This window comes from Corvus hawaiiensis, chromosome 8, assembly GCF_020740725.1.
Source record: "Corvus hawaiiensis isolate bCorHaw1 chromosome 8, bCorHaw1.pri.cur, whole genome shotgun sequence".
NCBI classification, from domain to species: Eukaryota; Metazoa; Chordata; class Aves; order Passeriformes; family Corvidae; genus Corvus; species Corvus hawaiiensis.
Genome location: NC_063220.1, coordinates 4,090,121 through 4,196,662, shown reverse-complemented (window position 1 = coordinate 4,196,662; position 106,542 = coordinate 4,090,121). Strand labels below are relative to the sequence as shown.

General features: G+C 42.0%; 1 protein-coding gene across 1 annotated transcript; it reads right to left on the bottom strand.

The window, feature by feature from the left end:
- Positions 1–12,679: 12,679 nt before the first annotated feature.
- Positions 12,680–81,290, bottom strand: CPXM2 (carboxypeptidase X, M14 family member 2). The gene is made up of 13 exons (XM_048311543.1): positions 80,524–81,290; positions 59,715–59,824; positions 53,289–53,428; positions 38,957–39,041; positions 37,830–37,980; positions 30,589–30,677; positions 27,779–27,902; positions 26,648–26,844; positions 25,567–25,746; positions 24,074–24,371; positions 20,511–20,650; positions 19,936–20,035; positions 12,680–15,472 (listed from the first exon to the last, which is right to left on the bottom strand). Exons 1-13 carry the CDS (start codon positions 81,197–81,199, stop codon positions 15,216–15,218), a joined length of 2,547 nt encoding a protein of 848 aa, XP_048167500.1. The 5' UTR covers positions 81,200–81,290; the 3' UTR covers positions 12,680–15,215.
- Between the last annotated feature and the right edge of the window lie 25,252 nt (positions 81,291–106,542).

The window sequence follows — 106,542 nt, the reverse complement described above, 5'->3', positions numbered from 1 at the left end:
CCTGTGCCTGCCCACCCTCACAGGGAAGAATTTCTCCCTAATATCCAATCTAAATCTCCCCTCTGTCAATTTGAATCCATTTCCCCTTGTCCTGTCACTCTCTGCTCTTGTCCAAAGTCCCCCTCCATCTTGCTGGTATTAGAAAACTGTTTTCTAGTCACTGTAGTTCTACAATTTCAGCTTTAAAACAAACCTCTTTTAAAAGTCATGCAAAGAGCAAAAAATTGAAAGCCCCCATTCCCTTGGGATTTGGATCCAGTGCTTTTGAATGAAATGCCAGAGCGTCCCAGTGAGATACCAGTGGGAATGCAGCAGGTCCATGGTGCAGAGCTGGCTGCAGCCTTCCCCTTGCTGCCCATCCCAGTGTCCTGCTCTGTTGTATTGTACTTGTGTTACGCTGAGCTCTGGAACAAAAACTTTAAAAAGCCCTGTCAGATACCAAAGTGTTTTAAATTACCTCCTGACCACTAAGTCCTTGTGCACAGACAGGTAAATTCTCCTCCTGTTTTGCTGATGGGATCAATGAGCAACACAGGGAAAAAAATACAAAGTAAGAAATCTCATTAATTTAATGACTTTTGTGAGGAAAAAGTCAGTAAAATGACTGGTGCCCTCAGGGTCACACAGCAAACAAGTGACAAGGCTGGGGACAAGTTCTCTGTGCTCTGTGTCCAGCCTCATTCAAGTGAAATAAAGCCACCTGCATCAGCCAGACTAAAGAATGGGTCTTTTTATAGAAGAAACCATAGGGCTTCCCAGATAAGACATTTTAAAACTATTATCACATATTGCCTTGGAAAATAGAAATAGGTAACTAAGAGGTGCCTTGATTATTTATACACATGGCATTTTTCTAATCCTTAGAATTTTTTTCACAGCGTTTTTTGTTTTTGAAGATTATTTTAGGATTAAAATTTCCATGTTTGGCAATCACTAATCATTCCCTTCTGAATTCTTGCAGGAATGTAACCTATTACCAGTCCTTCCAGATACAGTTAGATATAAACATTTTCCCCTAGATTAGACTATTAGAAGATTATTTGATTTAAAAAAAAAATTCTAAGGAGCTGGTTTTACAACTCCTTGCTGCAAGGACAGTGGGGTTGCTTGGGTGAGTAAGGACCATTCATATCATGAGAGGTATAAAAGGTTCAGTCTGTGTATTTAAAGTATTTTGTTTTGTTTTGCAAATACTGAAAATAGATGGGTTCCTATTTCTAAAAGCACCTAGAGCCAGTCTGAAGGAAGGTAGTTATGAAATAACATTGATAATAGCTGCTGTAGATAGGGCATGTTTGATTATATTATTATAAATATACCACTATAATTTATTGCATTTAACTTTTTTGCATAACAATGGGGTGTAATTGCAGGGGCTATTTATTTTGGGGGGAAATGGGAATATAAATGAAACCTTTCTAAACTGCATGGATAAAGGGATGCACAGACCTCTTTGTAATCACAACACATTCAAGAGTGCCATGAGGTAACATGGATTTTAGGGTCTCGGGTAAGCTAAACTCGATAGTCTCCTAAGAGATATTCCAGAGAAACAAATATATTCATGCAAAGGCAAACACATAAAATCCTCTGTGTCTACAGTTAAAAGGAATACAAAAAAATCAATGTTAATCCCGAGTGCAGATTTTGAATAATGGGGCCTGTGCTGTCTGTTCTGTTTACAATGGCTTGTGCTTTGTGGATACATATCAAATATTGTAATATATTTTTATTACATAGAGTTAATGGTTAATACAAAGTGACATATATAAATAAATACATACTATATCTGTATATTGTGATTTTGTTTACTGTTAATGAAATGTGATTCTGATAAATGACTTGGCATGAGCTATTTTTCCATATAAAATTAATGTTTTAAAAAGTCTGTTTCACTTCATTGTTGCAAAAGTCAAGCCTGTGGTGTCATGGCAATGATGTGACCTGGTCAGTCCCTCCTGTTTTTTGGAAAACTGTTACAAAGTGCATTGCAATGGAATTTTACTTCATTCCAGTATGAGCAACACAAGTGGAATAATTGAAGAATCTGAATATACAATGCTTATGTCTAGTTTTGACAGAAATGTTGGGTCTTAGTACACGTGGTTGTACTTAGGTTTAGCTGTTCCCTGATGTCCTGAGCAGGTTTCAGAGTTGGTTTCAAGGTTTGGGGGATTCCCTCTTCCTGCTCCCTGAACATCCTTTGCCATTCAGAGTTCCCACAGAAAGGTCTCAGGCTGAAGACTCTTCCTCAACACCCCCCAAGTGGCAAATTTCCTGCATAGGGAATGTCTTCTGGTCCTCGCTGAGCAGAGTCTTTTATTTTCTATGTAAAACCCAAATTCTTGGTCCTGAAACCTGTTTTCCTCCTGATTTACAGGGATTACTCATTAATACTTTAATAATGACTAATGGATTTTAGTAACAGCATAGAATAAGAGAATAGTTTGGATTGGAATGGACCTTAAAAGTTATCTCATTCCACACCCCCTGCCGTGGGCAGAGACACCTTCCACTCACTGGAATCAGCACATTTCCAGTCTTCTCCCCGTGATCTCCAGGCAGAGATTTGAGCTGAAGATTAAATTCCACTCCAGTGCACAGATTAGGCCTCTTAAGGGCTCTTTTGCTTCCCATACAGGTGTTAAATCTCCACTGCAGAAAAGCAGAAGAGATCCCAGAAGAGCTGAAACTTCTCAGACATGAAATAATTTCTGATTTAACCAACACCATAACTTTGTGCTGTGTCTTTTTTTTTCCCACTTCCCCCCGTTATTTTAAATAACTATTTTCCCCACATTTCTCTGTGCATGCCCCACCTCCCTGGCAGGCACACCCATTAACAAGTGTCTCCACGGATTAACACCCTCCTCTCACAAAGGCTGGCAGGGCTGGCTGAGGTAAATCATTTATTTATTCACGTTCAGCCTGTAGCCACTTTCAATTTACACTGAGAGCAAGGCACAGATCGGGCTCCAAACAAAACGCTTTCACTGCTATCTTTGAAAGGAGAAGCTGGCTCTGCAATCCTCAGTACAACAAGCATGTTCTCACATGAGGGAAAAGGCATTTCCCGGAATCACAGCTCCATCCTGGGCTCCAGGCTCAAACAAACAGGCAAAGGAAACCTGCGAACATCATGCGAGGGATTCTGGGACGCTGCTCCCTCTCTGAATCTGTGGGAGGTTTTATTTTGCTCTGGTCTCCATTACAACTTTTTTTCATCCCTTAGGAAGGACCTAAATATTGTCTTTCACAGTACAAAGGCAAATGCAAAGGCATATTAATTCCTGGAAAGTTTCGCCTGGAGATTTAGCAGAGACAGAATAATTATACTGGAAAATGCAAGGAAATGTAGTTTCAAACGACTTGCCATCCATATCATTATATAACTTTTTTCTTTTGCCAGCATCATGCTAGAACAGAGTTAAAAGCCTCATGCCAACTTCTGCTGGCCTGGCTTTGGAAGGAAAGCAGCTGCAATGCCAGCAGACAGTGGGCACGTTCCCAGCGTGGCAAGGCCCCTCAAACAATGCAAATATTTATTTTAATCCTTTGTACTTAGCAGCACGTGCAGTGTAGAAGAGAGGCCCAGATAGAGCTGTAGGAGTCCCAACACAAAATAAAGAGCTCATGTGTGTCCCTGGAGGGGCCTGAGCCACTCTGGTCCCTGACACTGGGGCAGCACAGCAAATCTCTGCGCAGCACCAGGGGCCCAAGAGGCGTCTGAAGGGAAAAGGTCGGGAGCCATTTAGTGTTTTCTGGGACATTTGATAACAAGCAGCTGACCTAAACTGATGTTCATCCCCTTGTGTGGTTGTACAGACTGTTTTCCAATGGTTGTGCTGGAATATGCTGGGCAAACATCATAGAAATATCCATTTTGGTCAGAGGGATGGAGCCCCTCTTCTCTGGAGCCAGGCTGGAAGAGCTGGGGGTGTTCACCTGGAGAAGAGAAGGCTCCAGGGAGAACTTAGAGCCCTTGGCAGGGCCTAAAGAGGCTCCAGGAGAGCTGGAGAGGGACTTGGGACAAGGGATGGAGGGACAGGACAAGGGGGAATGGCTTCAAACTGCCAGAGGGCAGGGCTGGACGGGATATTGGGATGGAATTGTGCCCTGTGAGGGTGGTATCAGTTAAAAACCATTGCCCCTAATCCTGTAATGAGCTGCCTGTATACAAAGTCCCTCTCCCTCACTTTTATAACCCCCTTAAGGTACAGAATAACCTAGAAACAAACAGCAAATCTGGCAGGACTCTGAGGGTCCAACTTGACTCACGTTGAGTTTTTTCTGAACTTGCACGGAAGAGCAGAGCCAGGGTTGCACTTTCCTACATTAATATTTACAAAGGCCTACACTTTTTCAGGATTGCAAATTCTTGTTTTACCACTATGAGAAAAAAACCCTGAGATTTAGAGGTTTTAATATATACAAAGTCATCATTTGTTAGTTTTTACAAGGCTACTCTTTCCTTCCATTTTTTTTCTGATATAAAGATTGCTTTCAGCACTTTATCATCTGTCCTCATTTAATCCATTTCAAAATTTATCCTTGCAGCATGAAATGTTGCTGTTGATCCCATTAAGTGTCTTCTAATAATTGCAGGGTTTAAGAAAGCTAAAGACAAAAACTGACTGAAATTAAGCTTGAAATGAATAAGAACATGAAAAAAAAAGAGTAGGAGTATGGTAATTACATGCTTATGACTGTGACATTAGGCAAAAGAAAACAGAGCAGCAGATGGTATCTGAATCTAAAGAAAAATGTAAATGATGATGAACTCACACCATGCCCTAAATAACGGTGTGTTCAGCAGCAGGTAGATGTTCTATGTAAAGAAGTGCTGCCTGATAATCAAGGACATACACCCAACCCAGGAGGGACATACTAGCATCCTTTATTAGATGAAAAATCACTTTATCAGTTTCTGTGTACTGCAGGGCCCTTGCCTTGCTTTCCTGGCCATCTCTACCATGGTGCTTGTCAATAAGCTCACATTAGTGTTGATATTTGTCACTGGCAGTCACACAAAAGCATCACCTCCTCCTGTGACCTTGGTAGCCTTAACACAGCTATTGCAGCCTGGGTCGGTTTGTTAAAGATATTTTTACTCATGCTTTGTCCCTTCTTTGCAATGCAAAAGAAAGAAGAGGAAGGGAATATACATCTATGCATTTTTTTCATAGATATATACTTCTATATTTGAAGCACATATAAATATGGATGGGCTTTACAAATGTATTCTTCCGAAGGAATAATACAAAGGCAATAAAATCTATTGTCTGTTAAAAATTAGTCAATTAATTTTAGAAAAGATATTAGTATTTTGTAATTGTAATTTCCACTTCTGCTACCTCAAGAGGACTGAGAGAATATTTCTGCCTAGCAGCGAACAATGAATATACATGGGCAGTGAGATCATCTCAGAAGAACTTGTAGTTACTTTGGATTGTTTTCTCCTCTATTTTTTGGGCAGCTTTCAGAGAGTTTTTCCAGGGACTGAGGCTTGTTCTTGTTATGGTAAAAATGAGCAGAGTAGATTGAGTTGATTAGGTGACAGAGATTCTACCTGTGCCTTTCTAATTTTACTTTTTCTGCCTCCATAACCCAGATTCCATGTGTGTTCTGAAATCTCCATCAATTTTAGAGTCTCTCAGGGCGAGGCAAGTACCCAGTGTGGCCCCACGGCTTCCCAGTCTCATTCCCCTTGCCCAGCTCACCTCTCCACCCCTGAGCTTCCACTCCATGGCCAGGAACAGCAACACCCTTTTATGTTTTGCATTATGCTCGAGAGCTTCATTTCACCATCCCTTACCATGTATTTTCTCTTCTCCCTGTCCACCCCAATTCCCACCAGCTCTTCCCATGCCCCACAGATTGGCTGGCAGGTTACTGCTTGTTATTCCCTATATTTTGCTGCTTTTAATGGATGCAGGTGCACACACTGCTGCGCTGCTTTCCCCGGGAGCCCACAGTTCTTAATCATCCTATTAAAGTGATTCTGTACTTGCCATCATTTTCACATTAAGATGATCTGCTTTAACTGCACACACAGAGATGTTCAAATTATTTGTTGTGAACAGCTGATTGAATTTAGCTCTGTTTGCTTACAAATTACCCCCTGCCTTTTTGAAGGGGTAGAGAGCTGCTGAGTCACTGAAGTTATTCAAAATATTTCAGGTATTTTGGGCTAGAGGGGCACAAGCACTGCTGCTTACAGAGAGCTGATGTGACAAATGGTGGCTGAAATGCCAGGGGGACACTTTGCAGGGAGCACCTCAGCTGGTGGCAATGCCTGATCTTCGAGGAGGTTATCAGAGTTCTTACCCTGAATAATTCATGTGTGCACAAAGCTTTTCTACAGCGGCAGTGCCACAGGAGCAGCCTCAGTGCTAACCATTTAAAAAAAATGTTATTGTCCCTGCTGTGGCCACAGGACCAGGGCAGTGACCGTCCCCTGTGCTGGCCTTGCTGAAGGACCCCAAATGCTGTGTCCAGTACCTGGCCCTTCATGACAAGAGGGATATTGAGGGGTTGGAGCCCCAGGAGCGGCTGAGGGAGCTGGGAAAGGGGCTGAGCCTGGAGCAAAGGAGGCTCAGGGGGGACCTTGTGGCTCTGCACAAGTCCCTGACAGGAGGGGGCAGCCGGGGGGGTCGGGCTCTGCTCCCAGGGAACAGGGACAGGAGAGAGGGAACGGCCTCAGGCTGGGCCAGGGGAGGTTTAGGTTCTACATTAGGGAAAACTTCTTTATAGAAAGGGTTGTCCAGCCCTGGCACAGCTGCCCAGGGCAGTGGTGGAGTTCCCCATCCCTGAAGGGATTTAAAAGCTGTGTGGATGTGGCACTTGGGGACATGGGTGAGAGAACAGGGGACACGGCCTTGGCAGGGGGAATGGTTGGACTCAGAGATCTTAGAGGGCTTTTCCAGCCTAAACAATTCTATTCTCTGAAAGGCTCTATAAAGCTAAGAAAACATGTCAAATTACATTTTTATTAGTAGTTTGTTTACAGCAGCACCCACAATGTGCCAGACCTTTTATAAACACCCAGATGTCCATGGGTCATGAACTTTGATGTAGAAAATCCTCCTGCTTTCCCTGGGGGAATCAGATAAAGAGTAACTCTTGGCAAGCTTTGGGATACTGATAAGGAAGTCTATCAAATGCAGAGACAAAGGGGTTGGGCAGTTTGATCTTGACATCAGCAGGCTTTGTATGGTTTCAGCAGATGAGCACCTGCTCTTGTTTCCTCTCTAAAGTCTCTTTACAACCTCGCATGAACTGTGGCCAAATTCCCAAATAATGCAAGGTAACATTTTCAGATGCACAAGTCACAGGAGACCCCGGGGTTCTCTTCAGCACTGTGGGGGCTTTTGTTTGGCTTCCTTTCTTTTCCCTTCTTTTCTTTTTTTGATGGTGGGAGGGATGCTATAACCACTATTTTACATCCTGAGTTCTTAGGCTTGCTGAAATTCGAGGACATACAATCAGGGAAGCTGATAAACACTGGAGACTCCTACACTCTGCTCTGGTTGTTACTATATTAAGGCTGCATTTGTGCAATTTGGGGTTTCTAATGTGGAACAGTTGGCAGCTCTGCAGTGCTGGTGCCCCCTGAGGGCTTCCTGCCCTCCTCACTGCTTCTGTCTATGGACAGTAAACACAGGAGCCTGTGTGCCCACACAAGGCACACAAACACACTCCCCACTGCTGGTGTGGCTCAAACACATTTCTACTTCATCATTCTTAACATCCTAGTTTGCTCCTTCCATCCCAACCAGAGTTTAACTTTTTTCTTTCTAATAACTGGCATTTATTTTATTTTTAATTTGAAATAGTTGATTTCAACAGCCTCAACAGTTCATGTCAAATCACAAACTCATTGAAGGAATGTTGCTCTGACCATCCCCTTTCCTACGCTGGGCTTTTATCAGCTTTCAGGTCCCTTGGTGGGGAAATACCAAGTCAGCTTTCTGCCAGATCCCAAATTTCAGAGTAATTTTCTGTTCTATGATAAACTAATTATCAGCGTTTACTGAAATATAATTTGCCACCATCTGATTCTGAACTCTCTGGCTTGCACTGGGAATCTTGAAATGCCACCACTTATGACATCCTTTGTTGTTCACCTCAGTGGCTGCCTCAGGAACAAGGACTACGTAAAAATTCAGGAAAAGGCAAATTTATTCAGGAGAAATAGGGGAGTAGAAGATTTCAAGGATGGAAATGAGGATTCATTTCCATCCTTCAGCTTTTCCTCTGTAAAAGTAGTTCTCTTTCTCCTGCTCCAATCTCACACTTTTTCTGGTCTCATTTCCCAAACACCAGACCCAAAAATCTACCAAGTTCCCTGCAGAAGACAGGGATGAGTTCTAGGGAAGCCCTATTGATTTATATTTATATTAAATCAATCATGCATCATTCAAGGTCTTAATAATACATCTAAAGACTTTGATAATCTGAAAAGTGCCCTCTGGAGAGTCGTACTGCTTTAAGAATGATGCATTGCTTCTGAAGCCGAGATGGAAATTCAACAATTAATTCTAAGGACACTTTCATTAGAGAGCAACTGATTTTAAAATGCTGGATTTTCTCTAAATCAGGTATGTTCTGCACACAATGCTGAGGATGCATTGACTGAGGGTGTTGACATCAGGACCATCAGTACCCGAATTTACAGTGACTCAGAGTCATTAAACTGGTCCTTGATGACCTTTTTAGGGCAAAAGTCACAAAAAGTGGACAAGTAAAACCAGATAAGTGTCTCTGAAGAACAACTCTCAAAGTTCTAATACTCAAGGAATTTGTTTTAGTGTTTAAAAATGACCACATAGCAACCAACAGCAGCAAAGCCATTTAGAATTGAACTGAATAAGGAGATTTAACAGCTTATGTCTTTCTGCTGGAGCTGCTGATTGATTGTCTCAATCCTTCAGTGCAATCATTGGGGTTTTGAATGTTCCCAGAAATCATTATGTTCATTACAGTGGCTCCAGCTGCCCTTCATTAGCCAAATATAGAAAAATAAGGCAGATACAGGGCAGATCATAGAAACAGAATCTGTTTTTCCCTTCACTTCCCACTCCTCTCCCAATTATTCTGTAAATTTACCCATTCTGCTTGTGAGGACAACCTTAGAGTCAGGAGCTGCTCCCTGAGCCGAGCCAGAGCTGTGACCAATGCAAATTAATGATTCTGTTCACCTGTCAGTTATGGGACTCACAAAACTCTCTTAATAGCAATGTGATTTTAGCACTTTTTACACTGAGGCCATGTGACCAGACCAGATCCTTGTGGTAAGAAACAGATCTCAGATTTAGATCCCACTGGTCTGGTTAAGTGAGATTACGCTGCCATTGCTCCTTGTTAACCCAGGTATTGAATTTCTGTCACATCTAAACCACCAAAAGTAATTCCATTTTTCATATTTTTACTTGCTGACAATAAGGCTGGATGAATATTTAATCTCCAAATGATAGTTTACTCTGAATGCTCTTTTTTGCAGCTTTTTGGACAGCAGAGTTAATAAGAATGATTGTGCTGTTGACATAAGTGATGTATTGAATTTTAGAAAGCAGCTGCTGCAAATTAAGGGAGAGCTAATGACTAGAATAATTAAAATATCAGATGGTTGAGATTACTTAGTGTAATAATAGGTGGGAATTGTTACTGTTTTCTCTAAACACCACCAGTATTTCAGGATATACAGTGCAATGCTCTTTTGCAGTTTTTTTGGTGGAAAAAAAAACACTTTTAAAAATGCTGCTGTAAAGTGGAAATCCAAGTGTTCTCTCCAGATGGGAAGCTGGCACTCCAGTCATGCTGCAGGGACCTTCCCTGATGAAGGCTGGACCTTCCCCTGGAGAGGCAAGTATATAAAAGGTGTCTGGTCTGAAAATCAGTTTAATAAAGAGCAGAAAACTGTGGGATATTGGTTAATCCAGCCTATGGAAGTCACCCAACACCAGGGAGGGGAAGGTGGATTTAACATCTCTGAGTGGGACACCCCAGAAGGTGAACAAAGGCACTCAAACACCTGAAAAGGCAGATTAAATTTTAAAAACTACACCTGTAAAGTACCTTTGTGCTCACTGCCTAGAGTCTTTTTACAAGCTTTCCAAAATCCAATTATTGTCATTTTTTAGTGATGAAAATATTCATTTCCATATTAAGCTGAAATGTTGCATCAAAAACTGTTGAGTCAATATGGCCCCTCTGAAATACATGAAATGTATTAAAATATCCTTTACCTTCCTACTGAGCAAGGAGCACACCACGAGCATGTGAGCAATGTTTAAAATTTTAATGGAAACTGTAATCTCCATCAAAATCAAATAGAGTCTCGTGTCAGGTTAAGAGGACAGAGAAGCCACAAAAGTGATCAACAAATTGTCCTCCAAATCTCAGCGTGGACTTGGTGGATTTGTGAGCCTCACCTAGCTACAGAGTGACCATGGATGCTGCAAAATGTTGATTTTATCAATGGAAGATGGCAGAGAATGCTTATTTAGTGACAAGATTGCATTCACTGTGATGCCTTCCTTGAATGTAAATTTTGCTGCTAAAAAATCTTACAGCGTTACAATGAAATACAAAAATGTCATCTGAAGTTCAATGACCTTCAAAAGGAAATTAAAGACCAGTTAGCACTTTAGATTAAGTGTATGGATATGATTTAAACTTGGAATATTAAGGAGATATCAGAACAAAACACTAAAACTTCTAGAAGTTAACCACCTGGCACCAAAAGGATTCACAGCTGTTTATTAAGGACTAGAAGGAGCCAAAAAAAATGTTTGTCACTATGATAACACAAAGCAGCACAGGCAAAAGTGGTCCTAAAAGTATCCATGAAATAAATGTAAAAATCACTGACCCTCTCTCCATGTGTGCAACTGCTGCAGTACGAGGGGAAAAAGGCTTTGGAAAGTTGTATCCTCAGTGAGTGTGAAGCAGCAGAGCTTCTCTGGGCTCTGGCTGGAGGGCTTGAAGTGTGCACAGAGCTGTTTGTCCTGCAGCAAGGACACACCACAATTCATACAACTTGTCTGTGCTTTTACACTTCCCCCTCCGGCTTGTGGCTGCTGCCTAAATTCACGCAGGGACTGGTTATGAAATAAAATGTAAAAAAATCTCCAAACTTGGGCATTTTCAGACCCACAGCAAATGTATCTCATGCCAGTTTTTAAAGGTTAACTGATGGAAGGCATTGGTGTGAAACCACTTGTATTCTGTTTCAAGTTCATCTCTGTTTTGGTGTTTCTCAGAAAGGTCAACCACCTGCCACAGCGTGATAAAAGAGACAAGTAAATCTGGCTGGATCACTGTCACTCACTGCTGAAATCCACACTTTGGGGAGATGTCCCAAATTCCATGAAAATAATGAGCTGAAGTTAGAGGAAAAAACCCACAACCACACATGGGTAAGAGAAGGGAAAGTAGATGGTGACAGAAGCTGAAAATATGTGACAGGCTTAAAATAGCCTATGAAAAAATGTATTTCTTAACTAGCATAGACATTGATTTCATTCATATTCATTTTCATCATGTTTTACCCACACAGAGTTCAACCTCTTGGTAAAAGCCATACTCACATATTCCTAAAACTCTTCTGCTGCCAGAAAATTAAACTTGGATTAGAGATTACCAAATTACACTACATTTACACCAATGTGTTTAAGCAGATATAATATCAGTAGATTCCCAGCTTGATTCACCCATCCCTGGCAGTGTCCAAGGCCAGGTTGGACAGGGCTTGGAGCAGCCTGGGATAGTGGAAGGTGTCCCTGCCCATGGCAAGGGGTGGAACTGGATGAATTTTAAGGTCCTTCCAACCCAAACCAGTCTGGAATTTGCAGGTGCTGAGAGCTGTCTCGGAGAGAATACTGTACTTGGAGTTATCAGGAGGGATGAGGAAAAATGAGATGATAATTAAACCAATAAAAATGAATAGCTGGATAGCCTGACAGGGATAGTTAAGGAGAAGCCAGGCAGCTCCCACTGTGTTTTATGATTGTCAGGGCTCTGCATGGGAGCAGATGACTGATGGCTGGTATTATCAAGCAGAGTGGAATATCTCCTGTTTTAACCTTTCATTTGTTTAACCTTTCCTGTGTGGGTGAGGTTGTGCAGCTGAATTTCTTATTATTTGGAAGGGATTGTATTTTTCTCTTTCATATCAGGGACGATCAAGATTTAGCAAAATTCTCACATAAGAGAACTGTTAAAGGCTGTGCACATGGATCTGTAGTTACAAAAGGGCCGTATCCACCCTCAAGTTTTATTTCTTGGCATTTCTGCAGGGTTGTCTGTTTTCCTACAACACTAAAAAGAAAAGAGATTAAAAGCACAGACTTTAGAAAAAATTACCTGTTCTAAAGAGGTGGAAAAGGCAGATAAATTGAAAACATTGGTATCCAGATTTACTGGTTTGTGGTTTGGGTCTGTCTGAAGGTTAAATAATGGTGTTGTGTATTTCAAAGGAAAGGAACATTTTAACTCCCAAGTGCATAACTACAGCAGTAAATGGAGCACACATCAGATTGGTGTAATTACATCCAAGGCAGGCATAAACATCTCGGCACGAGATATTCACATATCTGAAATTCCTGGTAAAATTCCTTGGAGCCTGAGTGTTTTCCAGTGCTGGACAATCAGAAAATAATTGCACAGACAAGTTCACTTGACAGCTATTAGGCCATTTATTTAGGAATGCCTGGACTAAAATGGAGTACAGTCACCTGCAGTAGTCCCAGTTCTGCTGTGCCCAAACATGTGTAAGCACTAGTGACAGCCAGGAAAGAACACCAAAGCCACTGTCCCCAGCACCTGAGGCCTTCAGCAATCAGAGTCCATCCAATCTTAGCCAATGGATGTCCAAGAATTCCCCATCAAATCCACTTCTTGTTATCAAATGAAAAATAATTTCTCATTGAGAGGACCTCACTTCTGAGAACAAAGCCCAGGAACCTCGAGGTTTGTAAAGTTAAACTCTTCACACCATCATCTCAAGGTAGAAAGAACTCTCCTGCCAGGACAAAGACAGTGGTTTCCACCTTCAATCCAATTTAAATTTGGCTGTTTTGTTCCACTTTTGCCTGTGCATTCCAACCATCCCTGCAAGATGCCTTTGTGGGACTCCAGAGAGAATCCACCCAAAAAACTCCATTCATAACCCAAAAAATCTTGTGTGGTCTTGGTCTATTGTGGTGATAATAAAATCTACGTATGCCAATGATCAAGTCAAATTTAACTGCAAACAAATTGCCTGCTGTCATTACTCCATATTCCAAAATTATTTCACGTTGTTACCTGCACAAAGACATCATTAATCCCTTCTCAGCTTTCAAGAAAAAAAATATCCCTTCTTCACAAACTGCAGTTGTATTTGCTACCCAAAAATATGTGCCATACAGGACACTGTAAGGGTGGTAAATAGGGTGAAATTAGTAAAATATAATTCCACATGATGGAATGATTGGATGAGTTGTTTACTTCTATTACTTAATTGAAATGATACTGACTTGGAGGTATTCCATAATTTCAGTCACAGAAAATTAAAAATGCACTCTTCTGTTTTCTTGGAGCCTTTGCTGTTATTTAATGGTATCTGCAGGACAAGCACGGGCTGGAATTGTCTGGGAAATTTAAGAATACGATTATTTACTATGCGAGGGCTCATGATCATGTTTTTCATTCTGCAGTCTTTTGCCTTTTATGTGTTTCCTACATTCCTTGACAATAAAAAAAAATAATTAATACAGATGGCCCATGGTATTTTTACAGTAAGTTTTCTACTTGCTCTTTATTTTTCCTTCAATTTCAATGATATTTTACTGAATGTCTTTTCCAAGAATCCTATCAAATTGGCAAAAACTGTAAATAGCAATCAAAATGTTTAAAACAGAACTGTATTTGGAAGAGTTTACTGCAGGCTTTCTACCAAGCATGTTAAGAGATGTTTATTTAGTCACAGACTGGCCAAAATCATGCAGCTGACCCTGGGTTTTTAGGTATAATTCGGATCATAACATTAAAGCTAATGGAGCAAAATTGTATTTTCATCAGCTGACACTGTGTCCAGTGTTGGGTAATTCTTTCCTAGATGTGGTCTGCATCTTTCCTGAACCCCAATCCTGCCCTACTGTATGATTTTGTTACTCAAAAGCCAACAATAAAGCACAAATCCTGCTCCCAACGAGGCATAAGGCCAGAAAAGCAGCAGCAAGGTGAGCAGGCCATGCAGAGGAACCCAGAATGCCTTGCATGTCACAGAAGACAGCGGCATGAGATGTGCAGGAGCACAAAGGGCACTTCAAGTCAGGCCAAAAATCAAGAAAAAAGGTGGTATCAGTGGATTTGTGAATTAAGCACCTCTCAGTGACTAAGCCTCTCTTCTCACACACATGGCACAACTGGCTGTATCCTCAGGAAAAGCTTTGTTCAAGTCCTTCTCCCACATCAGGGAAGAACTGCCATGCCACAGTGCTGCAGTTGTCCTGATCCCATAACCTTTTTGTCAGGTTTGGTTCATGGAGTAAAATTGCAGCCTTAAAAATCCCGAGGAGGAAACCCTCCTGGCATTAAACTCTGGAAGCACAAAGCATCCTTAAATCTAAACAACCCAAGCAGGAAAGCAAAGGTGGGTTATTCACTGCAGACTTTTTTCCTGAAGTATAGAGCTTGTCTAAAGGGGAACTTCCAGAGAAAGAGAGGAATTTTGACCCAAGTTCTAATCACATTAAACAGAAGTTGTCCCCTCTCAGCTTTTCCTCCCACATGAGAATAAAACATAAAGAGTGTCAAAACTTTTTTGAGTTGCAACAATATAGCAATTTTATACTTTAGATACATTTTTCAATTTTTCATTTCAATTTCATTTCATTCTTCTTTATCTCTTTTTTGTCGCTGTTGTTTTTATCCTTTCTTTTCAATTTTTAAATGATTAAATAACCCAACAAGCAAAACATTTCATTCCAGGTCAACTCAAAACACCTTCCTCCATTCTCCCTGTCTCTCCCCTCAACCCGGGGCTCCTTTTGGTTCGACTTGAACTTCATTTCCGATTTTTTTCCCACCAAAAGGAGAACTCCCCCCAGCATCCATCCAGCTCCACTAACAGAAAGGCCTCGTGCAGAGAAAAATGCATGAAGAGATGGGCTATGTAACTCTCACTACGACTACAGCCAGGCTGAGAGAAGCAGAGCTGGGGCCGAGCTCTATCGCCGCCGCTGCTGCCACTGCCGCGCCCGCTGCCGCAGCCGGCGCGCGGACAGGCTGAGGGGCTGTTTCCCAAACTTCCTCATGATCTCCTTGATCCTCGCCAGGTTGGTCTTGGAGATGGTGAAGTCGCACTGGGTGGCCCCCATGTCATAGCCAACCTCGCAGGTCTTGGTGGCGGCGGTGTAGCCCTCGGCCTTGACGCCCACCACGTACTCGCCCGGGTTGAGGAGACGCCAGTAATCCCCGTCGGCTCCTGGTGGGATAAACATGGTTTTCAGGACTTTGGTCCTTTCTCCTTGAGGAAAGTGTTGTTTATAAAGGCATAGAATTGTTGAGGTTGGAAAAGACCTCCCCAAAAGATCACCAAGTCAAACCACCAACCAGCACCACCACCGTGTTCACCACTAAACCGTGTCCTCATGTGCCGTATCCACACATTTTCTGATCACTTCTAAGGGTGGGGACTCCATCACTACCCTGGGCAGTTCTTGAAAACCCTATCCATGAAGAAATTTATCCTAACATCAAATCTAAGCCTCCTTGGCGCAACTTGAGTCCCTTAAATGAGGACACAGAATCACATGGGATAAGCTGAGTTGGAAGGGACCCACAAACATCACTGAGTCCAACTTCCAGCCCTGCACCATTCCCAGGACAAGTCCTTGGCCATGGGTAAGAAGACACCACAGGCAGAACCCTCCATCCTCACACCAGGAGGCTGTCCAAGGGGCTGCTCCCAAAACAAGTACCCCTCCTCCTCCAACCCAAGAGGAAAACACTCCTCAATCATATTTTCCAAATGATGAAAAAGGCTCCAATCCAGCTGTAGATTTTTGGCAGTTGGAAAGGCCTGAAGCAAAATCTGGTGATTCCCATGGTGTATAAAAGCCTTTTCCCAAATTAATCGTAACTGAGGGATGCAGAGGAGCCCTAATGAAATACCCACATCACATGACCCTGACCAGACAGCCAGGACACAGATTTTGGTGCTATTTATTGGGAAAAATGTGTCAATACATAATATCAACTCACTTTGAGATGCTATGAAGCCTTACATTGGGGTTTATTACACTGATTTTCCTATGAAGGTCAATTCACTAGGATGTTTAACTACCTGGTTAAATGTAAATGCTCAAACCAAGCTCCTGTAATCAACTAAACTACTCATAAAAATGTATTTTAACACCTCATTGAATCAGGAGTTTTTGGTCTCTCCTTTTTCCTCATGAATGATCTCAGATATACCCATTTTATGTACCCATATGTGCATCAGGATGGTTTTAGCCTTCTTTTAAATATGATTTTAACCACTGAGTATTCTTAGCTGTGAATTGAAAAAGGGGAAAAACTATTACCTAAAATTAGTTTTGTACTCTGTCCTGGAAAAACTGCCTGTGAATGAAAGTACATATTCAAATATGCAATTCCATGTATAAATAGAAATGGAACATCTCCTGCATGAGGAGGGGTTGAGGTTTTTTAGCACTGATGAGACCTGACAGCCTTACTAACACCAGCCTTGGCTCGCTGGCAGTGCAGACTGTAGCAAAAACTGAAGATGATTTGCATAAAAGTATTACATTTGGGAAATGATCAGACTGGTCAGCCTCTGTTTAAAGAAACAGTATTTTAATTTAGAGTTTGGTAAAATAAAAAATGTGTTTGCAAACAGCAAGTGTTAACAAATGGCAATATCGACTCTACCCTGAAAGTGCAGTCTGAGTGTGCCAGATTTGCACCTGATCAGGTCCATTCTTAAATCCCAACTTGCTCAGGTTTTCCCTTCAGCAAATTGGACCACATTTAGGGTGATAATCAGGTCCAAATTTTCTGTTTCTCAGGAGTTGGGTGCTTTTAGGAAAGGCTCTAAGAGAGGCTCTTTTATTCAGTTCTCCCTCACCACTGGGTCTGTTGGAAGCTGAACAAAAGGCCAAACCATAAATCTGCCCAGGTTCCTCGTATTCACCCCCAAGGGCTCATTTTTATCTGTAAATGCTCTGGCAATACCCCAGGGCAGGCAAAGGGCTCTGGATCACCCTGTGTGTGCCTGTGATCACATCCCTGCTCCTAGCCTGGCTTCAGCCCCAGGACTGCAAACCTGACCCACATTTTTCTGACACATTTAACAGCCAGTTCATCACAACCCCACACAGGGCCAGGAATAAACCTACACATTCACACCCCACTGGGAATTTATTACAAAGCTGGGTATTAAGCCTTCAGCAGGATGCACTTTCCCTCTTTTCCATTTACAAGCAAGCAGACAGGAGTATTTCTGTCAGCTGTCAGTGCCCAGAATTTAATACCAGCCTAAAAGGTTGGGGTTTTCTGAAAATCAGATTAAATCCAGTAGGTAAAAAAAAAAAAAATCAGAACAGATGGCAAAAAGAAACACAGTTAAAAACACAGATAAATTTAGTAAATAATAGGTTTGCTGAAATAATAGGTTCCAGTGGGAGCAGGCTGGAGGCAGACTGCATCCATATCCACCTACTGGGGCTGGAAAAGGATTGCCATGTCTGCTTAGATAAAAAACCAATGCATTAAGGGACGAAGATAGCATTGCTATGAATTTAATACGCCAGATTACTCCATATATTCTACAATTAAGAGAAATATCCTTTGAGCCTGGTAGGACAGACCTTAGTTACAATTATGCAATTGTAAAAGTGCAAAAGCAGTTTTTCCACTTAAATGTACCGAATTCCACTGATCTAAATACATTATGAAAATCTTTCTAATGCTCTTTTACCTATAAAAGACTCTCCAGGAAACCTGGCCATAGTGCTGCATACCCAAAGCATGTAACAACTTAAACTCAACTTTTCTGTATGGAGCAGGCAGCCAGGAATGAGGCTGGAGAGTTGTAATATCAGAATTGTGCTTAGCTTAGACTAATTAAATAAATATTTAATATATAAAGATGTTAAATATATTAAATATTACTAAATGCTATTTCAAAATCCTTGGGTTTTGGTGCATCAGGTATACTGAAATCACAGCAAACTTACCAAAACATTCATAAAAATTTCTCTGGACATGCTGTGAAATCAAATTAATTATGCTTTGGTTCAAAACATCTGTCTTTGAAGTCTGGCTGTGACACAGAAGTGTTTCACTAGGAAGAAACTGCACATTTCTCCATCAATACATACTTTGACATTTCCCAAATTGTAGAAAGCAACCCCCCAAACTGCCTTTGCACCATGGTGGGGGAAAAGTGCAATTTTTTATCCAACTGAACTCTTTTCCAGAGTTTTTCTCGTAGATTCCAGTCCTTATCTGACTGTAACAACATGGAATGACTCAGACTTAATCAATAGTTACATCTGCATCGAGGGAAAATGGAATAATTTCCCACAAAGCTCTGGCTCTTGGAATCAATGGCTTCAATTAGCCCATTAGTGGTGTTAGCTGAATGTCAGCATCCCTCGGTCCATAAGGGATATTGTATGGGCAGGAGAAAGCCAAACCGTGCACTTTTATTTCAGTCCACAGGAAGAGGCAAAGAAATTTTCTCAAACCCTTAAATGTTATTAGAGGGCTTTTACAGACAACTTTTGTCTGGCTCTACGGGGCAGCTGACCATGTTAATGCATCAGTGAAACAGCAGAGCTCAGCTCACTTGAAACAAAACTCATGTGAATAGAGATAGGGGCCATAATTCTTCTCCTGCCTGGCCTATTTTTACATCAAGGCAACTCAGAGGTTTAAATGGATACATTTTTCATTTTAAAAGGTACAAATGAAAGAAGACTGCTGACAATTTGCCTTCTTTCTCTGGAGTTATACATGTCATTTTAGCTTTTTGGCTCCAGCACAAATCCTCTGGTTTCTGGGACTAATGAGACGTGTATTGTTATCTGGATAATATGAAACAAGATAGAACTTTTATGTTCTCATCTCCACAGTGATTCCAGAGTGTGAGCTTAAACGTCTCATTAAAAAGAAAAATTAAAGGGAATGAGATAAGTACTTTTATTTTTACTAGCAAGTGCAGATGGCCTTGAGCCACGGAGGCTCAGCAATAAGTCAAGATGTAAATAGCTGCAAGATTCCCCGAGTGTTACAAGGTGGGTTTGGGGATCTTGCACATTTATTGCACTTTATTTTTCTTTCACATGACAATCCAGAGTACAGAGAGCTGGACATTAATCACATATTGCATTAACTCAGCCTCAACCAGAGCAACACATTAATTCTGTTAACAGAGTAATGCAACCCACGCATTATGGCAGAATTTCAGCACTGCCAAGGCTTCCTAGACAAGAAAAAGCAGCTGATTACTTTAATTCCCACTGTCATTTCCCTGTGGTCCCATTTTGAAATATTTAAGGCAGAATCATTATTGCCTAATTAAATATCTGTCATTCAATGGTTTTTTTTTACAATGGAGACACAGTCGCACTGAAATTAATCATAAACTGTATATTCCAAGATTCATTATTGGCTCAGATCACCTCCTGTGGCAAACATTAAACCTTTGGAAATCACAAAGCTCTATGATATTCCATAGCCTGAAATCAGTTTATGTGTCCAAATCTGCCACTCTGTACTTCAGTGGCAAAGCACATGAAAGTGGCAGCAGATGAAGGACACAGAACACCAGGAAAGACATAAAAATACATCACATTAGTGTTCAAAACACATGTGGATGTGGTACTCAGGAACATGGTTTAGGGGGTTTGTTTTTTATTTTTATTGGGTCTTTTTTACCTGTGCGAATGTCATGGTTAACACCTTCCACTGAAATAACAGCATTTGGAATTCCTTTTCCATGCACATCTTTCACGATGCCTTTGATGCCACGATGGACCTGTGGAGAGAATAAAAAAAGCAAGTAAATATTGCACAGCAATGAGCAGTAGTATTCCCAGGAGCTTACAATGAATCATTAATTCCATAAGTGAATTATATTTTCGTATTCCTACTTTATGGCTCACAAAATTGTAAAATATCATTATTAACCCCATAGCAACCCTTCAGGCATTAACTTGTGAATCAGTTGGTGAATTTTGTTAGGATTCCTGTGGCATCAAATTCAAGATACAAAGAACAGATGAAGCAACAGACACAATATGGGGGTTTTTTTTCTAGCAGCCCTTTCTAGCAAGCTCAGCACTCACATCAAATTTTCAGAAGCTTCATTCTTTTATTCCCTGAAGTCAGACCAGCCTGGCTGAAGAGATATGTCTATCAAAAATACCAATAACCACATAATTAGTCACGCAGGAGAAATAGTAGAAACCTTAATCTCTCAATCTGAGAGGAGTTACCCCTCTGCTGAATACCTGCTCCATGAAAACAATCAGGGACTCGCGGTTGTTTTCCCACTCTTCGGGCAGCTCACTCTCGTGGGGATACTTGTCACAGCCAACATAGATGGAGAGCTCAAAGCAGTTGGTGTGCAGGTAGCTGAAGTCATTGATGCCTGTCAATAGTGGGGAAAAAGGGAACAATTTCATTTTGTTTTTCATCTATTGATCAGACCTGAGATTTTATGCCAATTAATGTAACTTCTGCAAACACAAGTTGGGTATTCATGCAGCTGGCTCGGTCTGCAGAATTGGAGGGGCAAAAGGTTTTTAGAGATGCCACATATCCTGTAGCAAAGCACCAGAGTGTCCAAGGCCAGGTTGGACAGAGCTTGGAGCAGCCTGGGATAGTGGAAGATGTCCCTGCCCAGGGCAGGGAGTGGAACTCGATTTCAAGGTCCCTTCCAACCCAAACCATCCTGGGATTCTACTGATGGAGAAGATGGGGACACAGCCAAGAAAAAGGTCTCTCTCTACAGCAAAAATTTGTGCTTTGCTTTAAGAAAGCACTAAGCATCCCTAACCCTGGACATTGCCCATGGAGCAGCTCTCCCTTATGAGTGCCCTGCCTAGAAATGGAATTGTCTATGGTGGGCTGCAGGGAGGTGCAGCTGTTAACCCAATTTATAGAACCCTGAATGCCAGGACACAGAGCAACGTGCTCACAGGGATTGTTACGTAAAAGTGATTTATCAGAGCAGTTGGTGAAATAGTTCCTCAGCCTGTTTTCCTCCCTGAGTAATCTAACTGATACAAAAGCCAGAAAAATCAATTGTTTGATGTTACATATGGTGTCTGTAGTTTGTAAGAAATGAAAGCTGTTGCAGAAGACTGGGATCTGCACTGCTGCTCCGCATTAGGGATTTCCATTAGAAATATGTCCTAATCAAGCCCCAGGAGCCTCAGTGCCTCCAGTCTCCGAGGAGTTTCAGTTTAATTCTGCATTACAGGGACCACTGTAACCTTTGCAAAGGTCCTGAGCCCTAAAGAGCTGTATGTCCTTACATACAGAGCTCAAACATTTCCATTTTCCAGGTTTCTCTCCTGTTTCTCACCATTATTTTTCCTGCTTCTCAGTTCTCCACTATCACATAGATAAGATACAGAGCATGAACACAAGACGAAGAAATTCTGTGAGCTTCCTTTCTTATTCCACCTGCATTTCTAATAAGAAAATATTTTAAAATATGTTCGTTAATGATTATTAATTGTTATGTTTTAAATGGCAGAGATTAACAGGATTTGCATTCACTGAGTGCTTCTGTCTGGGAAGAGTTAAACCAAAATCTCTGTTCCTGTCCAATTACCACAGAGCAGTAGTCAAGTATTTAATGAGCCCTCAGTGCCTTCTGGAAGCAGAGCAGGAGGATTATATAACACAGATGTTAAACTTTTCACTTTTGTTGATGGGGAAAGCCTAAATATCAGCCAGTGGCATATGCTACTCTTCATAAACGTGCTTCCCCTCCACTTGAAAAACAGCCACAATTATTTTCCCCTCACATACTGTATTGCATCCTGATTAATCTGCTGTGAAATGTTTTGCCACACACAGTAATTGCTCAGTTTTAATACATGTATTTAAGAAAATGGCTTAACATTGCCAAGAGCGGCTCTTTCCTACTGCCTGAACGTGCAAATCCAGCCTCAAAACCACTGGAAATAAAATGAAACCAATCTCTTCTTTGCCTTGGTGCAGTTCACCCAGGGCAGAAACTTTATATGTAAGATTGCTGAAGAACTTGCATTCACTGCTGTTCAAAGAATGTGCAGGAAATAACATGGCTGTGTTTTAAAGGCATGAGGAGGTGTTGGGTATCTGTGGTGCACATGCTTCTCTGGGGACTGAAAATAAATTAGAAAAATCCCATCTAAATTTTCCCATGGCATGAGCAGTGAGAAGTTTCTGTGCAGGACCACTGCAAGGACACAGATGGACAAGGAGAGAGGGGATGGACAGTTTCAAGGTGTGGTACAGAGAGGAGATGCCACCCACACCAAAGGATGGGTGGGAGAGCATCTGCAAGCACTTTACTGGAAGTCTTACTATAATGTAACAGAGCAGGACATAAATCATAATTAAAACATAATCAAGCAATAAAACAAATCAGATGAAACAAATCCAATATGTAATTGGTCCTAAGAAATCAGGGTAATACTCAGCATCTATGTTGTCCATCTTTACTTAAGGTAACTCAGTGTGACAGCTGTTAGTGAAAAGGCCAATGCTATCTTTTCTGGATTGATTCATAATGATGTTTCTTGTAGCACTTAGGAAAATTAAACTCCTAAATTAGATAATTAAGCGGTCAAGTTAGCTCTCAGAGTGTGCTTTAGAATTTGCAGAAATGCATAGAAATGTACTGTCAGGCCTAAGAGTTCGTTTCCCCCAAATTCACCCAACACTTTTTAAACTCCTGAAAAAATATTTGAAAAGCTAATTCTTGACTGTAGCCTTTAAAGGCCAGCCAGCACTAACTTCACACAGGCCAACGTAAAAGCCATAAAAGCCATGTCCAAAATCCAGAAATGTTTATGCAGTGGAAATGCCCACAAGCTCCAAACACGAGCCAGTTCCAGCAAAACCTGGCCTGCACAGGCACTGGCCTGCATCTGTTTGCCATTAGTGCTGTTCCTGTTGTCAGCCCACTGGTGGCTGATGCCTGTCTCATTTCCTAATTTCAGGGAATATATTGTTTGACTGATGCACTTATAAAACACCAGGATTTTGAGCAGAACTGTGATGAATCAGCAGAGTTTCTGATTCCCAGCCTGCTCCAAGTGCACATCCAGAGAGACAAACGTGCCTAATGCTGTTAAAAATGGGCTTCTAATTAGGCTTTCCTGGAAACCGAGGTTTTGGCTGCACCACGGGCCATGGCTTCTCCTCTGTGCTCCTTAGCAGGGTGGCAGACTTGGGTGTATGGAAATTGATCCAGGCTGTGAGTGATCCTGGAAGAATGCCTGTGGAGCCCATGCAAAATTAAAGTGTAAGGATGTCCAGGTCTTTTAGAAATAGGACAGTAGCAGGCAAACAGAGGCTTTTTATGGCGTATTACAGCTCCAAGTGAATGGAAGTGGGGGCTGATTTGTGGCTGAGTTCAGGAGGATGAGGCTGAAACCAGGATTTCCTTATCTGAGAGCCACTGGAATCTCTCCCTGAAGCCACTGTTTCAACCCTGACACTGGTTCTGATGTGGGGCAGTAGTTTTCTTGTTGTCACCTTGTGAGATGGCAAAGGCTGACAGGGTCCCCCCTGCCAGTGGGTTTGGACTGGGTTGGTTTCTTCCTGACAAACTGCCTTGAGTGCACAGAGTTCTTAAAACTAACCATGTGCACACGCATTTTGGAAAAGTTGGTTGGAAAAGAAGCAATCACCAGGTATTAATGACAGTAATGACATCTGATACGTGATGAAGTGAGGAAATATTCCTCTTAGAACACACATTTTACTGCCACCACCTCCACAGCACACACCAGGCAGCGATGACTTTACCCTAATTAGCAAGGTAACACTAACTGGAGTTCCTACCACTTACTTCCAGCCACAGTGTGCCAGGAGGCTCCATTGACAGTGCCATCCTCCTTCTGGAAGTCCTCAGTGTGGCAGGCCCTCCTCCTGGCATCCGTCATCAGCCGGTGCGTGGAGGCGTAGGAATACGCCAGCCAGCGGAACACGTGGTCGTCCGGGGTGGGGGTGTAATCCTGGGTTTTCCACATGGATCTCACCATGTCATAGGGATAGGCCACCACCAGCTCTCCCCCCTGCAAGTTGCCACCCAGCACAAAAGGGATTTTTTCCATCCAGGCTATGATTGCCCGTGTCTCCACTGCCACCTGGGAGAAAAAGAAAGAGCGGCTTTGATTCAGCCTGGGAATCTGATATAATGCTGTTTCAGAGGGAGGCCAGGCTCAGGAGTCCTGCTGGGAGTTCCTGAGCATGAGGAGCCAGCAGAAGGCATGTGGGCAAGGAGAAGGCCTTCTTTAAATTATGGTGCGTGTTGGCCATCCTTGGGAGGTCACAGACATCCCTTAAGAACTAACAAAACCTTCATGTCAGTAATTTATGGAATGGGAACATCCATGTCGAGTGAGGCCAAGAGCAGGAACTAACAGAGATGTCAGGTGGTGACACTGCTCCCCCTCTTTTTGTTTCCAAAATAAGGGATTTTAAACATAGAAATAATAGCCATAAATTAAAATACAAGAAGTTTCACCTCAACATGAGGATGAACTCTTCCATGAGGGTAGCAGAGCATTGGAACAGCTGCACAGGGAGGTCGTGGAGTCTCCCTGTCTGGAAAAATTCCAAACCCACCTGGATGTGTTCCTGTGTCACCTGATCCATGTGACCCTGCCTTGGCAAGGGGTTGGACTGGATGATCTCCAGAGGCCCCTTTAAACTGTAACTATTCCTTGATTGTGTGATTCTAAACTACTAAAACTGCCCCAGTGAAGCTGCTATTAATAGCTGCTATTGTATTTAAAAGGTCAGGCCAAAAAAAGTTAAATTTCTGGCACGATGATCCAATAAACCACTTCAGCACAAGCCACTGCACTGGTTTTGCATATGCCTGATCTGTTGCCATGTTTTTCGAGATAAGAATATATTTCAAATAAGAGCAAGTAAGAAAACCCCAGGAGAAATCTGTGAGTGAGTTATCAAAGATCTCATCTACACCACAAAACCAGGGAGAAGCCTGATCCACATGGCTGAGCTCATGGAGAGCTTCTCCTTGCCTACCTTGCTGCCTAAATTTCAGTATTGAGTCCTGCAGGTTTTTGCAATAGCTGAGGGAAAAGAAAACCCTCTAGGAAAGAGTTTCTTCCTCAAGATCTGCCTCTAAAACCTTGGGGAAAAATGGTCCTTTTGTGGTGCGTTTTTATTTCCACTGACATACAGGGTACTAGTGACAGGCAGTTTAGGTCAGGTATGGAACGTCACCCCCAGGTTATTCATTTCTTGAGAAATGTAACTCTCACTCTCCCAGCACATCCCAGCCTTTGTGTCCCCTCTCCCAGCCTTACTCACAGTGGCATTTTCAGACAGGTACCAGTCAGGGATCGGGATGTGATGGTTTGGAACTTTTCTTTTACTCTTCTTCTGATCTTCTGACTCCCAGAGCAGAGAGTTTAAGTCAGGGAAGTTATTGTTGATGTCAATGCCATCCTGAGTCCATCGTCCTAAAGACCAGCCCCCCAATTCTGAACCCTTGGATTAAAAACAAAACAAAACAAAACAACAACAACAACAACAACAAAAAAAAAAAAAAAAAGAAAAAAAAAAAAAAGAAAAAGAAAGAAAATTAAAATTAATATTCATTCAGAGTAGAACAACCTGTGAGCCCCTGCAGAGTGTGCAGAGTGTTTGGGAATGTACCAGAGATAATTTTATACACAGAAATGAAAGATGAATTATTTAATTAACTGAAATAAATATAACTGGCACTTTTAAAAAAATTTTGTATGAAATCTTGAATGAGGTGAAGGAAAACCCATGAAAATTTACTTGAGGTTAGCCAAAATATGTCTCTCAATGGAGACAGCACACATCCCCTCCCATGACTATGATTCTGACTTTTCTGTTCCAGTCTTCTGCAGACTTTTCTGGAAGGTTTTCCAGTGCATTTGACCAGCCCCTACAATTTTTCCTGGTGTCTGTCTTTATCCAGACTGAATTATTACGATGCCCAACACACTGTGCTCTCCTTAAAGGCACACTATTAAATTTCAGCTGCGGAGGAATGCAAATTTTCACGTGCTGAGCTTGGTTTCTCGTGAGAAACAGACTGTATGAATTTTCCATTTTCCATGATGGTGTTCCCATCACTCTGTACACCTCAGGATGGTTTGTTCTGGCAGACTTTGTGACCCTTCTTTCCATGTTCATTCTCCTGTTAGCCAACATCACATAAAATTCTGTTTCTTTCGGCTTTTCCCTGAGATGTTTCAGTGGTTTGTGTTTACTTTGATATTCTCATCTTTTCATTTTTAAATTTTGATCGCTTGTAAAATTTCAAAAAAATTTTTGAAGAAAATAATGACAAGAGGGGCATTTTTGACTCATCTCCTGGAATGAAAAGAATTCCTCGATGTGTTCATAATCCTCTTACCGCTTTATAAGCCTTGTCATATCCATCAGGGTTCACCGAGGGCAGCAGGTGGATCCTCGTGTCCTGAATGAGGTGCACAATGCGTGGGTTCCCAGCCAGGTACTCCTGGCACATGAACTGCATCAGCAGAAGGATTAGCTCTCGCCCAAGCACTTCATTCCCATGAGCTCCTGCAATGTAGTGGAATTCTGGCTCCCCTGTGGAAAAACCACGGAGCAGAGTTGTAGTCAGAGCAGCAAATCAAATCTCTATCAGATGGCATTGGTGCCAGTCAGCAACATTCTGCTTAAGGAGTGTTGGAGAAATGTCTTAACTGCACAGAGGAGAGGTGAAACTGTCACTTTGGAGAAATAAATTGCTTTCTGTTTCTATTTTAGAACAGGCTTTTGTATCTGTGATATCCAAAGCCATTGTGTAAAACCTCCAAAACCCATTTTTGATTAAACATATTTTTAATTATACTCTCAATTTGGGCACATTAGAGGTAGATTTTAACAGTTTTGATAGTCTCAAATCACATGAAGAAGCCATTGCTAGCAGCTCTTTGGGGCAGAAGAGAGTTTTCCTAACAACCAATTTAAACATATATAAACATAAATATCAGGATATTCATGGATACATCAAAGCACAAAATTCCTTTTTTTCCAACAGCTGTCCCAGGCACTATGATAGTGGGAAACACCAAAGACTCAATGAGTTTCTATGTTGAAGGATTGTATCATGGTAAAAAATTGAACCCCAGCCCGCACAAACGAAAAGTTATTTGGAGGTTTGGCCTATCCCTGCTTGCAATGCATTCACCCCACATGAAAAAGGTAAATTTCTATCCAAAGCTACATCAATCCCCACAACTAAAAACCATCCCCTAGCACTAAAATTCACTTTTATTTTATTAGTGTAAAGAATGATCATTAAAGAATTGATCCCACATTCAAAACCTCTTCTAATTGTGCTCGCCCTCCTCTTCCCAATTTAGAAATGCAGCACTGAGGTACCTCCCACATACATTTGAAATCTTTGCTGCCCTGAACATAATTCCATCAGTGATAATTAGTGCAGACACAGAGAAAGGGGGAAAAAAGCCAAATCCCAACACCCTTCAACAGATTTAGTTAAGACTAAAATCCTAACCAACTTCGTGTTCTCCTGGGTTGTCAGAAATCTCGACAGCATACAGCTTCAGTCCTTGGTTGCTTTTTCCAATATTGTAAATTCTTGTGATATTTGGGCACATTTTATTCACAGTTTTCATCAGCTGCCAACAACAACAAAAAAAAAGAGACATATTTAGACAATGCAGCATCAAAATAGATCCACTATGAACTGGTTCATTCTAAATAGGATGTGGCATAAACACTTCATTTGCTTCTCTGATTATGTCTTAGTTGTAAAGTTTTATGTGTAGTTCATGAATTTATAGCTCTGCTATCACATTTTTAAAACATTATGCAATGGAGAGTAATTAAAATAATGGAGAGTAATTAAAACAACCACACTTTGTGATGTACTGTAGGTAAGAGACTTGTGACCCAGGGTGTCAGTGCACAGAAATGCATTTATTTTGCAGATTGCCACGTTCCCTCCAATAGAAATTTTATTTTTTTCACTCTGCCAGCAAGTAGAGACATTGTATTAAAAGCAGTTCTGTTTTAGCCAAAGGCTAAAACTGTACTGTATAAATAATGTTACTGACCCAGACCTGTGTTTACTAATTTCTCTCCTCACATCTTCTTCAGATTGAAGGAAACTCAGCTGGCTGATATTTCCCTGCATCCTTGCAGCTCCACAAGCTGAGAAATGGGGAATGTGGGCCTGTTGTCTCAGAGCTGTCTCTGAGACCCAGCACAGAATCTTCTGCCTCTGAAACTTCCACGGAGCAGAAGCTTTCCTGACGTGCCTGGCACTCCAGTGCTCACAGGATACCAAGAACATCAATTTAGAAAAGTGGTTGAAAGTATGGAAATGCCCATTAATAGTGAGAAAAATGCCCAGAACCAAGTTCAAAGTATATTACATTCAGTGGAAATGTTTGCTTTGGCCTCGGTAAACTCCTCACCCTCTCTCTAATTGCAAACATGTGATCATTTTCTGAGTCAAAGAACTTTTCCTGCATTAGAGCCTCAGTAGTAACCTTTACTGGGACTCTGCAGTGGAGGTAATTGTTTATGGAAATACAATCCTGAAAATGCACATATTTCATATTTGATCTTCTCATACCCGTTTCCTAGAAATGGCACAATATTTCACCTGTGATCTGAGTTTGTTGTCTCAAAGGCAAGGTTGTACTCAAATGTCCACATCAAAACATGTAACAGTGCCCTGTGACACATGGATACATAGAAACATAGACATAGAAACCAGCACATAATAAATATTTTGGCCTGTAAACCAATCCTGACTTCTGCACACAAGATACAGCGGGTGGTCCCATTGACTGGAAGAAGAATATTGAATGCTCTTTTACAAGGAGAAAACTGGAGCCATAAATTTCATCTTCCTAACCAGAGAGTTCTATTAAAATAACCTGACACCGAGAAAATCCCTCCATCTCACAAATACTTGATTTATTGCAATGTAATTTAATGCTTCCAAAACCTGGCCCAGAGAACACCATCTCCTCCTCCTTCAGGATTTATAATAAATCACTTCAAAGAACAGCATTTTTCTGAGATGGCTGGTGGTGAAGTAGCTATGAAAAGTGACAATAGTGTATATTTCTGGGGGTTGGGGATTTTTTTGGCTGTTATTTTTGGTTATGTTGTTTGTTTGTTTGTTTTTAATAAGAAGTTGTCTCTGGCAGTTATTATTCCATTTTGCACTGAAGTTTTGAGAATAGTTTTAGGAATATAAGACTTGTTGCAATGCAACCTACAATATTCTGCCCACCAGCAATTAAAATCCAATGAGCTCCAAACAAATTAATTATTTTGACACAGAGGAAAACAGAAATTGGGAGAGCACACAGTTCACTTCTCTCAGCCACTGTCACAGATTTTCCACTTGTATGAAGTGTGCAAAAACACTCTGGTTTAAAGCTGTGGGGTTTTTTTCCCCCAAGATATTTCTAACCTGACCAACTTGTCTTTCAGCAATGACAACATAAATACATTTTATTTTATTGTTCTTGACAGTAATTATGCCAATTGAGTTCCTACTCATCTAATCTTTGTGCTAAGAAATATGGGCCATGAAATCTCTACCAAAATAAATGTGTGACTCAGTACACAATTGCTCAATAAAAACCAGTGGTGATTCATGCAGTATAAATACACTGAAAATCCAGCACACAGCAAGTGATTCACACACATCAAGTCCAAACATATTATCTTTATATTTGAAGAGAAAGCAGGCAGAAATATTTCTTCAGGATAACACACACTTGTGTCTGTGGTGATATGAAGCAAGATTAAAAACAATAACAAAGCCAAGAACAAGGCTGGCTGTGTGAAGTTAAAAGAAACAAGATTAACAAGCCTGGTAGAGTTAAAATTATATTAACAGGGGGGTTTTTTCTGGTGTTTTTGGTGAAGTTTTGCTAATTTTCACAACTGTGAATATGGAATTGGACTCTAGAGTTTATTCTGATTATCCAAACCCACTGAAATAATTGAGAAAACTGATGGCTAAACCAGAGTCAAATCTAGAAGGAGAAACCACTGTGTCATTCACCACTCAATTACACATGGAAGAAAAAGAGTGGCACCTTATATGAAAATACTCCCTCTGTCATGTAGTGTCACATTTTTCAGGTTAGTTTATGTACAAATCAAGACTCTGGGATTTTATTTGACTGTTGCTTTTAATCAATTAAAACAGGGAAAATATTTTAAAACATATTGCAGACAGAGTTTAATAATATTTTCAAGAGCTGGAATTCGGATTCCACGGGGCTGAAAAGCCTGCACTCATCCACCCTCCATCACACACCAGCCTCTGCCTACCTGCCTCATTTCCTTGTAGTTGTGATGCTTAAAGTCCAGATTATCAGTGGTTGTCATTTCATTTCTTCTGTGGTAATAATTATTTGGATCTGAGAAAAGAAATAGAAGTGTTTTCACCTGCTTAGGAATTTCAAATGTGGAGGTGCTTTGGCACAATGCATGTAAGGAACGTGGCAATCTGAATCTCACAGTCCTGTGTGTACTTAAAACAGGTTTTCTATAAGCAAAACTCAAAACCCAACTGATTTTAAATATTTCTAATCACTGCACAAATCAATTCATACAGATCCAAACAAAAGCAAGGAGGAGGCATCAGCTTTCCAGACAGCTCCTCTGCACACAAAACTCAACTTCAACAGAAAAGCAGAAGGGCAGCCTTAAGCTGCAGAGGAGGGGAAAAGTCATTGGGAAATGATGAGTCAGATGCAAGTTAAAAGAGTAGGAGAAAAATCAAATTAGAGGAAAAAGCCACAGTAAATATTCTGTGTCCACTTGATTAATTTACTATTGCAAGGAATTTTAGCTTTCCTGATGAGTATTTTCCAAGCCTATGCGCTGCTTGTGAAACATGGAAAGGAACAACTGTGCATATTAAACATTCCCAATTATCTTCCAAAACAGTTCTTGTGCAAGTCAGAGGCCTTTGTCGCTTAAAAATTTACTTATTCACTTATTTATGGCTATTATTTATAATTTGTGCATTTTGAAGCACCAAAGGAGGATATGCGGTTAGAAATGAATCTTTTGTCTCCTTGGCATTCCAGGCCCTTCACCTGGAAATAAAAACCAGGCCAAGACTCTTATGGCTCAGCTTTGAAGTTCCTGATAAATGTGCTCCTAGCCTAATCTATTTTGATTTCTTTTCAGAGACAAAAAGTCTAGTTGGAAAACATCAGACACATTCCTTAAGTGGCCACATCTGGGATGTCTGGAATTTTGAGTAATCATTTGTCAAGCCAGTGGCTGTCAGGCTTCCATGAAAAATTGTTTGCCTTCACACAAAATCATCTTCATTGGTTTAAAATTATTGGGGGAAAAGTGAAATATGAAAAAGTCTAAGTATCATCCTGTCTCATTGCAACACAAAAAGACATGGTCTCAGGAGAAGGAAAATGGTTTTAAACATTATCACCTGCCAGTTGTGCCTTTTTTGGGGGGAAAAAAGAATAATTCTGTCAGACGAGCACGTAGGCACCATCCCACAGCAACAAACCCTTAATGAAGTTATGGAAAACCCGTAACACTGCAAAATACTTTACAACATTTTCAAGTTTCATATTTCTGACATTAAACCCACTAAATATTCCCATAAAATTCTAAATTTTTGGGGGGTCTTTTGCACTATTTAAGTTATTTATGTAATGAAACATGCAAGTTCCATTAAGCTTCACAGTAACAGGACCCATCCTTGTTTCCACTTCCATTTCCTAATCTACAGTAGAGATGTTGGAAGGTCACATGAAGGCTGCTCTACAAATACAACTGAAAAATGTCCAAAAAAAATCTTGTCTCATCAAAACCCATGCTAATTTGTAGAAATTATTCATTAATATACTAATGGATGAGAAATGGAAATCATAAAAAAACCCCCCACATCTTCTCAAAAGAGACAATGTGTTTAATGCCCCACAGAATATCTTCATAATTGAAAAAATATCCCCACGTTGTAAAAATATAAAAATAAACATCATAAAACTGCCAGGATGTTGAAGGTTTTCTCTATCACCACAAGCCAAAATATACAGCAACTGATTTTTTTTTCCCTGATACTTTAATCCCATTCCTGTCAAAGCCTGGCTCTTTTTCCATACATCAAACACTAATATCATGGGAATAACTGTGAATGCTGTAGAGCTGGTGGAAACTTAAAAAAATTGTGCAGTGAGAATGATTGTATCTCTGGCCCTTCCTCAACAACAGAGCTCAATTTGACAGTTCCCTAGGGAATTAACACTCATATTTTGCCAGGCTCTGCTGTAGCCTGCTTGGATCACTGGATTTCTGCTGCAACAGGAATACAGATTAGAACATTAAAAGCTAAAATGTAGAAAGGCAAACAAGGCTTGTGCACAGCTGGATGGATCCACTTTAGCAAAAAAAATTTTTTTTAATAAAAGAGAGAATAAGAGATTGAGAAACTCAAACCACAGAAGGGTTATAATAGAAATATACTGATTTATTCGCAGAAATTGCACAGAAAGTCTCTTTTTCTTCCAAGGAGAAAAGATCGTGCAGAACTGTGGCACTCACATTTATACAGAGGGATATATTGGTAATAATCTATAGTTGCACCACTGGTAGAAGTGATGAAGTTTGCTGGTAGATGCACCTTGTTCCCTTCATCCTTCTATTCTTTGTAAGGATGGACAAGTGACTAAAGCTGTTAAATCATAGGTTCATAGGGCCACAGAACAGCCTGGTTTGGAAGGGACCTCAAAGTCCATCCAGTGCCACCTCTGCCATGGGCAGGGACACCTTCCACTGTCCCAGGCTGCTCCAAGCCCCGTCCAACCTGGCCTTGGACACTGCCAGGGATCCAGGGGCAGCCACAGCTGCTCTGGGCACCCTGTGCCAGGGCTCCACCACACTCACAGGGAAGAATTTCTTCCCAAAATCCCATCTATCCCTGCCCTCTGGCAGTGGGAAGCCATTCCCCCCTGTCCTGTCACTCCAGGCCCGTGTCCAAAGTCTCTTTCCTTCTTTCTTGTCGGCTCCTTCAGCTACTGGAAGGTCACAATTACATCACCCCAAAGCTTCTCCTCTCCAGGCAGAACAATCCCAATTCTCCCAGACTTTCCTCATGGCAGAGCTGCTCCATCCCTCTGATCATCTCTGAGGCCTCCTCTGGATTTTCTCCAGCAGCTCCTTGTCCTTCCTGTGCTGGGGACCCCAGGGCTGGATGCAGAACTCCAAGTAGGTTAATGCCCAACTACTTTGCAGCATGAGGGCTCTGAAAACTGCCCATAAAAAAGTTCCAGAAAGGATCAGTTGCTCGGCAGTTGATGAATAAAAGGGGATTTTCACTTATTACAGCTCTACAGCACCTCAGCCAGTGGAGCCCTGATGCTTCCAGTGGGTTTCAGCTTCTCAGAAGTGGTGCTCCAAATGCAGGACATAATGAAGGCAATGCAAGTGATTGAGAGAAGCTTTTGATAGAAAGAATGTTCTGATCCAAATCCTTTAGACTGCCTTAAAACCTCAATGTGCTATTTTGCAAATGACTGATTTTTTTTAATTTCCATGTAATTTAAGTGAATTTGACTTGTCTTCACTAAATTGAACATCTCACAGACAGTACATGTGCAATCTTGAAATAAATCTGCTGGCAGCCACATCAGGTGATCCTAAGTTTTTTTCCACATGATCTATTTCATGGCAGCCTTGTGAGCATTAACATCACACATGAAATCAGCAATGAAATAATTGTTTTCAACTATAAATTGATTAATTTCTCCTTTTACTCTCAGAAGTAGTTTGCTGGATTTAGAAGTGCTGTTTACATGACCATTTATAATGAAAGATATTTGCAGAAAGCCACATTTTTATCAAAAAATGAACACAAGTCTAGACTTGACCAGCTAGCCTGGCACTAAGAGAGAAGCAATAAAAATAAGACTGAAGCCACTGCAACACACAGTACTCCATTACAGAGTTGTTAAAGTTCATTTTTTATCTTGGGTTCAAAGTAATGGCATAATCATGGTACCAGTGATAGTTTTCTATATAAGAACTATTAAAAATTAAATTTCATCACAAATTTATTCCATTAAAATAATTGCCTCATGCCTTGAATACTTGAATATAAATAAATGCATGAAGAACTCAACCAATTTTCTCTCTCCCATCTCTGGGTACTTTTGATCATATGCAATTCCTTTTTGACCTTCCTTAGGTTTGGGAAAGAAAAGGCAAGGAAAGCACATCCATCCCTCTGAGGCAATTGCAAAAGATTGTGTGTGTCAGTCTCCATCTGTGTAAATACCCAGCATTTTTGGAAAGCAGAGAGGGAATTAAATGCTTGTAGTTTTTGTCCTCTTTTTGCCCAGTGAGACATGGCAGCACTGATTGTTGCTATAGGTAGGATTTTCTGGTGTTTTTCCTCCGGGGAGAAGTGTCCTTCCCTTGGTGAAGCAGCAAATCCCTCCTGTTGCCCAAATGACAGCACTGTCACAGCTGGATAACACAGGGGGGTTTTTATTTTATTAGAGCTACTGTAACAGTCTAGAAAAGGTTGTTTGTCCAAACTAGTCTATGGCACAACAAAAATGTACGTTATGGATAAGCGATAAGCATTTCACTGATAAAAATTACAATTATCTTACATAATACTGAGTAGACAAGCAGTGACTTCTCTGTTCCAATTGTCCAAATAGTGTTTTCCCATGATTTATCTGATTTTTGGTGCATCTACCACATGCAGCAGGTTTTATGGAGAGAGCCCTGCCCACAGGAATGGGTTCTAGCTGTCTTTAACCATTTCCATCTCATTCTGACAGTGCTAACAACCTCTCCTAGAATATTAATATCTTAGTCAGGTTTTTTCTTTATCTTTTATCCTTTCTCCTTATTCCTTTATTACCCTCCCTCGTGAGCCTGCTTGATGGAAAGCTGATACAGAGCACAGACTGAATGCAAATGGTTTAATATATTCAGGGACTAATAAAGAAGTAAACCTTAAAATTACAAGTCTAGAAGACATGAAAAGGAATTAATGCTCCTGAAAATTGGGTTTCTTTCCTCTCACCCTCCTTTAGCTGTTGGGGTATTTCCCCACAGGTATTTCCCTGTGTCTCTGGGCTTTGGAAAGGCTAGAGGTGAGTGAACTAACAGAGCTCCACTTCCTGATTTTGGAGAATTTAGGAAAATTGGTCATTTTTATGGAAAAAGAAGCGGTCAGAAAAGAAGAGCCTTTGATTTCCAGTCCCACAGTCAAGACAAAGTGTTAGAGCAGCACAAAGCCAATGCTCCCGCAGCCAAACCAACTGGATATTTAAGTTGGAATGAGCAAAATGGCACCAAGAAGTGGTGAGGAAACCACTTAGAGGGAGCTGCAAAAAAAAAAAGCCCCATCCTACAGGAAGAAAACGTGCATGGAAAGGCTTCTGGAACCTGAGGAACAGCTTTGTTCCGGGCGCCTTGCGTGCGAGGAACAAAATGAGCAAGGAGAAAGAAATGCCAGCTCTTTCTGAGCTAAAAAGATGGGTCAGCACTTATCAAAACCTATTAGTTCTTCAGTCCAATTACATTTTGAATGAACACACCCCACTCCCATTGTGTTTCTCAATGAATGATTCTGGTATTTTCTTTCAGGAATATACTGAATCAGCCACTGCCGGCAATTAACTCAATAAATGACTACCAGGAGGACGCACTGATGCTGCTTCCATGCGAATCCAAGATCTGTGAAAAGCTGGAAGAGCACTCAGCAGGACAGTGGTGAAAGTGCTGATGTGTTCCCAGCTTCACCCACTGACACAGCCCCGTGAAGCTGAAGGGTAACCAATGCCAACACTGCCAAGCAGAATTTGGCCCTGGATGGGTGCAAATCCAGTAAGAATCCAGAGTAAAAAACTGCTGCACTTAACAAAAATCACCTTTCCAAATACTGCCATGTTTGCTTTTTCCTGTTTAGATGCAGTTTTAGGGAACAGAAAGGGATCATGAAGATTTCCCTAGAAATTACCCTACAAAACAGTTTGGGTGCCATCTCTGTCATTCCCTGGAACCCTCTGTGTGTGTCCTGTGTGCCAGTAAAAAGTCATGGTGCTGAAGAAAGGTTCCTTTCCCTTCAGCCTCACACCCTGGTTTATAGAGAGTGGATCCTCTGCAAACCCACAGGAATTTGGGATAAATCACTGCTGAGAGTTCCTTCAAGAGCTGAGGGGGAATATTGTCTGTGGAATTGCCCATCACAATGGCAAACAAGCAACCCACAGAGGTGCAGTGTTCTAAACCCACAGCTAAAAGAAATCAGAATCCTCCCAAAAACAGGGAAGTTCACATGCACAGGGCACCTTTGGTCACTGCCATCAAGTCCAGGATGCATTTTTTACCCACTCACAGCAGTTATCTACATGCTGCTAAATTTCAGTGCTTCTTGATAACACAACTACAGACTGAATTTTATGACAATACTTGCCCCACACTTCTCTTTGGCAGAGAATTATCCCTTCCATGCCCCAAAAGGTTTGTTGTTTTTTTTTTTTTCCTGAGTGTTTAAATATCCAAAGGACAAAAATCAAGCTATGTCTCCTTGGCATGTGAAGACCCTACATGACCAGAGGAACTGGAGGCAGCAAGTTCTGAACAGAGGCAGGAACAATTAAAGCACCAATGGAAAGGCAGTTTTTTCTGTCTCTAGTATTTCTTAAAACACTATTCATAGACTCTGGCAAAAAAATCCCCATGGTGCCAGAATCTGAGATCAAAAACAACCAAAAAAAGCAGATGAGAGGTGTGGAGTGAGTAGTGAGCAACTTAGAAAAGATTTGAGAAAAGAGGTTTTTTTCAACATTTATGTACATGTACACACAGAAACGAAGACATTAACCCCCCACAAGACTATTCACAATGTGCTTAGCAGAATCATGGCTTTGCCAGAATTTGCAGTATTGAAGGATTTTGGTTTGGCTTTTTTTAGTAGCCTTGCATAACATAGGACAATTTCCCTTCACTTTGGACTTACCAGGGATGATGCTGGATTTAATATGCTGAAATATCCTAGAAATTCCTTTCACCCCCTACTCCCCTCCTTCCTCCCTGAAAGCTAAGTACGAGTTCAGCAAAAGGATTTGCCTTCAAAATATTTCAGGGAAGTCCTATGGCCTATATAGTGAAGAAAAAATAAAAAAATTAAAAATCAGGTTATGTAATTGTAATTTCTTGCCTTAGAAGCTTGAGACATCTGCAACCAGCTTTCCCAATACATAATCCTATTGCCTCCATTGTACATGTGCACTCAGGAAGATTTGTTGCACTGCATTTAAGCCCAAACAACAAAGAAAATCTTGTTAGATCATCCATGCAATCTTGTTTTATTAATAAAGGCACTTACAGATACTATGGCTTGCAGATCAAAAGTTACCCTGTCTGTTGGCTTGGGCAGATATTTCTGTTTCTTTTTGCGTGACTCTACTCACTAAAGAGAAATTTTATACCAAAAGCAAAGCTATCCAAAGGAAATGAAATTTTTGAGTCTTGGCACAGCAGCCATGCCAACAGCAATTGATAAAGGCTCTTACCTGGCAAGGGGCAGCCCAGGATTTCCAGCCTCAGGCAGATGCTGCCCTCTTCGAACCAGGAGCGGGGGTTGATGCGGATGTAACGCGCCACCAGCGGCACCGGCAGCATGTTCAGCACTGGGATCTCCTTCTCACTGTTCCCTTCGAAAATCTGGGCAGGCCAAACACGGGGAAGTGGCAACATCAGTGCTTCAAAATGTCTCTTAGCGGTTCTGGTAATGTCTTGGGGTGACTTTGTGATGTGTATCCCATATCGCTGCCTATGCCAGAAATTAATTCCTGTGCCTTTCTATGCCTTTTAACTGAGCCTGAGAGGGGGGAGGAAAAACTGAGCAAAACTTTTTCAAAGCAGTTTGCAGCTTGTTCAAGGTCACACAGAGATAGAGACTTTTTTGTGGCAGGAGAGCGGGAGGGAAGGGAAGCACCCGGCTTGCTTTTCTTTCCAGCCAGCTTTGGGCAGTTTTTTTTTTCCTCAGCTCTTTTTCCTCCAGAGAGTTGAACTTATGTTTTCCTGGGACTTCGTTTTTTCCTTTTCTCTCTGCTGGACTGTTTCAACATCAAAATACATTGGGAGGACTTTCTACTGAGGCCGTGGCCCTGGAGGTGGGCCCACCACCCCATCCCAGCTCCAAGGAGGGGGAGATAGATCTACAAAAGGACTCTGAATTTTCCCAGGTTTCTCTCAGCAGAGCGAGAGGTTTTATCATTTAGCATCATTATCCCTTTTCCTGTGTGTTTGTTAAATAAATAGTTTTTATCTCTTTCACTTTCCTTTGAGGAAAATTCATTTTTTTCCCTAACCTGGTGGGGGAGGGATGGTTGTAGCCTGCCTTCTCTCAGAGGATGTGTTTCTAAATTTGGCCAAATCGGAACAGATAATAAAAATATAAAATCACCTTCCAGGTCCAGGCTGATGGTGGCTCAGGCCAGAACTGCTCTTTGATGAGTGCAGTCTCCCCGTTCCCCCGGGACAATTCTGTGTCCATTTCTGTACCTTGGGATTTGCTCTTAAAATCAATGGGACCACTGAGAAATGCTGCCTTTAAGTCGTACACTGAGTAATCTGTGGCCAGTCCCTGCTTTCCTACCTCTGCTCTTCTTCATAAAACATGTTTCATTCTACTCACCACATCTCCAGACTCGTTTCTGACAGCAGTCCACGCGTGGCTGTCATTGCTCACCAGCACTCTGTAAGAGGTCACCCAGTTACTCCTTGAAAAAGACAGAGAATAAATAAGTTACTTTTCATAACTTAGAATGACTGCACACTATTTAATATAATCAAGCTTATAAAGCTGCTAGCAGTGGAAATCCCATTTGGCAAAGTCATGCCAATCTGGATTCAACAGAAAATTCAAAAAGCCTAGCAAATAGGAGCAAAATCCCAGTGAGATAATATTCTGGGATTCCAGGAGGTGAGAGACTTGCTGCTCTCCTCTCCTTTTATATGCAGAGTTTGGGATAAATGGCTTATCTAGAACAGATTTATGCAGTGTTCAAAGATCATCTTTTCAGCTGCAGAGCATTTATTAGTTCTGCTATTATTATCAGAGAAGATAGGAAAAAAGTAATAAATCCTCGAGGATGAGACATCTGTGAATTTCAACCAGCAAAATTTCCATTTCTTTCAATAGAAGAATAACTGGAGCCTGCAGTTATTCTTGTATTTATTAGCAAGAGATAGGGACAGTGAGATAATTGATCACAGGACTACTGCACTCCTACAACATCCTGATCAATCCCCAATAGCTGATTTTTCTAATGTTATCTGATTTACAGCAAAATCTCCTTTCATCTAAAAAAGCCAAATACTTCAGTTATGCCTTGTGTGCATCCATCTAAAGAAGAGTAGGAGGAGATGTATAATTCTGCTTCCTGTACCCTGGAGTTAAAGCCATGGAGTTTCACCCTGCTTGGGCATTAGCCATGGAAATGTGTGTACAGGCCTGGGCAAGGCTGGAGAAGGTAATGCCCACCTCTCCTCTCAGATTTGTTACTCAGGAAGAGCAGCAGTGATTTGTTTTTCCCCCTAACACCTGGTCAGGCAGGCACTGGGAGGAGAGTTGTGGCTTGGAGGAACGTTTGTACCGTGAAGTTAGTCCAGGATGATTAAATTCCATATTTATGGATATAAACTGATCAAGTGCAACCAGCAGGGCTCTAGAGCTGCCCTTCTTCAGCACAGGTTCTTGGCTAAGCTACATTCCCACGGCTGGGAGTCAAACCAGGGCAAGGAAAGCTCTCAGCACTGGAGAGAAGAACAGGCGCCTTTGGGGCAGGTATTGGAGAAGCATCAGAGTGTAAATACTGGAGATCAGGAGTACCTGGAAGGACAGACACACCTAAAAACTTCTCCTTGTACTGCTCCTGTACAAATACAACTTCAGTTTGTTTTGTTTTTTCTTTTAAAATGAACTAAATCAATAACCTAAACTCAAATAATTTAATAATTCTAGCAAACTACCTCTGAGCACACACACACATCAAACCCACTGTGCCTGTGTTTGAAGGGACAAACCAGCCTTTATGTGCTCACTAAAGAGAGTCAGGCTTCTAATGAAGACCGAAAAGGGACAAGGATGGAACAAGAGTAAAGCCATCAGCTCCAGTTCACCAAGCCTTGTACAAAACAGACAATAGAGTTCTGGGATTTTTTTTTACGCACCTACAAAGAAAGATGAGGTAAGTATTTAGAAGGATTTGGAAAATCACTTCAGGACGTTCTATACTAATGCCCCCAAAAGTAAAAAAAATTAAGATTTTGGAACAAACCAAAAAAAATCTGAACAAACCCAGCTCTGTTTTAGACACTAAACCAGTCCTTTGCAGCTCTTTCACCAGCCCCCTTCAGTGAATAGATTTTGCCATTCATGTTAGATTAAATGGAAAAATCTTGACTATTGCCAAGCAGACCGAACTTTTTGTTATCATAGTGAAAAGAAGGGTACATTTATCACTTGTAATGCACACAACTTTAGTATTTGGTAAACAACTGTAACAAGTTAGCAGCACTCTGAAAATCCTAATTGTCAGCCTTTCAGTAGAAGGGCTCCTGGGGTAGGAGATTTACTGGAGAGCTGAGAAGTGCCGTGCTGGCATCTCTAGAATTTGGCTGTAAAATGATGAATGACACACAACAAAATAAACAGTGACTTCAGCATGCTGGATAAGTTTCTACTGACTCTTGCAAAGAATTTTATTTTCTTCCCTCAGCTTCTCTGTATTCTTAAGTTGAAGAAAGGCAGATTTACTTCTGGCAAAGAAAGGAGCTGACAAAAAAGAAGGAGGGGGACTTTGGACAAGGACATGGAGTGCCAGGACAAGGGTGATGAAAGAAAGTAGCTTTGGATCAGATATTGGGAAGAAATTCTCCCCTGTGAGGGGGATGAGGCCCTGGCACAGGGTGCCCAGAGAAGCTGGGGCTGCCCCTGGATCCCTGGAAGTGTCCAAGGCCAGGCTGGACAGGGTTTGGAGCAGCCTGGGACAGTGGAAGGTGTCCCTGCCCATGGCACAGGGTGGGACTGGAGGTCCCTTCCAACACAAACCTGTCTATGGTTCTATAAAATGGCCAACAGCAAAACTCCAAAAAGAGGAAAATAGCTTTTTCTGAATTACTAGAAACAGGAAAGCTTAAGAGCAAAAGTCCTGGGTTTGAAGGAGAGTGCTGGTGGCAGTGTACATATTCAATGAACACAAAATTATATTGGGGGTTTTACTGGGTTTATTTGCTTGCTTGTTTTGTTGGGGTTTTTGTGTGGGCTTTGCATGGTTGGTTTTTTTGCTGTTCTTGGCCATCTCTCAAAATCAGGCTAAATGGCCAGAAGAGGCAATGCCACTAACCAAATAACATCATTGCTTCTGAAGTACTACAGTACTACAGTACTACAGTACTTCACTTCAACTGCACAGATCAGATTAGGAGGACAAACACAACACATCTGTACTCACTGCTCAACATCTGCCAAAGAAATTCAAACAGAGTACTAAAGTCACATAAAACCACAACAACAGTGGACAGACTCTGTAACAGACTTTTGTAAGAAAATCATGCTACATATAGGAGGTTTTAAAAGAACATGCTCGCTTTACTGGCATGAGAAAACGTTGCTGTCACAGTAACATTTCTAAGCTGGGACTTTTATTTAAAATATTTTGATTTTCTCACTCCCTACCATTACAAAAGTTCAAACTTCTCCCAAAGGAAAACATAAACAAGTAGTCCTGCACATTTTCCATCTTGAGCAGCAGCAAGTAACATGCTTTGGAGAGGCAGAATGCAATTAAAATCCCAATGGACTGCATCCAGTCTTGGCAGGATAGAAGGACCTCAGAGGGTCATGGATGAGGTAAATCAGTGCAATGTAGGAAGGTACACACCATACACTATTAACTCTGTCTGCCTGTAAGGAAGAAGCAGCATAAAAATATCACAGGAGACCAGATCCTTCTCCCATGGGCACTACCATGCGAAGCTGCCTCCAGGGGCTGAAATCCTTCCCCTTTTTTCTCCTCAATGCCATAAAACCCCCAGATTTTGATACTATTGAGAAGGCTGCTGCAAATTCAGATTCCCCTGAGGAATGGCACCTTCTGCCTAAAATCCCACTGGGGTAGGGGAACTCTGTGTGTGTTCTTGTGGTCAGAGGATCCGGAAAAAAACTAGCAAAGCCTAATGCTCAGGGCTTCTGACCGAGCATCATCAGATCCCAGACACTTCTACAGCTCCAGACCAGCAGAAGAACATCCAGCTCACTAAATCTCCCTGAGAGCCGCAGTTTTCCCACCCGTGTGTGGCACAGGAGGGCTGCTGACCCCAGGAAGCCGCTGGATTTGTTGCCCATGCTCCAGCCTGTCTGCAGCAAGAACAGCACTTCCCAGAATCGAGGAGCTCCATACACACGTGGCATATTTGTGTAGGCATGGAAATTTGAGCCTTTTTTGTGGCAGTCCATCAGAGGAGCACGACAGCTGAAGCAAAGCCTTGTGCCAGAAGAAGTATTGGGGAATTTTGTCTGTGTGATTACCTGGTGACACCAAGATCCATCTCCTCGGGTTTGGGATTTGCAGACAGGGATTTCTGTCACATCCAATCTTTTTGGGGCCCATCAGCACTGAACAATAAAGCTGTCTAAAAAAGGCTGAAAGAAAGCTGTAATGTTTTCCAAGACTCAGGATGTCCCTGCTGTTGTTCTAGAGAAGCTTCTCTGGTTTCACTCTATAAATCTCCCAGGACCTACCATTGCACTCCTGGGAGAAAATACAGATATTTGTTGGGTTTATAGAGATGAGGAGACAGAGTTGCAAGGAAGTCCTAGGCCAGCATTCAGAAAAGAGTGCATTAATTATTGAGCTTTCTTGGCAGAGGGCAAGGCCGTACAGAAGCCATTGCGTGACAATTCACGAGTGTTCGAGGTTACCCCCAGTTCATCACCCTCTGTCACAAAGTGCCACTGCTGCCTCACAAACTTCCTCAATGCTGGAAAAAGATCACGAGGCACAGATTTGACACTGGTCCTTTGGATTCAGGTGCATCCCAGTAATAATCCCTTTTAAAATTTATGCCAGCCATATCTTTTCAGAAGCAGCCTATCTGAAAAATCTCAGTATCCATTGCCAACATTAATCAATTCCTTTCAGAGACAGTAAATGCAAAAATCAAAATATAATTCAAATTCACTTAATGTGGCGGATTTTTGAATTATTACTAATTACTTGGTTTTTATCATGTGATGCACTGGCTTTAGACAAAGGTTATCTGAACACCTTCAATATCAAATGCAGTCTCTTGTGATGCATGGAAGTGTCCCGCTTTTCCATTTGCATCCGAAAAGAAAAGCTGAGGGATTGAACAACTTGCCCAGAGACACAGAGAGTAAACCTGAATGAAAGCAGAGAATTAAAAGCAGATCTCCTACAGCCTTGGCAGGTTCCTGTCCCAACAATCAGCTTTTCCTTATCTAACCACAGCATCAGGCTACTGAGCAAAGGCAAAACGAGCATGACAGCACCAGAACAACAAAACATCTTCCAGCCTTGCCTTCACTGATACAATTTCCTGACTTTTCTTTCTGTGTGTTGGACACGAGGCTGAATCCCAGCTCAGCAGAACACACAGCGAGTGCTGAATGGGAAGCATGGAGGGATGCCAGGCTTTTTCCTGCCCAGGCTCCAGCAGGCAGTGGGTCAGCTGAGAACTGGGGCTGTTTGGGTTTATTCTGTTTGAGCAGCACCTGCTGCTTGTAATATTTTAAGGCCAAGCTTCTCTATCATGGAAGGCTAAACAAGCAACAAGTGAAATAAATCTGACACTTTGATCCTCGTCTCTGAGGATGCTTTTCCACATCTAGGAAACCCCATGTGATTTGAGGTAAACAAGGAAGGTTGGCAGGTGCTGGTGAGCACAAGCTCAAGCCCACAGCGGCAGAGATGGGCCACAAAGAAGATTGAAGGGATGCAGCAGCTCTCCTGTCTGGAAAGGCTGAGAGAATTGGGGTCGTTCAGCCCGGAGAAGGCTCTGGATTGATCTTAGAGCCCCTTTCAGTGCCTAAAGAGGCTCCAAGAGAGCTGAAGAGGGGCTTGGGACAAGGTCATGGAGTGCCAGGACAAGGGGGAATGGCTTTCCACAGCCAGAAGGCAGGGCTGGACGGGATATTGGGAAGGAATTGTTCCCTGGGAGGGAGGTGGGGCCCTGGCACAGGGTGCCCAGAGCAGCTGGGGCTGCCCCTGGATCCCTGGCAGTGTCCAAGGCCAGGCTGGACAGGGCTTGGAGCAGCCTGGGACAGTGGAAGGTGTCCCTGCCCATGGCAGGGGGATTGGAACTGGATGATATTTAATGTCCCTTCTAACCTGAACTCTTCCATGGTTCTCTGACATTCTAGGGATGAGACCAGCAAACACCAGCAGAGCTCACATGATCATCATCTACAATAGACCTGGCTCCAGCTGAGCATTTTATTCTTCTGCTGTCAGGCTAACCTGATTTATCTGCAATACAAACTGTAGGTTACGGGTGTTCTGTGGTCCTGTCGGGACGGCCGGACGTAGACGGTGACGGATGGAGACGAGAGATCTCTATAGGCAGGTCTTGGGACACAGCCGGTTTATTGTAAAGGGCGTGGGTATTGGGGCACTGCTCAGAGCTGGTAGACTCAGCTCTGAGCAGGCCCAAGAGAGCAAAAGAGTGAACGGGTGAGAGAGAGAGAGAGAGAGAGTAGGAGCAAGAGTAGAAGTGGAAGAGAGGAAGAATGAATAGAAGTGTCTGAAGTCCTGGTTACAATACAATAAATCATCTTCTGTACTGAATATTCTAATTGTCACTAACCAATCTAATACAAGATACAAATCCTATAGCATTTACATACAGCCTATAAGAGTTCTTATATTACAATAGAGTGTTACATCTTAACTTCTAAAAACTACTCTTTGGACCCCTTCTGCTGAGCTAGTAGGGTCTGCTCTGACCCTTGGACCTGTTTGCAAGCAGAGGGTATTGTTCCATCAAGAGGGGATTACTTCAGTGGCCATACCATTGTTTTCTAGTTGTTCAGTAACTAAGACCTGGTATTTCAAAAGTGGCTTTCATTTCGATGTTGCCTGTAGTTTTCATATTCCCAAAATCTTTTGTCAGGCAATCATATTTCCAAGGCTTTCCTGTTTCATCTTCCCCAACAACAAACCCCTAAAATTAATATAAAATAGAACCAGCCAGGCAAATAAATGTGTGCCCAGCAATAATATACAAATTGACAAGCCAAAATACTTGAAATAGCAAAATCTCTATACCAAAACCATGCTGGACAAGCCTTATACTAAATGGTACTCATGGAACAAAATCAGCATGCTGGCAATTAAATGGGTTTCTACTTGAAAAATTAATTTTTACTCTCATGCAATTAAATGTAAAACCATTAATATTAAAATTCTGTAAATATTCTATAATAATATTTATGCTGATAAAATTTTAAACCACCCACTGCCAAACAGCTTCCAAACAAGCCAAGTCAAAGAATTGCCGGGCAAACCACAGGTATCCCAGCAAGTTTTGCAAACTAATTAAAATAAATATGATTTAGGAGATGAAGATTGACAAGCCAGCAAGGGTAGTTTTTTAATAATTGAAATCTTTGAATGTTTAATTTTTAAAATTGCTTCTAGCTGACTTAAATGAATGTACTGCTGTGAAATCCATCTCTTTGGAGGCCCTATGAAGAAAAGCTCAGGGCCAGAATTTCACTTGCATGAAATGAATTCAGCACTGATTTTTCAAAGCTTTACTCAATAAACAGGAGTTGGGGTTGCAAATACCTTTCCAACCCAACCTCTGCAACTTACAGACAGGTTTTTACAAAAATTGTATGTCTTCCTAGAAGATCTGGTGCCAGCTGTGGGTGTTTGTTTTTGCTGTTGTACATTCAGCCTGTAATGTCTGAAGGTGCCAGGGTCAGAGACATCCTCTGCCCCAAACATTTTGGTCTTAACACCCATCATTTTGGGCCGCTCTTTGCAACGAGATCTGCATGAGTTTGAAATTCTTCCTACACCAGATCCTCTGTATCTGCTGGACACAACCAAGCTGTGATGCCTTTTCTTCTGAACCTCCTATTGGGGCATTTTGAATTGTTCAGGGTTTTTTGTGCCTATCCCACCCTTGCAAACACCTCATGTATTTGAGGAGAAAAATCCCGACTTTATAGGCACTGCCTCACTACATGAACGTGAAAATAAAGGAAAAACAAAAGCCTTGAGAGTAACCAGCAAACAAACACGGCTGTTTGTGTCCACAGCTGAGGTCTCACTACTCCCAAGCCCACAGAGACGTGGCCGAGTGCCACTCGGTGTGTGTGGAAGGGACGCTGGTTTGGCAAGGCCACCAGAGGAGGGACAAGGAGCCTGATGTCCCCAACGTGACCCCCACACAACCATTCTCATTGCTACAAGTCATCACGCACGTGGCAAATACACAACTCCAGGCTGTGATGAGTAAGTGTGAGTAATCTGCTGCAGCAGATGCCTATATTCATTTGAAGTCGCCTTTTCCAAAAGGCTTCGGCTCTTTTGGTTTCAAGTCCCTTCTGTGGAGGTTAAAAAGATTTTCTTCCACTTGTGAGCATTCCCAATGAGTCTCACTGTGCAAGAAGGTTCTGTCCACTCCTCAGCACCCTTGGAGAGCGCAGAGTGAGCAGGAAGGAGCTGTCCCTGGGGGCTGCAGTGACCTGCTCCCTCCCAGTGAGTCACCGAGGCTTGGGCAGAGGATCCCTATGACAAATCAGACCCACAACAGAGCAGCATCAGCCCTGACACTTTTGTCAAACAAACTTGTGAAAGCATAGAAGTGTCTCTGGGTGTACTGTCAGCACCCCACCCACACAGGATCACCCCAGCTGGTCACCGAGGCAGCTCCCCTGTGCCACGAGGGGTGGGGAGTGCTCATCAGCGGTGACCAATGCTGTGACAAAATCCTGGGCAGGGGACAAGAACTGAGCTGGAAAATCAACAGGGCACAGGGGTTGAACTTAAACAGATGGAGAGCACTGGAGGGGCAGCTGCCAAAGGCTGGCTCATGAAAGCCCCTGAGAAGGATCCACCGAGCCACAGTCAACAGAAAATACAACTTCTTAAATAAACCAATCATAAACATTAGTACAACATGTAACTGCTGACATTATTATATCAAGGGAGCTTTTCCTGCACTGAGTTCAGGTTGTTTTATAACTCCCATCAATACACTTGACATGATTTCTATGGATTTGGAACAATTCACTACATGAGGCTGACTTTGGGAAAGTTGTAATAATCTCTGCAGTCCTGTCACCCAGTCAGGGCAAGTAACAGTTAGCACTGATTTAATGCACCAGAACAACTCGAGTCTGCACACAGCAGCTGCTTGTTTTGTTACAGGATTTGGGTAGAACATCAAGACATATCCACTGAACTTGTTGAAGTTTCACCAGGGTGCGTTTTCACAGCCTTTGCGTGGGGACAGGAGGAACTGCTCCAAAAATCAGTGCCAAGTTTGTCTGTTGTACTTGTGAGCTGGGCAGGGTTTAGGGTTTATTCTTCTCTGCTCTCACGAGCAGCATTGCACTGCTGAATTTGGAGCCTTCATGTGTGCGGTGCAAAATTCTGTTTTTTTAGATTGTAGTAACAGCTCAAATACCTGTAAATATCCACTCCACTTTCCCAAATGCTACCACAGTGTCACGGGAAGGATTATCACTGCTCTGTCTTCTGTTATTGTCAGAATACTAAAGATGCTCATGTGATTCTCTCTTCAGGAAGCCAATGTTACTGCTGAGACCATGACCTTAGTACCAGGAATAGCTGCTAGGACCCTGGCAGTGTTATTTTAATGGTTGGACTTGATGATCTTAGAGGCCTTTTCCAGCCTTGAGGATTCTGTCACTCTGGTTTTCACTGCCTTGCAAGCAAGGAAATTACCCCCTTGCCATACAGACTGCCTAAAAACAAATCTCATCTTCTGAGAAACTGCTGGTGAGTACAGCAATAAGGTGAAATGTGGGGCAACACATTCATTTTGTCACTAAAGGAAGAGCAGAATGCTGTACCACCGAAATTAAAAGCAAGCAAGCAGATTGCACTGACCTAAATTTATCCTCAACTGTATCTCTGGAAGGCACCCAGCTTGTTACAGACCTACAATTCCCTCAGGACAGTTTGTCAAAAGGGATGCTGGGGCATCTTGAAGAGCTACACTGCACACAGGTAAGGCTGAGGTCAAGGGTGTGTTGCAAAAAATTGCAAAATTAGTCCCCTATTCAGTCACAACAATCTTATCTTTAGCAAAACCATGAAGAGACACAAAATCCAATCTGCTCAGTATTTGTTACTTGTTATCCCTACAGAGCAGCAGAGGGAAATCAAACAAGTGACAGAGTAGGGAGGGTGCAGTGGTGTCTACACCAGCTCTAGTTGAAAATGTTTCTTCAGCATGAATCAAAATAAGTGACCAGCTTAAAAGTGTGTCAATTTAGAACCAGGAAATACATGGAAATCATTCCTTCCAGCCAGCAACACCATGATGTGGTGTCTCCTCAAACCTTTGAAGAGCTATTGTAATTTTACAGGACACAGGGACTAATCTCTACCCAAATCAGACTTGAAAAATTAAGATGTTCCCCCTCCATTTTTTCCTTAAAGACAAATATGTTGCATAAAAATAAAAAAAATCTTCAGTATTTTCATGAAGATGAAAGGTCTTAAAGAGAACATACTTGAAAGTAAATCTATTCTGATTTTTTCCTAAGAACTTCAGAATTTTGTTTTGGAATTCCAGCTTTCTGCATGGATTGTTTCCTCCATGCTTTTTCTTGTTGTTGTCGCTTTGTCATTCCATGGCACTCGTGGCAGTTCACCATTTACCACGACCAAAAGGTTAATTTTTAGAAAATGCATCATCACAAATACATCTTGCTCACTGCAACTTTCCATCCTCCCCTGAAAACCAAAACATCCTCTGCATTCACACAGCCCGAAGCTTTAAATTACTGTCAGCACACACTGACTCTATTTTGACATGTGGGTTTTCTCTTGATACAAAAGATGATGCTGAATTATCAGAAGAGAGTTGGGTTTGTGGGAAACAAGTTTCTTCTGTTTTTTTAGATTCTTCCCAAACTGCTAAGAGTGATTAATATTTTCTTTCCCTCTGTCAAGAGAGTGCATATTTTAAACTACCACATCATTGCTTTAAATAAGTGGCACAATTCCACAGTGATGCATCCAGTGTCCCACTCTACAGCCTTGAACAGTTGTTTAAAGAAATCTGGTTCCTAAAACTGGAAGATGTATTGGCAGTAATAGGAAAAATTGCATATATTATTTCTCCCCCAAAGCAACTGATATTCTGCCCACTTTCAAGGCATTGGATTTTATTCCTATTAACCAGCACTTGTAGCACTCCTGACTTTTGGATGTCTTCAGTGTGAAAATCAAAAAGAACTGGTTCTTGCAGCTGGGCTCCACTTTTTCTGTGAAATTCATCATCTGCTGATCTTCTGGATGAGCTAAGCAGATTTGCCCATTTATGGTGGCAAAAGAGCACTTTTCCATGATTTCAGGTTTCCCAGGAATGACTGAGGTGCCTGAACACCAACAGCCCCTGAGCCCACGTGCTTGCTTTGACTGGTAAAAGGAAGGACTCCTCAAATCCAGGATTTTTTGTTCAAAGCCTATTTTTGCTTGTTACAGGCATTAAAAAAAAAAAAAAAAAAAAAAAAGAGCAGAAAGATTTGGTTCCGTGTGACCATCACAGAATTCACAGCCGGGCAGTTGGAGCAAAAAAATTGACTCAGAAGTGCTTTTCCTTAAAAAGGAAATGATTAAACAATCCAAGTATTCATTACAAACCAGGTTCAGTTTCCTTCTCTCCGGTTGGGTCATCTGTGTTTTCAAGAGCTGTTTCTGCAACTCGGCCTCTTCCTCCTCAAGGCTCTCCTGTCTCAAGCCTGGGCTGGGCGAGAGGAGCCACAATCCACCAGAGGAGACAGATGGGGAATAGCAGAAGAGGAAGGACTGAGGAGAAGCAGCTCCTGCCAGCACACAAAAAGTGGCAACCTCAAGCATTTTTGTGCTCTTTGCATTGTGTGAAGTGTAACCTTCAGTCCATCATTGCACACAAAGCCCCAAAAAACCACCCGATAAGTAAAGCTGGATGTGAGCAGATCGTGTCTGGTTGGAGTGGTCACAAACAAAACCATGCTCCAGGTGCCAGAGCTGCTCCAAAGGAGGAAAAGGATGAGTCCAGCACCAGTAAAAGAGCTCTGGCTGTGGCATTGCACACAGGAGAGCAAAGCCAGGCTGCTGAGAACTCAGCTGTTGCAGCCTTGCAGTGAAGGGCACAGCTGTTTGATGCAGGATTCAGCAGGGTGTCCCTGCCTGCCCTGCCTTGGCATTTTAAATGTCCTCATTAAGTCAGCAGCAGGAAACTACAGGGAGCAGGGCAGGTACAAATCTGATGTAGGCAGATCTTCCAGTGAAGTACATGTTTTCATTTGTTAAAGATTCTTGTTCAACAAAAAGAGTTGATTTACTGGTTCCTTACCCCTATGACATCATAATGTGAGCAGAGCATGTATCCCAGAGTCATGGAATCATGGAATGGTTTGGGTTGGAAGGGACATTAAAGATCACCTCATTAAAGATCACCTTCCACTATCCCAGGTTGCTCCAAGCCCTGTACAACCCGGCCTTGGACACTTCCAGGGATCCAGGGGCAGCCACAGCTGCTCTGGGCACCCTGTGCCAGGGCCTCAACCCCCTCACAGGGGACAATTCCTTCCCAATATCTAATATAAGCCTGCCCTCCTTCAGTGCCTTGATTTTTTATTTTTAAAATATAAAGCTGGGAAAGTCTCCAAGGCTTTGGACTAAATAAAAATCTTACCTCGGCTCCCCTGCTTGGCAGGCTTTCACTTCTAATACAACACAGATCAGAGAGGTGGTTTTTTGGCTCTCTAACCTACAATAAGATTATTCTCCAACGTATGTTTCCATCAGTCTGAAAGCACTCTCATCTTGTCACACAGCCTCATAAAGCTGGGAAGGTGCCTCAGGTAACAGAAGGGCATCTTTTGGTACAAACTTTCATATCACAAACAATTCTTTTTGATACCATCACAGTCAGCAGCTGAGGGCAAGGCAAGGAAGCTGATGAGTCTTCTTTGTTTTCTGAGCAAAGCAGGCACAAAGGAACTTGCCCACCCCAAAACAAGTCCTACCCCACTCTTCTTCTGTCCCTTACTGGGAGTATTTCTCCCCACTCCCCTGGTCCTTCCATGGGACACAGTTCAGTCCTACAGGACGTGGGTTTTGGTAAACATTAACCTGCCCTGCAGTGCAGTTGGTCCAGTTGAAACCACCTTTGCTCCTATCAGGCAGAAATGGGCCTGTTTTTCCTCAAAGCTGAGTAGCAATCCCCAGGGAGCCTGGACCTGCTCTGCCAGCACCACTCCTGCTCTTCCTGCGGACCCTCAGGGTTCTGCCCATCAATTTTTTATGGGAAAAAAAGGGCAAAAGCAACATTCCCTGCCCAGGGCAGGGGGCTGGAACTCAATGATCTTTAAGGTCCATTCCAACCCAAACCCTTCTATGCTTCTATGGTTGCAAAAAATCCCCAAACCCCTCAAGATGACTGTGAATACCAGCTATAAATAGAGTGTCAGGTCCTGCTGCAAACTCCTAACAGAGCTGAACCAAAAATAGAAACACGACAGGATGAAGCAGTGCAGCTCTGGTGTTGAGAGGAACAGCGATGTCAAGAGGATGAATAAAGAAAAGAGTAAGGCTTTGCTACAGTAATTATCTACCTACCACAGAACAATGTGGAATGAATATAGAAACCTTATTGCCAAATAAGCTCCTACTCCCACAGCCGCGCTGAAAGAAATTAAACCAAAAAAACCCCACAGACAATTAAACTGTTGAAAGAAAAATATTCTTTTCCTAAGTTGTAGTGGCATTTTTTCTGGTTTACCTTTAATCAGATGTCACATTCATTTTCTAAGGGAGAGTTCTGACAGAACGGATCTGTCAGAGTGGCTCTGCATCTCCTGCATACTTGGGCAAAAGGTCCAGCAGCACAAGTGGCATTGTTTGCTCACATATAGCTGTGAGACCCAATGACAAATTAAAAGGCCAAAAAAACACACATAGAGCAGGAAAAAAACCCCAAATCCTCACCTCCAGTTCCTGTTTCTGGAATCTGATAGCTGCATCCCTCATATACACTCAGCAACAGACACAGAGGAGTAAATGCACACAAATCTGGGCAAAACTCTTATTTCTCAGTGCCATGAACACGGTCTCTAGCACAAGCAGTGACCAGAAAGCTCAAAAATAGTATTTATATATATTTTTTGTTTCATACAATCATATATAAACATATAATTAAAATATTTATTACAGTTAATAAAATTTAATCATAAATATATAAATATAAAATTATAAATAATATATTTACATATAAAAGATATTTTATTTTTTATATATATAGTGCTATAAAGTTTGTTTTAGCTGCTCATGTAAAAATAATTTTATTTTGGAATTACAGCAATTACTTGGTGATTGCCTAGGTATTAAGACATCTCAAAGAGGAGTAGTTATTCTAAACTAAATAAAAAGGGCCCAAAACTTTATCTAAACTAATCAAATTGAATATTGGAAAAGAATGAGGAAGTTTAACACCAGCAAATACAACAAGGTGAGTGTAAAGGCTCAGATGTAGGTAATGACTATGGAAGTTTGTGACCTTTAAACTTCTATTTTATACCATATATAAAGACTTGGCCTTTTAGTGTTCCCCCATTCAATTTCTCAATGTCTCACAGAATTTCCACTCTTTCTGTTTTGATTTTTTTTCTTGAAGAACCAAAGCACATCAGGACATGAATTCCTTGGCCTGAAAGCTCAGAATCCCACGAAGAAAAGCCAGCGTGTACTTACGACCAGAGGGAGTTTCTTCCCTGTGTGATGACTCCAGTGAATTTTGTCAGCCTTCGAGCATCTACTTCAATCCACTGGTAGGGGTCATTTCTTCCTGCACACCAAGCACCATCATAAAAATCATTTTCGTTAACACCTGCCTGAAAAGAAGGCAAAGCTGACCATAAATCAGAGCTAGGAAACTGAAGGTCTTTCATGGGAAAAAGAAAGGAACACATCACTCATCCCACTCACTCCTCTGGCACCACTTTGAGACCCTTGAGGCCCTCACCAAAATATTTCCTTACTCAAAGCGGGGCAGGAAATTCTGGGAAGTTCCTTTGAAAACTAAGAATGCTTTTGTATAAATTTAAGTCAGAAAAGATAAACAGAGCTCCAGTCTGATCACCTGTCTGTGCCTGTGGCCTGATAGAGCCTTTATCCAGAACAAATTAGCCACATGGTCTGCAGAGCTTTGACATTTCTAAAAAGCCAGCTCTAGCCCATGTAAATAATGGTCGGTGATTAGACAATCCCATTTTCCCTGGAAGCAGCAGAGTAGAGTGGAGGGCATAAGGAAACAGTAACACGACTTCCCACCAGGACCAGAATTATTAATTTTCATAGCTAGGGTGGCAAAGGTTAAAAATTCAGGAATGTCTGGCTGTTCCCCAACTTGAGTACAAATCTGTATCCCAATTTCTGCTGGGAAACCCACCACAAACAGCCTTCCCAGCATTTTCAAAGAAATAGCTGAAGGTATTTTGGGTAAGCTGTTTTCCTAATAAATCTGAACTAGAATTTAATGAAACATAGCATCTGAAGCCCTCAGAGATTTATTTTCCTTCTAAAACCCAGGAAATGTTTGGCACCCAGCTGGATACTGCCATAAACAGCACAGAAGATTTGCCATGTGGTCCTCTGAGGCTACATGTGTTTTTGTGGAATTTCATCTGTGGTGTATGTGGATTTACCATCACCATCCATGCAATTCCAAGAATGGATATTGCTAAATATTTTCCAAATGAACATGAAGAGGTTTACAGACTGTTTCTACCCAAATGAGCATTGGGTGGCTCTAACTCAGAGAGGATGCAGTGGTTAATCCCTTTTCCCAGTGTGAGCCTGATGGGATCCGAAGGAAGTGCTGCAAAACACAGGACACTGATTCAATTCCTAAGCCTTCTCATTTTCTCAGGTATTCAGATCTGAGATAAGGCAGCCTAAAAGTTATTTGTATTCCTCCATCTAGCAAAATTAAATTAAGCCACCTACTCCTATGCATTAGGTCTGATACTTTAAGGGGAAGTTTGTATAGAAGTCAAAGAAAAAAACACGGAGAAAAAGCCTTTTAACAATGGGAGATAAATTCTTCAGGGAGAGCAGAACAATGGGAAAACATGAGAATATAAACATGGCCACTGACCTGAGTTATAACCCTTTGCAAGAAAAGGTTTCAATGCAATTTAAAATACGATGGAATTTGAAGTAGCCTCAGGCTTTAAAAACCAACGCTTGCCAGGAAGTGTTAAGATCTACAGAGCACCTTGAACCAGCATCCTGCTAATCCCCTTCACACCGGGGAAATTCCACCAGTTCCTGCTGAACAAGTCCCCCCATCTCCCAATCCCTGGTCCTTATTCAAGCTGAGGGTGTTTCCCATGGGTGTGATGCATATCAGGGAGCAGAGCTCTCCTCCACATTACAATGAGAAGAGGAAAGCAGAAGGAAAAAGTGCTTATTAAAAAAACCCCTCCCACCTAGGTTACAAACATGAGTATCCATGGTTTCAACTGGGCCTAAATAAAGTTAAGTTGCACATAAAATATGAGGAGTTTAGTTATCCACAGCTTAAAATACTCTGGCCTTAAATAGGGGCAAAGATACCATAAAAAGAAAAAAAAAGAAAGAAAAGGAGAAACCATGCTGCTAGTCCTTCCTGCTCTCTTATTTTCTGATATCAGCTTCTCTGAAGGTAAAAAAATGATTTTTACAGGTAAAAAGAAGCAGGTGTCTGAGTCTAATCAGCACAGAGTACTACTTGAAAAAGGGGACTTCAATCAAGGAGCTCTTTCTAGAAATGTTTCTGAAGGAAAAAAAATCAAGAAATCTGTGCTACAATTTCTCCTCTCAAGCTTCAAGTCTATATTTTTTTCTGAAGGTGCTTAATTTGCCCTATGGCCACCTCAAAAAACTGTTTCAATAAAATAAATAAACTTATAAACTCAAGCAAATATTTAGTAATTAGAATTCCTATTAAATTTCTTTGGGAAAATGATCATTCCTGAGAGGTGGGTACAGTTATCACCAAGTATTCTATCAAATAACACAGATCAAGATACCTTTCCTCAGCAAGGTGTTTACTTGAATTTAAAAAGATCCATATTGAATTACTGGAAAGAATAGATTCAAGTTATGTCATGGATACTTAAATTATCTTCATAAGCAAGAGACTGAAGGAGCTAACAAAAACTGGAAGCCAGGGCAAAGTCTTGAGCAAATCCTTTTTCCCTTCACAGAATATTCAAGAATAACTCCAAGTCTAACCCAGTTTGTGTTTCATTTGCAGCCAAATGCAAAAATGTTTCTCAATATGCAGTATCTTATGAAAAAAATACCTTTTGGATAGAGGAAGAGAGACTTTGTTCTGTCACTCACAAAGAAGTTATTCCCAAGTGTGAAAGTTGAAAATTGTAATTCAGCTGAACCAAATCAGCTGCTTGTTGTGTATCCAGAAAATAAGATGGTTACAATTACTTTACAAATAATGTGACTTTGGATTTTAATTCATGTTTCTCTTCCAAATTAGATGTTTGCAAGGCAGAATAAAAACTTGCTCACATTACCACTGTTTTAAAAGACTATTTCTATAATGAGGAGAGAGATGATACTACCAAAATGATTCAAATAAAGAAAGAAATTCCAGTCTTCTGCCAGAAATCAGCTGGAACAGCAGTAAAAATACACCAAATATCAAACCACCTCTACTTAAAATCTTTTCCATTCCCAGCAAGATGATCAAAAAAATTATTTTACCATAGGAAGTTTGGGAGGGGAAAAAAAAAAGCATTACTCATCACAGGTATTTATAGCAACCACTGCCAGTAGGGAAGAACTAAAACACATGGGCTGCAAGTGGATCTCCAGTAGTTTTGTCTTTTCCTGGAGATTTGATAATGCAGCTTTTCAAAAGGAACCAGGAAGACCCGGGAAGGCAATCATGGAATCATGGAATGGTTTGGGTTGGAAGAGACCTTAAAGATCATCCTGTTCTACCCCGTGCCATGGGCAGGGACACCTTCCCACTGTCCCAGGCTGCTCCAAGCCCCCATGTCCAGCCTGGCCTTGGGCACTGCCAGGGATCCAGGGGCAGCCCCAGCTGCTCTGGGCACCCTGTGCCAGGGCCTGCCCACCCTCCCAGGGAACAATTCCTTCCCAATCTCCCATCCAGCCCTGCCCTCTGGCAGTTTGAAGCCATTCCCTGTGTGCTGTCCCTCCATCCCTTGTCCCAAGTCCCTCTGCAGCTCTCTTGGAACCTCTTTAGGCTCTGGGAGGTCTCCTTTATACACAAATACCTGTGTTTGCAGACACGGGATTGCTTTACTTGGTTAATCTTCAATGTTTGGATTTCCCTAACAAGGAAAATGAGGAAGGGGAAGAAACATAGTTTGACTAATTATTCACGTTTCAACCACTCTTACTTATCGTATAAGTGACAAATATTAATTAATTTGATCCCCGAAGGCAGAGAGCCTCAATTAATATTATTTTATGCCATGATTTCTCTTGATGATGTTAAATTACTACTGGTTGTGCCACTATTGCAGTTGCAGCTAGATCTCCAGAATATGGGGCTTTGCTAACACGGCTTCTGCCCTTGAGAAACACCACCTTAATCCCCATATTCAGGCAGGACTGGCATCAAAATCAGGTCCCACACAATGCAAGGGCACAAGAGAAGTAGATCCAATTTTAAGCCAGTCCTTCTTTGGAATAAAGCACACACCAACTGATTCATTTCATGTGCTTCAGATAATCTAAACAGGAAAAAGGAAAAAACCAAAACAAACCTTCAAAAGCTTTGGAAAAACTTAATTATTCTGCAAATTCCCTGTGAATTGAGGCAGTGCCAGTTACCTGGGGAGAGCCCTGAGCTCCTCAGCTGACTTCACATCAGATGATGAGGTTGGGCAGAGAGAGGATTTTGTATTATTTCGGGGGGGAACATCACAGTCCCATGAACATTGTGACAGCTCTGTGTTGATATCCAGATCACTGGACAAAGCAGCAGCCCATAAAATTGCTTGTCACCACACCCACAGCATAACATGTTCACAGAATTCCAGAGGCACATCAGTGTTACCGAGCTGGGCCAAGTGTTTTCCTTCTTGTTCAGTTCTGAACAGCAGGAAAACACAGCAGCTTAAATCCCAGTGCCTTTTGCCTTTGCCCAGCGTGCTGCAACTTCCTGTGCTGAGCAGCAAAGAGAAATCACCAGGGAGCTCATTACCCACCTGGCACATCAGCCACCTGCAGTACCTGTCCCTGTTTAGAAGCAAATTCGCTCTAAATATGAAATTCAGAAGCCCTCATGCAGAGTAAAACGAAGCCCTGAAACCCCAGTGAGAGGGTGACTGAATCCCCAGTGGCAGGGACCTGCAGGTTCTAGGTTTGGAAAAGTTTTAGTCCTGTTCATTTTTAATGAAGCCCAAAGAAAACTGTAAAGAAACATAAAGGCAAGCCCAATTTCTTTCTAACAGCGCCAGCCATGGTAGCAACCCTAAGTGGTCAGGGGGGTTAGGGAATTTCTCTATCTATTGTTTCAGTAGGGATAAAAAGCTTTGGATCACACTTGGTCTAATCCAAGCTTTGGGAAATTTCAGGAAGAGCTGAGTGGCATTTTGCTTCTGCTTTGCTTCCCAGTAAAGACTGTGCCCTTGGCTTCTCTGGAGACTATATGTAGAGGAAACATCAGCCACAGGTAACACTCTATTTATTATATATATATTATATATTTATTTATTATCTCTCTATTTATTTTAACACAGTACTGGTGACGACAGGACTGGATGGACTCCTGGTCTAAACCAGTGTGGTCTTGTGGTTAAATAAATTGAATTTCAACAGCAGCATGAAAAATAAGTAGCCACAACCAACGGAGAGGTTTGCATCGCAGTCCTTGGTTTTATGCCATTATATAAACAAGAGTGTTATAAAATAATTAAACGTTCCTCCAGAACCCCCCTGAATATCATCTGCATCCTGTTTTTGTGATCATGAGAGGTTTTTTTCCTAGCAGAAAATATCAAGTAAAGAAGCAAACTACCTCAGTGGGATCTCAGAAGCCAATAAATATGAAGGCTCCAGGTGAGACCTCACCTTGCACACACCCCCCTGTACCTGCACACCAGATTGGAAAGGAAGAGCCCATTCCCACTCCCCAGCTGGCTTTTCCAAAGTGGTTTCCTGAGCTTTCTGACCAACTTTAATACATTAAAACAAACACTGAAATAAACCCAGGAGGGGTATGCAGGTATTTTTCCCAGAGAGAAGCTCAGAGAGCTGTGTGTGCAGAGGCACAGTGGGATTTTAACCAAGGGTCATCCCTCTTCCAGTGGGAGCCATGTGGAATGGCACTGCTGATCAGAGCTCATCCCTCCCAGCCCCAGCCTTAGCCCCCATGAATATCAAACCCCTTCAGCTGGAGACTAAAACAAATGGAGGCATCTAATAATAATAGATAACAAACTAAATAAACTTCAGAGACCGTTCACTGCTGGCTCGGTGCTAATATCCTGTTTATGGCTTTAAATGTTGCGCTTTATCATGCAAAGTAGCATTTTTAGTCTGGACAGACTGTAATTCAGAGAACAGCACTAATAAGAAAGTGGGAAACAGAAACATGAGAAATGGCAAAATGGAATTTGGTCCTGCAAAGCTCCTAAACACATTTTTAATCTTAAACAAAAGAAGCTAGACAAGATTGTATGTTAGAGAGTCCTGAACTGAAGCATTTTTTGGATAATATAATCACTGCTTCTGAAAAAACTGCCTTAGGGAAAGGGTTTCACTTGAAACCACCCTTTCAATTAACCATTGTCATTAATTACATGCAAACAACAAAGAAAACGAAACTTGCTGTGAGAGCTTCCTTGCAGGCTGATTCTGAAGGGAGCTGGGATGATTTCCTGGAGCTGGGAAGGGAGCTGCCTCCACCTGTGCTTGCTCACAGAGGTCTGTCTGGATTTGCACACCAACTTTGGAGATTTTCCACGAACCCAAAGGTTATCCATCAAACCTACTCACTTCTACAGTGCCAGTGTTTCCCCTTCATTTGCATTACATGAGCTGACAAAGCAGTCAGAACCAATAACTATCCACTGGTTCTCTTTATTCAGCAGCACAACCTGGAGCCATGCTCCCACTTAGGGGAAAAATTGATGTTACCTGAATATTGAGCCTTCCTCGGTGGGCCCCGAGGCCGTAGCGCTTCGCTGTGGAGGCATGGAGCTGGAAGTCAGTAATTTTTAATGTCTCTAGACCAAGTGGAGGGCAATCTACAAAACAAAAGATTGATTAAATTTTAATTAAACAGGAAAAACAACAAAAAAACCCCCACAACAACAAAACAACACAAAACAAACAAGTATTCAAAGTTTCTGGATTTCGGCAGCGCCAAGCTGGCCGGGGTCCTCCCTGGGATAAACGAGCACAGCAGTGCTGAGGTCAATGAGAAATGGCAGCTCTTGGAAAATCAATGAGGCAACGCAGATTTACACCGTTTTCAGGGGCTCAGAGAGTTATTACTGCTTGCTCTGTGCCTCAGTTTTTCACTGATATGCACAGTATTTCCTGTCAAGTGCTTTTCAGTACAAAACACCACTGAAACGCCCTTTTATTTTTCTTTTTGGTGTTTTCTTTTCCATCACTTGCTTGGATTTTTTTCTCCCTCCCGGTACTCGTTCCAAGCTACTGTATGAAGTTATGTTTCTAATTAAAATCTGTTCTGGAAACTTCACTCAGAGTCCCTCCCGGTGCACAATAGCATCTGTTACAGAGGTCTGGGAGCCCGAGAGCTGAGCTCTGCAGAGGTGGTGATTAAGCACAAACAGAGCAATTTTGAACCAAGGACCACGTCTTTAAGCCCCAAATTCTTCACATCCTTGAGGACAGAAAAGCAAATGCCATTACTTTAGCAAACCAGTGCTTGGAGCTCTGGCTTTGGAAGATAAGAGGCTGGGAAAATTCTGTTTCGTGATTAGCAGAAAAATGTTTGGCTTTTTAATCCCTCACCAAAATGTCATGAGGTTATCAAAGTATGAAAGAATCATTTATGTTGGGAAAGCCCTCAAAAATCATCAAGTCCAACCATTCCCTCAGCACTGCCACGTTCACCACTGCTGTCCCCAAGGGCCACATCCACACCTCTGTTAAATCCCTCCGGGGATGGGGACTCCACCACCGCCCTGGGCAGTGAGAATGTACCTGACAATCTCATCCTGGTTGTATTTAGCTTTCAGGTGCAGTTTTGCATTGTTAGGCACAAACTTGCAAGACATGAGATTTCCCAAACTCCTCCTTAGTTCACAACAAACTAAAATCCTTCTGGAAAAATGTTACATGCTGTCAATTCACACTGCTATTGCTTCGTTCATCCTTAGGAGGGTTCTCACACAAATCCAGGGCCAAATGCCTCCTTCAGAGGTAGCAAAGACAAATGCTAAAAATGAATGCATTTTCTAAAGCACCAACAGTGATCTCAGTCTTACATAAAAGCTAAAATGTAGACAGTTCCTCATTTCAAAGAGCTTTCAATTCAATTATCCAAAACAGAGAAGAGACAGGATGTACAAGGAAAGCCAGAGGAAGGAATAGCTGGGAGGATTTTGGTTTCATTGTCTGATTGTTTTAATTGCATTTCCTTATAGAGTGTTGCATCTTTCATCATACTCCAACTGGAAGAAGTCTCAGGCTCTGACAGATCTCTGCTGGGAGTAAATTGCATAGCTGGGAGCTGCCTGCCTTTTTTTAACAAGTTTGGTCCTCAGGAGAGCTTTGGAAATCAATCTCATGGTGCAATCCTGAGAATGGTTTTGCACTTTGGTGCATTTTCCTCTGTGAACAATCTCAACATTCCCTGCACTCAAAAGTTACCCAGAACGACCTGTGCCAGGTCTGAGCTGAAAATAAAGGCAAGCTGAAAAGAAAAGCAAGCTGCTTTTGCATGTTCGGTCCGTAAAATATCATTTAATTCAATGTTTGTGCTGCACCTACCAAAGCCAAGGGGAAATCTACAGGTACTGATGGGAGTTATAAAATAGAAGGTGAAAAGTCTCTGTTTCACATCCTGTTCTCTGCTACCAAACTGCAGCAAAGGTTTGTGGAGCTACCCCAGGTGTCACATCCCAGCTCCATAGGATGCACAGGCACAGTCCCTATCCACCCCTGCTCTCTGCTGTGCAAAACCCTATTTTGATGAAAGCTGTATGATATGGGCTATTTTTGAGCCTGGCAGCTGCCTGTCAGAGTGGGCTGGGGTTCCCTGCAGTGACATTCACCTGCCCATGCAGGTATGAGAAGAAGGTTTGGTTTTATTCAGAATGAAATGTTATTAATTCACTATAAAGCTGCAAAATTCCTGGGTTGCCTGTGGATTTAGGCTGCAAGGTGGGTTTTTCCAGGCTGAAAAAATTCCCTGAGTGTTTTGGTGTTTATCTCTGTTTCTAGAGAAACTGAAGCTCAGTAACAGACAGAAAACATTCATATGGATCTCAGAGAAAGGCACTTGACTGCTCTTTATTTTTCAAGGATGAATTACTTGTGTTGCCTATGAATGCATCAGATTACCAGGCCAATATTAGGAAATGCTCAGTTTAGCAGGAGCTGTTAGTGAAACCAAGGCTGTGTGAGCAGGCAGGGACTGCAACACGCAGAACAGGTAACTCTGGCAGAAAGTCTGCAATGCATTGTTCACAACACTCTGTCCTTTCCCAGTGTGCTCAAGCCTTACAATATTCCAGGTGAAATCATGAGGATCTTTACCACCAATTCAAGAGTATCCTGGAATTTATTTTTTACAGTTATCCTACATATATTAATATATTAATATATATTAATATTCTAATATATCCTATATATTAAGAGGAGAACACCTGCTTTCTCTAGACTTTAAGCTGTGACTTCACTAACTCACCAAATCAAATCAACTTTTTATCTTTTATATTGGGAAGAAAAAACTTGAATATTTTGCTCCAACACTTGATTGAAAATTAATGAAAATAATTCCTCCTCTTTCTCCAGTGGACATCCTGAGCTGGGAGCAGAGCAACAGGATTTGCATTCCAAGACCTTTAGCTGTTTCCATCTGTGTAACTCTGCATGGGGATGGTATTCTTGGAATCATCAAGACTATTGTTTGCAACAGCTTAGATGTATGGAATTTGTGCAGTTTTCCACTAGAGAAGACCTTTGATTTTGGTTTAACTAAAATGATGTCTTCTATTTTTAGCCATAATATTTGAATATTAATACTTTAGGAATATTCATGTTTTCCACATGCTTACGGATTCCAACACCAATAAAGGGAGGAAAAGAGGAGCATGCAGACCAAAACAACAATTTGTAATGCGCAGAGATGGTGGCGACAAACTTTTCAGTATGGCCTCTTCTGATTAACTCTGATTTACTCATTATAATTCAAAAAATCCACCTGAAGTTGCCATTTCACGACTGAAAAATAAAAAAATCCTGAGTCATGCTGTGAATTTAATTTTGGATAAATTATTTTGTTGGGGTGTGTGTTCCCTGCTTCTTAAAGCTACTGCAGATAACCAGGACAACCTAGTTTTGAAAAACATACAGGAAAAGAAGCTGATTTATGGCATTCATAAAAACTTTACTTTTTAAAGTATTGTTTTAATATATTTTATTTAACTTGAAGAAATCTTTCATGTAGCAATGAAAATTGCCACCCAGTCAGTAAGACTGTCTTAATAATTTTGTACTCTCTATGCCAGTTTGATAAAACCTTGGGGAAGCTACAGAAATTGGACAGCAGGAACGATCAGAGATTGTGTGAATCGATTGCATAATGGATTCAGCTGGAAATGACCCAGTTATTTGGTTGTTTCTTTAACCAGCTGAAAATTTCATCATTATAAAACACAGGGAATTCAGCTGTGGCTTTGAGAGACATAGAAATACACATCCTATGTACATAAGAACTTACTAACGAAATGCACCTACAGCATTTCTGGTTCAGAGATGAAAAGCAAACATTAAGTTTGCAGGTTCAGGGAAGAGGCTGCTGTGGACATTTGCTCTTCCTGGCCCATATCCAACCATGATTTTACTTGTGATTTGCAGCCATGGATAGGTATTCACTTTAGAAACAATAATAAGATGTCTGGATCAAATCAATTAATTCCAGGCTGAGAAAAGACACAAAGCTTGGATTCAGACTTAATAACATTTGTCTGTGGAAGTGTGTCCTTGTGAGGTTTTCATTCCAGAACAGCTTTCCTACAGCAATGCTAAATGGCCACATTTCAGTGTCCATTATTGTCAATTTTCCTTCTCCCAGGGGGCTGAGTCCCAGCTGAGGGCACTAAAGCAGTTCTGGTAGCTGGGCACCGTGAGAAATCCCCTGTCCCTTAAAATCAGCACGAGAAACACTCAGGAATTATCTCAGCCACCATCTCATCTCTTGAATTTTGAATTTACCTCTTATTTTAGGGTTGCCTATAGCGAGATCAGTACCTGGGGGTGCTGCTGAGCTCCCTCCTCAAGCCAGGGGCTCAATTTGCAATCTCAGCATGTGTGGGGATATTTGAAAGCGCTCTCATCCTCATGATGGCTTTGTCCTATTGCTGCAACAGCTTCCACTGAAGCTCTGGGAAAAACCCCCACCTTTTGCAGAGCCAGCTTGGTTTCCTTCACTCCTGCAGCATAATTACAGCTGCTGTGCTGCAATTTTAGCTGTTCTGTATCACACAACTGTATTAGCAGGGATCCTCAGAAACAGTTCCGCGGGATGTACGTATGAGCAGGGCAAGGAAAACACTTGTGTTCATGACTCTTGCCTAAATTATTCATTTATTTTATTTCCTTCTGGTCTAAATAAAGAATACCAGACAAGCCCAGATTGCTTTTATGGCTCTTGTGTCTAATAAAGATGCATTTAGGAAATCATTCTGTCCTCCTCCTTCAGAGGCAAAGCAGACAAACCATTCTTTTCCTTAAGGAGTGCTTTCCATCAATTTTGGAATACGTCCAGTTTTTCAAATGGAAGGGCAGAGAGAAGCATCATGTTTCCTCCTCAGCCCATATTTTAAGAGCCATACCTGTAATCTTCTCCAATTCCTACAAGTCTGTGCTTGTCTAACTCCTGATGAGCAGAGAGATACTGGGACCTGGAAAAGGAGAAATATCAGCTTTGTCTAGTCTGACAATCTCCTATCCCATGGGAAGATACAGGATTCAAGTCTTGTTTAAACAAAACACTCCAACGTGCAGTTAAGATGCAAAACTGTGAAGCTACTGATAGAGCTAAATTAAGCACAGAAATAAGTGTATACTTTGTGAGAATTAAGACTTTAATGCTCATTATACTATTCATACTATTCTTAGGTCTTTATGGTCTTGCATAAAAATTCTTAATGAGGCCAATATCATAAATTTTGCCCTTGCAGCTAAATTTAGAGGTTTTCCTATGAAAAGTTTGGTTGATAATTCATCTTCCAACAGCAGAAACTTTTAATGGGAACCCTGGCAGTTTAATTTCTTTGGCTAAAGTTATGCTTAGGTCACAGGTATGCAAAGTACTTTAATGCTGCAATGCACCTGCAAGGTGAAATAACAGTAAAAGCACATTTCTGATGACTTTCACCTTGCTGAAAATATCTTCTGATTGCTTTTCTGTGATGGACAGCCTTTGTAGGGGCTGAGTTAAACACAATAAAGTTTTCCATTTTCTAAACAATTTGATATATATATATTATATAAATATTGTATATTTGTTTTTGAGGGCATTGGGGGGGTGCAAATGCGGTCTCTAAATGTTGCTGTTTTGGTGATGTGATCATGGAAGTGTGAAATTCCCACAGATGTTCATGACTCACACTCTACAGTTGCTATGGCCCAGCTTTTCCCTGGAACAATGTCCATGGATTTCAGTCTCAGTGGTTTTCTGACTCTGCTCATATCTGAAGTATTGCTAAAAATTACAAGTGTGCTTTCTGGCCTGAATTCAGGCCCCCAATCACTCTACACCCCAGATCATTTGAAGCAGCATCTCAAGGCAGGTGAAAGTTCCTTGAACACACACATTTTGCTTTTTATTTACTTTTTCTGAAAACCCCATTCCCAGAGCACCACGAGAGCAAAGCAAGGAAAGTGCACTTACGAGGAATCCCCTGCACCGAAGTTAAAATGCTGAATTATAGTCCCAGACCGAAGATCAAATAAAGAATTAAGGAGGTGCCAACATTTCCTATCCTAAGAGCTCATTAATTATTGGTTAATGTTGCCTTGAAGCTGTATATTTTTCTAGGACAACCAACAAATGCTTCTTTGAGGGCTACAACATCAGGGACTTCTCTCAGAAGGAAATATTTATCCCAGCACTGCAACCTACACTCATTCTTATGATTGCTCTTGAAGATTTAAAAACAGATAAAGAATAAATTAAGAATAAAAGAATAAATTATTGGGTTCTTTAGGTCATGTCTGACATGAAACCAAAAGAGGTTCAGAAAATACACTTTTTCATTTTCTTTCCTTATTTTTCACATTTTTGCTCTCTCACAAGCGCAGGTTGTGGCTGGCTCGAGATGCAACAAATCATTTAGCAGGAAGAGCTTCTATTATTCCTGGCACAGCTGGAAGCAGGAGTTTCCAGAGTGCCTGGGAGTTTTCTGGCCAAGCCTTCAGACTCAAGAGGCTCATCTAAACTCCAGACATCACATTCATTCCCTGAGCTGCCTTCTCCTGCCACCAGCCTGGCAGAGGATGGGACCTGTGATGTGGCACAAGGTACCCTCCTATTTGTACCCACACCTGAAAAGACCTCCCCTTTCTCTACAGAGTATTTAATTTAATCACGCTGAAGAGAACATATTATCTTTAATGGCCAAAAAGAAATCCATTCTGAAAAATATCATATCAGTTCTTAACTTTTTATTATTATTTGACAAAGGCTGGATTCTGTGCTATTAATTTTAAACTGTCTTCCCTGACTTTTTTCTAAAGCACAGAAAAAACTTTTTTTTGTGGCTAAAGCCACAAAACTGAGTGCAGCCATCAAAAATGAGAACAATCCTCTTTTTTACAGAGCCAAACAAACAGACTTAGCCAAAAAAATGGAGAACAAAACTGAGACAGACCACTTGCACAATGGCTGGGTATAGGACAAAAATTACCGTTAAAAACACATCTTTGTGCCAGAAATAGCTAAAAATACCAGATCACTGAGGTGTACTGCAAGAGCAAAGATTCTACACTGAGAGCATTAATTGTAGCCATTAAAAATAAACACTGAAACTTGGAATACCATTAACAAGCACAAAACCAAGACAGAAATAACTCTGATCTTAAGATACAACCCCGGCTCAATAAATGAGACATCTTAGAAGTGCTCAAATTTAATCACATTAGCAATCCCACTTGAGTGCATTTTACCAAAAACAGGATAAATATACAAGAAGTTGTATGAGTACAAAACTGGCTCATGGTGCAATTATTTCCCTCCCCCTCCATGCAGGCTGTAGTAGGAATTTTATAAAGCAGTCAATATATCCAATATATCCATAGTTGGTATGGCACATTCACTGGGCAGGGTGACAGCATGGTCATGAAATTCCTTAAACATACATAAACTGGAAAGTATCCATAACTCCTGGTCCTAGAAATATACATTTACTGGGAGTTCTGGCTGTTTTTTCAGGATTTTGCAGCACAGCCATGCTTTTGGAGCAAAACATGGATTTAAGGTGGCCCAAAGGAAGTATCCAAGTGGGAGGACACAGGAAAGGGGCTGTAAATGCTCCACCCTGAGGATCAGAATTGCTCACCTGGGGCTGAGATACACAAGAACAGCTTCAGAAATCCTCTGGAAATGCCTAATTCCACTGGAATAAATGGCACCACTCTGATATCACCCAGATTTCAGATTCTCACTCTCCTGAGCACACATGTGAAGCCCACACACACAGAGCAGGAAAAACTTGAGAAACTGTGAAGTTCTCATTAGTAGTGACAAGCCATTAAATTTTATCCCCACTACTACAGTCACCTCCACTCCCAAGTGCTAAATTTACACTTGAGAAAGGCTGGAATCAGGCACTTCCCAGTCAGTTCCACTTAATGGTATTCAAATTTTAATCCAGTTAAGCTCCAGCACAGACAAAACTGTATTTTTTTGCTTCTCAACAAGGCAGAAAATGAGTTGAAAATGATACTGAAAGAGACGCATTAACTTCCTTTGATGATGTAGTTCAAAGCCTAACATGAGTAAATCATGGATGTGGATAGAATCACTTGGCTCTTCAGCTTTGGGTTTCATAGGCTGTTTTCTACTGGTTGAGCTTTCTGACTCAGTTTAGCTTTCTGATTTAGCTCCTGATGGGAGCCAGAAAACTCCAGAGGCAGGCTGATGAAGTAGCATGAGCTGTGCCTTTAGGCAGCCAGGAGTCATTACTCAGCTGAGAGTCGAGATGTCATCTTTCATATTTTTATGATTAAAACTAAAAATACTCAAATTACCAACAGAATGCAGGCTAGCAGCAGTCTGTATCTGCAGTGAGACCTGGGTGAGTGGTATAGGATCATCCTTCTGACCTGATCATCAGTCCTCCTCTGCTGCCTTGGGTAAAACTCATCCTTGTCTGTTTGAAATCTTCCCAACAATGTGCTGCTCCTCAGTGGTGACCTTAAAGTTTGAGCACACGGCTGCAAACAGCTCCATGCACAAGCAACACCCTCAAAGATGGGCTGGGATTGCCAAGCCAGCCCTCACCCCTTGGAATTCCCACCCCTTCTCCTCCAGCAGCACTAAGGGGGCATGGCTGGGAGGCAGTGCTCCAGCCCCAGGGTCAGTTTGAGCTGTCACCCTGGTCTCCCTCCCTGCCCAGCCCTCTGCCAGGCTGCACATCTGGGATAAATACTCGACCTACATAAGGAGCCTGTGACAGGAAATACCTCAAACCAATCCAACTCCAAAGGTTTTAAAACCTTTTATAAAGTGTAAGGTCTGAGTTTTATGAAGACCTGGTGTGTCTGCTCCAGCAAATTTAGACATTTATACTTTTTTTCCTAGCATCACATCTGTTGTTATTATTGCATGTGAAATAACAAGAGAAATTAATAAACCCAAACACTTCTCATAAGGCATAGAAGTTATCATAGTGCCTGGAGCTCTTGCTCAGAGAGTGATTCCAGAGGAAAGTTGTGTGGTTACAATTAACCTGAACTCAAGCTTTGTACTCCTTCCCAACCCTTAAAAAGGAATCAATTTGTAATTTCTAGAGCAGAGTAAAAAAAAAAAAAATTAGTTTGGTTGAGTTGTCTGCTTCTCACTTTTATTTAACTGATTATTCATTTGGTAGACTGGGCATTCTTAGATGGACAGCTCTAAGACAGAATTAAAATGTCAGAAGCAACTTATACATTTAGATGCCCAAACAGTGGAACACTGCTTCAGTGAAGGGATGAAAAATTGGCCAGGTGCACACAGAAAATAACCAGAGGTTCTTTGGATGTATCCAGAAGTGCAGAAAAGCAAAAGATTTAGGAACTCATATAACAGAGCTTTCTTCTTCCCTTTAAAGCCCACTATGTCCAAGCTGTTGCACCCTTGAGAAGCACCCTGAGAGCAGAGGATTTAAGAGTTCAAAGCACCAAGAAGCAACATTTCAAAAAATAACTAAACCTCTGAGATTTGAGAAAATCAAATCCAGGCCTGGATTGAAGTGTGACTACTCTCTTTTATTAAAAAAAAAAGCAAAAAACCAAACCAACAGCCAAAAAAACCTACACCCCAACCCAAACCCCAGAAATAAATAAAAAAGGAAAGAGTAGAGGAATTGTAGGGGTTCAGGAGAGATGCTTCCCTTGGGAAGAGGTCTCTGACTGGCATTTGGGCTCACTGAGGGGACACAAACCCCAGGGCAGCACAGGAATCCCACAGGAAAACACGAAAAATCTAAGGACAGAGCCCAGCTTGCAAAGGCAATCAGTTCCTCCCTAAAGTAATTTCAGAGAAAGGCATGATTTTTAAGGAGCTCAGAAAGCCCCCTCTGCAGCCAGGCTGTCCCTTTCCCACATTTCCTCAGGTGTGATTCCCTGAGTTTTTGTTCATCTTCCCAAGGGTTTCAGCTCTCAGGGGACTTTTTAGCTTTCATGTGTCCATTGTGAAGATGGCATTTGGACATACCAGAGTCTCTCTGTTCAACTTTCTCCTCTCTACCTGCCTTCAAACTAATCATGGAAAACTCATCTTAGGGAAATAACTCAATAAATAAATTTTAAAATGCCTCCAAGCAAGCACCAGGATTCAGTGGATTTAAAAGCTTGGTTAACACCTTTAAAATTCTGAACACTCAGCATTTTCTCTGAGCTTCCTGCCTGCAGAAAGAGAAATGCTAAAATGGAGAAGGACATTGCTTTTGGTAACTCTGAGAGGATTGTAGGGAAGGACTGGAGCTTCAGCTGGGAGGTCGGTGTGAAGCTCCAGCTCCAAAGCAAAGGAGATAAAGCAGTTCAAGCAAGGTTCAGACAAATATTTCTGAGGGTGGGCACCTCTCCAGCCCTGAGTGTTCAGAGCTCCTTTCTCCCTATTCCAGCTTCCTATGGTTGTGCAGCCTTATGCAGCCTGCAAAAGATTCCCAAAATTCATCCTGTCCAAACATCTTTTCTGCTTTGTTTAACAATTCAGCCAAGATCCAGCAAAGGCTCATAATCACAGGCTCCACATTTAGCACATTGGAGGCTTCACTGGTTCAAAGCAAAGTGTGTCAGGAACTCCAAATGAATTGGAATGTGAGTTATTAGTGAGTATAAAACTGAATGCAGTCACGTCTGCCTGCTCCAGGCTGAAAGCCCAAAAATCCAAGCTGAAGGCAACACATTTCCCAGCCTGTGGACCCAAGGAGGAGAGCTCAGGATAAACTCTAATTTTTACCAGTTGCCCAGTGAGGTTTGATGTCCTTTCCCTGGAGAAAAGTGCCCACATTGTCACCAAGAGATTCATCTCCACTGCAAAACATCAACATGTTAATGTGAAAAGTGCGGGTCATGATTTGGGACTTTTTAACTCCAGGGCTGCCTTGGAGAGCCCGTCCTGCTTCCCATCCACAGGAGCCAAAAGTATTTTCTAACTGTAGGTATTCTGCACTTGAAAAGCCATGGAATAGGGAAAGCTTCAAGGCAAGCTTCCCTGAGCATAAAACTCCTCATTTTTCAACTTTCTAATTGGAAAGGAAAAAAATCTGATTCAGGATTAATGAGAAGAAATATGGAAAGGCTTGCAGAGGAAAAGCTCTGTGCTATTTTCTGTCCACTTTTTCAAAGAGTTCTGTGGCATTTTATCTGCACTAACTCCATACCAGCATTTTTTTTATCATATTTTAAAAAGCTCCCCATTTTATTCTTCTTGTAAGAGAGCAGGGGGTCTACATGCCTGATTGCCATTTGACTTGCATTCAAGCACCAAAAAAGCCAAGTACTTATTTGGAATATGGAACAAATCAGATGTGTCAGCAGGATTTTATATTCCATTGCTACCAGCCTCAGGTCCCTCAGCCCTCATTCCTGCAAGTTTGGCAGCTGAGGAATTCATCCATTTCCTTCTGTGAGGCTCTTGCCTTTCATCCATCTCTTGGCTTCTGCACTACCTGGACTCACTTGGTCAGCATTTTCAAAGAGCTTTGGAAGAAGGCTCAGAGTTCACTCACATTTCTGTCTCTGTATGTGATTCCCCAATCCTTTGTTCCGCTACCAGACAGGATCAAGATTTTTGGGGGCCCTTTCTGTCACTTCCACGTATCTAATGAAATACCTGATGCAAAGGAACTGGACTAGATGTGGGGCCACTCATGTGGGGATCCTGCAGGAGTTTTGGACTGCAGTCCTCTGCTGAGATCCAGAATTATCCAGAGGAGCCTGAGGAACAAAATAACCCCCAGAAGAGCTGTGAGAAACTCTTCTCTTTGTTTCAGCTGGGGTGTGTGCTGGACCTGGTTACTCCTCTCCTCATCCCTCTACTCCTCAGCAGCATAAGAGCTCTGGCCTCACCTGAGGGAAGCCTCCTGCTCCAGGGACCTGCACTGAAGACTGGGACACATCCCCACGTTCTTGGGTCAGCCCCATCCTGCAACAAATCCAAATCCACTCCAGATTTACCAGGGGAAATTCCAGGCTCCCCACCAGCCACCTACATAGACCATATACAGCCCAGATTTACTTTTGGCAGAGTTCTCAGTGGAATTTTTGGTTGGAATTTAAAGACAGTGCGGTCTACATACTCTGGGATAAAACTGGCTCTGTCCTCTGGGATAGGGCATTTGCCATCCAGTTTGTGATGACAAACACAATTTTAACTGTCTCTGCAATGCCTTCTGTAACTTAGAATCGCAGAATCATTAAGGCTGGAAAAGACCTCCAAGATCATCAAGTCCAAGCTTTGACTGTATTTTTCAGTGCATAAACAACTACGGGCAAAAAGGAGAAAAATCATGTTGTTAGGGGCTGAAGTTCTATTTTTAGGCAATCACATATGAAAAGGCTGTTTGGTTGAAATCATAGGTTCTGTTATCAGTCAGTGAAACATTTTTGGGAAGATTGAGGTCTGGTCCCTTGTTTTCAGACAGCTTCTGTCTTGTGCATGGGAAAATTCATTACACTATTGAAAATTATCTTGAGGGGGGGAAAAAAGAGTGTGTTAGAGCCAAATCTGGCCTAAGGGGTGGTTGTACCTGTGGTGTAGGGAGTGCTGACATCCAGGTCTGAGATCAGCTCTGCCAAGATACTTTGAACTGTTCCCTTCCTTTGACAGATGTTTTAGGAGCATCCTGAAAGTCGTGAGGAGCCATAAACCTGTCATCATAAACCACTGTATCTCTGAAGGGGAGTACATAAAAATACTCTGTTTTCTGGCAAAGAGGGAGAAAGATGGGTTTCAGTTTGCTGCCACTGCAAACAACACCTTGGCCCAGCACACCGGGATGATTGATGGGCTCGGCACTTCCCGAAAATCCTGGATGTGGAAAAGGAAGGGGATGCTCGGCCTCGCTCTGAGCTCCCCTGTCAAACACAACTCCCTTGAAATGGGAGGGTGCTTTGCTTTCTAAAGTTCAAATGAGGAAACAGCTAAAAAGCAAATCTGGGGACAATGGGGTCTGCAGACCTCCTGGAAGACAAGCAGGGACATTTGGGCTTCCCCCTCAGGGGCTCTTCTACGTCCCAGCCAGGAGGACTAATCCTGTAGAGCCAAAATGAAGGGAAACAACCAGAAAACCACTAAATTTGTGATCTATGGGAGGGTGAGGAAGAAATCATCTACAGTACTCAAGCCCCACAATCTAAGCAAGAAAATCAGATTTAGGAAGGTCTGTCAGCCACTGTCTGGATGAGCTGCTGAGGTCCAAAAGAAAGAATCATCATGACCAGAGGACTCTGGTGCTTTACCCAACTGGGTCCCATTGTAGAACTTTCAAAATTCCCATATTTTTAAGTTTGTATCTATAGATATACACATAATTCTTTAATATCAACTTCATGGAGATCTCAGTTGTGTTGTTAGCTGAACTTGGTGTTTGGGAATCATGTTGATTACAGGAGAACAGTTCTGCCAGGTACATACCTCAAATAATTCACCAGCAGCCCCAGGCTGATGTATAGTCACACAAGAAATCTGTCTGGCAATCCATTAAGAAAAAAAATGTAAACCACAAAATAAATCTGTAAGCAATTAACCTCCCCCATAAAAAAGCTCATTTAATCACTTCCACTGTTCACTTTGAAAGTAATATTTTCTATGTCAGTAGCTAGAAACTACAGAGCAGATACAATGTGTAGCCTAAGGAATTTAAAAGACATGCAACTACAAACTATGTTTAACTTCTGCACACAGCTTTTACTGTGTTCCTTTCTTGGCCTGTTGGATGCAGCAGCACTTTTGCAATTACAGCATCCTGCTAATGCTTGTGTGAAAGCAGGAGCAGAACTATTATTTACTATTATTTACAGGCCTGTTCATTTACAGGTAAGCAACCACACCGAAACAGAAGATTAATCCTGTAACTGGGCACTTTCACTCCTAAATCTACTCAGCTCCAGCCATGAGTCACAGATACTGGATGTCACTGAGGTCCTCTGGAGATTGCCAGCTTTTTGTCACTTTTCTGCAATGCCAAATCCCAGCAACACAGCCCCCCAGAGCCCAGGCAGTGCAGGTTTGGGGGGCATTTGTGTGTCACAATAGGAAATGATTCACTCTTCCTAAGGCAAGAGTAAAAGGAGTTTCTCCACCTGACAGACTGGTATAATCTCATGTAATTCTTCAAAATGTGTTGTTATAAAATATGCTTCACAGTGTATTGGGGCTGATTCCCATTTATAAGACAGCTCCTCTAAAAACCCCTCCAGAATCAGAAAGTCTTTAAAGCCCTTTTTTGTTTAGAAAAATGATGTAAACCACTGAGAAAATAAGGAATGAAGCCCTGGTATTACCTTGTCTCCATTTAACCCATAATGATACCGTGCAAGGCCTTGCTCTCTGCCACCAGGATGTTCCCCACCAGAAGGGAAGCATTTTGTGTCCAAAGCAGGACTTTAGATATCTGTCAGCAGACTCACCAGAATATCCTTTGTAATTCAACTCGGGCAGGGCTGGAGAGATTAACAGCTAAACCCAAGAGCTCCGAAGATGCCTCAAGTGATCCCCACACACTTCCTCTGATGCCTTCACAGGCACTCTGACTCTCTGAGTCACCATCTGGCATCTCTTCATTATTCTTGTTTTTCTCACCATTTTTTTTGTTGCCATTTTTAGCTACGGGTAGAAAAGAGAAACAGTTTTCCTTTTACACCTGTCAAGTTGATTTAGCCCTCCCTGGTGAGTGCACGAAGAATAAAACGCCTTGCTCCTCTCTGATAGTGCTCCATCCCTTCCAGCACACAGCAGACTTCCAGTATACCCTGTTCTTGCCCACAGTGGGATGTTAAAACCACAGGGGAATGGAATCATAAATGTTCCTTTTGCTGTGCCACAAGGAAATTATAATTGTGGTTGCATCAGAAGTAATGAATTAACATTGCAGTATATTTTACTAATGGTTTAATGTAGGTGTTTCTCATTGCTTGATTAGATATGCAAACAGCCCACCAAACAGCTTTTGAAGCTGAAATAGCCAGAAAAAGACACTAGAGGAGCAAGGCTTGACCCTGAAAGAGACAAATGAGCTCAGTGAGCTGTGGCTCAGGAATTGTCATCAGGAAAATAATCAGACAGCAGCAGTGGTGGAGACTCATCTTTGGGTTGCCCACAGTTTCCTCTGAACATCCTCATTTCATTGTCCAGGCACTGAATTTAAAAGTGCATTTTAAAAGGCAAGTAATTCTGACTAGATCAGAGCTTTTCTTGTTCCCATTTTCCTTGCGTACCCAGTGTTAAAGGCACATATGTATATTTCCATAAACCACATAATCCCACAAGACATCACCTCAGCAGAGCCTGTCAAGACCAAACCTAGAGCATCCTTTGCATAATAACAATAAAATCACGAAACCACTGTGTGAATATGACACTTAAATCCCAACTCTGTGTTCGGACCACCAATCTTTTGGTAGTTTGCTTTTTACACAGACAGTGAATTGGGCAAGACTTAAAAATGCCAGCTCAGGTATTGAAAATTCAGGAAATTACTTCTTCTGTACCACAGCTTCTACTTCCACTACTTCATCTTTCTGACATATTCAAAGTTCACATAACTGACAGAAACGTTCATTCCAAACCCAAAAGAAATAAGTGAAATTTGGTTGTGAGCCATGGGATTGACCTGTCTAGCCAGCTCACTGAACAGATAATAACATTAAACCCCAAGACTGAATTCAGCTAATGAGTGTCTCATATTGTGCTGGCATTTCAGGAGCAAGTCTAGGCTCAGATTCAGACTATTAAAAATCTATTCAGTGAAATCATCCCGTTTTTTAAAGAGGTTTTTTTAAAGAGACATTTTTCTCATCTTAAACATGAGGTTGAATTCAGAGAAGGCTGCTGGAAGAATTATCTTTGAAAGTGGTTTTCTCTGGCGTAATCAAATGTGTTTATTCCCATTATTTTCTTTCTCATGTTACATTATTCATTGAAGCTATGGGTAAAGAATGATGCTAATCAAAAAGGTTTGACCAATTTTGAGGGTACTGCTCATTATTCATTCTTAGTCATCCCTTGTCCTCTTTTGTTGTGACATTTTTTAAAGCATGGGCTCTTAAATGGAATGGTGAACACTTCACTATCCTACATATTTTAGAAGAGCTGAGGAGAAAATAGAGGCTGGTAGATGAAAGAAAGCTCATTAAAAGCCACATGTTTCCATCTTTGCTTGTCACATATGGCAATTAGGATGCAATACAGGTCATATTAAAATTCATGGGATTTCCACCTAGGGCCAGCAAGTTCATTCTTAAAAATCCCTATTATAAGAAGTTTAAGCAAAAGCTTTAAAATTAAAATCTATGCTCTAGGTCACAGGAGTGCTCCTCTTTGTCTGGGCTGCTCAGAGAGGGAAGGTTTAAGAGAGGGGATACCAAAGGACTAGAAAAGAGCAGCGCTGGGGTTACCCAGCACATGAGAAACACTGTGCTGGTGTATCTTGGTGACCACTTCTGAAGTGCTTTCAGCTGTCAGTTCAATGCCTTATGTGTCACTCTCTCCTTTCTTCTTTCTAGTGAACAAAATCACCCCTCGAGTGCCAGTAACGCCACAAACCTGTCATGTTTTTGACTTCACACACTCGTCAGATCTCCGCCCCCATCTCGCACCAAAATATCTCCAGCTTTTCCTGAACAGCATCCCTGTGATTCAGCTTTCCCTCCTCATTCATCCATTGCTCTCCCTCCAAGCTTTCATTATCTTGATAAACATCTCAATTAAAGTACTATCAGTCTATTTTTTAAAGTCAAACTCTTTCTGCAGGATAATTTCCATGGTTGCTTGCTCCGTCCATTTTATCCTCTCCTTGCCTTCCCTTACTGACTCCTCCTCACACACATGCCCCAGAGAGGACCTGACTCATCCTATGCACTACATGAATTGAAAAGAAATAACAAACCAAAAACCTTAAGAATTGCATTGTTGAACAGGTGGCAGCATTGCAGGAAAATAAACAAATATGGGGCAAGTAAACAGTAACATATCTGAGGAGTTTCATCAAGCCTGGGGAAAGCACCAAATAAGATGAGACAAAGGAAATCCTGATTGCTAAACACAGACAAATGTTGGATTGTGCAGAGATGAAACACTGGGAGATCTGTGAAATACAGAACAAATGTGCTCTAAGCCCCACTTTGAGCACTGCCATATAAATAAATATTACTCCTCTATTTTCTAAATGCATTCAGAATTGAGGTATGGCCAGAAAAAGAACTACAAGTTTAAGTTTTGAAAATCAAATCAAAATAATTACAGACTTCATTGTGGCAGATCTGGGCCACACTGAGGAGTGTTATTGGGCACTTCAGCCCCATAAATCTCTTTATGATGAATTTTTGCCTGTAGTCAGACCCCCAGACTGAAGAGATCTGCCCCACAGATGGTAGCTGAGGCACCATATATCAAACTCTATTAAAAGCCTCACAAAAGCAAAACATTGATGTTAACAAGACTCTTTCCATTGATTTGAGTGGGCTTTGGACAGAGGCCTATACAAACAAGGATGGAATTAGAAAATGGAAATCTCTATAGATGCACAAAACCCGTCAATCCAACTGTTTGCCTTCCAAGGATGACCTATTACCACTTAATTTATGAGGCATTTAAAGAGCAAGGAGACAATCGATACTTTTTACTTTCACGTGGATCGAGTATTTGCAAATATTGATTCTAATATTGTAAATAAAAAAATTGCAAACCCACTGGCATCAATTGGATTTCCTTCTACATTAATATTTCACATACTGCAAATATCTATATTCTGGCCACTTCCAGTAATTAGCTGAAATAAATTGAGTGTGTGTCATCTGTTTAGTGCCATGTCCTTGAGACTGCTCCGGTTGATTTCCACTTTGATTCAAAGCTGGGGCTGATCAGGACCAGCTGCTCAGCCAAAGGGCACATCACACATTCCCATTCCTCCTCCTCCTCCATCCCAGCTCCCAGCCAGGCTATTGTTTGTTACAACTAATAAATCCCGCATGTCCTGGCTGCCAGCGAGCCTCACAAACCCCAAATTTTGGTATTTACTGCATGGCCAATAAAGTAATTCCACTTCTGGAGGGATGCATAAATACAGTTGTGTACATGTAAGCACAATGCACATCCTTATTCAGGCAGATTTACGGTATTATTCACTGATATCTGTTTGACAGCTGTTGTTATTGTTTCTAGCTGGCCTCTAAACATCCAAATGTGAGTAAATGTAGGTATGTATCAGTACTTAAACATCTCTGTGAGGGCCAGATTTTCAGATCTTCATTCCAAACTGATCCCTGGGGACATGGCACTAAGCATCAGAGTTACTGCCCTGGCAGGACCTGGCCCTTGCCTGCCTTTGGGTGAGGAGGAAGGAGAAATTTGAAATATTATAGCCAGAACTTTTAACACTGCAGCTCAAACTGCCTGACACTTCCTGCTAAAACTGTCCTGTTTTCACTCACATCTGTAACAAATGGTGACCGTTCTCCTCACTGGGCATTCACCTCAGGGCTTATTGTGCCCATGGCAGTCAAAATTGTTCAGCTGCTCCCAGGGAAATCCACTGAATTTTCCCATAGCAATAAGCCCAGCAGCCAGTTTGCTGAGTTGATGTCACTCACCCATATCCTGGATCAAGGAGAAGGAGTTTGGTGGAGGAGATCAGTTGCCTGTTGTACCTCTGGTGATTTTTTTAAAAGCTCAGAGGCTTTGAAACCTCTTATTGCACATGGCTGGTGAAAGCTGAAAAGCTCAGCTGTGTCCAAAGAGCCCAAACTTGCTGTGGAAGGAGGGACTGAGCCACTTCTAGCTGCTTTTGGTGGTGCATCATGAGCCTCTGCCCTTGTGCTCAGTGTAGCAGGCGGAGAATGAGGAAGATTCAAGTCTGTAAAGATAAACGAACTTTGCCCTCATGGATTGGACTCTATTCTCATCACTGTCAGGTTTGGAGCAAGTGTGAATCCTCAAATGCTGGGGAAATTGGGAAAAAGCCAACAGGAAAGGTAAAAGCAGAGATGAACCACAGAACATCCCACCGCAGGATGGAAATCTCTATTGTCTCCACCACAAAGAGGAATCAATAACCTGCTGCCTAATTACAGAGCTTTAAAATCCAAGTGTTTCCCATGGTCATAAATTTATGGAATGGTTTGAGTTGGAAAGGATCTTAGAAGCTCAGCCAGTGCCAACCCCTGCCATGGGCAAGGACGCCTTCCGCTGTCCCAGGTGGCTCCCAGCTCCAATGTCCAGCCTGGCCTTGGGCACTGCCAGGGATCCAGGGGCAGCCCCAGCTGCTCTGGGCACCCTGTGCCAGGGCCTGCCCACCCTCCCAGGGAACAATTCCTTCCCAATATCCCATCCATCCCTGCTCTCTGGCAATGGGAAGTGATTCCCCCTTGTCCTGTCATAATCCGCCTGATTCAGTCTGCCGAGGTGGAAAGCAGAGCCTTTTTTCCCTTAATTTAAAAAAAACAAACAAATGACACATTGAAACAAGAACTCTCTCAGATGATCTCACGTAGACTGCAATGACCATACTGGGATAGTAAACCTGATAAGCCAGTCCTTGAGATGCTATCATCCCCTTGGGAAGCTGCTGCATGGCTGCTCGTCCCTGAGGGGACAGGGACACCGACATCTCCTGTCTCTGCTGCCTGGACAAGGTGCATTTGCCATCATCCCCCTTGACTTCTGCCTTGAGTGACCCTGGCAAGCCACGCTGCCTGCTCCACAAACACTTTTCCAGACGTTAGAAATTACATTTTCTTATCGGTATTTATTAGTATAAAAGCCCATATCTTTGCTGCTCAAATGTTAATTAATTCAGTTAGTGTTAACAGTAAATTTAAAATATTTTGTTTGCTATCTGCTGGATGTAACTGGACAAAGTTGAAGCCACTCTACAACCCCTGATCCTCTGTTTTGCTGTACTGATGGCTCTAAATCACAAATTTTGTGCCATATACCCCAGTCATTAACATGAAGTTTCCCCCTGAAGTAAAGGGGAGCTCAGCTGTAGGGAAGTGAGATTTGGCCCCAAATTTTACAACTCTAAATTTCATGGACCAAACTCACTCCTAAGTATCCCAAACCAGTAAAGTACCTACCAGACAGTCAGGGAACACAGAAAGGAATTAATCTTTTGGGGTGGTGCAATTAGGTGTTAATGGGAACAATGGGTGGTAAAAGCTGATCAAGTTTCTGCAAACTTTAGGAAATGGAATTAAGGGTGTCCTCTTTATTATAAGGCATTGCTGTTGCTGTTTAATTTCTTTATTTTACGGGTCGATAATTAAATTGAGCTTGTTAGGGCTTAGCCTTTTACAGGAAGATCTCTATTTACATATCTTCCTCTGGGGGGCTTCAAAGTGAAATCTCAGAGAAATTCACAGGTTTAGAATTGAAATTAATTCAGAAACCTCTCAGATTGAAGTGACAGGGGGTAAGGTGAGATGTCACTATATATAATCACCTTTTACTATGAAATCTGTCTCTGTTCTTTTGCTTATAGAACAGCAGCTTTCACAGCAAGCCAGTTGCCAAGTGTAATTAAGAATAATTAAGAAGGAAAAGCCCACAGACTAGCCAGAGTACAGCAGAATTAATACATTCCGACTCTGAAATAATCACTTTACTTGAAAGGGAAAGAGTTGAAAAGTCTGTAAAAGTTCTGCAGGTCTGTTCTGCGGGATATTAAAATTTAATGTGTTACCATCATCATCACCACAACCGCATTTATTGTTATTATTACCAAGACTGCCATTAACTGGATATTCATTAATGCTAAAAGTCACAGTCAGCGTGAGATTCAGCAGACTCCAAACTCTGGAGGAGAAGGTGGAAAGTTACCTGGTGGCGTTTCAATAATGGATTTTCCTTTTTTGTTGTTTTTCTTCTGTTTTAACTCCTTCCTGCTCGGTTTGAACCCTGGGCGCTCCTCTGCCTCTGCAGCACGGATAGGTCCTTCCTCTCCGGGCTGCTCCGTGAAAGGAAAGAACTCTTCCCCAGGATATGGAAAGGAGTAATAATGATCCCTGTTGGTAATTTCCTGCAGGTAATAATCCTGATCGTCCATGGGGACAGCCCGGGCCACATCCCCCAGCAGCGCCAGCCCAAAGGCGCAGAGAGCGAGCCAGAGCTGAGAATGGCCACGGGCGATCATCGCGTGCTTTCGCAGGAGCCTCCTCTGCGAGTCCTGGGACTTCATTTGGAGAGAGGGCAAGCAGAGTTCGGGCAGCTGGAAAAGCCCTCCGGGAGCGGCAGGGGAAGGAGCCCGTGCTGGTGCGGGACCAGGCTGCGGGGACGGGGCAGGGTGGCACAGCCGGACACTCGGACGCTCGGACGCTCGGACGCTCGGACGCTGGGACGCTCGCCCCGCTCGGCCGGCCCGTGGCAGGTGGGATCCCCAGCTGGCCGCTTTCCTCCGCTGCCCCGCAGCTCTCGGGGCCGCTCTCTCCAAAGCCCGAGTTACGCGACAGTTTCCGCTCAGTCCCCGGACTCCCCACTCCTCCTGCGCGCAGCTCATCCAAGAGAGCGCTTATTCCAAGAAAAGTAAACTTGGCAGGCAGCCTTCTCCTCCCAGCCCGTGTCCAAAGTGTTTCCCTCCCCTGGGAGATGGGGGTGGGCACGCAGAGCCTGTGCCGGGCAGGGGTCATCTGCTGGCACTGCCTCCCTGGGTACCCAGGGGGGGATACGTGGGATGTGGGACTGTGGCAAATAATCCTCATTCCATAGAAGTTATTCCCTTTTGTGGTGGTTTTCTCCCCCTTTTAACTTTTACAAAGTAGGATCCGTCTCCAGCACCAATCTCAGCCTCTCTTGTTTCTATTAATTTACATATATATGACCTAAAAAGTTATATCTAACAGTTTCTAGATATAAAACTATATTTTAGTTTCTAGATCTAAAACTATATTTTATATATAAAGTTGTATTAGTTTAAAGTAACTTACAGCTTGTTTAAATAATATAGTTTAAATAATATAGCTTTCCATATACTTTTCAGTAGCTTATTCTTTTGTAACAACTTATGTAAGTTATCTATAACTAATATAACTCAACACTTATCATGTGCCAAATTATAAGAGGCTTCTCTTGGGGTACATGGCAGCTCCCTGGATTCAGCCCAGCTAAAAACCAGGAAGAGCATGGTTCATCTGTGGCCCTTTTTCTCACTATTTTTGGGATAATCCTGATATTTGTTCTCACTGGAACATCTTCCCAGCAGACCAGGATGTTTTGTGCTACACACACGCAACCCAGTGTCGTTAATGAAATCGATTTGTCTGAGAGCAAAGTCTTATCTTTCATCTTTTTCATACCTCAAAATAACCTTCAGTGCTGAAGGAAATGTGCAACTGTTGGCTTACTCGAAATATGAATTCTTACTCCTGTGTTGAAAATACCAGCTTATATTTTCATCATGTATATTGTATTTCTTGCCACGGTCCAGTCATCTGGGAGACAGCATTACTTCTGTTACCCCAGTCCTTATTCTGGCTTTGTGCTCACATTTTTTTGTGTGTTTCTCATCATTTTAATACCATAATAAGCATCATTTCCTGTCTTGTACCTGTATCTTTTGATATATTTGGTTTCCAGGCAGTGGGTGATCCCATCCCATATATGCAATGATTATCCTTGCTTTCTTAGCTGCTATCCCAAAAGGAGTTTAGTGATTATATTGTGTCTGTTGTCCTTCCTTTTAGAAAAATACAATTATATTTTTATCCTGAATTTTAACTTTTTTTTTCCTTTAAATCTGAAAACAGTGCATCTCTCTATTTTAAACATAGGAATTTTCATTTTTTAAAACTAGAATAAAATATGCTTTTCTTTTTCACTGCTTTGCTGAATTATATGGGTATAAATAAACTTTATTTGATGAAAAGCTTCTTCCCTTCAAACTTTTCAGACCCCTTTATCTGAAATAGATGTCTTTGTCACCTCTGCCTCTGGGTGCAGTGTGGGAGCTAAGTCCCACTGGGTATGGTGTGTGGAGCAGGCTGAATATCCTGAAAATCCCCTCTTAGTGATTTCACAGATATTCTTACTTTGTTTTCCCTTTCCAGAGCACCCAGACCTCTCCTGCCTTGGTCCTAATTTCTGAGGACAGAGCACAAGCTACAGAAAGTGTGTTTAATTTTGCTGCCATTTGCAGCACAGCCAGTCTTCTGCAAATATTATGAACACTCTCACACCTAGAGAAGTAGTAGAAAAATAAACTTTTCCATGACATCATTAAGGACTTGGCTTTTTGGCAACTAGAGGAGCTTTAGCTGCAAATCATTATTTAACTCGCTGTAATGTTCAAAGACAGATACAGAGATGAGTATTTACATTTTTAAGCACAACAAGAAGCATTTTCATAAGACACAAAGTCAAGTGTGCTTTAGGTAAAGACCTGAGGAACGTGATTTGGGGAAATTTTACATTCCACTGGGAAGAACTTTGCAGGACATCAGGCAGCACCAAACCCACCGCTCCACCTCCTGCAGTCACCACAAATAACTCCCTCTTTTCTCTCTGTCTGTAATTACCTTCAGAAAGATTAATTCATCCAAACACACCTATCAATATCTATTCCTGGGTATCAACCTGTGCAAATAACCAGCTCCCCCAAATTTGTTTCTCTAGGGTTTTAATACTTTCTGTGGGTGTGAGTATGGATTCACTGCTTCCCCTTCCAGACCCACCTCTCTTTTTGGGATGTGCATGAATTCAGCGAGCTGGGACCACACAACAGTCTGTCTCTAGGCAGAATTTTGATCTGCTTCACCATAAAATGTTTTTACTACTCTTTTATCTGTCAGCATCCTAGAAACAACTAGGAAAGGAGGTTTTTCTTCTAAGAGTGGCACAGAACTATTAAGATCACTGGGGGCTCAGATGTTTTTGGGCCTAAGGGCTCTTCCTTTTCTTTTGCCTGGGAAGTATCACAATAGCTTGTAAAAACCTGCAGCTGATGTGGAAGGAGACAAAGTAAACTCAGATTTTTGTAGAAAACAACTGTAACTAGCATCACCCTCCCTCCTGAAATGATGCCAGTGAGAGTGTACAAGTCATTCTACACTGTGCTCTAAATGTTTGTCCTGCTGCAATGAAACACAACATGCTGTGGTCTGCAAATGAGCAGGGTTTCCCCCTCTGTTCCCAAGAAGGATTTGTTTGGAAGATGATGGTTTGCTGTCTAAGATGGGTTAACATTTCTCAAGGCACCTATTTTGAGCCGATTTCAACAACACCTCTGGGAAAAGAGGCACTCCCAGCTCTTCCTTATCCCCTAGAAACCTCCCTCCTAGGGGAGGTTTAGAGTGGATATTAGGGGAGGTTTCATCATGGAAAAGGTGATCAAGCGTTGGAACAGGCTTCCCAGAGCAATGGTGGAGTCCCCATCCCTGGAGGGATTTAAAAGCTGTGTGCATGTGGCACTTGGGGACATGGGTTAGTGGTGGGATTGGCAGTGCTGGGGGAATGGATGGGTTCGATGATCTTAGAGATCTTTTCCAAGCTAAATGACTCTGGAAAGAGCAGATTCAGGAATGCATTTCACTGAGGAGAGGTGAAGTTGTACCTGTAAACACAGGCCTTGTTGAGGATCTTAATTTGGATTTATACTACACAATCAGTGAGGACACATTTAGGTTTAATTCAACTTCGAACAGCTTAGTGACTCCTGCAACTTCTCATTTGGAATGTGCATCATTCTTTTAGTGGGAGCAAAGCTTTGTGGTTGGAAACACAAAAAAACAGGCATCTCTGTTTTCCTTGCTGTTCCAGGGTAACTTTCTGAGGTAGCACATAAGGTTTCTATATGCTTTGGCAACAAAATGACTCTAAAAATAACTTTCCTCCTGAGCACCAGTGAAGTTTCTGTTGCTTTGTACTTCAGCTCTGTAGTAAATCATGAAGCACAGAATGGAGCAAGAAGAGAGAATTACACTTTCTAAAGTAATTTTCTTTGTCACATAAAGCATTTATCCCTGCTGTCAACAAGGTCAAACCATCTCAGAGGAATTGGAAACCTAAAACTGACACTGGGAAATACAAAGTAAACTGCATTGAACATTTATGTGGCTCTTTGATGCCTGTTTCTTACACGTGTGACAGAGACGGGTACTAAGGTTCTGCTCACCTGCATACCCTGAGTGTATCCCCGGGGTATCCTGGCATTTAAAGCCCTGTTTGCTTTGTTGATAAGGCAGAGCCTTAAAAGAGTGGTTCTTACCACAGAAAAAATGACTGGAAACATAAACAAGCTCTTACATGGATGCATTTTTCTCAGTTTTAAGATACATTTAACTTTAAAGGGAATGTAATTATGTTACCAGGTGAGGGATGCCAAATATACCCAGAATCTCAAAATTTGTCTCTGAACGTATCAAATACTGGTACAAAATATCCTCCTGAGCAGGCTGCTGTTCCCTTTGGGGAAAGAGGTTTTAAAATAAACTGATGCCATTAATGAAGGCAATTATTTCCTTCAGCAGCTGTTTATTTTAACTGGTTAGAAATGCAGTGTGCATCCTGGCTGGGGAATTCATCCCAGTGCATTCTCCCTAACTTTTTCTCCTAAAAACAACATGACCTTCAGATAATCATTCAGCATATTGCCTTTGTGCTTGTGTCTGGAGAAGGAGCTTGGATTGCCATGGAAACAAAAGTTCCTTGTTCTCTTATACTTCCCCGTGCTATCATTTTCACTATACGAACCCTTTTCTGAGCCAGAAATGGAATTGTGGTATTTTCATGTTTTGAGCACCTCAAAGTGATGGATCAGTTCATGGCACAAATGCTGTGAATGCTGAGTAGAGACTGCACCCACCATCATTATTATTTGGGGATATTTAGATCAGATCCATCTGCATCAGCCCCATTCTGCTGGAGAAATGAAAATTCTCTATGTACACTTTGCCAGAGTTTTCTTCACTTTTTCTTTCTGTGCTGAACACATGAGAAGGAACAGAATTTTAAGAAAGACAAAGTTAACCAGTGACATAAACAAAGCCAAAAAGGAATTTCTGGCATTTTTGCAAAGAATGTAATAGTTTTTTGGGGTATTTTTATTATTATGGGAACTACATTTCCTCCTGCCCCAGAATGTCTGTAGATTTTATGTTGACAACACACTGCCCTGGCATTTGGCAGCCACTGCTGGACCAAAGCCAGCAGGATTATCACTAGGAAAGGGACTGAAGAGACTGCCTTGGGATTGAAAATTCTCTAATGCCAGCAATACAAAAAGGAGAACTAATATTCTATTTTTTTCTAATACTATTTGTATTTTGTTGATTCATCAGCATTGAAAAGGCTGTGGTTCTGCACTAGTCAGTGGTTTAGAGTTGTTTGCATTGTCCAAAAATGGACAAGTTTAATGTGCAAATTTTATTTTAACTGTGAAACTGAGACAGCAGTGAGACAACAGATGAGAGGATGACAGTGGTTATATGGAACAGTTGGAGAAAATAGGATGAAATTCCCCCGCTGTGCTCACAGCCTGTCTGGAACGTCCCTTTTTGGTTCACTTGGATGAAAACAGCCACTTCCAGCAAGTCCCCATGGACATCATCTACCTGCCAACATTTGAATCCCAAAAAGTAAAGACTCTCACATTTCAGTCTGGTATTTCCTGGACTGAAATTGCTGCACATGTGCCATGTGGAGTGTGAGCAGCATGTTTAACACATCCCAGGCAGCAGCAGGGAAATGCAGCGTGGAGTTTGTCTGAGGCCAACTGAAAGGTCATTTTCTCCTGGGATTTCTTCAATATACACGGCCTAAGTGTACCCTGAGAAGTCATGGATGGAAGTCCAGTGGGAACTGAAGATGGCACATAAATGATGTAATCTTTGTTATGCTAGATGTGATAGAGCTGGCAAACGCATCATCAGAGAGCAGTCCTTAAAATTCTATATTTAAGGATTGTGTTTTAAAGACAGAAGAGACAGGAATTATTCCTTTCAGATACAAGCAGTATTCATGGCTGGGATTACTTTGGGTGAAGAAATACTTAATGTAATGCAATATTTTCTTATGATGACAATGTCTCTGCATAGCTTAATTCCAAACCCAAGCTGATTAATTTAGTGATCTTTATAGCCAATGTTTGACAATCTAATTTTATCTCCATAACCACATATTTTTGACAATATGCTGGAAGTACCTTCCACAGTGCATTCACTTATGAAAACAGTGAAAATGCAAGAATTAATGGGGAAGGAAAGCAATGAAATGAGTTTTCACTCATTCGTGTCAGACATACATTACCACATGTGCCAATATAATTTCACAGCTGTGTAATAAATTCATTTGAACTTAACTTGTAGCCATCAAAAAAGAGCTTGTGCCAGCCTGCTGGAGAGGTGCAATGATAGGATTTAGAGGCACAGGGAAGCTTTAATGCTATGCAGATTCTTACTAATAGGTGGCATAACATGAATTATAAAGTTTCACTGTTTGAAAGGCACTAATATATTTTTCCACATAGGACTTGGCACTAAATCTGCCAAAAAAAGCAGAATATAAAAATAACCTTGCAATTTATAATTCATCCAAAGTATTTTGTTTCCAGAAATCATAGAATAGCTTGGGTTGAAAGAGATCTTTAGGACATCAGCATCTCCCTTTTTTAACCTTCTTTGTATGTTTAAACTATAAGATCTCTAAGGCAGAGTATATTTTTCACAGTGTGGCTGTATATCCCACTCATTAGTGGGATCAGCAGTGTTAGGGATACTACTGACTCCAGCAGAGTTTTACCCTAAAGAGTGTCATTATCATTTAGGTTACTGAATTTGGTTTTGGAAATACTGAAATTTAGCCAAATGCCCCCCACAGTGCAGTTCAGATATGGTTTTGTTTGCTTCCTACCGGTTGTGGCAAACTCCGTCCAAGTAAAATACCTCGGCCTCACTTGAGGCCAGATAAGCTTGTCAGCAGAGTAGGGAGTAATTTCCAGAAGCATCCATCAGGACTTAAATCCTTATCTCAGGAGCAATGACAATATTTTTGAAAGGAAACCACTTGTGACTAAGAGGAAGAAGAGCTGCTGGCTCCTTTGATCAGCACCTAGACAAGGGAGTTTCTTATTCCCTTTTTATTGCTATAACTGGATTGATAACAAAACTGGTAGGAAGCAATTTCAACGTTTTCCTGGCATTTTAGGGATGCTGTTCTGTGCTTTTATTGCTTATGATCTTCTCTTTCTCTCCTTCCCATGGTCCCTACACATTTACCTTGGGAAAGGCCTTCTCTTCTGGATATTTAGTGTAGTGTGTCAGGGGAAAGGCTGAGCCCAGAGGCTGAGCAAGGACCAAGGTGCTTCTCCACATGGCGAGGTGTTATAGAGTCGAGGAGGCTCCCAGTGCCACTTTCCCAGATTTCCATACAAACATTGCTGCAGAGACCTCCCCCACAGTTGGGATTGTGTCCTGCTTTAGGGCTCCTCTGTTTCTCAGTGACCACAGGCTCAGGGCTCCACATCATGGGAGATTTCAGATTTGCAGTGGTTTGGGAATGACATCAGCAGGTCTCCAGCAAGGCTGGCAGCTTGGGGAACGGGACATCTGCAGAGCTGAGCCTCGAGGTTGGCCTGGTGTTTGTGTAGGCCAACGCTATCCCATAATTATCTTCCCCATCTCGTTTCACAGGTGGTTTGGAGCTGTGCTAAATAGGATGTGTTTTCTAAATATAAACAAGCATTTTCAAATGCATTCATCATCTGTATTTTATTCACTTCAGACAAAATCCCGGCAGAAACTCACAAGAGGCTCCAGATCACTTGCAGGGAACCTTACCGAAGGCCACTTTGCCAGCAAATGAGGAAAAATGAAAACCTTGCTCCTCTTTCTCCAGAGAACTCCATCACAGACTCACAATTTTTGGTTATTTAATGCTCAGTGACAGCTTTAGGTTTTAAGGGTACTTTTCATGTATTTTAGATGAGGTTGCAGTCATATGAGGTCAGAATGTTTTATAAATTGTAGAAATCACTTGAGAACAGTCCTTTGACAACTGGGCTTAACAAAAATGCCACACCCTTCCTATACATCTGGATCATCTCCAACAAATCTAAGATGTAACAGAAGCATCATTTTTTTCATTTTTACTCCCTCAAGTCCTGTGGAAGATAATTTATTTAGTAGTTTCTTTGGAAATGCCTGTCCCATTGTGTTGCCCTGTCACCAAGCCGTCTGTCCACTCATTTTCCCAGAAGTCTGTCCATCTGCAGTGCCCTCATCTCTAGTGATGCTGGAATTCCTGATGGATTTCATTTGAACTGAATGGAAAAATCAAGATGGCAAATAAATTCCCTTCACATGTTCTGAAAATTGGCTGAATAGTAAAAACACAGCCAAGTTAATAACCCCGGGGATGGAAAACTGCGCTGGTGAGTTTAACGATTTTCTGTTTTCTTTAGCTAGCTGATTTCTCAACATACAGATAGCTGCAGAGCAACCCGAGCACAGGAGTTCTCTTGCAAAAATGCCAATTTGAGGATGTGGAAGAGAGCCAAAGGTACTCAATTAGGAAAGGAGAACTGGAGATATGAAGAAAACCTGAACTCAGTGCGATGAGCAGCCCTAGGCATCGAGTCCCTAGAGAAGAATTATAGAATCAAAGAATAGTTCAGGTTGGAAGGGACCTTAAAAATCATCTCATTCCACCCCCTGTCACGGGCAGGGACACCTTCCACTATTCCAGGGTGCTCCAGGCCCCATCCAACCTTGCCTTGGACACTTCCAAGGATCCAGGGGCAGCCACAGGGCACACTCACAGGGAACAATTTCTTCCCAACATCTAATCTAAATCTTTCCTCTGTCAGTTTGAAACTGTTCCCCCTTGTCCTATCATTACCATTTCTTGTAAAAATTCACTTTTTGTCTTTTTTATAAGCCTCCTTTAAGTACTGCACCAACATCTCTGGCATGTGATTTGCACAGCCCTCCCAAGGCTGCCAGGCAGGGCAGCAGGGCAGACTGCCAAAAGCTCTTCCTGAGTGAGCTCCCAGACATGTAGGCAGCACATCACCTCTTGGAATGGAGCTTTATAGGCACGTTTGATTTAAATCACATCTATTCACCTTAAGCGCAAAGGGAGAAGGAAACTTCCCTCCCAATACCACGGCAGGGAAAGAGGATGTGATGTGCCTAGAAAGTTTTCGTCTGCTCTACCAGAAGTATCCACACCTTGGTAGTGGAAAATAAGCTCCAAAAGTTCAGCTGGAGGATCACTTACAGCTATTTTCTACATGGTTTGCTTCTGACTGTGATCCATCACACATACCAGACTAATGGATTACAGTGCAGCAACTTTAGCTTCATCTTCCTTTATCTTGGAAAATCTGGGTAATGGCATTAAGTGTATTTTTCCATAAATAATTTACAGGAGGAGGCCAGCCTTGTAATTGCAATGGAAAATATTTATTTCTTGCTATTTCGCCCAATCATGTGCAAATTCCTCTTGCCTACTTGTCTAAGACCACCACAAAAGAAAAAAAAAATACTTAAAAGGCAATGTTTAAAATACCCTGGAAAACACCAGAAGCTTAAAACAAGCCAGTAGGGTAGCAAAAGGCAAAGCAAGACACAGTAAATTCCAGACAGACAGCCAAATTCCACAGATAAACATTAAACTGGAAAAAAAATCCTTGCAGTTTCTAAGATTATTGGAAGCAGCGGGCTGTTGACATCGATTTAAATTTCCTGTATTTCAATGCTTTTCCTACATTTTTTATCATTTCTGCCCTTCCTGCTGCAGGAATGGCCCGGCCTTCGCTCACCTGCCGCAGCCACAGCAGAGAGGGCACCACGTGCCAGGCTTCAGCCACAACCCAGCCTCATCCCTCCTGTGACCTGCCGGGAATGTGAAATCTGCTGGCTGCAAAAGTCGCTCCCAGCTCTAATTCCCAGTGGTTTTCCTCTCAGAAAGCTCTAATGAGATGGTGTTTACAGAGCGCTGCTCCTGCGTGTCAGCAGCGTGAGCGGCCCTGCCCTGCGGCGCCGGGGCCTGCGGCCAGCTCCGGGCTCCAGCCGCCCCAAAAAGCTTCCTTCAGGCCACCTCAATTAGTGAATCCCTGGATTTCTATCTCCATTCCCTTCCAGACACCCCAGTTATTTTGTAGCTTGGGCCTTCATGCCTGTGCCACCGTTTCACGTGGTTCCTGATTCCATTTATTACCGTGTTGGTGTTCTCAGTGCCAGTTTTTCCAATAGCTGTTTTTCTAAGAAAATTGGATAAATCCAGGAGGTTTTATTATCAGCCCAAACAGCCATCTATTGAGGCAACACTGCCTTTACAGGCAGACATTTCTGCTTGCTCTGTCAGTCTCTTTCAGTTCCCTGTCAGAAAATAAATGTGTGTGCTACAAAGAAAGGTTTAAAATGGCATAGCTGTGATCATGGTCTCTTCAGAGTGGACAGTATTGTGCTTCTATAAACTATCAGAAACTATTAATTCTGGACAACCAAAAATGCAAGTTCATCTTTCAACAGATAAGCAGAAATACTGCACTCCTTAAACATCAGATATAGGACTCAAGACGGAGGAAAATGTTTCTTTTTCCATAAGTTACTCCCTTTCCCCCAGGCACAGGAGGGTTCCTTGCATATTTTCCTTTCTTTGCACTACCCATGGTCCAACCACGAGCACAGAAAGCTGAGGAATAGCAGAGCTGAGTGTTGCTCTGAACTCTGGCACTGAGCTGATATGTGAACCTGTCCATGTTGCTTAAACTTTCTGTAGCTTGCTTCCTCCATTTATTCTCCCTAGAAATGTGCATTTTTATGCAGCTGAGGAGATCTATCAGCATTATTCACTTGTCCTTTCATGTGTATTTACATATCGAACACAGATAATTCTGGTTTTGTTGGGGTTTTTTTAATTTATATTAAGAATAACAATTAATAATTGATTGTGAATGGTGCTCCACCATCCTAACGAGGAGAAGGCTGGAAAATTCTTGTCACTATTCCAGTAGTGTCCCCTGCGCTCATTCTGGTTTGTAATTTCTTGAAGCACCTACAACCTGTAAACTGCCAACAAGTTTTACAGGCAGGTTGACAGAAGGGATTGTAAGAGCCTCCCTCCTGCTAAGGCAGCTTTTGAGGTCTCATCTCTGCAAATTTCCTGGTTAAACTGGTGATAAAGCATAATCATGGTTTTCCTTTGCAAAAAAAAAGAAAAAAAAAGAACAGGTAAGGTGCCAGTTATAGTTGATTCATATAAAAAGCTGCTTTCCAAAGAAAATGAGGCAAACAAAGAATGTTTATACTTTTCACTGAAATGAAGACATTTCCCTAATGGGGGCATTTGGCATGCAAATTTCTGAGTTATACTCAAAATATAACTTTCTGCATATAGCAAGTGTGGTATGTGCCTATGTTTTTAAAGAAAGGTAGAAGGTTAGTTACTTTTCCAAAAGCTCCACAGTTCCTGAATTTAGGGCTAGCACCCCGAGAGGATCAGATTTGTGGACTTCTTATAGCTGGCTGTGCCAGTGCTGGTTTTTTGGTGGTGCTGGCCATGAATCCCTGTCGTTTGGGATGGCAGAGGGATTGCCCAGGAAGCACTAAGAAGAGGTGCAGCAGGAGCTGTGCTGGTGGGTGTGGAGCAGCCTGACCTCCTCTGCAAATGCTGCTAACGAGGGTTTAAAACTGAGGTCGGGGATTTGGCTTTATCCAGAAAAACATGCAGCTGGTAATGACGTATAACTTCTCTTTCTCCACACTAATCATTAATTCAGGCTAATTCTGAAGAATAGGCTCATGATCTGGATGGTAAAAATTGTTATAATTGGATATTTAACTCCCTTTCCAGAAGCTCTGGGGAGCTGAATGCTCTTGGACAGAAGCAGCAGAAACTCTTTAAAATGTCTGTTGACATTCTCGAAGGTGGATGTCATCATGCAGCTTTTTTAAATAAAAGGTTGATACGTGTGTGTGCCTACAATTAATTAACTCTTCTTTCTGTGTGGCTCTGGGTAGTTAATGATTAGCACTTCTATTTGCATGATAGTGGTCAGAACAGATTAGCTCAAATTGCTCCAGTTTCATCTCTAAATAAATGCAGATCATGATACCAAATAAACGGCAGCAGCCGAGCTGACCTTTAAGTATAACATGCAAATGAGCTCAGTTATAATAACAATCCTAAATTAGCAGGAGGGTGTGAGTGTCCCTCTCTCTCCAGGTAGATGCTGTCTCGGGGAGTTTCTTGCTCCTGGCTTTTATTGATATTAATTCTGAAAGCAGTCTCTCCTGCCCAGACCTGTTTGATTCCCCAGATGCCCCTAGCACGTATCCTGCGACAAGCCCAGGGAAGATGGATTAATTTAAGCTGTAAATGGAATTTTTAGAAGATGCCCAGACAAATGTTACTGCATCCTCCATCCAGGCAGTGAGTGAGCACAGGGACCAGCCTGGGAGCACCTCCATGTGAGAGTAGCTGAAGGAGTGTGATTCCCTGTTTGATTTGAAGGCCTCCAGGTTTCCATCATTTCCCTCATTTTATGATGTAATTTTCCCCATTTTTTTACTCCTCTTTCTTCTCTTTGAGTGTTATTGTGGGCTCACCACGTGGGCAGAGGTGGTTGGAAGCTCCCCAGGGACCTTTGCCTCACTGATCCTGATTTTCCCAAAAAATCCAATGGGCATCATTGTGCAGACACAAACAAGTAGCTGCATTCAAATATCAGGCCAAATATCTCTCTCAAAATCAGAAAAAAACCTTCAATAATCCATACCAATAAAATTTAAAATTAATCATGTTTTTTGGTTACTGAGCTACTTATGATGTATCTGCCCACATAAATTCTGTATTGACTGTTAACAAATCAGTTCAAGCTAGGGACTGTCCCTCACCCAGAGCATTAATAATCTGTATTTCATAAAATTAAGAACATGGGAAAGGAAATCTGTAGCAGTAATTTTAAATCTCTGCAGCATCCATATTCTCTGTCAAAATCCAACGAGCCAGGCCAATTGAAACAAAAGTTTATTAGAGAAAACACTCTCACAGAATGGATATAAAAACCTAATTAATTAACAGAACAGGCTAATTAGAGAATCAAACTGGGATTTTGTAACAGCATCCAGAGCCCCAACAAAATTAATTACATGTGTGCAATCCACGTGCTGTGACAATTAGGGCCAAGAGATTATGACTCTGGGATCTCCTTTGAACATCAGGAAAAGGTGAGAGTGGTCTGGTGACCAGGGTCAGATCAACTGGGCATCAATTAGTGCAGGAAGCCCTCTAAAGCAGAGTCCACTTTTTTAGAGATTTAGAAGTCCCTAAAAAAATTTAGAGGTTTTTAGAAATCTCCACTGGTGACAGTGGCAGAGCAAAGGTCAGCCTCTGTCTCAGGGGAGCCTATTTACTTTCAGCTTCTTGAAGATGTCTTTGAAATTATCCCCATTTCCATGGATCCATTTACAGGAGGTTGCACAGAAATGTTCATTATATTTAATAATGAAAGCAGCTGCCAGCACCATCCCTGTTCATTTATCCAGCCCCCAACGTGGCTCATGCTGAGCCCCATCTCCGCTGCCACAGCTGAGCGCTCTGGGCCTGCTGCTTTGATCCTGCCAGGCTGGTGCACGTGCAGCAATAAATTGCTGTAAGTCTGGTGCAGACAAAATTAGCATTTCATTCTGCTGAAGTGGATGACCCAGTCCTGGCTTCCACGAAGTCAATTTACTCTCCAAGAAGGACTGTCCTTAATGATGTGTCTGCAGCCAGCTTGCACTGTCCACTCCTCCTTTCTTTTCTTCCTTGAGGTGCCCCTAAATCCCTGCGGTGGTCAGAGGGACACTCCCTGTGCCTGCCAGGAAGGATCTCTGGTTTTTCTCCATGGATTGCTCTGCAGGATTTGGCAGCCCCAGGAAAAGCCCATGGGTCCATCAGGGTGAGCAGAGCAGCAGCCAGAATAGAAAAACCCTCACAGTTAATGTTGGCAGAGCATAAACCTGGAGTTTCAACCAGCACATTGCTTTCACTTTGCAGTAGCAGAGCTTTTGTTGAAGGTACATTCCCACACTTCTAACGAGAGCCAGACTTTCATGAGAGCCATGGAAATAAACTGGAAAGCTTCAGCTTTTGGACTGCTTCTAGCTTTGGTGGCATTTGCAGGCACTGTCATCTTACATTTTAAAAACTTCATGTTTCATGTCTTTCTCCTCCTCTGAATGAAGTGGTCATGCTCTGACACACAGTCCAAGACAGAACCAACCATGCCACAGAATCTGCCTTGTCTCTGAGTGTCAAATCCACACCTTGGGGCTGCCTGGTTCTCACTCAACACAACACCCCAGCTTGGGCCATTCTTCTCGATATTGTTTTGAAGAATAACGAGTTCAAGGTGAAATCTGAGACTTAAAAATTTGAGGAAAGAAGCCGGGGGAGAAAGTATTTTTGACTCCCACCAGAGCTAAAATGCCAGTGTTTGCAGTGCCAACCCACACACCTCTTGGCAGCTTTTAGAAATGTTTCAGAACACAGCTATGAGAAGGTTGCCAGCATAAGAAATTCTGCCTTTCAAAAACTTAAAAACTTGTTTTTCTGCGCTATGCAACTGGAATCTTGGCTGTGAGTTAGAAGTTCCCCTGGGTGGAAGTAGGTCTCCAACAGCAGAGGGCTCTTTTGGCTCAGCAAATGATGGAATTATGAGCCCTAGTAGCTGAAACTAACTGATAAAACAAATTAAAAGCACAAAAGAAATGAGCTGTGAATTTAAACAGCAAGGCTAAACTTTATTGGAGCAGCTCAGATGCTGACAGATGTGATAGAGAAGTGAGAATATCTTTAAAAGTGAATTTTGCTGTAGAAATAACCTAATAAAACACTCCTTCTAGCTGGCATTATGTAGTAGATCAAAATGGATAACCATAACAATCCATTCCAAATTTGCAGCTTCTTATTCCCCTATGAAAAATGTTAAAGGTTGAGGATTGGGGTGGTTAACATGATTTTAATTCTTGCATTTTTTATGTTGGTATTCTAGAAATTTGTTTTGATGCAAATGCTGTCCCCAGAATTTTCACGTTTTATTGAGCGAATTTTTTTTTCAGCTCTGAATTTGTTGCTGATAATTATTGCAGAAAACATTGCTGTATCTGCCTATTCCATGGGGAAATTGTGATTAATGTCTGTATAATCTGAGTCTGCCAATTAGAGGTTACTTAGCATAGCATCATGAGTAAATACAGTGAAATTATTTCAGCCTACACATGGGGTCTCTTTGTGAGACATAGGGAATATTTGAATGTAAACTGAATACAGGCACCTCTTTGAATTTCATAAATACATACCATATGTCAAACCTTTTCACATGCCCTTGTGTAAATTGTTGGTTTGTTTGCACTCTGTAACCAGATGTTGTTATATAAAATATCTCCCATGCTGAGGGCTGTTACTCCAGGCTGCAGAGAGCCGAGGAAACAGGGTTCTCAGCTTTTTTTCTTTCCAGGTACAGCACTTTATATCTCTTACTCAGAATGGATCCAGTCTTGATTTACACACCCGGAAAGCAGCAGGTGATATTTATGCAATGCCCAGTGCTGGCAATTCCATCAGCCTGGAAAACTCATTCTCCTCTTCCTTGGAGGTGATGCCACCTTTTAGTGCCCAGGCACTGGGCTGAGCCTCACACAGAAACCTGTTCCTTTTCCAGAGCAGGAGCCCAGGGAACAGGGTCCGACTGCACATCCCTGAAAATGAGCAGGTTATGGAACCACCGAATGGTTTGCACTGGAAGGAACCTTAATGATCATCTTGTTTCACCTTCCACTAGACCAGGTCACTCAGAGCCCCGTCCAACCCGACCTCGAATGTTTCCAGGGATGAGGGAACCTGTTCCACTGCCTCACCACCTTCATTATAAAAAACTTCATCCTTATCTAATTTTAATCCTTTTATCTCATCTTCATTGACCCTCCTTCTGTTTCCAGGGCCTCCTTCATAAGCAATAAAAGGCTGGGGGGTGAAAAAAGAAAAAATGGCATTTGTGAGTATTTATCTCTCATAACAGCTGTGGGCATTTCAGTGCCAGCAGCTTCTCAGAGCTAACTGCTCCCTTTGGAAACGTGCAGCTCTTCACACACAAAGGGATGTGAGGCACAATCTTCTTCAAATTCTGAATTCTGCAAAGCTGGAGTCCCACAGAGAGAACCTCACAGATTAAAGGGAAAGGTAGGGGGGAGCTCAGAGACTTTGCTGAGTGCCCAGAGGGGTGAGAAGAACCCATTATTCCTCTGAGAGCAAAAGGCACATCCAGCCACGTCTGTGAGTCTTGTGATAAAGGAAATACTTTCTTCAAATAAAGAATACAGCACCTCACAACAATCTTCTGCTTTGATCTGCTCAGCTGCACTTGTCACTGCTCAAAACCTTTGTGCATCATTTGCATTTGGAGAGGTCTGAAGCAATTAGAAGGAAGTGGGGAGAGCTCTTCTGCCATATGAGCTTGGAGTTCACTGAAATGGCCCTTGCACAATGAACGGGCCACCAACTGCTGGGAAACTCCATCAGAAAACAGCATTTCAGTGAAAAATTAGCCTGCTAAGGAGCAAGTTCAGTCCTGTTCAACTGAACAATGTACTGAGAATGTCTCTGAGCATATGGCTCCCCTATGATCCCCATTTAAAAACAATCTGAACTGATCGATGAGGGGAATTAGAGGGTACATTGAAGCATTTCCTACAGCTGCCACAACAGAAAAATACTTCACTTTCCCCCACAGAGGAATACAGAACTAAAAATTCTGTAAGACCCCCAGCCCCACCAGCATGTTTCCCATATGGTCAGCAACAGGGGCAGAAGGCCTGGCTGATGTTTATCCCATAAATGCTGCTTTTAACCACCTACTGGCTTAACTCACATCTATAGTCATCTGATAACAGAGTCTGTCTCTGGAAATAAAACCATAATGTATTTCACATCAGCAGTGTGTTACTATTTTTATTCCTACTATAGATTTCCCTAAGTCCATCACAGGATTTTCTTATCATAGGTTTGGGTGCAGAAGTTGATGAAATCAAAGTTACCGGTTCAATAAGGGAAGTGTTCATCTCCTGAAATTTCAACAGGTTTGGTGCTCTAAACTAGGAAATATCCCACCCAATTTTTGCTGCTGGTGTCTCCATATTTATGCAGAAACCTGGCACCAGGTATTCCCCCACAGACTTCCACCCTGCAGGCTCCACAGGGCCCAAGATGTTCAGGTTCCACAGCCCCTACAGCTCACCAGCATCATAGCAGAGCTGAAAAAAGCTTTGTAATGTGCTATGGAAAGTTCTTACAGCAAAGGGAACCGTGGGCAGGTGAAGAAATAATCTTTTAGATCACCTGCACATGAATTTTCAGACATCACCTGTAGGTATCTGTGTCCTGTCTCCTCATGTTCTCAGCAGAAAACCAGAAAACAGAAGAATCATGCAGAGGCAAAGACTCTTTGTCAGGCTCTGGGTCTGTTTATCCAAAGTGTGATGAAATATCTTGATGTGGGTTTGCAGTTAGGGGAAATGGTTTTGTTCAGCTTCAGATACTGGGGTGAAAACTAAATCTTGAAATAAAATCTCCCAAATGTTTCCCTAATATTTTTTTCCTGTGGCTGAACTAATAATATTTAAGAAAATAATAAGGAACCTCTGGCAAAAACCAGCTGGTAACATGCAAATATATAAAATCTTCTACTAAAAGCTCAAGGGTGAGATTTTGATTTGATTGATGACCTGTGGTCCAAGAGGAATCATGTAATACATTCCCTTTGGTCTTGGATTCCTCTGGGAAGCAAAGGCACCACATGAGCCCAGGTTTAAGGATCTGCCATGCCCAGAAGGTGAGATAACTCCCATTTCTGAGCTGAGCTCAATTGTATATTGCAATATTCAGTTCATTCAGTCTGCAGATACAGACCTGCCTTGTGCATCTTAAAACTGATATTTGTCATTAGTCTAATAGCAAGGCAAGAGTTTCTATGTCTGAAGCCCCCAATAATCCCAACAATTTGATTTGTCCTTTTGTGACATTTCCTTATCTGCGAGTCAGTCCTGAGTCCGTATTTGCTTCTCTGATAAGGAGCAGTAAAATCTATTCATCTTTATAAACACAAGGAGGCTGAGTTAGTATTTTAGGGAAAATTACTGAACTGCTCCAGAACTAAAGAATGCAGCTACTTTGCTTTTCTGGTGCTGTAAAAGGCTCTGTACCTTCTACACATCCTTCCTTCCAGAGTTTTAATAAGAAACAACTTTACTGACAGAGTAATGGCACAGAAACCCCACACTAACTGATTGCTGAGCAGTAGCCATAGCAGTGATACCTTTTCATAAGCTTAACAGCCAAAATTCAGTGAATCTCAGCCCATGTGGCTGAGGCAGCTGGATATTATCAAATGTGAGGTGTCAGAAGATAAAGATGATTGAAAAGAACAGTAACAATCACTGGTGAAACCTGTAAACTCTTCAGCCAGGATCTTCAGTGGTAGTTTGATGCCCTAACTTTAATGGGAATTGGCAGTAAGATGTTCCATAGCAAAATGTAAGTTTTACAAAGAAAAGGAAATGAAGCGGAACTTTTAAAAAGCAGTACATAATTTAAAGCCTGGAAGAGATGCCTTATAATGAGAAACTTCACATTTGTTCTGCTTAACAAAGTGAAGATTGAGAGCCTCTTGTTTGCATCGAAAACATCTTTGCAAGTTGCAGAGATAATCAAGTTATCTCTAATCTATTCTACATTTTGAAAGGGGAGAAGTGACCTTTCTGGGCTGTTCAGCTGGCAAGTCCATGGAAAGAAATGCAGAGCTTTTCTCCTGAGTCTGACGGCTGCTAATGACTCTGAGAAATGCACACATAAAACCTCCACAGAGCCGAGGAAGCACAAGCATTTCAGAACACTTGCACTGAGGTCCTTCATTCCTTTCCTACTGCCATCCCAAGTGCACTTTCTCCATTCAGGGCCTCTCTTTTATGCATCCCATCTCTCCCACCTGGCTGTGTTTCTCTGTCCAAAGGGACAGTATTTCTGAGGGTGTATCAGGATGATTTTACTAAGGATCTCAGGGAGTTTCACGGCTCTGGGCTGCTGTGTAAAAGAGCACAGTGTATCACCTCCCACTAAATATTCTTTTAAAAGTTGATAGAAATCTTTCTTCTTGAGCTAGAAAATGTGCTGCACTGCTTCTCAATCCCAGCTTGTCCAAACATTGTCCCTCTGGTATATATTGGTCAGAGCTGGTATCCTGATCTCTTGATTGCTATCAGGGAAAAGATAAATCTTAAGATGGATCACAGTATGATTGTAAACAGCATTTTTTCTATCAAGGTGCCTCTTTTCTGGCTTGTGTAAACGATAAAACTGCTTATGTGTTGTAATTGATTGTAAGTAGAGCTGACTTGAACCATTCATGCTGTCTGAGTGATTAAAATTCTCCAGATGGATCCTCAAAATGCAAAGGTCATATAATTAGTCTCCCTTTAAGTGGTAAATTCTTTCTTCAGGGTCTATCTGCAAATAGAGTGGAGAACATAACATGGGTATCTCTGCAGAGTTCAGTTCAGTATCTTCATGCTGTAACACTTCCCAGGTGAGGAGAAAGGTCCAATTTAAAAGACATTTTATACTTAATAGTGAATGTCATATGAGCAGCAAGGACCTTTATTATGAAGTTTTAAGTAACAAGCTTAACTTTTTATTCTGTGTTTTTAACCTCAGTTTCTCTCCTCCTTTGGTCTGTATTAACTACAGATGCATTTGCTACAAGAAAATATGACTTTAGGAAGGTGCCAGATTTTTATTTTGCTTATTGTAAGTAATAGAAAGAAATAGTCGCTAAATTATTTAGATAATCTGGATTGCATTATTAATTGACTAATGAAATTATTTTGAAAATATAGAAAAGTCATTGTCCCTTCTGCTCTGTTTTTCCAAAAGCTTTTATTTTGATTAAATCACCAGATGCTGAATCTAAGTGTAAATCTAAACCACGAGTTTCATCTTGTATTTTCTGCCTCTGATGTATCTGTAGCTGGTTGAAGTTTTTCTCATACCTAGGACACATACACACACTCTAAAGCAGAACTTGAGTGCAACTTTTCTAATAATGGACTTTATTTACATTCAGACCAGAAGAATAATTTTAGTTAATGTTTTCTGGGACGCAGAAGGGCTGAGAAATATTTAATTGACAAAATTTCCAGCAGAACTTTGGGATGTTGTGTACAGCAGTGTAAACACAGGCAAAGTGATGACAAATGAAAGCTTAGCCTTTTGAGGTCTCATGGAAGGCCTGGATTAAGGGACTCTTCATTTAGTTTTGCACCACCTCAACATCCCCCACGACATTTTCCTTTTTCACTGCTGTCTTCTCCACTTTGTTACCTCACAAGTGACTCTTGCCTACCAAATCACCGTCTTTAAGTTTCCCTCTAAATGTTTTTAAATTCATTTCAAAACTCTAACTCTGGTGGGGTTGAATTCTACCTCAGACTCAATTCTAGATGCAGTTTTCTGTGGTCATGGAGGGAAGTCTTTATTTGGATGCTGAGGAGTGTCAATGGCAGATGTACAGCAGTGGTTACACTCTGGTTTTGGACTCCTTCAGGCAATTTTCTCTATAAATGCCAGGGCTCTCACTGTAGCCAGAAAGGATTTTTTTACCTTCAGGAAGGCTCCATTAGGAGCTGAATTCTTTTAAATTATTGTCTCTTTTTACAGATGTCCTGCTTTATAACATGACTAATCCAATCTCGCTTAAATGTAAGAGTAATCTCATCCTAAAAGCTGAAAATCTTCCTCAAAACTGTCTTATGGTTTTAAAGGACCATACAATTTTAGCAAGGCTGTTCTATTAATAATTTACTTTACTGTTTCTCTCTTTTCTTTCAGAGTTATAGCCATTGTCTTCTTTATTTCCACCTTTTGTTTCTCTCTTTCTTTTGAGCTGTCTGGAAGAAGGAGGAAAGCTTGTAAGGTATTATTAAACCCCAGCTAGGGTTGTCTATCCTGGACAGACAGACTCAAATGTCAATGTCACCTTTCTAAATTTTGTTCAGTGGGAATTCTATAAAGAACTGAGTTTAAGACATCTGACCTTTTAGTCATTGTATTTAACAATACGGACATCTTTGTGCATTTTAAAATGCACATGAAGCTTCTGGTGTTCAACAAGTATCTTAAATAAATATATATGAATTTAAAAAGGACATCAAAGAGAAAAAAGTGGTCAGCTTAATCCTTGAGAACTCAATTCCAGCATTTAACCAAGGATAAACTGACATGCCACCTAATGGAGAGAAATAAGGAACTTCTGGAAAATTGAAAAGTTTGGGGGAAGCCATAGCTAAAGATCCTTAAAAGTAAAAAGGAAAGTTCTGATTTTTAAAGAAAATCTAAAGTCTCTCCCTTGCTTTCAAAATGTATGTAAGAACATATCAGCTTCAATCAGCATTTAAGTCTAGGATTCCTTCCCAAAATAATCCATAATGTCCATTTTAAAGTAGAAATAAGTCTGTGCCAGTCAATGAATAGTAAAATCCTAAGGGGTTTTTTTGCGAGCTGGAGGTTTTCCCTCAGCCTAATTTCTTCTTTCATTGACCTGTGAGACAGTTAAACATGGCTAAAGGAAAAGTGTGAGCCTGCTAAAGGGGATGGCAGGAGACAATCCATGATGGACAATATGGAAGAACTGTGTGTCCTCAGAAAGAGTTCCTGGCCCCAGCTGGCCAATCCACAGGGAAACAGGGACATTTACAGCAAATCTTTGATTCTCACTGGTCATTCTCTTAAGCTGTCCCTTCTTCAAGAGTGCAAGGAAAGGAACAGGATGCTCTTCCCTCATTAATGAGCAAGAAGCTCCTCCAGGTGCCCGGAGGGATCAGCAGCTTCTCTCCCACCAGATGCAGAACTGAAGAGTTTTCCAGACTCCAGCTGTCCCCACAGCTGATTTCCCAATTCCACAGGTAGACACAAAGCAGATCTCCTGTGCCAGAGCTGCTCCTTCAGGCTGAGGGGTGAGCTGCCTTCTCCGCCACTTGGAAGAAAGAATTTGGTTTTCCCCCTTGCCCAGCTTTACATGCACAGTTTTACCCACACACCTCTCTGCTCGACCCTGGGAAGCAACAGAGTGTTGTTTCCAGCCAGTGGTCTGCACTAAATAAACCCTCTGCTGCCTCTGGAATATGCTGATAAATTTCAAACAGTACTGAGCGCGGAGTCTCCACTCCTCGATGGGAGCACGTTTTTCACGTGGCAGGCACATTGCTGAGGCTCCAGAGGCTGAATCCCTGTCTGCTGGCCAACATCTGGGCCATCCTTTTTTACAGGCGAACATTCTGGGTCATCATAAACTGCACTAATCCCCCTTGTTGAAATTTGCATTTCTAAACCAAAGAGGGCTTGTGATGCATTGGTCCTGTCACCTGTTGTGGTGTTTAACCAGGGGGTAATTAATTGGCTGACTTGCCATCCGTTAGGGCAGACAATTTAGATTTACCAGCAGAAACAAAGCATCCAACAGCCCTGCTGGGGTGGAAAGCGTAGGGAATTCAGGGGATAAGAAGAAAACAGCAAGGCTGAAGCAAAAATCAAATTAGCACTAAAACCCTCGTGCTGAAAATGGTGACAATTAGAAGGAGCAAATTGGGGAAAGGAAATTTTGTGCTTCAAGCAGGCAGGGCTGGGCACAAAGGCAGAGGAGTGGAGAAAAGAGCAATGTCCCTCACACCTTGTAATGGGTGTTCATGAGCTCCCTTCTTGTGAGGTCTGAAATGGGGGCCCAGTGGCTGGGCTGAGGGCTCCCCTGATCCCCCAGATATCCGTGGCTTGAAGACCCCCAAAAGGACACTGCTACGACCCCCGAAGTGGCTGTCACTGCTGAGCCATGTCATGGCAGCTGCACTGCCACAGCTGTGATGGGCAGAAATCTGGTCCAGTTGGTTTAAAGCACCCAAAACACAAAAACAAAAAGAAAGAAATTAAATAATCCCATTGCTCTGAACACATTCCAGCAAAAAACACCAGCTGAGAGATCTTGCTTCTTGGAAAAAAAGCAAAAAATAGAAACACTTTGTTTTGAGCTCAGTTTCTCAGCCCACCTCTCCTCCTGCCCTGGCATGGAGCAATCCTGCCCCTGCAGACTGCAGAGAAGTGAGAACCAGCACCTCTCCACATCCATCCCTCCATGCTGCTGTTACAGTTTCAGAGCAATTTCTACCCTGAAGGTAAATCCTGTCAGTCTGTCCATCAGCCCAGCCACATGGAAACAACTGCAGATTATTAAAAATATCATGAGCTCACCAGCTTGAGGACCCAGCGGGCTCCGGGGACTCTCTGGAATCAGTCAGTGTGGAAGAAAACAGCAACTTTTGTCTAAGTGGCACAGCTTTTGCAACGTGCAGGGAACAGTTCTTTATATCTACTGTCAACCTTGTGCTGCTCTGGTCATCACTATCAGCCAGCTGTGCCATGGAACGCCATGGAATGCCATGGAACGCCATGGAATGCCTCTCCCATGCCAAGGGACTGAGGTGCTGATCTGAGCCCTGATGATTTCCCCACGGGCACTCAGAGCAATTCCCAGATATATGGTTTGCTCCTTCTTTCCCCCCCACGTGTCACAAAGCTGCAGAATAGAACCAAGAAAGTTGTCTCACAACTTGTCCCACCGCAGGAACTTTGTGGAGATGACACTGAGGGAGGGGAGGGCTGTGTGTGCTGACATTGTTGGGTTGAAAGATGCTTTGATGGGGTTTGGGAGGAAGGCTGGGATCTTACTGAAACTCGTGGTGGGAAGGTGGGAATTATATAGAATTATATAAGCTATATTATTATATAGAGTTATATAATCACAGAGGGGTTTGAGTTGGAGAGGACATTAAAGCTCATCCAGTTCACCACCCCTGCCATGGGCAGGGACACCTTCTGCTGTCCCAGGGTGTTCCAACCCCCATGTCCAACCTGGACTTGGACACTGCCAGGGATCCAGGGGCAGCCACAGCTTCTCTGGGCACCCTGTGCCAGGGTCTCCCCACCCTCCCAGGGAACAATTCCTTCCCAATATCCCATCCAGCCCTGCCCTCTGGCACTGGGAAGCCATTCCCTGTGTCCTGTCCCTCCAGGCCCTTGCCCAAAGTCCCTCTTCAGCTCTTTTGGAGCTCCTTCAGGTTCTGGAAGGGGCTCTAAGGTGCTGGATGGGCCCTAGGGTCTCCATCTGAATTAATAAATAAGGGTTAGACAAAGTAATTTTCCAACTCTGCCTCCATTTTCTTCTCTGTCCCATCCTCTGGTTAAAATGCTTTAATTACAGAAGTCAGGATATTTTTCCACTTGGCAAATGAGGGGGAAATGGGTCAATCGCAGGGTCAGAAATGAGGGAAGGAATCCCAGCTGCCTTTTTGAAGAGTGCTGTGTTTGAACTGCAATTGCCTGCTTTCCCTGGCAATGAAAATCCCCCTCAGTAGATGGTGGCAAAGACTGCTGCTGAAAGAGGCTCAGTGAAATGCTGACTTCAATCTCTCTGCTGAACATTCATTCTTTTATGTAAAAAAAAAAAAAAACCAACCAAAACGAGTGTGCTTTGAAACTGCTGAATGCAAATCCTTACCAACTTAGACTTTTACCCAGGTGAAACAGGGAGAAACTTTTCAGTCTGGTCATTGATCTTTTGCCTGGGTGACTTGTCATCTGAATTTTTTTTTCTTCAGAAACATCAAAATCAAGTTCTTTTGGCCTGTCTGTACCTTATATTCTAATATAAATGCTTTACTGGAATGATAAGCTGGCAGAACTCTGTCTTGGGACACAGCCCATGCAGCCCACAAGCAGAGTTACCTTTACAGGCTTTGAGCCAATTGTAAAAAGAGAAAACTAAAAATATGTTATTGGAAACACCTATTTTTAATAAAAATCATATCTTAATTGAATAAGAGATTATTCATATGATTCCACTTCCAGAGGGGATCAAAAGCACATGTAAAAATTACAGAATTTTCATAAAATTGCCAAAGCCTGATGTTCGCTGGCTTTATATATCCCTTTTTTTAAAAATCTGAAGAAAATTACTATGCAACAAAAATTTCCTCTTAGTTTAAGACGTAATTCAGGAAGTTATCGTGGATTGACTCTCAAAGTCGCCTTCCCCGAAAAATGTTTATTCCATATTTGGCTGGTTTTCACTCTTTGTCTCATTTCAGTCTCACAAAACCAAGAACACAAAGTTGAGGGACGTTGTTTGGGACTTGGACAAGAAAAATAGATACAATAGAGTTTTTTGATCTGCTCCAGTTAGAAATGAAATGGATTGTTCTCTATTTTTTTTAATTAGTGTGTCTGAACAATTTTGACTTTTTGGGACGATACCAAGCCAGAGTTATTCAAAATGTTCCCAAGATCCAACAGAGTAATTCAAATTGGGGTGTCCTATTTACTGTTCTCTTGGAGGAGCTGGAATTTTCTGGCTGGTTTGACTTTTCTTTACCCTCCCAACTGAGTGGCAAAGGATGAGTCTGAAATGTGTCTGGCAGATCCCAACCAGAATGGGGATCCAAATATGCGGAGTAGGCAGCATTTAAAGGCAAAGGTATCACAATTCAGCAGGAAAATGTCACCAGCAATTAATGGCAGAGCTTTTTCAATGGAATAGGGTGCCCAGAGAAGCTGTGGCTGCCCCTGGATCCCTGGAAGTGTCCAAGGCCAGGCTGGACATTGGGGCTTGGAGCAGCCTGGGACAGCAGAAGGTGTCCCTGCCCATGGCAGGGTGCGGAATGAGATGGGATTTAAGGACCCTCCCAACCCAAACCACTCTGTGAGTCTGTATCTAGAATTGTCAGAAAAGGAAGATACATTTTGTGTGGGAGTATCCCTGAATTCAAA

Excerpts from the sequence above, each read along its gene's own strand:
- CPXM2 (XM_048311543.1), bottom strand. The coding sequence starts at position 81,199 with ATGAGCTGCGCGCAGGAGGAGTGGGGAGTCCGGGGACTGAGCGGAAAC. Across the intron at positions 24,372-25,566 it reads ACCTGTCTGAAAATGCCACT|GTGGCAGTGGAGACACGGGC; the intron begins GTGAGTAAGGCT and ends TTTTTCTCCCAG. Across the intron at positions 15,473-19,935 it reads TAACCATGACATTCGCACAG|GAGCCGACGGGGATTACTGG; the intron begins GTAAAAAAGACC and ends TTATCCCACCAG.